Raw genomic sequence first — 142,495 nt, forward strand, 5'->3', positions numbered from 1 at the left:
ATGCGGCCGTGTGTTCCCAGTTCAGGAAAGAACTTAGAACAAGGGCAGACTAGAAGCCAGTTGAATACTCCGAGTTAAGTGCACGTCCAGTCCCTTAGGCTTCCAATACGTATCAATGCTCATAAGGTGAAGAGGCCTATGCGGTCGTGTGTTCCCAGCTCTGGAAAGAGCTTAGACCAAGGGCAGACTGCAAGCCAGTTGAATACTCTGTGTTAAGTGCACGTCCAGTCCCTTAGACGTCCAAAATTTGTAAACCCTCTTAAGGCGAAGAGGCCTATACGGCCATCTGTTCCCAGTTCAAGAAAGAACTTAGAACAAGGGTAGACTAGAAGCCAATTGGAGACTCTGAGTTAAGTGCACATCCAGTCCATTGTGCTTCCAATACGTATAAATGTTCTTTAGGCGAACAGGCCTATGCGGCCGTGTGTTCCCAGTTCAGGAAAGACCTTAGAACCAGGGCAGACGAGGAGCCCGTTGGATACTCTGAGTTACGTGCACTTCTGATCCCTTAGGCTTCCAAATGTTATAAACGCTCTTCAGGCGAACAGGCCTATGCGGCCGTGTGTTCCCAGTTCCGAAAAGAACTTAGTACAAGGGCAGACAGGAATCTTGTTGGATACTCTGAGTTAGGGCACACAACGACGCTTATGCTTCCCAAACCTAAACGCGATCTTCAAGTGAAGATTCACAAATGGCAGTTTGTTCCCCGTTATGGAATGAAGTTAGAACCTGGGCGCCCTGAAGGCAAGTTGAATCCTCTAAGGTAAGTGCACGCTGTCCCTTCTGCTGCCAAAACGTATAATCGCTCTTAAGGTTAAGTCCCATAAGTGGCAGCCAGTTCCGAGGTGAGGAAAGATCTTAGAACAAGGACAGACTAGAAACCTATTGGACACTCTGAGTTCAATTCAAGTGAAGGCCCTGATGCTTCCCAAACCTACAAACGCACTGAAGATGAACACTCCTAAACGGCAGGGTTTCCCCAGTGGAGGAAAGGTGTTCGAACAAGGGCGTTCTCTAGGCAGGTAGGAGACCGTGAGTTAAGGGCCGGGCAATGCACTTCTGCTTCCAAAACGTAAAATCCCGCTGAATTCTAAAACCCATTCTGGCAGTGTTTTCCCAGTTGAGGAAAGAAGTGAGAAGAAGGACGGTCTGAACGCCGCTTGTATACTCTGAGTGAACAGCACACCCAGCCCCTTTGACTGGCAAAACGTATCATCGCTCTTTAGGTGAAGTCTCATTTGAGGCAGTGTGTTCGCAATTCAAGAAAGAACGCAGAGCAAAGGTGGACCACAAGCAGTTGTGAGCTCTAAGTAAAACCAGGCTAAGGCCGTAGGCTTCCAAAATGTATAAAGGCTCTTACTGCGAGGAGGCCTATTCTGCCGCGTGTTCCCAATTCAGGAAAGAACTTAGAACAAGGGCAGACTAGAAACTAGTTGCATACCCTGAGTTTAGTGCACGTCCAGTCCCTTACGCTTCCAATACGTATCAATGCTCTTACGGCAAACAGGCCTATGCGGCCGTGTGTTCCCAGTTCAGGAAAGAACTTAGAACAAGGGCAGACTAGAAGCCAGTTGAATACTCCGAGTTAAGTGCACGTCCAGTCCCTTAGGCTTCCAATACGTATCAATGCTCATAAGGTGAAGAGGCCTATGCGGTCGTGTGTTCCCAGCTCTGGAAAGAGCTTAGACCAAGGGCAGACTGCAAGCCAGTTGAATACTCTGTGTTAAGTGCACGTCCAGTCCCTTAGACGTCCAAAATGTGTAAACCCTCTTAAGGCGAAGAGGCCTATACGGCCATTTGTTCCCAGTTCAAGAAAGAACTTAGAACAAGGGTAGACTAGAAGCCAATTGGAGACTCTGAGTTAAGTGCACATCCAGTCCATTGTGCTTCCAATACGTATAAATGTTCTTTAGGCGAACAGGCCTATGCGGCCGTGTGTTCCCAGTTCAGGAAAGACCTTAGAACCAGGGCAGACGAGGAGCCCGTTGGATACTCTGAGTTACGTGCACTTCTGATCCCTTAGGCTTCCAAATGTTATAAACGCTCTTCAGGCGAACAGGCCTATGCGGCCGTGTGTTCTCAGTTCTGAAAAGAACTTAGTACAAGGGCAGACAGGAATCTTGTTGGATACTGTGAGTTAGGGCACACAACGACGCTTATGCTTCCCAAACCTAAACGCGATCTTCAAGTGAAGATTCACAAATGGCAGTTTGTTCCCCGTTATGGAATGAAGTTAGAACCTGGGCGCCCTGAAGGCAAGTTGAATCCTCTAAGGTAAGTGCACGCTGTCCCTTCTGCTGCCAAAACATATAATCGCTCTTAAGGTTAAGTCCCGTAAGTGGCAGCCAGTTCCTAGGTGAGGAAAGATCTTAGAACAAGGGCAGACTAGAAACCTATTGGACACTCTGAGTTCAATTCAAGTGAAGGCTCTGATGCTTCCCAAACCTACAAACGCACTGAAGATGAACAGTCCTAAACGGCAGGGTTTCCCCAGTAGAGGAAAGGTGTTCGAACAAGGGCGTTCCCTAGGCAGGTAGGAGACCGTGAGTGAAGTGCCGGGCAATGCACTTCTGCTTCCAAAACGTAAAATCCCGCTTAATTCTAAAACCCATTCTGGCAGTGTTTTCCCAGTTGAGGAAAGAAGTGAGAAGAAGGACGGTCTGAACGCCGCTTGTATACTCTGAGTGAACAGCACACCCAGCCCCTTTGACTGGCAAAACGTATCATCGCTCTTTAGGTGAAGTCTCAGTTGAGGCAGTGTGTTCGCAATTCAAGAAAGAACGCAGAGCAAAGGTGGACCACAAGCAGTTGTGAGCTCTAAGTAAAACCAGGCTAAGGCCGTAGGCTTCCAAAATGCATAAAGGCTCTTACTGCGAGGAGGCCTATTCTGCCGCGTGTTCCCAATTCAGGAAAGAACTTAGAACAAGGGCAGACTAGAAACTAGTTGCATGCCCTGAGTTTAGTGCACGTCCAGTCCCTTACGCTTCCAATATGTATCAATGCTCTTACGGCAAACAGGCCTATGCGGCCGTGTGTTCCCAGTTCAGGAAAGAACTTAGAACAAGGGCAGACTAGAAGCCAGTTGAATACTCCGAGTTAAGTGCACGTCCAGTCCCTTAGGCTTCCAATACGTATAGATGCTCATAAGGTGAAGAGGCCTATGCGTTCGTGTGTTCCCAGCTGTGGAAAGAGCTTAGAACAAGGGCAGACTGGAAGCCAGTTGAATACTCTGCGTTAAGTTCACGTCCAGTCCCTTAGACTTCCAAAATGTGTCAACCCTCTTAAGGCGAAGAGGCCTATACGGCCGTTTGTTCCCAGTTCAAGAAAGAACTTAGAACAAGGGTAGACTAGAAGCCAGTTGGATACTCTGAGTTAAGTGCACATCCAGTCCATTGTGCTTCCAATACGTATAAATGTTCTTTAGGCGAACAGGCCTATGCGGCCGTGTGTTCCCAGTTCAGGAAAGACCTTAGAACCAGGGCAGACGAGGAGCCCGTTGGATACTCTGAGTTACGTGCACTTCTGATCCCTTAGGCTTCCAAATGTTATAAACGCTCTTCAGGCGAACAGGCCTATGCGGCCGTGTGTTCCCAGTTCCGAAAAGAACTTAGGACAAGGGCAGACAGGAATCTTGTTGGATACTCTGAGTTAGGGCACACAACGACGCTTATGCTTCCCAAACCTAAACGCGATCTTCAAGTGAAGATTCACAAATGGCAGTTTGTTCCCCGTTATGGAATGAAGTTAGAACCTGGGCGCCCTGAAGGCAAGTTGAATTCTCTAAGGTAAGTGCACGCTGTCCCTTCTGCTGCCAAAACGTATAATCGCTCTTAAGGTTAAGTCCCATAAGTGGCAGCCAGTTCCGAGGTGAGGAAAGATCTTAGAACAAGGGCAGACTAGAAACCTATTGGACACTCTGAGTTCAATTCAAGTGAAGGCCCTGATGCTTCCCAAACCTACAAACGCACTGAAGATGAACACTCCTAAACGGCAGGGTTTCCCCAGTGGAGGAAAGGTGTTCGAACAAGGGCGTTCTCTAGGCAGGTAGGAGACCGTGAGTTAAGGGCCGGGCAATGCACTTCTGCTTCCAAAACGTAAAATCCCGCTGAATTCTAAAACCCATTCTGGCAGTGTTTTCCCAGTTGAGGAAAGAAGTGAGAAGAAGGTCGGTCTGAACGCCGCTTGTATACTCTGAGTGAACAGCACACCCAGCCCCTTTGACTGGCAAAACGTATCATCGCTCTTTAGGTGAAGTCTCATTTGAGGCAGTGTGTTCGCAATTCAAGAAAGAACGCAGAGCAAAGGTGGACCACAAGCAGTTGTGAGCTCTAAGTAAAACCAGGCTAAGGCCGTAGGCTTCCAAAATGTATAAAGGCTCTTACTGCGAGGAGGCCTATTCTGCCGCGTGTTCCCAATTCAGGAAAGAACTTAGAACAAGGGCAGACTAGAAACTAGTTGCATACCCTGAGTTTAGTGCACGTCCAGTCCCTTACGCTTCCAATACGTATCAATGCTCTTACGGCAAACAGGCCTATGCGGCCGTGTGTTCCCAGTTCAGGAAAGAACTTAGAACAAGGGCAGACTAGAAGCCAGTTGAATACTCCGAGTTAAGTGCACGTCCAGTCCCTTAGGCTTCCAATACGTATCAATGCTCATAAGGTGAAGAGGCCTATGCGGTCGTGTGTTCCCAGCTCTGGAAAGAGCTTCGACCAAGGGCAGACTGCAAGCCAGTTGAATACTCTGTGTTAAGTGCACGTCCAGTCCCTTAGACGTCCAAAATGTGTAAACCCTCTTAAGGCGAAGAGGCCTATACGGCCATTTGTTCCCAGTTCAAGAAAGAACTTAGAACAAGGGTAGACTAGAAGCCAATTGGAGACTCTGAGTTAAGTGCACATCCAGTCCATTGTGCTTCCAATACGTATAAATGTTCTTTAGGCGAACAGGCCTATGCGGCCGTGTGTTCCCAGTTCAGGAAAGACCTTAGAACCAGGGCAGACGAGGAGCCCGTTGGATACTCTGAGTTACGTGCACTTCTGATCCCTTAGGCTTCCAAATGTTATAAACGCTCTTCAGGCGAACAGGCCTATGCGGCCGTGTGTTCTCAGTTCTGAAAAGAACTTAGTACAAGGGCAGACAGGAATCTTGTTGGATACTGTGAGTTAGGGCACACAACGACGCTTATGCTTCCCAAACCTAAACGCGATGTTCAAGTGAAGATTCACAAATGGCAGTTTGTTCCCCGTTATGGAATGAAGTTAGAACCTGGGCGCCCTGAAGGCAAGTTGAATCCTCTAAGGTAAGTGCACGCTGTCCCTTCTGCTGCCAAAACATATAATCGCTCTTAAGGTTAAGTCCCGTAAGTGGCAGCCAGTTCCTAGGTGAGGAAAGATCTTAGAACAAGGGCAGACTAGAAACCTATTGGACACTCTGAGTTCAATTCAAGTGAAGGCTCTGATGCTTCCCAAACCTACAAACGCACTGAAGATGAACAGTCCTAAACGGCAGGGTTTCCCCAGTAGAGGAAAGGTGTTCGAACAAGGGCGTTCCCTAGGCAGGTAGGAGACCGTGAGTGAAGTGCCGGGCAATGCACTTCTGCTTCCAAAACGTAAAATCCCGCTTAATTCTAAAACCCATTCTGGCAGTGTTTTCCCAGTTGAGGAAAGAAGTGAGAAGAAGGACGGTCTGAACGCCGCTTGTATACTCTGAGTGAACAGCACACCCAGCCCCTTTGACTGGCAAAACGTATCATCGCTCTTTAGGTGAAGTCTCCTTTGAGTCAGTGTGTTCGCAATTCAAGAAAGAACACAGAGCAAAGGTGGACCACAAGCAGTTGTGAGCTCTAAGTAAAACCAGGCTAAGGCCGTAGGCTTCCAAAATGTATAAAGGCTCTTACTGCGAGGAGGCCTATTCTGCCGCGTGTTCCCAATTCAGGAAAGAACTTAGAACAAGGGTAGACTAGAAACTAGTTGCATACCCTGAGTTTAGTGCACGTCCAGTCCCTTACGCTTCCAATAGGTATCAATGCTCTTACGGCAAACAGGCCTATGCGGCCGTGTGTTCCCAGTTCAGGAAAGAAATTAGAACAAGGGCAGACTAGAAGCAAATTGAATACTCCGAGTTAAGTGCACGTCCAGTCCCTTAGGCTTCCAATACGTATCAATGCTCATAAGGTGAAGAGGCCTATGCGGTCGTGTGTTCCCAGCTCTGGAAAGAGCTTAGAACAAGGGCAGACTGGAAGCCAGTTGAATACTCTGCGTTAAGTGCACGTCCAGTCCCTTAGACTTCCAAAATGTGTAAACCCTCTTAAGGCGAAGGGGCCTATACGGCCGTTTGTTCCCAGTTCAAGAAAGAACTTAGAACAAGGGTAGACTAGAAGACAGTTGGAGACTCTGAGTTAAGTGCACATCCAGTCCATTGTGCTTCCAATACGTATAAATGTTCTTTAGGCGAACAGGCCTATGCGGCCGTGTGTTCCCAGTTCAGGAAAGACCTTAGAACCAGGGCAGACGAGGAGCCCGTTGGATACTCTGAGTTACGTGCACTTCTGATCCCTTAGGCTTCCAAATGTTATAAACGCTCTTCAGGCGAACAGGCCTATGCGGCCGTGTGTTCTCAGTTCTGAAAAGAACTTAGTACAAGGGCAGACAGGAATCTTGTTGGATACTGTGAGTTAGGGCACACAACGACGCTTATGCTTCCCAAACCTAAACGCGATCTTCAAGTGAAGATTCACAAATGGCAGTTTGTTCCCCGTTATGGAATGAAGTTAGAACCTGGGCGCCCTGAAGGCAAGTTGAATACTCTAAGGTAAGTGCACGCTGTCCCTTCTGCTGCCAAAACATATAATCGCTCTTAAGGTTAAGTCCCGTAAGTGGCAGCCAGTTCCTAGGTGAGGAAAGATCTTAGAACAAGGGCAGACTAGAAACCTATTGGACACTCTGAGTTCAATTCAAGTGAAGGCTCTGATGCTTCCCAAACCTACAAACGCACTGAAGATGAACAGTCCTAAACGGCAGGGTTTCCCCAGTAGAGGAAAGGTGTTCGAACAAGGGCGTTCCCTAGGCAGGTAGGAGACCGTGAGTGAAGTGCCGGGCAATGCACTTCTGCTTCCAAAACGTAAAATCCCGCTTAATTCTAAAACCCATTCTGGCAGTGTTTTCCCAGTTGAGGAAAGAAGTGAGAAGAAGGACGGTCTGAACGCCGCTTGTATACTCTGAGTGAACAGCACACCCAGCCCCTTTGACTGGCAAAACGTATCATCGCTCTTTAGGTGAAGTCTCAGTTGAGGCAGTGTGTTCGCAATTCAAGAAAGAACGCAGAGCAAAGGTGGACCACAAGCAGTTGTGAGCTCTAAGTAAAACCAGGCTAAGGCCGTAGGCTTCCAAAATGCATAAAGGCTCTTACTGCGAGGAGGCCTATTCTGCCGCGTGTTCCCAATTCAGGAAAGAACTTAGAACAAGGGCAGACTAGAAACTAGTTGCATGCCCTGAGTTTAGTGCACGTCCAGTCCCTTACGCTTCCAATATGTATCAATGCTCTTACGGCAAACAGGCCTATGCGGCCGTGTGTTCCCAGTTCAGGAAAGAACTTAGAACAAGGGCAGACTAGAAGCCAGTTGAATACTCCGAGTTAAGTGCACGTCCAGTCCCTTAGGCTTCCAATACGTATAGATGCTCATAAGGTGAAGAGGCCTATGCGTTCGTGTGTTCCCAGCTCTGGAAAGAGCTTAGAACAAGGGCAGACTGGAAGCCAGTTGAATACTCTGCGTTAAGTTCACGTCCAGTCCCTTAGACTTCCAAAATGTGTCAACCCTCTTAAGGCGAAGAGGCCTATACGGCCGTTTGTTCCCAGTTCAAGAAAGAACTTAGAACAAGGGTAGACTAGAAGCCAGTTGGATACTCTGAGTTAAGTGCACATCCAGTCCATTGTGCTTCCAATACGTATAAATGTTCTTTAGGCGAACAGGCCTATGCGGCCGTGTGTTCCCAGTTCAGGAAAGACCTTAGAACCAGGGCAGACGAGGAGCCCGTTGGATACTCTGAGTTACGTGCACTTCTGATCCCTTAGGCTTCCAAATGTTATAAACGCTCTTCAGGCGAACAGGCCTATGCGGCCGTGTGTTCCCAGTTCCGAAAAGAACTTAGGACAAGGGCAGACAGGAATCTTGTTGGATACTCTGAGTTAGGGCACACAACGACGCTTATGCTTCCCAAACCTAAACGCGATCTTCAAGTGAAGATTCACAAATGGCAGTTTGTTCCCCGTTATGGAATGGAGTTAGAACCTGGGCGCCCTGAAGGCAAGTTGAATTCTCTAAGGTAAGTGCACGCTGTCCCTTCTGCTGCCAAAACGTATAATCGCTCTTAAGGTTAAGTCCCATAAGTGGCAGCCAGTTCCGAGGTGAGGAAAGATCTTAGAACAAGGGCAGACTAGAAACCTATTGGACACTCTGAGTTCAATTCAAGTGAAGCCCCTGATGCTTCCCAAACCTACAAACGCACTGAAGATGAACACTCCTAAACGGCAGGGTTTCCCCAGTGGAGGAAAGGTGTTCGAACAAGGGCGTTCTCTAGGCAGGTAGGAGACCGTGAGTGAAGTGCCGGGCAATGCGCTTCTGCTTCCAAAACGTAAAATCCCGCTGAATTCTAAAACCCATTCTGGCAGTGTTTTCCCAGTTGAGGAAAGAAGTGAGAAGAAGGACGGTCTGAACGCCGCTTGTATACTCTGAGTGAACAGCACACCCAGCCCCTTTGACTGGCAAAACGTATCATCGCTCTTTAGGTGAAGTCTCCTTTGAGTCAGTGTGTTCGCAATTCAAGAAAGAACACAGAGCAAAGGTGGACCACAAGCAGTTGTGAGCTCTAAGTAAAACCAGGCTAAGGCCGTAGGCTTCCAAAATGTATAAAGGCTCTTACTGCGAGGAGGCCTATTCTGCCGCGTGTTCCCAATTCAGGAAAGAACTTAGAACAAGGGTAGACTAGAAACTAGTTGCATACCCTGAGTTTAGTGCACGTCCAGTCCCTTACGCTTCCAATAGGTATCAATGCTCTTACGGCAAACAGGCCTATGCGGCCGTGTGTTCCCAGTTCAGGAAAGAAATTAGAACAAGGGCAGACTAGAAGCAAATTGAATACTCCGAGTTAAGTGCACGTCCAGTCCCTTAGGCTTCCAATACGTATCAATGCTCATAAGGTGAAGAGGCCTATGCGGTCGTGTGTTCCCAGCTCTGGAAAGAGCTTAGAACAAGGGCAGACTGGAAGCCAGTTGAATACTCTGCGTTAAGTGCACGTCCAGTCCCTTAGACTTCCAAAATGTGTAAACCCTCTTAAGGCGAAGGGGCCTATACGGCCGTTTGTTCCCAGTTCAAGAAAGAACTTAGAACAAGGGTAGACTAGAAGACAGTTGGAGACTCTGAGTTAAGTGCACATCCAGTCCATTGTGCTTCCAATACGTATAAATGTTCTTTAGGCGAACAGGCCTATGCGGCCGTGTGTTCCCAGTTCAGGAAAGACCTTAGAACCAGGGCAGACGAGGAGCCCGTTGGATACTCTAAGTTATGTGCACTTCTGATCCCTTAGGCTTCCAAATGTTATAAACGCTCTTCAGGCGAACAGTCCTATGCGGCCGTGTGTTCCCAGTACTGAAAAGAACTTAGTACAAGGGCAGACAGGAATCTTGTTGGATACTCTGAGTTAGGGCACACAACGACGCTTATGCTTCCCAAACCTAAACGCGATCTTCAAGTGAAGATTCACAAATGGCAGTTTGTTCCCCGTTATGGAATGAAGTTAGAACCTGGGCGCCCTGAAGGCAAGTTGAATCCTCTAAGGTAAGTGCACGCTGTCCCTTCTGCTGCCAAAACGTATAATCGCTCTTAAGGTTAAGTCCCATAAGTGGCAGCCAGGTCCTAGGTGAGGAAAGATCTTAGAACAAGGGCAGACTAGAAACCTATTGGACACTCTGAGTTCAATTCAAGTGAAGGCCCTGATGCTTCCCAAACCTACAAACGCACTGAAGATGAACACTCCTAAACGGCAGGGTTTCCCCAGTGGAGGAAAGGTGTTCGAACAAGGGCGTTCTCTAGGCAGGTAGGAGACCGTGAGTGAAGTGCCGGGCAATGCACTTCTACTTCCAAAACGTAAAATCCCGCTTAATTCTAAAACCCATTCTGGCAGTGTTTTCCCAGTTGAGGAAAGAAGTGAGAAGAAGGACGGTCTGAACGCCGCTTGTATACTCTGAGTGAACAGCACACCCAGCCCCTTTGACTGGCAAAACGTATCATCGCTCTTTAGGTGAAGTCTCATTTGAGGCAGTGTGTTCGCAATTCAAGAAAGAACGCAGAGCAAAGGTGGACCACAAGCAGTTGTGAGCTCTAAGTAAAAGCAGGCTAAGGCCGTAGGCTTCCAAAATGTATAAAGGCTCTTACTGCGAGGAGGCCTATTCTGCCGCGTGTTCCCAATACAGGAAAGAACTTAGAACAAGGGCAGACTAGAAACTAGTTGCATACCCTGAGTTTAGTGCACGTCCAGTCCCTTACGCTTCCAATACGTATCAATGCTCCTACGGCAAAAAGGCCTATGCGGCCGTGTGTTCCCAGTTCAGGAAAGAACTTAGAACAAGGGCAGACTAGAAGCCAGTTGAATACTCCGGGTTAAGTGCACGTCCAGTCCCTTAGGCTTCCAATACGTATAAATGCTCATAAGGTGAAGAGGCCTATGCGGTCATGTGTTCCCAGCTCTGGAAAGAGCTTAGACCAAGGGCAGACAGGAAGCCAGTTGAATACTCTGTGTTAAGTGCACGTCCAGTCCCTTAGACGTCCAAAATGTGTAAACCCTCTTAAGGCGAAGAGGCCTATACGGCCGTTTGTACCCAGTTCAAGAAAGAACTTAGAACAAGGGTAGACTAGAAGCCAGTTGGAGACTCTGAGTTAAGTGCACATCCAGTCCCTTGTGCTTCCAATACGTATAATGTTCTTTAGGCGAACAGGCCTATGCGGCCGTGTGTTCCCAGTTCAGGAAAGACCTTAGAACCAGGGCAGACGAGGAGCCAGTTGGATACTCTGAGTTACGTGCACTTCTGATCCCTTAGGCTTCCAAATGTTATAAACGCTCTTCAGGCGAACAGGCCTATGCGGCCGTGTGTTCCCAGTTCCGAAAAGAACTTAGTACAAGGGCAGACAGGAATCTTGTTGGATACTCTGAGTTAGGGCACACAACGACGCTTATGCTTCCCAAACCTAAACGCGATCTTCAAGTGAAGATTCACAAATGGCAGTTTGTTCCCCGTTACGGAATGAAGTTAGAACCTGGGCGCCCTGAAGGCAAGTTGAATACTCTAAGGTAAGTGCACGCTGTCCCTTCTGCTGCCAAAACGTATAATCGCTCTTAAGGTTAAGTCCCGTAAGTGGCAGACAGTTCCTAGGTGAGGAAAGATCTTAGAACAAGGGCAGACTAGAAACCTATTGGACACTCTGAGTTCAATTCAAGTGAAGGCCCTGATGCTTCCCAAACCTACAAACGCACTGAAGATGAACACTCCTAAACGGCAGGGTTTCCCCAGTGGAGGAAAGGTGTTCGAATCAAGGGCGTTCTCTAGGCAGGTAGGAGACCGTGAGTTAAGTGCCGGGCAATGCACTTCTGCTTCCAAAACGTAAAATCCCGCTTAATTCTAAAACCCATTCTGGCAGTGTTTTCCCAGTTGAGGAAAGAAGTGAGAAGAAGGACGGTCTGAACGCCGCTTGTATACTCTGAGTGAACAGCACACCCAGCCCCTTTGACTGGCAAAACGTATCATCGCTCTTTAGGTGAAGTCTCATTTGAGGCAGTGTGTTCGCAATTCAAGAAAGAACGCAGAGCAAAGGTGGACCACAAGCAGTTGTGAGCTCTAAGTAAAACCAGGCTAAGGCCGTAGGCTTCCAAAATGTATAAAGGCTCTTACTGCGAGGAGGCCTATTCTGCCGCGTGTTCCCAATTCAGGAAAGAACTTAGGACAAGGGCAGACGAGAAACTAGTTGCATGCCCTGAGTTTAGTGCACGTCCAGTCCCTTACGCTTCCAATACGTATCAATGCTCTTACGGCAAACAGGCCTATGCGGCCGTGTGTTCCCAGTTCAGGAAAGAACTTAGAACAAGGGCAGACTAGAAGCCAGTTGAATACTCCGAGTTAAGTGCACGTCCAGTCCCTTAGGCTTCCAATACGTATCAATGCTCACAAGGTGAAGAGGCCTATGCGGTCGTGCGTTCCCAGCTCTGGAAAGAGCTTAGAACAAGGGCAGACTGGAAGCCAGTTGAATACTCTGCGTTAAGTGCACGTCCAGTCCCTTAGACTTCCAAAATGTGTAAACCCTCTTAAGGCGAAGAGGCCTATACGGCCGTTTGTTCCCAGTTCAAGAAAGAACTTAGAACGAGGGTAGACTAGAAGCCAGTTGGATACTCTGAGTTAAGTGCACATCCAGTCCATTGTGCTTCCAATACGTATAAATGTTCTTTAGGCGAACAGGCCTATGCGGCCGTGTGTTCCCAGTTCAGGAAAGACCTTAGAACCAGGGCAGACGAGGAGCCAGTTGGATACTCTGAGTTACGTGCACTTCTGATCCCTTAGGCTTCCAAATGTTATAAACGCTCTTCAGGCGAACAGGCCTATGCGGCCGTGTGTTCCCAGTTCCGAAAAGAACTTAGTACAAGGGCAGACAGGAATCTTGTTGGATACTCTGAGTTAGGGCACACAACGACGCTTATGCTTCCCAAACCTAAACGCGATCTTCAAGTGAAGATTCACAAATGGCAGTTTGTTCCCAGTTATGGAATGAAGTTAGAACCTGGGCGCCCTGAAGGCAAGTTGAGTTCTCTAAGGTAAGTGCACGCTGTCCCTTCTGCTGCCAAAACGTATAATCGCTCTTAAGGTTAAGTCCCATTAGTGGCAGCCAGTTCCGAGGTGAGGAAAGATCTTAGAACAAGGGCAGACTAGAAACCTATTGGACACTCTGAGTTCAATTCAAGTGAAGGCCCTGATGCTTCCCAAACCTACAAACGCACTGAAGATGAACACTCCTAAACGGCAGGGTTTCCCCAGTGGAGGAAAGGTGTTCGAACAAGGGCGTTCTCTAGGCAGGTAGGAGACCGTGAGTGAAGTGCCGGGCAATGCACTTCTGCTTCCAAAACGTAAAATCCCGCTTAATTCTAAAACCCATTCTGGCAGTGTTTTCCCAGTTGAGGAAAGAAGTGAGAAGAAGGACGGTCTGAACGCCGCTTGTATACTCTGAGTGAACAGCGCACCCAGACCCTTTGACTGGCAAAACGTATCATCGCTCTTTAGGTGAAGTCTCCTTTGAGTCAGTGTGTTCGCAATTCAAGAAAGAACGCAGAGCAAAGGTGGACCACAAGCAGTTGTGAGCTCTAAGTAAAACCAGGCTAAGGCCGTAGGCTTCCAAAATGTATAAAGGCTCTTACTGCGAGGAGGCCTATTCTGCCGCGTGTTCCCAATTCAGGAAAGAACTTAGAACAAGGGTAGACTAGAAACTAGTTGCATACCCTGAGTTTAGTGCACGTCCAGTCCCTTACGCTTCCAATACGTATCAATGCTCTTACGGCAAACAGGCCTATGCGTCCGTGTGTTCCCAGTTCAGGAAAGAAATTAGAACAAGGGCAGACTAGAAGCCAATTGAATACTCCGAGTTAAGTGCACGTCCAGTCCCTTAGGCTTCCAATACGTATCAATGCTCATAAGGTGAAGAGGCCTATGCGGTCGTGTGTTCCCAGCTCTGGAAAGAGCTTAGAACAAGGGCAGACTGGAAGCCAGTTGAATACTCTGCGTTAAGTGCACGTCCAGTCCCTTAGACTTCCAAAATGTGTAAACCCTCTTAAGGCGAAGAGGCCTATACGGCCGTTTGTTCCCAGTTCAAGAAAGAACTTAGAACAAGGGTAGACTAGAAGCCAGTTGGACACTCTGAGTTACGTGCACTTCTCATCCCTTAGGCTTCCAAATGTTATAAACGCTCTTCAGGCGAACAGGCCTATGCGGCCGTGTGTTCCCAGTTCCGAAAAGAACTTAGTACAAGGGCAGACAGGAATCTTGTTGGATACTCTGAGTTAGGGCACACAACGACGCTTATGCTTCCCAAACCTAAACGCGGTCTTCAAGTGAAGATTCACAAATGGCAGTTTGTTCCCAGTTATGGAATGAAGTTAGAACCTGGGCGCCCTGAAGGCAAGTTGAATCCTCTAAGGTAAGTGCACGCTGCCCCTTCTGCTGCCAAAACGTATAATCGCTCTTAAGGTTAAGTCCCATAAGTGGCAGCCAGTTCCTAGGTGAGGAAAGATCTTAGAACAAGGGCAGACTAGAAACCTATTGGACACTCTGAGTTCAATTCAAGTGAAGGCCCTGATGCTTCCCAAACCTACAAACGCACTGAAGTTGAACACTCCTAAACGGCAGGGTTTCCCCAGTGGAGGAAAGGTGTTCGAACAAGGGCGTTCTCTAGGCAGGTAGGAGACCGTGAGTGAAGTGCCGGGCAATGCACTTCTGCTTCCAAAACGTAAAATCCGGCTTAATTCTAAAACCCATTCTGGCAGTGTTTTCCCAGTTGAGGAAAGAAGTGAGAAGAAGGACGGTCTGAACGCCGCTTGTATACTCTGAGTGAACAGCACACCCAGCCCCTTTGACTGGCAAAACGTATCATCGCTCTTTAGGTGAAGTCTCATTTGAGGCAGTGTGTTCGCAATTCAAGAAAGAACGCAGAGCAAAGGTGGACCACAAGCAGTTGTGAGCTCTAAGTAAAACCAGGCTAAGGCCGTAGGCTTCCAAAATGTATAAAGGCTCTTACTGCGAGGAGGCCTATTCTGCCGCGTGTTCCCAATTCAGGAAAGAACTTAGAACAAGGGCAGACGAGAAACTAGTTGCATACCCTGAGTTTAGTGCACGTCCAGTCCCTTACGCTTCCAATACGTATCAATGCTCTTACGGCAAACAGGCCTATGCGGCCCTGTGTTCCCAGTTCAGGAAAGAACTTAGAACAAGGGCAGACTAGAAGCCAGTTGAATACTCCGAGTTAAGTGCACGTCCAGTCCCTTAGGCTTCCAATACGTATAAATGCTCATAAGGTGAAGAGGCCTATGCGGTCGTGCGTTCCCAGCTCTGGAAAGAGCTTAGAACAAGGGCAGACTGGAAGCCAGTTGAATACTCTGCGTTAAGTGCACGTCCAGTCCCTTAGACGTCCAAAATGTGTAAACCCTCTTAAGGCGAAGGGGCCTATACGGCCGTTTGTTCCCAGTTCAAGAAAGAACTTAGAACAAGGGTAGACTAGAAGCCAGTTGGAGACTCTGAGTTAAGTGCACATCCAGTCCCTTGTGCTTCCAATACGTATAAATGTTCTTTAGGCGAACAGGCCTATGCGGCCGTGTGTTCCCACTTCAGGAAAGACCTTAGAACCAGGGCAGACGAGGAGCCAGTTGGATACTCTGAATTACGTGCACTTCTGATCCCTTAGGCTTCCAAATGTTATAAACGCTCTTAAGGCGAACAGGCCTATGCGGCCGTGTGTTCCCAGTTCTGAAAGAACTTAGTACAAGGGCAGACAGGAATCTTGTTGGATACTCTGATTTAGGGCACACAACGACGCTTATGCTTCCCAAACCTAAACGCGATCTTCAAGTGAAGATTCACAAATGGCAGTTTGTTCCCCGTTATGGAATGAAGTTAGAACCTGGGCGCCCTGAAGGCAAGTTGAATCCTCTAAGGTAAGTGCACGCTGTCCCTTCTGCTGCCAAAACGTATAATCGCTCTTAAGGTTAAGTCCCATAAGTGGCAGCCAGTTCCTAGGTGAGGAAAGATCTTAGAACAAGGGCAGACTAGAAACCTATTGGACACTCTGAGTTCAATTCAAGTGAAGGCCCTGATGCTTCCCAAACCTACAAACGCACTGAAGATGAACACTCCTAGACGACAGGGTTTCCCCAGTGGAGGAAAGGTGTTCGAACAAGGGCGTTCTCTAGGCAGGTAGGAGACCGTGAGTGAAGTGCCGGGCAATGCACTTCTGCTTCCAAAACGTAAAATCCGGCTTAATTCTAAAACCCATTCTGGCAGTGTTTTCCCAGTTGAGGAAAGAAGTGAGAAGAAGGACGGTCTGAACGCCGCTTGTATACTCTGAGTGAACAGCACACCCAGCCCCTTTGACTGGCAAAACGTATCATCGCTCTTTAGGTGAAGTCTCATGAGGCAGTGTGTTCGCAATTCAAGAAAGAACGCAGAGCAAAGGTGGACCACAAGCAGTTGTGAGCTCTAAGTAAAACCAGACTAAGGCCGTAGGCTTCCAAAATGTATAAAGGCTCTTACTGCGAGGAGGCCTATTCTGCCGCGTGTTCCCAATTCAGGAAAGAACTTACAACAAGGGCAGACTAGAAACTAGTTGCATGCCCTGAGTTTAGTGCACGTCCAGTCCCTTACGCTTCCAATACGTATCAATGCTCTTACGGCAAACAGGCCTATGCGGCCGTGTGTTCCCAGTTCAGGAAAGAACTTAGAACAAGGGCAGACTAGAAGCCAGTTGAATACACCGAGTTAAGTGCACGTCCAGTCCCTTAGGCTTCCAATACATATAGATGCTCATAAGGTGAAGAGGCCTATGCGTTCCTGTGTTCCCAGCTCTGGAAAGAGCTTAGAACAAGGGCAGACTGGAAGCCAGTTGAATACTCTGCGTTAAGTGCACGTCCAGTCCCTTAGACTTCCAAAATGTGTAAACCCTCTTAAGGCGAAGAGGCCTATACGGCCGTTTGTTCCCAGTTCAAGAAAGAACTTAGAACAAGGGTAGACTAGAAGCCAGTTGGAGACTCTGAGTTAAGTGCACATCCAGTCCATTGTGCTTCCAATACGTATAAATGTTCTTTAGGCGAACAGGCCTATGCGGCCGTGTGTTCCCAGTTCAGGAAAGACCTTAGAACCAGGGGAGACGAGGAGCCAGTTGGATACTCTGAGTTAAGTGCACTTCTGATCCCTTAGGCTTCCAAATGTTATAAACGCTCTTCAGGCGAACAGGCCTATGCGGCCGTGTGTTCCCAGTTCCGTAAAGAACTTAGTACAAGGGCAGACAGGAATCTTGTTGGATACTCTGATTTAGGGCACACAACGACGCTTATGCTTCCCAAACCTAAACGCGATCTTCAAGTGAAGATTCACAAATGGCAGTTTGTTCCCCGTTATGGAATGAAGTTAGAACCTGGGCGCCCTGAAGGCAAGTTGAATCCTCTAAGGTAAGTGCACGCTGTCCCTTCTGCTGCCAAAACGTATAATCGCTCTTAAGGTTAAGTCCCATAAGTGGCAGCCAGTTCCTAGGTGAGGAAAGATCTTAGAACAAGGGCAGACTAGAAACCTATTGGACACTCTGAGTTCAATTCAAGTGAAGGCCCTGATGCTTCCCAAACCTACAAACGCACTGAAGATGAACACTCCTAGACGACAGGGTTTCCCCAGTGGAGGAAAGGTGTTCGAACAAGGGCGTTCTCTAGGCAGGTAGGAGACCGTGAGTGAAGTGCCGGGCAATGCACTTCTGCTTCCAAAACGTAAAATCCGGCTTAATTCTAAAACCCATTCTGGCAGTGTTTTCCCAGTTGAGGAAAGAAGTGAGAAGAAGGACGGTCTGAACGCCGCTTGTATACTCTGAGTGAACAGCACACCCAGCCCCTTTGACTGGCAAAACGTATCATCGCTCTTTAGGTGAAGTCTCATGAGGCAGTGTGTTCGCAATTCAAGAAAGAACGCAGAGCAAAGGTGGACCACAAGCAGTTGTGAGCTCTAAGTAAAACCAGACTAAGGCCGTAGGCTTCCAAAATGTATAAAGGCTCTTACTGCGAGGAGGCCTATTCTGCCGCGTGTTCCCAATTCAGGAAAGAACTTACAACAAGGGCAGACTAGAAACTAGTTGCATGCCCTGAGTTTAGTGCACGTCCAGTCCCTTACGCTTCCAATACGTATCAATGCTCTTACGGCAAACAGGCCTATGCGGCCGTGTGTTCCCAGTTCAGGAAAGAACTTAGAACAAGGGCAGACTAGAAGCCAGTTGAATACACCGAGTTAAGTGCACGTCCAGTCCCTTAGGCTTCCAATACATATAGATGCTCATAAGGCGAAGAGGCCTATGCGTTCGTGTGTTCCCAGCTCTGGAAAGAGCTTAGAACAAGGGCAGACTGGAAGCCAGTTGAATACTCTGCGTTAAGTGCACGTCCAGTCCCTTAGACTTCCAAAATGTGTAAACCCTCTTAAGGCGAAGAGGCCTATACGGCCGTTTGTTCCCAGTTCAAGAAAGAACTTAGAACAAGGGTAGACTAGAAGCCAGTTGGAGACTCTGAGTTAAGTGCACATCCAGTCCATTGTGCTTCCAATACGTATAAATGTTCTTTAGGCGAACAGGCCTATGCGGCCGTGTGTTCCCAGTTCAGGAAAGACCTTAGAACCAGGGGAGACGAGGAGCCAGTTGGATACTCTGAGTTAAGTGCACTTCTGATCCCTTAGGCTTCCAAATGTTATAAACGCTCTTCAGGCGAACAGGCCTATGCGGCCGTGTGTTCCCAGTTCCGAAAAGAACTTAGTACAAGGGCAGACAGGAATCTTGTTGGATACTCTGATTTAGGGCACACAACGACGCTTATGCTTCCCAAACCTAAACGCGATCTTCAAGTGAAGATTCACAAATGGCAGTTTGTTCCCCGTTATGGAATGAAGTTAGAACCTGGGCGCCCTGAAGGCAAGTTGAATACTCTAAGGTAAGTGCACGCTGTCCCTTCTGCTGCCAAAACGTATAATAGCTCTTAAGGTTAAGTCCCATAAGTGGCAGCCAGTTCCTAGGTGAGGAAAGATCTTAGAACAAGGGCAGACTAGAAACCTATTGGACACTCTGAGTTCAATTCAAGTGAAGGCCCTGATGCTTCCCAAACCTACAAACGCACTGAAGATGAACACTCCTAAACGGCAGGGTTTCCCCAGTGGAGGAAAGGTGTTCGAACAAGGGCGTTCTCTAGGCAGGTTGGAGACCGTGAGTTAAGTGCCGGGCAATGCACTTCTGCTTCCAAAACGTAAAATCCCGCTTAATTCTAAAACCCATTCTGGCAGTGTTTTCCCAGTTGAGGAAAGAAGTGAGAAGAAGGACGGTCTGAACGCCGCTTGTATACTCTGAGTGAACAGCACACCCAGCCCCTTTGACTGGCAAAACGTATCATCGCTCTTTAGGTGAAGTCTCATTTGAGGCAGTGTGTTCGCAATTCAAGAAAGAACGCAGAGCAAAGGTGGACCACAAGCAGTTGTGAGCTCTAAGTAAAACCAGGCTAAGGCCGTAGGCTTCCAAAATGTATAAAGGCTCTTACTGCGAGGAGGCCTATTCTGCCGCGTGTTCCCAATTCAGGAAAGAACTTAGAACAAGGGCAGACTAGAAACTAGTTGCATACCCTGAGTTTAGTGCACGTCCTGTCCCTTACGCTTCCAATACGTATCAATGCTCTTACGGCAAACAGGCCTATGCGGCCGTGTGTTCCCAGTTCAGGAAAGAACTTAGAACAAGGGCAGACTAGAAGCCAGTTGAATACTCCGAGTTAAGTGCACGTCCAGTCCCTTAGGCTTCCAATACGTATCAATGCTCATAAGGTGAAGAGGCCTATGCGATCGTGTGTTCCCAGCTCTGGAAAGAGCTTAGACCAAGGGCAGACAGGAAGCCAGTTGAATACTCTGTGTTAAGTGCACGTCCAGTCTCTTAGACGTCCAAAATGTGTCAACCCTCTTAAGGCGAAGAGGCCTATACGGCCGTTTGTTCCCAGTTCAAGAAAGAACTTAGAACAAGAGTAGACTAGAAGCCAGTTGGAGACTCTGAGTTAAGTGCACATCCAGTCCATTGTGCTTCCAATACGTGTAAATGTTCTTTAGGCGAACAGGCCTATGCGGCCGTGTGTTCCCAGTTCAGGAAAGACCTTAGAACCAGGGCAGACGAGGAGCCAGTTGGATACTCTGAGTTACGTGCACTTCTGATCCCTTAGGCTTCCAAATGTTATAAACGCTCTTCAGGCGAACAGGCCTATGCGGCCGTGTGTTCCCAGTTCCGAAAAGAACTTAGTACAAGGGCAGACAGGAATCTTGTTGGATACTCTGAGTTAGGGCACACAACGACGCTTATGCTTCCCAAACCTAAACGCGATCTTCAAGTGAAGATTCACAAATGGCAGTTTGTTCCCCGTTATGGAATGAAGTTAGAACCTGGGCGCCCTGAAGGCAAGTTGAATCCTCTAAGGTAAGTGCACGCTGTCCCTTCTGCTGCCAAAACGTATAATCGCTCTTAAGGTTAAGTCCCAAAAGTGGCAGCCAGTTCCGAGGTGAGGAAAGATCTTAGAACAAGGGCAGACTAGAAACCTATTGGACACTCTGAGTTCAATTCAAGTGAAGGCCCTGATGCTTCCCAAACCTACAAACGCACTGAAGATGAACATTCCTAAACGGCAGGGTTTCCCCAGTGGAGGAAATGTGTTCGAACAAGGGCGTTCTCTAGGCAGGTAGGAGACCGTGAGTGAAGTGCCGGGCAATGCACTTCTGCTTCCAAAACGTAAAATCCCGATTAATTCTAAAACCCATTCTGGCAGTGTTTTCCCAGTTGAGGAAAGAAGTGAGAAGAAGGACGGTCTGAACGCCGCTTGTATACTCTGAGTGAACAGCACACCCAGCCCCTTTGACTGGCAAAACGTATCATCGCTCTTTAGGTGAAGTCTCATTTGAGGCAGTGTGTTCGCAATTCAAGAAAGAACGCAGAGCAAAGGTGGACCACAAGCAGTTGTGAGCTATAAGTAAAACCAGGATAAGGCCGTAGGCTTCCAAAATGTATAAAGGCTCTTACTGCGAGGAGGCCTATTCTGCCGCGTGTTCCCAATTCAGGAAAGAACTTAGAACAAGGGCAGACGAGAAACTAGTTGCATACCCTGAGTTTAGTGCACGTCCAGTCCCTTACGCTTCCAATACGTATCAATGCTCTTACGGCAAACAGGCCTATGCGGCCCTGTGTTCCCAGTTCAGGAAAGAACTTAGAACAAGGGCAGACTAGAAGCCAGTTGAATACACCGAGTTAAGTGCACGTCCAGTCCCTTAGGCTTCCAATACATATAGATGCTCATAAGGCGAAGAGGCCTATGCGTTCGTGTGTTCCCAGCTCTGGAAAGAGCTTAGAACAAGGGCAGACTGGAAGCCAGTTGAATACTCTGCGTTAAGTGCACGTCCAGTCCCTTAGACTTCCAAAATGTGTAAACCCTCTTAAGGCGAAGAGGCCTATACGGCCGTTTGTTCCCAGTTCAAGAAAGAACTTAGAACAAGGGTAGACTAGAAGCCAGTTGGAGACTCTGAGTTAAGTGCACATCCAGTCCATTGTGCTTCCAATACGTATAAATGTTCTTTAGGCGAACAGGCCTATGCGGCCGTGTGTTCCCAGTTCAGGAAAGACCTTAGAACCAGGGGAGACGAGGAGCCAGTTGGATACTCTGAGTTAAGTGCACTTCTGATCCCTTAGGCTTCCAAATGTTATAAACGCTCTTCAGGCGAACAGGCCTATGCGGCCGTGTGTTCCCAGTTCCGAAAAGAACTTAGTACAAGGGCAGACAGGAATCTTGTTGGATACTCTGATTTAGGGCACACAACGACGCTTATGCTTCCCAAACCTAAACGCGATCTTCAAGTGAAGATTCACAAATGGCAGTTTGTTCCCCGTTATGGAATGAAGTTAGAACCTGGGCGCCCTGAAGGCAAGTTGAATACTCTAAGGTAAGTGCACGCTGTCCCTTCTGCTGCCAAAACGTATAATAGCTCTTAAGGTTAAGTCCCATAAGTGGCAGCCAGTTCCTAGGTGAGGAAAGATCTTAGAACAAGGGCAGACTAGAAACCTATTGGACACTCTGAGTTCAATTCAAGTGAAGGCCCTGATGCTTCCCAAACCTACAAACGCACTGAAGATGAACACTCCTAAACGGCAGGGTTTCCCCAGTGGAGGAAAGGTGTTCGAACAAGGGCGTTCTCTAGGCAGGTTGGAGACCGTGAGTTAAGTGCCGGGCAATGCACTTCTGCTTCCAAAACGTAAAATCCCGCTTAATTCTAAAACCCATTCTGGCAGTGTTTTCCCAGTTGAGGAAAGAAGTGAGAAGAAGGACGGTCTGAACGCCGCTTGTATACTCTGAGTGAACAGCACACCCAGCCCCTTTGACTGGCAAAACGTATCATCGCTCTTTAGGTGAAGTCTCATTTGAGGCAGTGTGTTCGCAATTCAAGAAAGAACGCAGAGCAAAGGTGGACCACAAGCAGTTGTGAGCTCTAAGTAAAACCAGGCTAAGGCCGTAGGCTTCCAAAATGTATAAAGGCTCTTACTGCGAGGAGGCCTATTCTGCCGCGTGTTCCCAATTCAGGAAAGAACTTAGAACAAGGGCAGACTAGAAACTAGTTGCATACCCTGAGTTTAGTGCACGTCCTGTCCCTTACGCTTCCAATACGTATCAATGCTCTTACGGCAAACAGGCCTATGCGGCCGTGTGTTCCCAGTTCAGGAAAGAACTTAGAACAAGGGCAGACTAGAAGCCAGTTGAATACTCCGAGTTAAGTGCACGTCCAGTCCCTTAGGCTTCCAATACGTATCAATGCTCATAAGGTGAAGAGGCCTATGCGATCGTGTGTTCCCAGCTCTGGAAAGAGCTTAGACCAAGGGCAGACAGGAAGCCAGTTGAATACTCTGTGTTAAGTGCACGTCCAGTCCCTTAGACGTCCAAAATGTGTCAACCCTCTTAAGGCGAAGAGGCCTATACGGCCGTTTGTTCCCAGTTCAAGAAAGAACTTAGAACAAGAGTAGACTAGAAGCCAGTTGGAGACTCTGAGTTAAGTGCACATCCAGTCCATTGTGCTTCCAATACGTGTAAATGTTCTTTAGGCGAACAGGCCTATGCGGCCGTGTGTTCCCAGTTCAGGAAAGACCTTAGAACCAGGGCAGACGAGGAGCCAGTTGGATACTCTGAGTTACGTGCACTTCTGATCCCTTAGGCTTCCAAATGTTATAAACGCTCTTCAGGCGAACAGGCCTATGCGGCCGTGTGTTCCCAGTTCCGAAAAGAACTTAGTACAAGGGCAGACAGGAATCTTGTTGGATACTCTGAGTTAGGGCACACAACGACGCTTATGCTTCCCAAACCTAAACGCGATCTTCAAGTGAAGATTCACAAATGGCAGTTTGTTCCCCGTTATGGAATGAAGTTAGAACCTGGGCGCCCTGAAGGCAAGTTGAATCCTCTAAGGTAAGTGCACGCTGTCCCTTCTGCTGCCAAAACGTATAATCGCTCTTAAGGTTAAGTCCCAAAAGTGGCAGCCAGTTCCGAGGTGAGGAAAGATCTTAGAACAAGGGCAGACTAGAAACCTATTGGACACTCTGAGTTCAATTCAAGTGAAGGCCCTGATGCTTCCCAAACCTACAAACGCACTGAAGATGAACATTCCTAAACGGCAGGGTTTCCCCAGTGGAGGAAATGTGTTCGAACAAGGGCGTTCTCTAGGCAGGTAGGAGACCGTGAGTGAAGTGCCGGGCAATGCACTTCTGCTTCCAAAACGTAAAATCCCGATTAATTCTAAAACCCATTCTGGCAGTGTTTTCCCAGTTGAGGAAAGAAGTGAGAAGAAGGACGGTCTGAACGCCGCTTGTATACTCTGAGTGAACAGCACACCCAGCCCCTTTGACTGGCAAAACGTATCATCGCTCTTTAGGTGAAGTCTCATTTGAGGCAGTGTGTTCGCAATTCAAGAAAGAACGCAGAGCAAAGGTGGACCACAAGCAGTTGTGAGCTATAAGTAAAACCAGGATAAGGCCGTAGGCTTCCAAAATGTATAAAGGCTCTTACTGCGAGGAGGCCTATTCTGCCGCGTGTTCCCAATTCAGGAAAGAACTTAGAACAAGGGCAGACGAGAAACTAGTTGCATACCCTGAGTTTAGTGCACGTCCAGTCCCTTACGCTTCCAATACGTATCAATGCTCTTACGGCAAACAGGCCTATGCGGCCCTGTGTTCCCAGTTCAGGAAAGAACTTAGAACAAGGGCAGACTAGAAGCCAGTTGAATACTCCGAGTTAAGTGCACGTCCAGTCCCTTAGGCTTCCAATACGTATAAATGCTCATAAGGTGAAGAGGCCTATGCGGTCGTGCGTTCCCAGCTCTGGAAAGAGCTTAGAACAAGGGCAGACTGGAAGCCAGTTGAATACTCTGCGTTAAGTGCACGTCCAGTCCCTTAGACGTCCAAAATGTGTAAACCCTCTTAAGGCGAAGGGGCCTATACGGCCGTTTGTTCCCAGTTCAAGAAAGAACTTAGAACAAGGGTAGACTAGAAGCCAGTTGGAGACTCTGAGTTAAGTGCACATCCAGTCCCTTGTGCTTCCAATACGTATAAATGTTCTTTAGGCGAACAGGCCTATGCGGCCGTGTGTTCCCACTTCAGGAAAGACCTTAGAACCAGGGCAGACGAGGAGCCCGTTGGACACTCTGAGTTACGTGCACTTCTGATCCCTTAGGCTTCCAAATGTTATAAACGCTCTTCAGGCGAACAGGCCTATGCGGCCGTGTGTTCCCAGTACCGAAAAGAACTTAGTACAAGGGCAGACAGGAATCTTGTTGGATACTCTGATTTAGGGCACACAACGACGCTTATGCTTCCCAAACCTAAACGCGATCTTCAAGTGAAGATTCACAAATGGCAGTTTGTTCCCCGTTATGGAATGAAGTTAGAACCTGGGCGCCCTGAAGGCAAGTTGAATCCTCTAAGGTAAGTGCACGCTGTCCCTTCTGCTGCCAAAACGTATAATCGCTCTTAAGGTTAAGTCCCGTAAGTGGCAGCCAGTTCCTAGGTGAGGAAAGATCTTAGAACAAGGGCAGACTAGAAACCTATTGGACACTCTGAGTTCAATTCAAGTGAAGGCCCTGATGCTTCCCAAACCTACAAACGCACTGAAGATGAACACTCCTAAACGGCAGGGTTTCCCCAGTGGAGGAAAGGTGTTCGAACAAGGGCGTTCTCTAGGCAGGTTGGAGACCGTGAGTTAAGTGCCGGGCAATGCACTTCTGCTTCCAAAACGTAAAATCCGGCTTAATTCTAAAACCCATTCTGGCAGTGTTTTCCCAGTTGAGGAAAGAAGTGAGAAGAAGGACGGTCTGAACGCCGCTTGTATACTCTGAGTGAACAGCACACCCAGCCCCTTTGACTGGCAAAACGTATCATCGCTCTTTAGGTGAAGTCTCATTTGAGGCAGTGTGTTCGCAATTCAAGAAAGAACGCAGAGCAAAGGTGGACCACAAGCAGTTGTGAGCTCTAAGTAAAACCAGGCTAAGGCCGTAGGCTTCCAAAATGTATAAAGGCTCTTACTGCGAGGAGGCCTATTCTGCCGCGTGTTCCCAATTCAGGAAAGAACTTAGAACAAGGGCAGACTAGAAACTAGTTGCATACCCTGAGTTTAGTGCACGTCCTGTCCCTTACGCTTCCAATACGTATCAATGCTCTTACGGCAAACAGGCCTATGCGGCCGTGTGTTCCCAGTTCAGGAAAGAACTTAGAACAAGGGCAGACTAGAAGCCAGTTGAATACTCCGAGTTAAGTGCACGTCCAGTCCCTTAGGCTTCCAATACGTATCAATGCTCATAAGGTGAAGAGGCCTATGCGATCGTGTGTTCCCAGCTCTGGAAAGAGCTTAGACCAAGGGCAGACAGGAAGCCAGTTGAATACTCTGTGTTAAGTGCACATCCAGTCCCTTAGACGTCCAAAATGTGTCAACCCTCTTAAGGCGAAGAGGCCTATACGGCCGTTTGTTCCCAGTTCAAGAAAGAACTTAGAACAAGAGTAGACTAGAAGCCAGTTGGAGACTCTGAGTTAAGTGCACATCCAGTCCATTGTGCTTCCAATACGTGTAAATGTTCTTTAGGCGAACAGGCCTATGCGGCCGTGTGTTCCCAGTTCAGGAAAGACCTTAGAACCAGGGCAGACGAGGAGCCAGTTGGATACTCTGAGTTACGTGCACTTCTGATCCCTTAGGCTTCCAAATGTTATAAACGCTCTTCAGGCGAACAGGCCTATGCGGCCGTGTGTTCCCAGTTCCGAAAAGAACTTAGTACAAGGGCAGACAGGAATCTTGTTGGATACTCTGAGTTAGGGCACACAACGACGCTTATGCTTCCCAAACCTAAACGCGATCTTCAAGTGAAGATTCACAAATGGCAGTTTGTTCCCCGTTATGGAATGAAGTTAGAACCTGGGCGCCCTGAAGGCAAGTTGAATCCTCTAAGGTAAGTGCACGCTGTCCCTTCTGCTGCCAAAACGTATAATCGCTCTTAAGGTTAAGTCCCAAAAGTGGCAGCCAGTTCCGAGGTGAGGAAAGATCTTAGAACAAGGGCAGACTAGAAACCTATTGGACACTCTGAGTTCAATTCAAGTGAAGGCCCTGATGCTTCCCAAACCTACAAACGCACTGAAGATGAACATTCCTAAACGGCAGGGTTTCCCCAGTGGAGGAAATGTGTTCGAACAAGGGCGTTCTCTAGGCAGGTAGGAGACCGTGAGTGAAGTGCCGGGCAATGCACTTCTGCTTCCAAAACGTAAAATCCCGCTTAATTCTAAAACCCATTCTGGCAGTGTTTTCCCAGTTGAGGAAAGAAGTGAGAAGAAGGACGGTCTGAACGCCGCTTGTATACTCTGAGTGAACAGCACACCCAGCCCCTTTGACTGGCAAAACGTATCATCGCTCTTTAGGTGAAGTCTCATTTGAGGCAGTGTGTTCGCAATTCAAGAAAGAACGCAGAGCAAAGGTGGACCACAAGCAGTTGTGAGCTCTAAGTAAAACCAGGCTAAGGCCGTAGGCTTCCAAAATGTATAAAGGCTCTTACTGCGAGGAGGCCTATTCTGCCGCGTGTTCCCAATTCAGGAAAGAACTTAGAACAAGGGCAGACGAGAAACTAGTTGCATACCCTGAGTTTAGTGCACGTCCAGTCCCTTACGCTTCCAATACGTATCAATGCTCTTACGGCAAACAGGCCTATGCGGCCCTGTGTTCCCAGTTCAGGAAAGAACTTAGAACAAGGGCAGACTAGAAGCCAGTTGAATACTCCGAGTTAAGTGCACGTCCAGTCCCTTAGGCTTCCAATACGTATAAATGCTCATAAGGTGAAGAGGCCTATGTGGTCGTGCGTTCCCAGCTCTGGAAAGAGCTTAGAACAAGGGCAGACTGGAAGCCAGTTGAATACTCTGCGTTAAGTGCACGTCCAGTCCCGTAGACGTCCAAAATGTGTAAACCCTCTTGAGGCGAAGGGGCCTATACGGCCGTTTGTTCCCAGTTCAAGAAAGAACTTAGAACAAGGGTAGACTAGAAGCCAGTTGGATACTCTGAGTTAAGTGCACATCCAGTCCCTTGTGCTTCCAATACGTATAAATGTTCTTTAGGCGAACAGGCCTATGCGGCCGTGTGTTCCCACTTCAGGAAAGACCTTAGAACCAGGGCAGACGAGGAGCCCGTTGGATACTCTGAATTACATGCACTTCTGATCCCTTAGGCCTCCAAATGTTATAAACGCTCTTAAGGCGAACAGGCCTATGCGGCCGTGTGTTCCCAGTTCCGAAAAGAACTTAGTACAAGGGCAGACAGGAATCTTGTTGGATACTCTGATTTAGGGCACTCAACGACGCTTATGCTTCCCAAACCTAAACGCGATCTTCAAGTGAAGATTCACAATGGCAGTTTGTTCCCCGTTATGGAATGAAGTTAGAACCTGGGCGCCCTGAAGGCAAGTTGAATCCTCTAAGGTAAGTGCACGCTGTCCCTTCTGCTGCCAAAACGTATAATCGCTCTTAAGGTTAAGTCCCATAAGTGGCAGCCAGTTCCTAGGTGAGGAAAGATCTTAGAACAAGGGCAGACTAGAAACCTATTGGACACTCTGAGTTCAATTCAAGTGAAGGCCCTGATGCTTCCCAAACCTACAAACGCACTGAAGATGAACACTCCTAAACGGCAGGGTTTCCCCAGTGGAGGAAAGGTGTTCGAACAAGGGCGTTCTCTAGGCAGGTAGGAGACCGTGAGTGAAGTGCCGGGCAATGCACTTCTGCTTCCAAAACGTAAAATCCCGCTTAATTCTAAAACCCATTCTGGCAGTGTTTTCCCAGTTGAGGAAAGAAGTGAGAAGAAGGACGGTCTGAACGCCGCTTGTATACTCTGAGCGAACAGCACACCCAGCCCCTTTGACTGGCAAAACGTATCATCGCTCTTTAGGTGAAGTCTCATTTGAGGCAGTGTGTTCGCAATTCAAGAAAGAACGCAGAGCAAAGGTGGACCACAAGCAGTTGTGAGCTCTAAGTAAAACCAGGCTAAGGCCGTAGGCTTCCAAAATGTATAAAGGCTCTTACTGCGAGGAGGCCTATTCTGCCGCGTGTTCCCAATTCAGGAAAGAACTTAGAACAAGGGCAGACGAGAAACTAGTTGCATACCCTGAGTTTAGTGCACGTCCAGTCCCTTACGCTTCCAATACGTATCAATGCTCTTACGGCAAACAGGCCTATGCGGCCCTGTGTTCCCAGTTCAGGAAAGAACTTAGAACAAGGGCAGACTAGAAGCCAGTTGAATACTCCGAGTTAAGTGCACGTCCAGTCCCTTAGGCTTCCAATACGTATAAATGCTCATAAGGTGAAGAGGCCTATGCGGTCGTGCGTTCCCAGCTCTGGAAAGAGCTTAGAACAAGGGCAGACTGGAAGCCAGTTGAATACTCTGCGTTAAGTGCACGTCCAGTCCCTTAGACGTCCAAAATGTGTAAACCGTCTTAAGGCGAAGGGGCCTATACGGCCGTTTGTTCCCAGTTCAAGAAAGAACTTAGAACAAGGGTAGACTAGAAGCCAGTTGGAGACTCTGAGTTAAGTGCACATCCAGTCCATTGTGCTTCCAATACGTAGAAATGTTCTTTAGGCGAACAGGCCTAAGCGGCCGTGTGTTCCCAGTTCAGGAAAGACCTTCGAACCAGGGCAGACGAGGAGCCAGTTGGATACTCTGAGTTAAGTGCACTTCTGATCCCTTAGGCTTCCAAATGTTATAAACGCTCTTCAGGCGAACAGGCCTATGCGGCCGTGTGTTCCCAGTTCCGAAAAGAACTTAGTACAAGGGCAGACAGGAATCTTGTTGGATACTCTGAGTTAGGGCACACAACGACGCTTATGCTTCCCAAACCTAAACGCGATCTTCAAGTGAAGATTCACAAATGGCAGTTTGTTCCCCGTTATGGAATGAAGTTAGAACCTGGGCGCCCTGAAGGCAAGTTGAATACTCTAAGGTAAGTGCACGCTGTCCCTTCTGCTGCCAAAACGTATAATCGCTCTTAAGGTTAAGTCCCGTAAGTGGCAGACAGTTCCTAGGTGAGGAAAGATCTTAGAACAAGGGCAGACTAGAAACCTATTGGACACTCTGAGTTCAATTCAAGTGAAGGCCCTGATGCTTCCCAAACCTACAAACGCACTGAAGATGAACACTCCTAAACGGCAGGGTTTCCCCAGTGGAGGAAAGGTGTTCGAACAAGGGCGTTCTCTAGGCAGGTAGGAGACCGTGAGTGAAGTGCCGGGCAATGCACTTCTGCTTCCAAAACGTAAAATCCCGCTTAATTCTAAAACCCATTCTGGCAGTGTTTTCCCAGTTGAGGAAAGAAGTGAGAAGAAGGACGGTCTGAACGCCGCTTGTATACTCTGAGTGAACAGCACACCCAGCCCCTTTGACTGGCAAAACGTATCATCGCTCTTTAGGTGAAGTCTCATTTGAGGCAGTGTGTTCGCAATTCAAGAAAGAACGCAGAGCAAAGGTGGACCACAAGCAGTTGTGAGCTCTAAGTAAAACCAGGCTAAGGCCGTAGGCTTCCAAAATGTATAAAGGCTCTTACTGCGAGGAGGCCTATTCTGCCGCGTGTTACCAATTCAGGAAAGAACTTAGAACAAGGGCAGACTAGAAACTAGTTGCATACCCTGTGTTTAGTGCACGTCCAGTCCCTTACGCTTCCAATACGTATCAATGCTCTTACGGCAAACAGGCCTATGCGGCCCTGTGTTCCCAGTTCAGGAAAGAACTTAGAACAAGGGCAGACTAGAAGCCAGTTGAATACTCCGAGTTAAGTGCACGTCCAGTCCCTTAGGCTTCCAATACGTATAAATGCTCATAAGGTGAAGAGGCCTATGCGGTCGTGCGTTCCCAGCTCTGGAAAGAGCTTAGAACAAGGGCAGACTGGAAGCCAGTTGAATACTCTGCGTTAAGTGCACGTCCAGTCCCTTAGACGTCCAAAATGTGTAAACCCTCTTAAGGCGAAGGGGCCTATACGGCCGTTTGTTCATAGTTCAAGAAAGAACTTAGAACAAGGGTAGACTAGAAGCCAGTTGGATACTCTGAGTTAAGTGCACATCCAGTCCATTGTGCTTCCAATACGTAGAAATGTTCTTTAGGCGAACAGGCCTGTGCGGCCGTGTGTTCCCAGTTCAGGAAAGACCTTAGAACCAGGGCAGACGAGGAGCCAGTTGGATACTCTGAGTTAAGTGCACTTCTGATCCCTTAGGCTTCCAAATGTTATAAACGCTCTTCAGGCGAACAGGCCTATGCGGCCGTGTGTTCCCAGTTCCGAAAAGAACTTAGTACAAGGGCAGACAGGAATCTTGTTGGATACTCTGAGTTAGGGCACACAACGACGCTTATGCTTCCCAAACCTAAACGCGATCTTCAAGTGAAGATTCACAAATGGCAGTTTGTTCCCCGTTATGGAATGAAGTTAGAACCTGGGCGCCCTTAAGGCAAGTTGAATACTCTAAGGTAAGTGCACGCTGTCTCTTCTGCTGCCAAAACGTATAATCGCTCTTAAGGTTAAGTCCCGTAAGTGGCAGACAGTTCCTAGGTGAGGAAAGATCTTAGAACAAGGGCAGACTAGAAACCTATTGGACACTCTGAGTTCAATTCAAGTGAAGGCCCTGATGCTTCCCAAACCTACAAACGCACTGAAGATGAACACTCCTAAACGGCAGGGTTTCCCCAGTGGAGGAAAGGTGTTCGAACAAGGGCGTTCTCTAGGCAGGTAGGAGACCGTGAGTGAAGTGCCGGGCAATGCACTTCTGCTTCCAAAACGTAAAATCCGGCTTAATTCTAAAACCCATTCTGGCAGTGTTTTCCCAGTTGAGGAAAGAAGTGAGAAGAAGGACGGTCTGAACGCCGCTTGTATACTCTGAGTGAACAGCACACCCAGCCCCTTTGACTGGCAAAACGTATCATCGCTCTTTAGGTGAAGTCTCATGAGGCAGTGTGTTCGCAATTCAAGAAAGAACGCAGAGCAAAGGTGGACCACAAGCAGTTGTGAGCTCTAAGTAAAACCAGACTAAGGCCGTAGGCTTCCAAAATGTATAAAGGCTCTTACTGCGAGGAGGCCTATTCTGCCGCGTGTTCCCAATTCAGGAAAGAACTTACAACAAGGGCAGACTAGAAACTAGTTGCATGCCCTGAGTTTAGTGCACGTCCAGTCCCTTACGCTTCCAATACGTATCAATGCTCTTACGGCAAACAGGCCTATGCGGCCGTGTGTTCCCAGTTCAGGAAAGAACTTAGAACAAGGGCAGACTAGAAGCCAGTTGAATACACCGAGTTAAGTGCACGTCCAGTCCCTTAGGCTTCCAATACATATAGATGCTCATAAGGCGAAGAGGCCTATGCGTTCGTGTGTTCCCAGCTCTGGAAAGAGCTTAGAACAAGGGCAGACTGGAAGCCAGTTGAATACTCTGCGTTAAGTGCACGTCCAGTCCCTTAGACTTCCAAAATGTGTAAACCCTCTTAAGGCGAAGAGGCCTATACGGCCGTTTGTTCCCAGTTCAAGAAAGAACTTAGAACAAGGGTAGACTAGAAGCCAGTTGGAGACTCTGAGTTAAGTGCACATCCAGTCCATTGTGCTTCCAATACGTATAAATGTTCTTTAGGCGAACAGGCCTATGCGGCCGTGTGTTCCCAGTTCAGGAAAGACCTTAGAACCAGGGGAGACGAGGAGCCAGTTGGATACTCTGAGTTAAGTGCACTTCTGATCCCTTAGGCTTCCAAATGTTATAAACGCTCTTCAGGCGAACAGGCCTATGCGGCCGTGTGTTCCCAGTTCCGAAAAGAACTTAGTACAAGGGCAGACAGGAATCTTGTTGGATACTCTGATTTAGGGCACACAACGACGCTTATGCTTCCCAAACCTAAACGCGATCTTCAAGTGAAGATTCACAAATGGCAGTTTGTTCCCCGTTATGGAATGAAGTTAGAACCTGGGCGCCCTGAAGGCAAGTTGAATACTCTAAGGTAAGTGCACGCTGTCCCTTCTGCTGCCAAAACGTATAATAGCTCTTAAGGTTAAGTCCCATAAGTGGCAGCCAGTTCCTAGGTGAGGAAAGATCTTAGAACAAGGGCAGACTAGAAACCTATTGGACACTCTGAGTTCAATTCAAGTGAAGGCCCTGATGCTTCCCAAACCTACAAACGCACTGAAGATGAACACTCCTAAACGGCAGGGTTTCCCCAGTGGAGGAAAGGTGTTCGAACAAGGGCGTTCTCTAGGCAGGTTGGAGACCGTGAGTTAAGTGCCGGGCAATGCACTTCTGCTTCCAAAACGTAAAATCCCGCTTAATTCTAAAACCCATTCTGGCAGTGTTTTCCCAGTTGAGGAAAGAAGTGAGAAGAAGGACGGTCTGAACGCCGCTTGTATACTCTGAGTGAACAGCACACCCAGCCCCTTTGACTGGCAAAACGTATCATCGCTCTTTAGGTGAAGTCTCATTTGAGGCAGTGTGTTCGCAATTCAAGAAAGAACGCAGAGCAAAGGTGGACCACAAGCAGTTGTGAGCTCTAAGTAAAACCAGGCTAAGGCCGTAGGCTTCCAAAATGTATAAAGGCTCTTACTGCGAGGAGGCCTATTCTGCCGCGTGTTCCCAATTCAGGAAAGAACTTAGAACAAGGGCAGACTAGAAACTAGTTGCATACCCTGAGTTTAGTGCACGTCCTGTCCCTTACGCTTCCAATACGTATCAATGCTCTTACGGCAAACAGGCCTATGCGGCCGTGTGTTCCCAGTTCAGGAAAGAACTTAGAACAAGGGCAGACTAGAAGCCAGTTGAATACTCCGAGTTAAGTGCACGTCCAGTCCCTTAGGCTTCCAATACGTATCAATGCTCATAAGGTGAAGAGGCCTATGCGATCGTGTGTTCCCAGCTCTGGAAAGAGCTTAGACCAAGGGCAGACAGGAAGCCAGTTGAATACTCTGTGTTAAGTGCACGTCCAGTCCCTTAGACGTCCAAAATGTGTCAACCCTCTTAAGGCGAAGAGGCCTATACGGCCGTTTGTTCCCAGTTCAAGAAAGAACTTAGAACAAGAGTAGACTAGAAGCCAGTTGGAGACTCTGAGTTAAGTGCACATCCAGTCCATTGTGCTTCCAATACGTGTAAATGTTCTTTAGGCGAACAGGCCTATGCGGCCGTGTGTTCCCAGTTCAGGAAAGACCTTAGAACCAGGGCAGACGAGGAGCCAGTTGGATACTCTGAGTTACGTGCACTTCTGATCCCTTAGGCTTCCAAATGTTATAAACGCTCTTCAGGCGAACAGGCCTATGCGGCCGTGTGTTCCCAGTTCCGAAAAGAACTTAGTACAAGGGCAGACAGGAATCTTGTTGGATACTCTGAGTTAGGGCACACAACGACGCTTATGCTTCCCAAACCTAAACGCGATCTTCAAGTGAAGATTCACAAATGGCAGTTTGTTCCCCGTTATGGAATGAAGTTAGAACCTGGGCGCCCTGAAGGCAAGTTGAATCCTCTAAGGTAAGTGCACGCTGTCCCTTCTGCTGCCAAAACGTATAATCGCTCTTAAGGTTAAGTCCCAAAAGTGGCAGCCAGTTCCGAGGTGAGGAAAGATCTTAGAACAAGGGCAGACTAGAAACCTATTGGACACTCTGAGTTCAATTCAAGTGAAGGCCCTGATGCTTCCCAAACCTACAAACGCACTGAAGATGAACATTCCTAAACGGCAGGGTTTCCCCAGTGGAGGAAATGTGTTCGAACAAGGGCGTTCTCTAGGCAGGTAGGAGACCGTGAGTGAAGTGCCGGGCAATGCACTTCTGCTTCCAAAACGTAAAATCCCGATTAATTCTAAAACCCATTCTGGCAGTGTTTTCCCAGTTGAGGAAAGAAGTGAGAAGAAGGACGGTCTGAACGCCGCTTGTATACTCTGAGTGAACAGCACACCCAGCCCCTTTGACTGGCAAAACGTATCATCGCTCTTTAGGTGAAGTCTCATTTGAGGCAGTGTGTTCGCAATTCAAGAAAGAACGCAGAGCAAAGGTGGACCACAAGCAGTTGTGAGCTCTAAGTAAAACCAGGATAAGGCCGTAGGCTTCCAAAATGTATAAAGGCTCTTACTGCGAGGAGGCCTATTCTGCCGCGTGTTCCCAATTCAGGAAAGAACTTAGAACAAGGGCAGACGAGAAACTAGTTGCATACCCTGAGTTTAGTGCACGTCCAGTCCCTTACGCTTCCAATACGTATCAATGCTCTTACGGCAAACAGGCCTATGCGGCCCTGTGTTCCCAGTTCAGGAAAGAACTTAGAACAAGGGCAGACTAGAAGCCAGTTGAATACTCCGAGTTAAGTGCACGTCCAGTCCCTTAGGCTTCCAATACGTATAAATGCTCATAAGGTGAAGAGGCCTATGCGGTCGTGCGTTCCCAGCTCTGGAAAGAGCTTAGAACAAGGGCAGACTGGAAGCCAGTTGAATACTCTGCGTTAAGTGCACGTCCAGTCCCTTAGACGTCCAAAATGTGTAAACCCTCTTAAGGCGAAGGGGCCTATACGGCCGTTTGTTCCCAGTTCAAGAAAGAACTTAGAACAAGGGTAGACTAGAAGCCAGTTGGAGACTCTGAGTTAAGTGCACATCCAGTCCCTTGTGCTTCCAATACGTATAAATGTTCTTTAGGCGAACAGGCCTATGCGGCCGTGTGTTCCCACTTCAGGAAAGACCTTAGAACCAGGGCAGACGAGGAGCCCGTTGGACACTCTGAGTTACGTGCACTTCTGATCCCTTAGGCTTCCAAATGTTATAAACGCTCTTCAGGCGAACAGGCCTATGCGGCCGTGTGTTCCCAGTACCGAAAAGAACTTAGTACAAGGGCAGACAGGAATCTTGTTGGATACTCTGATTTAGGGCACACAACGACGCTTATGCTTCCCAAACCTAAACGCGATCTTCAAGTGAAGATTCACAAATGGCAGTTTGTTCCCCGTTATGGAATGAAGTTAGAACCTGGGCGCCCTGAAGGCAAGTTGAATCCTCTAAGGTAAGTGCACGCTGTCCCTTCTGCTGCCAAAACGTATAATCGCTCTTAAGGTTAAGTCCCATAAGTGGCAGCCAGTTCCTAGGTGAGGAAAGATCTTAGAACAAGGGCAGACTAGAAACCTATTGGACACTCTGAGTTCAATTCAAGTGAAGGCCCTGATGCTTCCCAAACCTACAAACGCACTGAAGATGAACACTCCTAAACGGCAGGGTTTCCCCAGTGGAGGAAAGGTGTTCGAACAAGGGCGTTCTCTAGGCAGGTAGGAGACCGTGAGTGAAGTGCCGGGCAATGCACTTCTGCTTCCAAAACGTAAAATCCCGCTTAATTCTAAAACCCATTCTGGCAGTGTTTTCCCAGTTGAGGAAAGAAGTGAGAAGAAGGACGGTCTGAACGCCGCTTGTATACTCTGAGTGAACAGCACACCCAGCCCCTTTGACTGGCAAAACGTATCATCGCTCTTTAGGTGAAGTCTCATTTGAGGCAGTGTGTTCGCAATTCAAGAAAGAACGCAGAGCAAAGGTGGACCACAAGCAGTTGTGAGCTCTAAGTAAAACCAGACTAAGGCCGTAGGCTTCCAAAATGTATAAAGTCTCTTACTGCGAGGAGGCCTATTCTGCCGCGTGTTCCCAATTCAGGAAAGAACTTACAACAAGGGCAGACGAGAAACTAGTTGCATGCCCTGAGTTTAGTGCACGTCCAGTCCCTTACGCTTCCAATACGTATCAATGCTCTTACGGCAAACAGGCCTATGCGGCCGTGTGTTCCCAGTTCAGGAAAGAACTTAGAACAAGGGCAGACTAGAAGCCAGTGGAATACACCGAGTTAAGTGCACGTCCAGTCCCTTAGGCTTCCAATACATATAGATGCTCATAAGGTGAAGAGGCCTATGCGTTCGTGTGTTCCCAGCTCTGGAAAGAGCTTAGAACAAGGGCAGACTGGAAGCCAGTTGAATACTCTGCGATAAGTGCACGTCCAGTCCCTTAGACTTCCAAAATGTGTAAACCCTCTTAAGGCGAAGAGGCCTATACGGCCGTTTGTTCCCAGTTCAAGAAAGAACTTAGAACAAGGGTAGACTAGAAGCCAGTTGGAGACTCTGAGTTAAGTGCACATCCAGTCCATTGTGCTTCCAATACGTATAAATGTTCTTTAGGCGAACAGGCCTATGCGGCCGTGTGTTCCCAGTTCAGGAAAGACCTTAGAACCAGGGGAGACGAGGAGCCAGTTGGATACTCTGAGTTAAGTGCACTTCTGATCCCTTAGGCTTCCAAATGTTATAAACGCTCTTCAGGCGAACAGGCCTATGCGGCCGTGTGTTCCCAGTTCCGAAAAGAACTTAGTACAAGGGCAGACAGGAATCTTGTTGGATACTCTGATTTAGGGCACACAACGACGCTTATGCTTCCCAAACCTAAACGCGATCTTCAAGTGAAGATTCACAAATGGCAGTTTGTTCCCCGTTATGGAATGAAGTTAGAACCTGGGCGCCCTGAAGGCAAGTTGAATACTCTAAGGTAAGTGCACGCTGTCCCTTCTGCTGCCAAAACGTATAATAGCTCTTAAGGTTAAGTCCCATAAGTGGCAGCCAGTTCCTAGGTGAGGAAAGATCTTAGAACAAGGGCAGACTAGAAACCTATTGGACACTCTGAGTTCAATTCAAGTGAAGGCCCTGATGCTTCCCAAACCTACAAACGCACTGAAGATGAACACTCCTAAACGGCAGGGTTTCCCCAGTGGAGGAAAGGTGTTCGAACAAGGGCGTTCTCTAGGCAGGTTGGAGACCGTGAGTTAAGTGCCGGGCAATGCACTTCTGCTTCCAAAACGTAAAATCCGGCTTAATTCTAAAACCCATTCTGGCAGTGTTTTCCCAGTTGAGGAAAGAAGTGAGAAGAAGGACGGTCTGAACGCCGCTTGTATACTCTGAGTGAACAGCACACCCAGCCCCTTTGACTGGCAAAACGTATCATCGCTCTTTAGGTGAAGTCTCATTTGAGGCAGTGTGTTCGCAATTCAAGAAAGAACGCAGAGCAAAGGTGGACCACAAGCAGTTGTGAGCTCTAAGTAAAACCAGGCTAAGGCCGTAGGCTTCCAAAATGTATAAAGGCTCTTACTGCGAGGAGGCCTATTCTGCCGCGTGTTCCCAATTCAGGAAAGAACTTAGAACAAGGGCAGACTAGAAACTAGTTGCATACCCTGAGTTTAGTGCACGTCCTGTCCCTTACGCTTCCAATACGTATCAATGCTCTTACGGCAAACAGGCCTATGCGGCCGTGTGTTCCCAGTTCAGGAAAGAACTTAGAACAAGGGCAGACTAGAAGCCAGTTGAATACTCCGAGTTAAGTGCACGTCCAGTCCCTTAGGCTTCCAATACGTATCAATGCTCATAAGGTGAAGAGGCCTATGCGATCGTGTGTTCCCAGCTCTGGAAAGAGCTTAGACCAAGGGCAGACAGGAAGCCAGTTGAATACTCTGTGTTAAGTGCACGTCCAGTCCCTTAGACGTCCAAAATGTGTCAACCCTCTTAAGGCGAAGAGGCCTATACGGCCGTTTGTTCCCAGTTCAAGAAAGAACTTAGAACAAGAGTAGACTAGAAGCCAGTTGGAGACTCTGAGTTAAGTGCACATCCAGTCCATTGTGCTTCCAATACGTGTAAATGTTCTTTAGGCGAACAGGCCTATGCGGCCGTGTGTTCCCAGTTCAGGAAAGACCTTAGAACCAGGGCAGACGAGGAGCCAGTTGGATACTCTGAGTTACGTGCACTTCTGATCCCTTAGGCTTCCAAATGTTATAAACGCTCTTCAGGCGAACAGGCCTATGCGGCCGTGTGTTCCCAGTTCCGAAAAGAACTTAGTACAAGGGCAGACAGGAATCTTGTTGGATACTCTGAGTTAGGGCACACAACGACGCTTATGCTTCCCAAACCTAAACGCGATCTTCAAGTGAAGATTCACAAATGGCAGTTTGTTCCCCGTTATGGAATGAAGTTAGAACCTGGGCGCCCTGAAGGCAAGTTGAATCCTCTAAGGTAAGTGCACGCTGTCCCTTCTGCTGCCAAAACGTATAATCGCTCTTAAGGTTAAGTCCCAAAAGTGGCAGCCAGTTCCGAGGTGAGGAAAGATCTTAGAACAAGGGCAGACTAGAAACCTATTGGACACTCTGAGTTCAATTCAAGTGAAGGCCCTGATGCTTCCCAAACCTACAAACGCACTGAAGATGAACATTCCTAAACGGCAGGGTTTCCCCAGTGGAGGAAATGTGTTCGAACAAGGGCGTTCTCTAGGCAGGTAGGAGACCGTGAGTGAAGTGCCGGGCAATGCACTTCTGCTTCCAAAACGTAAAATCCCGCTTAATTCTAAAACCCATTCTGGCAGTGTTTTCCCAGTTGAGGAAAGAAGTGAGAAGAAGGACGGTCTGAACGCCGCTTGTATACTCTGAGTGAACAGCACACCCAGCCCCTTTGACTGGCAAAACGTATCATCGCTCTTTAGGTGAAGTCTCATTTGAGGCAGTGTGTTCGCAATTCAAGAAAGAACGCAGAGCAAAGGTGGACCACAAGCAGTTGTGAGCTCTAAGTAAAACCAGGCTAAGGCCGTAGGCTTCCAAAATGTATAAAGGCTCTTACTGCGAGGAGGCCTATTCTGCCGCGTGTTCCCAATTCAGGAAAGAACTTAGAACAAGGGCAGACGAGAAACTAGTTGCATACCCTGAGTTTAGTGCACGTCCAGTCCCTTACGCTTCCAATACGTATCAATGCTCTTACGGCAAACAGGCCTATGCGGCCCTGTGTTCCCAGTTCAGGAAAGAACTTAGAACAAGGGCAGACTAGAAGCCAGTTGAATACTCCGAGTTAAGTGCACGTCCAGTCCCTTAGGCTTCCAATACGTATAAATGCTCATAAGGTGAAGAGGCCTATGTGGTCGTGCGTTCCCAGCTCTGGAAAGAGCTTAGAACAAGGGCAGACTGGAAGCCAGTTGAATACTCTGCGTTAAGTGCACGTCCAGTCCCGTAGACGTCCAAAATGTGTAAACCCTCTTGAGGCGAAGGGGCCTATACGGCCGTTTGTTCCCAGTTCAAGAAAGAACTTAGAACAAGGGTAGACTAGAAGCCAGTTGGATACTCTGAGTTAAGTGCACATCCAGTCCCTTGTGCTTCCAATACGTATAAATGTTCTTTAGGCGAACAGGCCTATGCGGCCGTGTGTTCCCACTTCAGGAAAGACCTTAGAACCAGGGCAGACGAGGAGCCCGTTGGATACTCTGAATTACATGCACTTCTGATCCCTTAGGCCTCCAAATGTTATAAACGCTCTTAAGGCGAACAGGCCTATGCGGCCGTGTGTTCCCAGTTCCGAAAAGAACTTAGTACAAGGGCAGACAGGAATCTTGTTGGATACTCTGATTTAGGGCACTCAACGACGCTTATGCTTCCCAAACCTAAACGCGATCTTCAAGTGAAGATTCACAATGGCAGTTTGTTCCCCGTTATGGAATGAAGTTAGAACCTGGGCGCCCTGAAGGCAAGTTGAATCCTCTAAGGTAAGTGCACGCTGTCCCTTCTGCTGCCAAAACGTATAATCGCTCTTAAGGTTAAGTCCCATAAGTGGCAGCCAGTTCCTAGGTGAGGAAAGATCTTAGAACAAGGGCAGACTAGAAACCTATTGGACACTCTGAGTTCAATTCAAGTGAAGGCCCTGATGCTTCCCAAACCTACAAACGCACTGAAGATGAACACTCCTAAACGGCAGGGTTTCCCCAGTGGAGGAAAGGTGTTCGAACAAGGGCGTTCTCTAGGCAGGTAGGAGACCGTGAGTGAAGTGCCGGGCAATGCACTTCTGCTTCCAAAACGTAAAATCCCGCTTAATTCTAAAACCCATTCTGGCAGTGTTTTCCCAGTTGAGGAAAGAAGTGAGAAGAAGGACGGTCTGAACGCCGCTTGTATACTCTGAGCGAACAGCACACCCAGCCCCTTTGACTGGCAAAACGTATCATCGCTCTTTAGGTGAAGTCTCATTTGAGGCAGTGTGTTCGCAATTCAAGAAAGAACGCAGAGCAAAGGTGGACCACAAGCAGTTGTGAGCTCTAAGTAAAACCAGGCTAAGGCCGTAGGCTTCCAAAATGTATAAAGGCTCTTACTGCGAGGAGGCCTATTCTGCCGCGTGTTCCCAATTCAGGAAAGAACTTAGAACAAGGGCAGACGAGAAACTAGTTGCATACCCTGAGTTTAGTGCACGTCCAGTCCCTTACGCTTCCAATACGTATCAATGCTCTTACGGCAAACAGGCCTATGCGGCCCTGTGTTCCCAGTTCAGGAAAGAACTTAGAACAAGGGCAGACTAGAAGCCAGTTGAATACTCCGAGTTAAGTGCACGTCCAGTCCCTTAGGCTTCCAATACGTATAAATGCTCATAAGGTGAAGAGGCCTATGCGGTCGTGCGTTCCCAGCTCTGGAAAGAGCTTAGAACAAGGGCAGACTGGAAGCCAGTTGAATACTCTGCGTTAAGTGCACGTCCAGTCCCTTAGACGTCCAAAATGTGTAAACCCTCTTAAGGCGAAGGGGCCTATACGGCCGTTTGTTCCCAGTTCAAGAAAGAACTTAGAACAAGGGTAGACTAGAAGCCAGTTGGAGACTCTGAGTTAAGTGCACATCCAGTCCATTGTGCTTCCAATACGTAGAAATGTTCTTTAGGCGAACAGGCCTAAGCGGCCGTGTGTTCCCAGTTCAGGAAAGACCTTCGAACCAGGGCAGACGAGGAGCCAGTTGGATACTCTGAGTTAAGTGCACTTCTGATCCCTTAGGCTTCCAAATGTTATAAACGCTCTTCAGGCGAACAGGCCTATGCGGCCGTGTGTTCCCAGTTCCGAAAAGAACTTAGTACAAGGGCAGACAGGAATCTTGTTGGATACTCTGAGTTAGGGCACACAACGACGCTTATGCTTCCCAAACCTAAACGCGATCTTCAAGTGAAGATTCACAAATGGCAGTTTGTTCCCCGTTATGGAATGAAGTTAGAACCTGGGCGCCCTGAAGGCAAGTTGAATACTCTAAGGTAAGTGCACGCTGTCCCTTCTGCTGCCAAAACGTATAATCGCTCTTAAGGTTAAGTCCCGTAAGTGGCAGACAGTTCCTAGGTGAGGAAAGATCTTAGAACAAGGGCAGACTAGAAACCTATTGGACACTCTGAGTTCAATTCAAGTGAAGGCCCTGATGCTTCCCAAACCTACAAACGCACTGAAGATGAACACTCCTAAACGGCAGGGTTTCCCCAGTGGAGGAAAGGTGTTCGAACAAGGGCGTTCTCTAGGCAGGTAGGAGACCGTGAGTGAAGTGCCGGGCAATGCACTTCTGCTTCCAAAACGTAAAATCCCGCTTAATTCTAAAACCCATTCTGGCAGTGTTTTCCCAGTTGAGGAAAGAAGTGAGAAGAAGGACGGTCTGAACGCCGCTTGTATACTCTGAGTGAACAGCACACCCAGCCCCTTTGACTGGCAAAACGTATCATCGCTCTTTAGGTGAAGTCTCATTTGAGGCAGTGTGTTCGCAATTCAAGAAAGAACGCAGAGCAAAGGTGGACCACAAGCAGTTGTGAGCTCTAAGTAAAACCAGGCTAAGGCCGTAGGCTTCCAAAATGTATAAAGGCTCTTACTGCGAGGAGGCCTATTCTGCCGCGTGTTACCAATTCAGGAAAGAACTTAGAACAAGGGCAGACTAGAAACTAGTTGCATACCCTGTGTTTAGTGCACGTCCAGTCCCTTACGCTTCCAATACGTATCAATGCTCTTACGGCAAACAGGCCTATGCGGCCCTGTGTTCCCAGTTCAGGAAAGAACTTAGAACAAGGGCAGACTAGAAGCCAGTTGAATACTCCGAGTTAAGTGCACGTCCAGTCCCTTAGGCTTCCAATACGTATAAATGCTCATAAGGTGAAGAGGCCTATGCGGTCGTGCGTTCCCAGCTCTGGAAAGAGCTTAGAACAAGGGCAGACTGGAAGCCAGTTGAATACTCTGCGTTAAGTGCACGTCCAGTCCCTTAGACGTCCAAAATGTGTAAACCCTCTTAAGGCGAAGGGGCCTATACGGCCGTTTGTTCATAGTTCAAGAAAGAACTTAGAACAAGGGTAGACTAGAAGCCAGTTGGATACTCTGAGTTAAGTGCACATCCAGTCCATTGTGCTTCCAATACGTAGAAATGTTCTTTAGGCGAACAGGCCTGTGCGGCCGTGTGTTCCCAGTTCAGGAAAGACCTTAGAACCAGGGCAGACGAGGAGCCAGTTGGATACTCTGAGTTAAGTGCACTTCTGATCCCTTAGGCTTCCAAATGTTATAAACGCTCTTCAGGCGAACAGGCCTATGCGGCCGTGTGTTCCCAGTTCCGAAAAGAACTTAGTACAAGGGCAGACAGGAATCTTGTTGGATACTCTGAGTTAGGGCACACAACGACGCTTATGCTTCCCAAACCTAAACGCGATCTTCAAGTGAAGATTCACAAATGGCAGTTTGTTCCCCGTTATGGAATGAAGTTAGAACCTGGGCGCCCTTAAGGCAAGTTGAATACTCTAAGGTAAGTGCACGCTGTCTCTTCTGCTGCCAAAACGTATAATCGCTCTTAAGGTTAAGTCCCGTAAGTGGCAGACAGTTCCTAGGTGAGGAAAGATCTTAGAACAAGGGCAGACTAGAAACCTATTGGACACTCTGAGTTCAATTCAAGTGAAGGCCCTGATGCTTCCCAAACCTACAAACGCACTGAAGATGAACACTCCTAAACGGCAGGGTTTCCCCAGTGGAGGAAAGGTGTTCGAACAAGGGCGTTCTCTAGGCAGGTAGGAGACCGTGAGTGAAGTGCCGGGCAATGCACTTCTGCTTCCAAAACGTAAAATCCCGCTTAATTCTAAAACCCATTCTGGCAGTGTTTTCCCAGTTGAGGAAAGAAGTGAGAAGAAGGACGGTCTGAACGCCGCTTGTATACTCTGAGCGAACAGCACACCCAGCCCCTTTGACTGGCAAAACGTATCATCGCTCTTTAGGTGAAGTCTCATTTGAGGCAGTGTGTTCGCAATTCAAGAAAGAACGCAGAGCAAAGGTGGACCACAAGCAGTTGTGAGCTCTAAGTAAAACCAGGCTAAGGCCGTAGGCTTCCAAAATGTATAAAGGCTCTTACTGCGAGTAGGCCTATTCTGCCGCGTGTTCCCAATTCAGGAAAGAACTTAGAACAAGGGCAGACTAGAAACTAGTTGCATACCCTGAGTTTAGTGCACGTCCAGTCCCTTACGCTTCCAATACGTATCAATGCTCTTACGGCAAACAGGCCTATGCGGCCGTGTGTTCCCAGTTCAGGAAAGAACTTAGAACAAGGGCAGACTAGAAGCCAGTTCAATACTCCGAGTTAAGTGCACGTCCAGTCCCTTAGGCTTCCAATACGTATCAATGCTCATAAGGTGAAGAGGCCTATGCGGTCGTGTGTTCCCAGCTCTGGAAAGAGCTTAGACCAAGGGCAGACAGGAAGCCAGTTGAATACTCTGCGTTAAGTGCACGTCCAGTCCCTTAGACGTCCAAAATGTGTCAACCCTCTTAAGGTGAAGAGGCCTATACGGCCGTTTGTTCCCAGTTCAAGAAAGAACTTAGAACAAGAGTAGACTAGAAGCCAGTTGGAGACTCTGAGTTAAGTGCACATCCAGTCCATTGTGCTTCCAATACTTGTAAATGTTCTTTAGGCGAACAGGCCTATGCGGCCGTGTGTTCCCACTTCAGGAAAGACCTTAGAACCAGGGCAGACGAGGAGCCCGTTGGATACTCTGAATTACGTGCACTTCTGATCCCTTAGGCTTCCAAATGTTATAAACGCTCTTAAGGCGAACAGGCCTATGCGGCCGTGTGTTCCCAGTTCCGAAAAGAACTTAGTACAAGGGCAGACCGGAATCTTGTTGGATACTCTGATTTAGGGCACACAACGACGCTTATGCTTCCCAAACCTAAACGCGATCTTCAAGTGAAGATTCACAAATGGCAGTTTGTTCCCCGTTATGGAATGAAGTTAGAACCTGGGCGCCCTGAAGGCAAGTTGAATCCTCTAAGGTAAGTGCACGCTGTCCCTTCTGCTGCCAAAACGTATAATCGCTCTTAAGGTTAAGTCCCATAAGTGGCAGCCAGTTCCTAGGTGAGGAAAGATCTTAGAACAAGGGCAGACTAGAAACCTATTGGACACTCTGAGTTCAATTCAAGTGAAGGCCCTGATGCTTCCCAAACCTACAAACGCACTGAAGATGAACACTCCTAAACGGCAGGGTTTCCCCAGTGGAGGAAAGGTGTTCGAACAAGGGCGTTCTCTAGGCAGGTAGGAGACCGTGAGTGAAGTGCCGGGCAATGCACTTCTGCTTCCAAAACGTAAAATCCGGCTTAATTCTAAAACCCATTCTGGCAGTGTTTTCCCAGTTGAGGAAAGAAGTGAGAAGAAGGACGGTCTGAACGCCGCTTGTATACTCTGAGTGAACAGCACACCCAGCCCCTTTGACTGGCAAAACGTATCATCGCTCTTTAGGTGAAGTCTCATTTGAGGCAGTGTGTTCGCAATTCAAGAAAGAACGCAGAGCAAAGGTGGACCACAAGCAGTTGTGAGCTCTAAGTAAAACCAGACTAAGGCCGTAGGCTTCCAAAATGTATAAAGGCTCTTACTGCGAGGAGGCCTATTCTGCCGCGTGTTCCCAATTCAGGAAAGAACTTAGAACAAGGGCAGACGAGAAACTAGTTGCATACCCTGAGTTTAGTGCACGTCCAGTCCCTTACGCTTCCAATACGTATCAATGCTCTTACGGCAAACAGGCCTATGCGGCCGTGTGTTCCCAGTTCAGGAAAGAACTTAGAACAAGGGCAGACTAGAAGCCAGTTGAATACTCCGAGTTAAGTGCACGTCCAGTCCCTTAGGCTTCCAATACGTATCAATGCTCATAAGGTGAAGAGGACTATGCGATCGTGTGTTCCCAGCTCTGGAAAGAGCTTAGACCAAGGGCAGACAGGAAGCCAGTTGAATACTCTGTGTTAAGTGCACGTCCAGTCCCTTAGACGTCCAAAATGTGTCAACCCTCTTAAGGCGAAGAGGCCTATACGGCCGTTTGTTCCCAGTTCAAGAAAGAACTTAGAACAGGAGTAGACTAGAAGCCAGTTGGAGACTCTGAGTTAAGTGCACATCCAGTCCATTGTGCTTCCAATACGTGTAAATGTTCTTTAGGCGAACAGGCCTATGCGGCCGTGTGTTCCCAGTTCAGGAAAGACCTTAGAACCAGGGCAGACGAGGAGCCAGTTGGATACTCTGAGTAACGTGCACTTCTGATCCCTTAGGCTTCCAAATGTTATAAACGCTCTTCAGGCGAACAGGCCTATGCGGCCGTGTGTTCCCAGTTCCGAAAAGAACTTAGTACAAGGGCAGACAGGAATCTTGTTGGATACTCTGAGTTAGGGCACAAAACGACGCTTATGCTTCCCAAACCTAAACGCGATCTTCAAGTGAAGATTCACAAATGGCAGTTTGTTCCCCGTTATGGAATGAAGTTAGAACCTGGGCGCCCTGAAGGCAAGTTGAATCCTCTAAGGTAAGTGCACGCTGTCCCTTCTGCTGCCAAAACGTATAATCGCTCTTAAGGTTAAGTCCCATAAGTGGCAGCCAGTTCCTAGGTGAGGAAAGATCTTAGAACAAGGGCAGACTAGAAACCTATTGGACACTCTGAGTTCAATTCAAGTGAAGGCCCTGATGCTTCCCAAACCTACAAACGCACTGAAGATGAACACTCCTAAACGGCAGGGTTTCCCCAGTGGAGGAAAGGTGTTCGAACAAGGGCGTTCTCTAGGCAGGTAGGAGACCGTGAGTGAAGTGCCGGGCAATGCACTTCTGCTTCCAAAACGTAAAATCCGGCTTAATTCTAAAACCCATTCTGGCAGTGTTTTCCCAGTTGAGGAAAGAAGTGAGAAGAAGGACGGTCTGAACGCCGCTTGTATACTCTGAGTGAACAGCACACCCAGCCCCTTTGACTGGCAAAACGTATCATCGCTCTTTAGGTGAAGTCTCATTTGAGGCAGTGTGTTCGCAATTCAAGAAAGAACGCAGAGGAAAGGTGGACCACAAGCAGTTGTGAGCTCTAAGTAAAACCAGGCTAAGGCCGTAGGCTTCCAAAATGTATAAAGGCTCTTACTGCGAGGAGGCCTATTCTGCCGCGTGTTCCCAAATCAGGAAAGAACTTAGAACAAGGGCAGACGAGAAACTAGTTGCATACCCTGAGTTTAGTGCACGTCCAGTCCCTTACGCTTCCAATACGTATCAATGCTCTTACGGCAAACAGGCCTATGCGGCCGTGTGTTCCCAGTTCAGGAAAGAACTTAGAACATGGGCAGACTAGAAGCCAGTTGAATACTCCGAGTTAAGTGCACGTCCAGTCCCTTAGGCTTCCAATACGTATCAATGCTCATAAGGTGAAGAGGCCTATGAGGTCGTGTGTTCCCAGCTCTGGAAAGAGCTTAGACCAAGCTCAGACTGGAAGCCAGTTGAATACTCTGCGTTAAGTGCACGTCCAGTCCCTTAGACTTCCAATATGTGTAAACCCTCTTAAGGCGGAGAGGCCTATACGTCCGTTTGTTCACAGTTCAAGAAAGACCTTAGAACAAGGGTAGACTAGAAGCCAGTTGGATACTCTGAGTTAAGTGCACATCCAGTCCCTTGTGCTTCCAATACGTATAAATGTTCTTTAGGCGAACAAGCCTATGCGGCCGTGTGTTCCCAGTTCAGGAAAGACCTTAGAACCAGGGCAGACGAGGAGCCAGTTGGATACTCTGAGTTACGTGCACTTCTGATCCCTTAGGCTTCCAAATGTTATAAACGCTCTTCAGGCGAACAGGCCTATGCGGCCGTGTGTTCCCAGTTCCGAAAAGAACTTAGTACAAGGGCAGACAGGAATCTTGTTGGATACTCTGATTTAGGGCACACAACGACGCTTATGCTTCCCAAACCTAAACGCGATCTTCAAGTGAAGATTCACAAATGGCAGTTTGTTCCCCGTTATGGAATGAAGTTAGAACCTGGGCGCCCTGAAGGCAAGTTGAATACTCTAAGGTAAGTGCACGCTGTCCCTTCTGCTGCCAAAACGTATAATAGCTCTTAAGGTTAAGTCCCATAAGTGGCAGCCAGTTCCTAGGTGAGGAAAGATCTTAGAACAAGGGCAGACTAGAAACCTATTGGACACTCTGAGTTCAATTCAAGTGAAGGCCCTGATGCTTCCCAAACCTACAAACGCACTGAAGATGAACACTCCTAAACGGCAGGGTTTCCCCAGTGGAGGAAAGGTGTTCGAACAAGGGCGTTCTCTAGGCAGGTTGGAGACCGTGAGTTAAGTGCCGGGCAATGCACTTCTGCTTCCAAAACGTAAAATCCCGCTTAATTCTAAAACCCATTCTGGCAGTGTTTTCCCAGTTGAGGAAAGAAGTGAGAAGAAGGACGGTCTGAACGCCGCTTGTATACTCTGAGTGAACAGCACACCCAGCCCCTTTGACTGGCAAAACGTATCATCGCTCTTTAGGTGAAGTCTCATTTGAGGCAGTGTGTTCGCAATTCAAGAAAGAACGCAGAGCAAAGGTGGACCACAAGCAGTTGTGAGCTCTAAGTAAAACCAGGCTAAGGCCGTAGGCTTCCAAAATGTATAAAGGCTCTTACTGCGAGGAGGCCTATTCTGCCGCGTGTTCCCAATTCAGGAAAGAACTTAGAACAAGGGCAGACTAGAAACTAGTTGCATACCCTGAGTTTAGTGCACGTCCTGTCCCTTACGCTTCCAATACGTATCAATGCTCTTACGGCAAACAGGCCTATGCGGCCGTGTGTTCCCAGTTCAGGAAAGAACTTAGAACAAGGGCAGACTAGAAGCCAGTTGAATACTCCGAGTTAAGTGCACGTCCAGTCCCTTAGGCTTCCAATACGTATCAATGCTCATAAGGTGAAGAGGCCTATGCGATCGTGTGTTCCCAGCTCTGGAAAGAGCTTAGACCAAGGGCAGACAGGAAGCCAGTTGAATACTCTGTGTTAAGTGCACGTCCAGTCCCTTAGACGTCCAAAATGTGTCAACCCTCTTAAGGCGAAGAGGCCTATACGGCCGTTTGTTCCCAGTTCAAGAAAGAACTTAGAACAAGAGTAGACTAGAAGCCAGTTGGAGACTCTGAGTTAAGTGCACATCCAGTCCATTGTGCTTCCAATACGTGTAAATGTTCTTTAGGCGAACAGGCCTATGCGGCCGTGTGTTCCCAGTTCAGGAAAGACCTTAGAACCAGGGCAGACGAGGAGCCAGTTGGATACTCTGAGTTACGTGCACTTCTGATCCCTTAGGCTTCCAAATGTTATAAACGCTCTTCAGGCGAACAGGCCTATGCGGCCGTGTGTTCCCAGTTCCGAAAAGAACTTAGTACAAGGGCAGACAGGAATCTTGTTGGATACTCTGAGTTAGGGCACACAACGACGCTTATGCTTCCCAAACCTAAACGCGATCTTCAAGTGAAGATTCACAAATGGCAGTTTGTTCCCCGTTATGGAATGAAGTTAGAACCTGGGCGCCCTGAAGGCAAGTTGAATCCTCTAAGGTAAGTGCACGCTGTCCCTTCTGCTGCCAAAACGTATAATCGCTCTTAAGGTTAAGTCCCAAAAGTGGCAGCCAGTTCCGAGGTGAGGAAAGATCTTAGAACAAGGGCAGACTAGAAACCTATTGGACACTCTGAGTTCAATTCAAGTGAAGGCCCTGATGCTTCCCAAACCTACAAACGCACTGAAGATGAACATTCCTAAACGGCAGGGTTTCCCCAGTGGAGGAAATGTGTTCGAACAAGGGCGTTCTCTAGGCAGGTAGGAGACCGTGAGTGAAGTGCCGGGCAATGCACTTCTGCTTCCAAAACGTAAAATCCCGCTTAATTCTAAAACCCATTCTGGCAGTGTTTTCCCAGTTGAGGAAAGAAGTGAGAAGAAGGACGGTCTGAACGCCGCTTGTATACTCTGAGTGAACAGCACACCCAGCCCCTTTGACTGGCAAAACGTATCATCGCTCTTTAGGTGAAGTCTCATTTGAGGCAGTGTGTTCGCAATTCAAGAAAGAACGCAGAGCAAAGGTGGACCACAAGCAGTTGTGAGCTCTAAGTAAAACCAGGCTAAGGCCGTAGGCTTCCAAAATGTATAAAGGCTCTTACTGCGAGGAGGCCTATTCTGCCGCGTGTTCCCAATTCAGGAAAGAACTTAGAACAAGGGCAGACGAGAAACTAGTTGCATACCCTGAGTTTAGTGCACGTCCAGTCCCTTACGCTTCCAATACGTATCAATGCTCTTACGGCAAACAGGCCTATGCGGCCCTGTGTTCCCAGTTCAGGAAAGAACTTAGAACAAGGGCAGACTAGAAGCCAGTTGAATACTCCGAGTTAAGTGCACGTCCAGTCCCTTAGGCTTCCAATACGTATAAATGCTCATAAGGTGAAGAGGCCTATGCGGTCGTGCGTTCCCAGCTCTGGAAAGAGCTTAGAACAAGGGCAGACTGGAAGCCAGTTGAATACTCTGCGTTAAGTGCACGTCCAGTCCCTTAGACGTCCAAAATGTGTAAACCCTCTTAAGGCGAAGGGGCCTATACGGCCGTTTGTTCCCAGTTCAAGAAAGAACTTAGAACAAGGGTAGACTAGAAGCCAGTTGGAGACTCTGAGTTAAGTGCACATCCAGTCCATTGTGCTTCCAATACGTATAAATGTTCTTTAGGCGAACAGGCCTATGCGGCCGTGTGTTCCCACTTCAGGAAAGACCTTAGAACCAGGGCAGACGAGGAGCCCGTTGGACACTCTGAGTTACGTGCACTTCTGATCACTTAGGCTTCCAAATGTTATAAACGCTCTTCAGGCGAACAGGCCTATGCGGCCGTGTGTTCCCAGTACCGAAAAGAACTTAGTACAAGGGCAGACAGGAATCTTGTTGGATACTCTGATTTAGGGCACACAACGACGCTTATGCTTCCCAAACCTAAACGCGATCTTCAAGTGAAGATTCACAAATGGCAGTTTGTTCCCCGTTATGGAATGAAGTTAGAACCTGGGCGCCCTGAAGGCAAGTTGAATCCTCTAAGGTAAGTGCACGCTGTCCCTTCTGCTGCCAAAACGTATAATCGCTCTTAAGGTTAAGTCCCATAAGTGGCAGCCAGTTCCTAGGTGAGGAAAGATCTTAGAACAAGGGCAGACTAGAAACCTATTGGACACTCTGAGTTCAATTCAAGTGAAGGCCCTGATGCTTCCCAAACCTACAAACGCACTGAAGATGAACACTCCTAAACGGCAGGGTTTCCCCAGTGGAGGAAAGGTGTTCGAACAAGGGCGTTCTCTAGGCAGGTAGGAGACCGTGAGTGAAGTGCCGGGCAATGCACTTCTGCTTCCAAAACGTAAAATCCCGCTTAATTCTAAAACCCATTCTGGCAGTGTTTTCCCAGTTGAGGAAAGAAGTGAGAAGAAGGACGGTCTGAACGCCGCTTGTATACTCTGAGTGAACAGCACACCCAGCCCCTTTGACTGGCAAAACGTATCATCGCTCTTTAGGTGAAGTCTCATTTGAGGCAGTGTGTTCGCAATTCAAGAAAGAACGCAGAGCAAAGGTGGACCACAAGCAGTTGTGAGCTCTAAGTAAAACCAGGCTAAGGCCGTAGGCTTCCAAAATGTATAAAGGCTCTTACTGCGAGGAGGCCTATTCTGCCGCGTGTTCCCAATTCAGGAAAGAACTTAGAACAAGGGCAGACGAGAAACTAGTTGCATACCCTGAGTTTAGTGCACGTCCAGTCCCTTACGCTTCCAATACGTATCAATGCTCTTACGGCAAACAGGCCTATGCGGCCCTGTGTTCCCAGTTCAGGAAAGAACTTAGAACAAGGGCAGACTAGAAGCCAGTTGAATACTCCGAGTTAAGTGCACGTCCAGTCCCTTAGGCTTCCAATACGTATAAATGCTCATAAGGTGAAGAGGCCTATGCGGTCGTGCGTTCCCAGCTCTGGAAAGAGCTTAGAACAAGGGCAGACTGGAAGCCAGTTGAATACTCTGCGTTAAGTGCACGTCCAGTCCCTTAGACGTCCAAAATGTGTAAACCCTCTTAAGGCGAAGGGGCCTATACGGCCGTTTGTTCCCAGTTCAAGAAAGAACTTAGAACAAGGGTAGACTAGAAGCCAGTTGGAGACTCTGAGTTAAGTGCACATCCAGTCCATTGTGCTTCCAATACGTATAAATGTTCTTTAGGCGAACAGGCCTATGCGGCCGTGTGTTCCCACTTCAGGAAAGACCTTAGAACCAGGGCAGACGAGGAGCCCGTTGGACACTCTGAGTTACGTGCACTTCTGATCCCTTAGGCTTCCAAATGTTATAAACGCTCTTCAGGCGAACAGGCCTATGCGGCCGTGTGTTCCCAGTACCGAAAAGAACTTAGTACAAGGGCAGACAGGAATCTTGTTGGATACTCTGATTTAGGGCACACAACGACGCTTATGCTTCCCAAACCTAAACGCGATCTTCAAGTGAAGATTCACAAATGGCAGTTTGTTCCCCGTTATGGAATGAAGTTAGAACCTGGGCGCCCTGAAGGCAAGTTGAATCCTCTAAGGTAAGTGCACGCTGTCCCTTCTGCTGCCAAAACGTATAATCGCTCTTAAGGTTAAGTCCCATAAGTGGCAGCCAGTTCCTAGGTGAGGAAAGATCTTAGAACAAGGGCAGACTAGAAACCTATTGGACACTCTGAGTTCAATTCAAGTGAAGGCCCTGATGCTTCCCAAACCTACAAACGCACTGAAGATGAACACTCCTAAACGGCAGGGTTTCCCCAGTGGAGGAAAGGTGTTCGAACAAGGGCGTTCTCTAGGCAGGTAGGAGACCGTGAGTGAAGTGCCGGGCAATGCACTTCTGCTTCCAAAACGTAAAATCCCGCTTAATTCTAAAACCCATTCTGGCAGTGTTTTCCCAGTTGAGGAAAGAAGTGAGAAGAAGGACGGTCTGAACGCCGCTTGTATACTCTGAGTGAACAGCACACCCAGCCCCTTTGACTGGCAAAACGTATCATCGCTCTTTAGGTGAAGTCTCATTTGAGGCAGTGTGTTCGCAATTCAAGAAAGAACGCAGAGCAAAGGTGGACCACAAGCAGTTGTGAGCTCTAAGTAAAACCAGACTAAGGCCGTAGGCTTCCAAAATGTATAAAGTCTCTTACTGCGAGGAGGCCTATTCTGCCGCGTGTTCCCAATTCAGGAAAGAACTTAGAACAAGGGCAGACTAGAAACTAGTTGCATACCCTGAGTTTAGTGCACGTCCAGTCCCTTACGCTTCCAATACGTATCAATGCTCTTACGGCAAACAGGCCTATGCGGCCGTGTGTTCCCAGTTCAGGAAAGAACTTAGAACAAGGGCAGACTAGAAGCCAGTTGAATACACCGAGTTAAGTGCACGTCCAGTCCCTTAGGCTTCCAATACATATAGATGCTCATAAGGTGAAGAGGCCTATGCGTTCGTGTGTTCCCAGCTCTGGAAAGAGCTTAGAACAAGGGCAGACTGGAAGCCAGTTGAATACTCTGCGTTAAGTGCACGTCCAGTCCCTTAGACTTCCAAAATGTGTAAACCCTCTTAAGGCGAAGAGGCCTATACGGCCGTTTGTTCCCAGTTCAAGAAAGAACTTAGAACAAGGGTAGACTAGAAGCCAGTTGGAGACTCTGAGTTAAGTGCACATCCAGTCCATTGTGCTTCCAATACGTATAAATGTTCTTTAGGCGAACAGGCCTATGCGGCCGTGTGTTCCCAGTTCAGGAAAGACCTTAGAACCAGGGGAGACGAGGAGCCAGTTGGATACTCTGAGTTAAGTGCACTTCTGATCCCTTAGGCTTCCAAATGTTATAAACGCTCTTCAGGCGAACAGGCCTATGCGGCCGTGTGTTCCCAGTTCCGAAAAGAACTTAGTACAAGGGCAGACAGGAATCTTGTTGGATACTCTGATTTAGGGCACACAACGACGCTTATGCTTCCCAAACCTAAACGCGATCTTCAAGTGAAGATTCACAAATGGCAGTTTGTTCCCCGTTATGGAATGAAGTTAGAACCTGGGCGCCCTGAAGGCAAGTTGAATACTCTAAGGTAAGTGCACGCTGTCCCTTCTGCTGCCAAAACGTATAATAGCTCTTAAGGTTAAGTCCCATAAGTGGCAGCCAGTTCCTAGGTGAGGAAAGATCTTAGAACAAGGGCAGACTAGAAACCTATTGGACACTCTGAGTTCAATTCAAGTGAAGGCCCTGATGCTTCCCAAACCTACAAACGCACTGAAGATGAACACTCCTAAACGGCAGGGTTTCCCCAGTGGAGGAAAGGTGTTCGAACAAGGGCGTTCTCTAGGCAGGTTGGAGACCGTGAGTTAAGTGCCGGGCAATGCACTTCTGCTTCCAAAACGTAAAATCCGGCTTAATTCTAAAACCCATTCTGGCAGTGTTTTCCCAGTTGAGGAAAGAAGTGAGAAGAAGGACGGTCTGAACGCCGCTTGTATACTCTGAGTGAACAGCACACCCAGCCCCTTTGACTGGCAAAACGTATCATCGCTCTTTAGGTGAAGTCTCATTTGAGGCAGTGTGTTCGCAATTCAAGAAAGAACGCAGAGCAAAGGTGGACCACAAGCAGTTGTGAGCTCTAAGTAAAACCAGGCTAAGGCCGTAGGCTTCCAAAATGTATAAAGGCTCTTACTGCGAGGAGGCCTATTCTGCCGCGTGTTCCCAATTCAGGAAAGAACTTAGAACAAGGGCAGACTAGAAACTAGTTGCATACCCTGAGTTTAGTGCACGTCCTGTCCCTTACGCTTCCAATACGTATCAATGCTCTTACGGCAAACAGGCCTATGCGGCCGTGTGTTCCCAGTTCAGGAAAGAACTTAGAACAAGGGCAGACTAGAAGCCAGTTGAATACTCCGAGTTAAGTGCACGTCCAGTCCCTTAGGCTTCCAATACGTATCAATGCTCATAAGGTGAAGAGGCCTATGCGATCGTGTGTTCCCAGCTCTGGAAAGAGCTTAGACCAAGGGCAGACAGGAAGCCAGTTGAATACTCTGTGTTAAGTGCACGTCCAGTCCCTTAGACGTCCAAAATGTGTCAACCCTCTTAAGGCGAAGAGGCCTATACGGCCGTTTGTTCCCAGTTCAAGAAAGAACTTAGAACAGGAGTAGACTAGAAGCCAGTTGGAGACTCTGAGTTAAGTGCACATCCAGTCCATTGTGCTTCCAATACGTGTAAATGTTCTTTAGGCGAACAGGCCTATGCGGCCGTGTGTTCCCAGTTCAGGAAAGACCTTAGAACCAGGGCAGACGAGGAGCCAGTTGGATACTCTGAGTTACGTGCACTTCTGATCCCTTAGGCTTCCAAATGTTATAAACGCTCTTCAGGCGAACAGGCCTATGCGGCCGTGTGTTCCCAGTTCCGAAAAGAACTTAGTACAAGGGCAGACAGGAATCTTGTTGGATACTCTGAGTTAGGGCACACAACGACGCTTACGCTTCCCAAACCTAAACGCGATCTTCAAGTGAAGATTCACAAATGGCAGTTTGTTCCCCGTTATGGAATGAAGTTAGAACCTGGGCGCCCTGAAGGCAAGTTGAATCCTCTAAGGTAAGTGCACGCTGTCCCTTCTGCTGCCAAAACGTATAATCGCTCTTAAGGTTAAGTCCCATAAGTGGCAGCCAGTTCCGAGGTGAGGAAAGATCTTAGAACAAGGGCAGACTAGAAACCTATTGGACACTCTGAGTTCAATTCAAGTGAAGGCCCTGATGCTTCCCAAACCTACAAACGCACTGAAGATGAACATTCCTAAACGGCAGGGTTTCCCCAGTGAAGGAAATGTGTTCGAACAAGGGCGTTCTCTAGGCAGGTAGGAGACCGTGAGTGAAGTGCCGGGCAATGCACTTCTGCTTCCAAAACGTAAAATCCCGCTAAATTCTAAAACCCATTCTGGCAGTGTTTTCCCAGTTGAGGAAAGAAGTGAGAAGAAGGACGGTCTGAACGCCGCTTGTATACTCTGAGTGAACAGCACACCCAGCCCCTTTGACTGGCAAAACGTATCATCGCTCTTTAGGTGAAGTCTCATTTGAGGCAGTGTGTTCGCAATTCAAGAAAGAACGCAGAGCAAAGGTGGACCACAAGCAGTTGTGAGCTCTAAGTAAAAGCAGGCTAAGGCCGTAGGCTTCCAAAATGTATAAAGGCTCTTACTGCGAGGAGGCCTATTCTGCCGCGTGTTCCCAATTCAGGAAAGAATTTAGAACAAGGGCAGACGAGAAACTAGTTGCATACCCTGAGTTTAGTGCACGTCCAGTCCCTTACGCTTCCAATACGTATCAATGCTCTTACGGCAAACAGGCCTATGCGGCCCTGTGTTCCCAGTTCAGGAAAGAACTTAGAACAAGGGCAGACTAGAAGCCAGTTGAATACTCCGAGTTAAGTGCACGTCCAGTCCCTTAGGCTTCCAATACGTATAAATGCTCATAAGGTGAAGAGGCCTATGTGGTCGTGCGTTCCCAGCTCTGGAAAGAGCTTAGAACAAGGGCAGACTGGAAGCCAGTTGAATACTCTGCGTTAAGTGCACGTCCAGTCCCGTAGACGTCCAAAATGTGTAAACCCTCTTGAGGCGAAGGGGCCTATACGGCCGTTTGTTCCCAGTTCAAGAAAGAACTTAGAACAAGGGTAGACTAGAAGCCAGTTGGATACTCTGAGTTAAGTGCACATCCAGTCCCTTGTGCTTCCAATACGTATAAATGTTCTTTAGGCGAACAGGCCTATGCGGCCGTGTGTTCCCACTTCAGGAAAGACCTTAGAACCAGGGCAGACGAGGAGCCCGTTGGATACTCTGAATTACATGCACTTCTGATCCCTTAGGCCTCCAAATGTTATAAACGCTCTTAAGGCGAACAGGCCTATGCGGCCGTGTGTTCCCAGTTCCGAAAAGAACTTAGTACAAGGGCAGACAGGAATCTTGTTGGATACTCTGATTTAGGGCACTCAACGACGCTTATGCTTCCCAAACCTAAACGCGATCTTCAAGTGAAGATTCACAATGGCAGTTTGTTCCCCGTTATGGAATGAAGTTAGAACCTGGGCGCCCTGAAGGCAAGTTGAATCCTCTAAGGTAAGTGCACGCTGTCCCTTCTGCTGCCAAAACGTATAATCGCTCTTAAGGTTAAGTCCCATAAGTGGCAGCCAGTTCCTAGGTGAGGAAAGATCTTAGAACAAGGGCAGACTAGAAACCTATTGGACACTCTGAGTTCAATTCAAGTGAAGGCCCTGATGCTTCCCAAACCTACAAACGCACTGAAGATGAACACTCCTAAACGGCAGGGTTTCCCCAGTGGAGGAAAGGTGTTCGAACAAGGGCGTTCTCTAGGCAGGTAGGAGACCGTGAGTGAAGTGCCGGGCAATGCACTTCTGCTTCCAAAACGTAAAATCCCGCTTAATTCTAAAACCCATTCTGGCAGTGTTTTCCCAGTTGAGGAAAGAAGTGAGAAGAAGGACGGTCTGAACGCCGCTTGTATACTCTGAGTGAACAGCACACCCAGCCCCTTTGACTGGCAAAACGTATCATCGCTCTTTAGGTGAAGTCTCATTTGAGGCAGTGTGTTCGCAATTCAAGAAAGAACGCAGAGCAAAGGTGGACCACAAGCAGTTGTGAGCTCTAAGTAAAACCAGGCTAAGGCCGTAGGTTTCCAAAATGTATAAAGGCTCTTACTGCGAGGAGGCCTATTCTGCCGCGTGTTCCCAATTCAGGAAAGAACTTAGAACAAGGGCAGACGAGAAACTAGTTGCATGCCCTGAGTTTAGTGCACGTCCAGTCCCTTACGCTTCCAATACGTATCAATGCTCTTACGGCAAACAGGCCTATGCGGCCGTGTGTTCCCAGTTCAGGAAAGAACTTAGAACAAGGGCAGACTAGAAGCCAGTTCAATACTCCGAGTTAAGTGCACGTCCAGTCCCTTAGGCTTCCAATACGTATCAATGCTCACAAGGTGAAGAGGCCTATGCGGTCGTGTGTTCCCAGCTCTGGAGAGAGCTTAGAACAAGGGCAGACTGGAAGCCAGTTGAATACTCTGCGTTAAGTGCACGTCCAGTCCCTTAGACTTCCAAAATGTGTAAACCCTCTTAAGGCGAAGAGGCCTATACGGCCGTTTGTTCCCAGTTCAAGAAAGAACTTAGAACGAGGGTAGACTAGAAGCCAGTTGGATACTCTGAGTTAAGTGCACATCCAGGCCATTGTGCTTCCAATACGTATAAATGTTCTTTAGGCGAACAGGCCTAAGCGGCCGTGTGTTCCCAGTTCAGGAAAGACCTTAGAACCAGGGCAGACGAGGAGCCAGTTGGATACTCTGAGTTACGTGCACTTCTGATCCCTTAGGCTTCCAAATGTTATAAACGCTCTTCAGGCGAACAGGCCTATGCGGCCGTGTGTTCCCAGTTCCGAAAAGAACTTAGTACAAGGGCAGACAGGAATCTTGTTGGATACTCTGAGTTAGGGCACACAACGACGCTTATGCTTCCCAAACCTAAACGCGATCTTCAAGTGAAGATTCACAAATGGCAGTTTGTTCCCCGTTATGGAATGAAGTTAGAACCTGGGCGCCCTGAAGGCAAGTTGAATCCTCTAAGGTAAGTGCACGCTGTCCCTTCTGCTGCCAAAACGTATAATCGCTCTTAAGGTTAAGTCCCGTAAGTGGCAGACAGTTCCTAGGTGAGGAAAGATCTTAGAACAAGGGCAGACTAGAAACCTATTGGACACTCTGAGTTCAATTCAAGTGAAGGCCCTGATGCTTCCCAAACCTACAAACGCACTGAAGATGAACACTCCTAAACGGCAGGGTTTCCCCAGTGGAGGAAAGGTGTTCGAACAAGGGCGTTCTCTAGGCAGGTAGGAGACCGTGAGTGAAGTGCCGGGCAATGCACTTCTGCTTCCAAAACGTAAAATCCCGCTTAATTCTAAAACCCATTCTGGCAGTGTTTTCCCAGTTGAGGAAAGAAGTGAGAAGAAGGACGGTCTGAACGCCGCTTGTATACTCTGAGCGAACAGCACACCCAGCCCCTTTGACTGGCAAAACGTATCATCGCTCTTTAGGTGAAGTCTCATTTGAGGCAGTGTGTTCGCAATTCAAGAAAGAACGCAGAGCAAAGGTGGACCACAAGCAGTTGTGAGCTCTAAGTAAAACCAGGCTAAGGCCGTAGGCTTCCAAAATGTATAAAGGCTCTTACTGCGAGGAGGCCTATTCTGCCGCGTGTTCCCAATTCAGGAAAGAACTTAGAACAAGGGCAGACGAGAAACTAGTTGCATACCCTGAGTTTAGTGCACGTCCAGTCCCTTACGCTTCCAATACGTATCAATGCTCTTACGGCAAACAGGCCTATGCGGCCCTGTGTTCCCAGTTCAGGAAAGAACTTAGAACAAGGGCAGACTAGAAGCCAGTTGAATACTCCGAGTTAAGTGCACGTCCAGTCCCTTAGGCTTCCAATACGTATAAATGCTCATAAGGTGAAGAGGCCTATGCGGTCGTGCGTTCCCAGCTCTGGAAAGAGCTTAGAACAAGGGCAGACTGGAAGCCAGTTGAATACTCTGCGTTAAGTGCACGTCCAGTCCCTTAGACGTCCAAAATGTGTAAACCCTCTTAAGGCGAAGGGGCCTATACGGCCGTTTGTTCCCAGTTCAAGAAAGAACTTAGAACAAGGGTAGACTAGAAGCCAGTTGGAGACTCTGAGTTAAGTGCACATCCAGTCCATTGTGCTTCCAATACGTAGAAATGTTCTTTAGGCGAACAGGCCTAAGCGGCCGTGTGTTCCCAGTTCAGGAAAGACCTTCGAACCAGGGCAGACGAGGAGCCAGTTGGATACTCTGAGTTAAGTGCACTTCTGATCCCTTAGGCTTCCAAATGTTATAAACGCTCTTCAGGCGAACAGGCCTATGCGGCCGTGTGTTCCCAGTTCCGAAAAGAACTTAGTACAAGGGCAGACAGGAATCTTGTTGGATACTCTGAGTTAGGGCACACAACGACGCTTATGCTTCCCAAACCTAAACGCGATCTTCAAGTGAAGATTCACAAATGGCAGTTTGTTCCCCGTTATGGAATGAAGTTAGAACCTGGGCGCCCTGAAGGCAAGTTGAATACTCTAAGGTAAGTGCACGCTGTCCCTTCTGCTGCCAAAACGTATAATCGCTCTTAAGGTTAAGTCCCGTAAGTGGCAGACAGTTCCTAGGTGAGGAAAGATCTTAGAACAAGGGCAGACTAGAAACCTATTGGACACTCTGAGTTCAATTCAAGTGAAGGCCCTGATGCTTCCCAAACCTACAAACGCACTGAAGATGAACACTCCTAAACGGCAGGGTTTCCCCAGTGGAGGAAAGGTGTTCGAACAAGGGCGTTCTCTAGGCAGGTAGGAGACCGTGAGTGAAGTGCCGGGCAATGCACTTCTGCTTCCAAAACGTAAAATCCCGCTTAATTCTAAAACCCATTCTGGCAGTGTTTTCCCAGTTGAGGAAAGAAGTGAGAAGAAGGACGGTCTGAACGCCGCTTGTATACTCTGAGTGAACAGCACACCCAGCCCCTTTGACTGGCAAAACGTATCATCGCTCTTTAGGTGAAGTCTCATTTGAGGCAGTGTGTTCGCAATTCAAGAAAGAACGCAGAGCAAAGGTGGACCACAAGCAGTTGTGAGCTCTAAGTAAAACCAGGCTAAGGCCGTAGGCTTCCAAAATGTATAAAGGCTCTTACTGCGAGGAGGCCTATTCTGCCGCGTGTTACCAATTCAGGAAAGAACTTAGAACAAGGGCAGACTAGAAACTAGTTGCATACCCTGTGTTTAGTGCACGTCCAGTCCCTTACGCTTCCAATACGTATCAATGCTCTTACGGCAAACAGGCCTATGCGGCCCTGTGTTCCCAGTTCAGGAAAGAACTTAGAACAAGGGCAGACTAGAAGCCAGTTGAATACTCCGAGTTAAGTGCACGTCCAGTCCCTTAGGCTTCCAATACGTATAAATGCTCATAAGGTGAAGAGGCCTATGCGGTCGTGCGTTCCCAGCTCTGGAAAGAGCTTAGAACAAGGGCAGACTGGAAGCCAGTTGAATACTCTGCGTTAAGTGCACGTCCAGTCCCTTAGACGTCCAAAATGTGTAAACCCTCTTAAGGCGAAGGGGCCTATACGGCCGTTTGTTCATAGTTCAAGAAAGAACTTAGAACAAGGGTAGACTAGAAGCCAGTTGGATACTCTGAGTTAAGTGCACATCCAGTCCATTGTGCTTCCAATACGTAGAAATGTTCTTTAGGCGAACAGGCCTGTGCGGCCGTGTGTTCCCAGTTCAGGAAAGACCTTAGAACCAGGGCAGACGAGGAGCCAGTTGGATACTCTGAGTTAAGTGCACTTCTGATCCCTTAGGCTTCCAAATGTTATAAACGCTCTTCAGGCGAACAGGCCTATGCGGCCGTGTGTTCCCAGTTCCGAAAAGAACTTAGTACAAGGGCAGACAGGAATCTTGTTGGATACTCTGAGTTAGGGCACACAACGACGCTTATGCTTCCCAAACCTAAACGCGATCTTCAAGTGAAGATTCACAAATGGCAGTTTGTTCCCCGTTATGGAATGAAGTTAGAACCTGGGCGCCCTTAAGGCAAGTTGAATACTCTAAGGTAAGTGCACGCTGTCTCTTCTGCTGCCAAAACGTATAATCGCTCTTAAGGTTAAGTCCCGTAAGTGGCAGACAGTTCCTAGGTGAGGAAAGATCTTAGAACAAGGGCAGACTAGAAACCTATTGGACACTCTGAGTTCAATTCAAGTGAAGGCCCTGATGCTTCCCAAACCTACAAACGCACTGAAGATGAACACTCCTAAACGGCAGGGTTTCCCCAGTGGAGGAAAGGTGTTCGAACAAGGGCGTTCTCTAGGCAGGTAGGAGACCGTGAGTGAAGTGCCGGGCAATGCACTTCTGCTTCCAAAACGTAAAATCCCGCTTAATTCTAAAACCCATTCTGGCAGTGTTTTCCCAGTTGAGGAAAGAAGTGAGAAGAAGGACGGTCTGAACGCCGCTTGTATACTCTGAGCGAACAGCACACCCAGCCCCTTTGACTGGCAAAACGTATCATCGCTCTTTAGGTGAAGTCTCATTTGAGGCAGTGTGTTCGCAATTCAAGAAAGAACGCAGAGCAAAGGTGGACCACAAGCAGTTGTGAGCTCTAAGTAAAACCAGGCTAAGGCCGTAGGCTTCCAAAATGTATAAAGGCTCTTACTGCGAGTAGGCCTATTCTGCCGCGTGTTCCCAATTCAGGAAAGAACTTAGAACAAGGGCAGACTAGAAACTAGTTGCATACCCTGAGTTTAGTGCACGTCCAGTCCCTTACGCTTCCAATACGTATCAATGCTCTTACGGCAAACAGGCCTATGCGGCCGTGTGTTCCCAGTTCAGGAAAGAACTTAGAACAAGGGCAGACTAGAAGCCAGTTCAATACTCCGAGTTAAGTGCACGTCCAGTCCCTTAGGCTTCCAATACGTATCAATGCTCATAAGGTGAAGAGGCCTCTGCGGTCGTGTGTTCCCAGCTCTGGAAAGAGCTTAGACCAAGGGCAGACAGGAAGCCAGTTGAATACTCTGCGTTAAGTGCACGTCCAGTCCCTTAGACGTCCAAAATGTGTCAACCCTCTTAAGGTGAAGAGGCCTATACGGCCGTTTGTTCCCAGTTCAAGAAAGAACTTAGAACAAGAGTAGACTAGAAGCCAGTTGGAGACTCTGAGTTAAGTGCACATCCAGTCCATTGTGCTTCCAATACTTGTAAATGTTCTTTAGGCGAACAGGCCTATGCGGCCGTGTGTTCCCACTTCAGGAAAGACCTTAGAACCAGGGCAGACGAGGAGCCCGTTGGATACTCTGAATTACGTGCACTTCTGATCCCTTAGGCTTCCAAATGTTATAAACGCTCTTAAGGCGAACAGGCCTATGCGGCCGTGTGTTCCCAGTTCCGAAAAGAACTTAGTACAAGGGCAGACCGGAATCTTGTTGGATACTCTGATTTAGGGCACACAACGACGCTTATGCTTCCCAAACCTAAACGCGATCTTCAAGTGAAGATTCACAAATGGCAGTTTGTTCCCCGTTATGGAATGAAGTTAGAACCTGGGCGCCCTGAAGGCAAGTTGAATCCTCTAAGGTAAGTGCACGCTGTCCCTTCTGCTGCCAAAACGTATAATCGCTCTTAAGGTTAAGTCCCATAAGTGGCAGCCAGTTCCTAGGTGAGGAAAGATCTTAGAACAAGGGCAGACTAGAAACCTATTGGACACTCTGAGTTCAATTCAAGTGAAGGCCCTGATGCTTCCCAAACCTACAAACGCACTGAAGATGAACACTCCTAAACGGCAGGGTTTCCCCAGTGGAGGAAAGGTGTTCGAACAAGGGCGTTCTCTAGGCAGGTAGGAGACCGTGAGTGAAGTGCCGGGCAATGCACTTCTGCTTCCAAAACGTAAAATCCGGCTTAATTCTAAAACCCATTCTGGCAGTGTTTTCCCAGTTGAGGAAAGAAGTGAGAAGAAGGACGGTCTGAACGCCGCTTGTATACTCTGAGTGAACAGCACACCCAGCCCCTTTGACTGGCAAAACGTATCATCGCTCTTTAGGTGAAGTCTCATTTGAGGCAGTGTGTTCGCAATTCAAGAAAGAACGCAGAGCAAAGGTGGACCACAAGCAGTTGTGAGCTCTAAGTAAAACCAGACTAAGGCCGTAGGCTTCCAAAATGTATAAAGGCTCTTACTGCGAGGAGGCCTATTCTGCCGCGTGTTCCCAATTCAGGAAAGAACTTAGAACAAGGGCAGACGAGAAACTAGTTGCATACCCTGAGTTTAGTGCACGTCCAGTCCCTTACGCTTCCAATACGTATCAATGCTCTTACGGCAAACAGGCCTATGCGGCCGTGTGTTCCCAGTTCAGGAAAGAACTTAGAACAAGGGCAGACTAGAAGCCAGTTGAATACTCCGAGTTAAGTGCACGTCCAGTCCCTTAGGCTTCCAATACGTATCAATGCTCATAAGGTGAAGAGGACTATGCGATCGTGTGTTCCCAGCTCTGGAAAGAGCTTAGACCAAGGGCAGACAGGAAGCCAGTTGAATACTCTGTGTTAAGTGCACGTCCAGTCCCTTAGACGTCCAAAATGTGTCAACCCTCTTAAGGCGAAGAGGCCTATACGGCCGTTTGTTCCCAGTTCAAGAAAGAACTTAGAACAGGAGTAGACTAGAAGCCAGTTGGAGACTCTGAGTTAAGTGCACATCCAGTCCATTGTGCTTCCAATACGTGTAAATGTTCTTTAGGCGAACAGGCCTATGCGGCCGTGTGTTCCCAGTTCAGGAAAGACCTTAGAACCAGGGCAGACGAGGAGCCAGTTGGATACTCTGAGTAACGTGCACTTCTGATCCCTTAGGCTTCCAAATGTTATAAACGCTCTTCAGGCGAACAGGCCTATGCGGCCGTGTGTTCCCAGTTCCGAAAAGAACTTAGTACAAGGGCAGACAGGAATCTTGTTGGATACTCTGAGTTAGGGCACACAACGACGCTTATGCTTCCCAAACCTAAACGCGATCTTCAAGTGAAGATTCACAAATGGCAGTTTGTTCCCCGTTATGGAATGAAGTTAGAACCTGGGCGCCCTGAAGGCAAGTTGAATCCTCTAAGGTAAGTGCACGCTGTCCCTTCTGCTGCCAAAACGTATAATCGCTCTTAAGGTTAAGTCCCATAAGTGGCAGCCAGTTCCTAGGTGAGGAAAGATCTTAGAACAAGGGCAGACTAGAAACGTATTGGACACTCTGAGTTCAATTCAAGTGAAGGCCCTGATGCTTCCCAAACCTACAAACGCACTGAAGATGAACACTCCTAAACGGCAGGGTTTCCCCAGTGGAGGAAAGGTGTTCGAACAAGGGCGTTCTCTAGGCAGGTAGGAGACCGTGAGTGAAGTGCCGGGCAATGCACTTCTGCTTCCAAAACGTAAAATCCCGCTTAATTCTAAAACCCATTCTGGCAGTGTTTTCCCAGTTGAGGAAAGAAGTGAGAAGAAGGACGGTCTGAACGCCGCTTGTATACTCTGAGTGAACAGCACACCCAGCCCCTTTGACTGGCAAAACGTATCATCGCTCTTTAGGTGAAGTCTCATTTGAGGCAGTGTGTTCGCAATTCAAGAAAGAACGCAGAGGAAAGGTGGACCACAAGCAGTTGTGAGCTCTAAGTAAAACCAGGCTAAGGCCGTAGGCTTCCAAAATGTATAAAGGCTCTTACTGCGAGGAGGCCTATTCTGCCGCGTGTTCCCAAATCAGGAAAGAACTTAGAACAAGGGCAGACGAGAAACTAGTTGCATACCCTGAGTTTAGTGCACGTCCAGTCCCTTACGCTTCCAATACGTATCAATGCTCTTACGGCAAACAGGCCTATGCGGCCGTGTGTTCCCAGTTCAGGAAAGAACTTAGAACATGGGCAGACTAGAAGCCAGTTGAATACTCCGAGTTAAGTGCACGTCCAGTCCCTTAGGCTTCCAATACGTATCAATGCTCATAAGGTGAAGAGGCCTATGAGGTCGTGTGTTCCCAGCTCTGGAAAGAGCTTAGACCAAGCTCAGACTGGAAGCCAGTTGAATACTCTGCGTTAAGTGCACGTCCAGTCCCTTAGACTTCCAATATGTGTAAACCCTCTTAAGGCGGAGAGGCCTATACGTCCGTTTGTTCACAGTTCAAGAAAGACCTTAGAACAAGGGTAGACTAGAAGCCAGTTGGATACTCTGAGTTAAGTGCACATCCAGTCCCTTGTGCTTCCAATACGTATAAATGTTCTTTAGGCGAACAAGCCTATGCGGCCGTGTGTTCCCAGTTCAGGAAAGACCTTAGAACCAGGGCAGACGAGGAGCCAGTTGGATATTCTGAGTTACGTGCACTTCTGATCCCTTAGGCTTCCAAATGTTATAAACGCTCTTCAGGCGAACAGGCCTATGCGGCCGTGTGTTCCCAGTTCCGAAAAGAACTTAGTACAAGGGCAGACAGGAATCTTGTTGGATACTCTGAGTTAGGGCACACAACGACGCTTATGCTTCCCAAACCTAAACGCGATCTTCAAGTGAAGATTCACAAATGGCAGTTTGTTCCCCGTTATGGAATGAAGTTAGAACCTGGGCGCCCTGAAGGCAAGTTGAATCCTCTAAGGTAAGTGCACGCTGTCCCTTCTGCTGCCAAAACGTATAATCGCTCTTAAGGTTAAGTCCCGTAAGTGGCAGACAGTTCCTAGGTGAGGAAAGATCTTAGAAAAAGGGCAGACTAGAAACCTATTGGACACTCTGAGTTCAATTCAAGTGAAGGCCCTGATGCTTCCCAAACCTACAAACGCACTGAAGATGAACACTCCTAAACGGCAGGGTTTCCCCAGTGGAGGAAAGGTGTTCGAACAAGGGCGTTCTCTAGGCAGGTAGGAGACCGTGAGTGAAGTGCCGGGCAATGCACTTCTGCTTCCAAAACGTAAAATCCCGCTTAATTCTAAAACCCATTCTGGCAGTGTTTTCCCAGTTGAGGAAAGAAGTGAGAAGAAGGACGGTCTGAACGCCGCTTGTATACTCTGAGTGAACAGCACACCCAGCCCCTTTGACTGGCAAAACGTATCATCGCTCTTTAGGTGAAGTCTCATTTGAGGCAGTGTGTTCGCAATTCAAGAAAGAACGCAGAGGAAAGGTGGACCACAAGCAGTTGTGAGCTCTAAGTAAAACCAGGCTAAGGCCGTAGGCTTCCAAAATGTATAAAGGCTCTTACTGCGAGGAGGCCTATTCTGCCGCGTGTTCCCAAATCAGGAAAGAACTTAGAACAAGGGCAGACGAGAAACTAGTTGCATACCCTGAGTTTAGTGCACGTCCAGTCCCTTACGCTTCCAATACGTATCAATGCTCTTACGGCAAACAGGCCTATGCGGCCGTGTGTTCCCAGTTCAGGAAAGAACTTAGAACATGGGCAGACTAGAAGCCAGTTGAATACTCCGAGTTAAGTGCACGTCCAGTCCCTTAGGCTTCCAATACGTATCAATGCTCATAAGGTGAAGAGGCCTATGAGGTCGTGTGTTCCCAGCTCTGGAAAGAGCTTAGACCAAGCTCAGACTGGAAGCCAGTTGAATACTCTGCGTTAAGTGCACGTCCAGTCCCTTAGACTTCCAATATGTGTAAACCCTCTTAAGGCGGAGAGGCCTAAACGTCCGTTTGTTCACAGTTCAAGAAAGACCTTAGAACAAGGGTAGACTAGAAGCCAGTTGGATACTCTGAGTTAAGTGCACATCCAGTCCCTTGTGCTTCCAATACGTATAAATGTTCTTTAGGCGAACAAGCCTATGCGGCCGTGTGTTCCCAGTTCAGGAAAGACCTTAGAACCAGGGCAGACGAGGAGCCAGTTGGATACTCTGAGTTACGTGCACTTCTGATCCCTTAGGCTTCCAAATGTTATAAACGCTCTTCAGGCGAACAGGCCTATGCGGCCGTGTGTTCCCAGTTCCGAAAAGAACTTAGTACAAGGGCAGACAGGAATCTTGTTGGATACTCTGAGTTAGGGCACACAACGACGCTTATGCTTCCCAAACCTAAACGCGATCTTCAAGTGAAGATTCACAAATGGCAGTTTGTTCCCCGTTATGGAATGAAGTTAGAACCTGGGCGCCCTGAAGGCAAGTTGAATCCTCTAAGGTAAGTGCACGCTGTCCCTTCTGCTGCCAAAACGTATAATCGCTCTTAAGGTTAAGTCCCATAAGTGGCAGCCAGTTCCTAGGTGAGGAAAGATCTTAGAACAAGGGCAGACTAGAAACCTATTGGACACTCTGAGTTCAATTCAAGTGAAGGCCCTGATGCTTCCCAAACCTACAAACGCACTGAAGATGAACACTCCTAAACGGCAGGGTTTCCCCAGTGGAGGAAAGGTGTTCGAACAAGGGCGTTCTCTAGGCAGGTAGGAGACCAGAGTGAAGTGCCGGGAAATGCACTTCTGCTTCCAAAACGTAAAATCCCGCTTAATTCTAAAACCCATTCTGGCAGTGTTTTCCCAGTTGAGGAAAGAAGTGAGAAGAAGGACGGTCTGAACGCCGCTTGTATACTCTGAGTGAACAGCACACCCAGCCCCTTTGACTGGCAAAACGTATCATCGCTCTTTAGGTGAAGTCTCCTTTGAGTCAGTGTGTTCGCAATTCAAGAAAGAACACAGAGCAAAGGAGGACCACAAGCAGTTGTGAGCTCTAAGTAAAACCAGGCTAAGGCCGTAGGCTTCCAAAATGTATAAAGGCTCTTACTGCGAGGAGGCCTATTCTGCCGCGTGTTCCCAATTCAGGAAAGAACTTAGAACAAGGGTAGACTAGAAACTAGTTGCATACCCTGAGTTTAGTGCACGTCCAGTCCCTTACGCTTCCAATACGTATCAATGCTCTTACGGCAAACAGGCCTATGCGGCCCTGTGTTCCCAGTTCAGGAAAGATCTTAGAACAAGGGCAGACTAGAAGCCAGTTGAATACTCCGAGTTAAGTGCACGTCCAGTCCCTTAGGCTTCCAATACGTATCAATGCTCATAAGGTGAAGAGGCCTATGCGGTCGTGCGTTCCCAGCTCTGTAAAGAGCTTAGAACAAGTGCAGACTGGAAGCCAGTTGAATACTCTGCGTTAAGTGCACGTCCAGTCCCTTAGACTTCCAAAATGTGTAAACCCTCTTAAGGCGAAGAGGCCTACATGGCCGTTTGTTCCCAGTTCAAGAAAGAACTTAGAACAAGGGTAGACTAGAAGCCAGTTGGATACTCTGAGTTAAGTGCACATCCAATCCCTTGTGCTTCCAATACGTATAAATGTTCTTTAGGCGAACAGGCCTATGCGGCCGTGTGTTCCCATTTCAGGAAAGACCTTAGAACCAGGGCAGACGAGGAGCCAGTTGGATACTCTGAGTTACGTACACTTCTGATCCCTTAGGCTTCCAAATGTTATAAACGCTCTTCATGCGAACAGGCCTATGCGGCCGTGTGTTCCCAGTTCCGAAAAGAACTTAGTACAAGGGCAGACAGGAATCTTGTTGGATACTCTGAGTTAGGGCACACAACGACGCTTATGCTTCCCAAACCTAAACGCGATCTTCAAGTGAAGATTCACAAATGGCAGTTTGTTCCCCGTTATGGAATGAAGTTAGAACCTGGGCGCCCTGAAGGCAAGTTGAATCCTCTAAGGTAAGTGCACGCTGTCCCTTCTGCTGCCAAAACGTATAATCGCTCTTAAGGTTAAGTCCCATAAGTGGCAGCCAGTTCCGAGGTGAGGAAAGATCTTAGAACAAGGGCAGACTAGAAACCTATTGGACACTCTGAGTTCAATTCAAGTGAAGGCCCTGATGCTTCCCAAACCTACAAACGCACTGAAGATGAACACTCCTAAACGGCAGGGTTACCCCAGGGGAGGAAAGGTGTTCGAACAAGGGCGTTCTCTAGGCAGGTAGGAGACCGTGAGTGAAGTGCCGGGAAATGCACTTCTGCTTCCAAAACGTAAAATCCCGCTTAATTCTAAAACCCATTCTGGCAGTGTTTTCCCAGTTGAGGAAAGAAGTGAGAAGAAGGACGGTCTGAACGCCGCTTGTATACTCTGAGCGAACAGCACACCCAGCCCCTTTGACTGGCAAAACGTATCATCGCTCTTTAGGTGAAGTCTCATTTGAGGCAGTGTGTTCGCAATTCAAGAAAGAACGCAGAGCAAAGGTGGACCACAAGCAGTTGTGAGCTCTAAGTAAAACCAGGCTAAGGCCGTAGGCTTCCAAAATGTATAAAGGCTCTTACTGCGAGGAGGCCTATTCTGCCGCGTGTTCCCAATTCAGGAAAGAACTTAGAACAAGGGCAGACGAGAAACTAGTTGCATACCCTGAGTTTAGTGCACGTCCAGTCCCTTACGCTTCCAATACGTATCAATGCTCTTACGGCAAACAGGCCTATGCGGCCGTGTGTTCCCAGTTCAGGAAAGAACTTAGAACATGGGCAGACTAGAAGCCAGTTGAATACTCCGAGTTAAGTGCACGTCCAGTCCCTTAGGCTTCCAATACGTATCAATGCTCATAAGGTGAAGAGGCCTATGAGGTCGTGTGTTCCCAGCTCTGGAAAGAGCTTAGACCAAGCTCAGACTGGAAGCCGGTTGAATACTCTGCGTTAAGTGCACGTCCAGTCCCTTAGACTTCCAATATGTGTAAACCCTCTTAAGGCGAAGAGGCCTATACGTCCGTTTGTTCACAGTTCAAGAAAGACCTTAGAACAAGGGTAGACTAGAAGCCAGTTGGATACTCTGAGTTAAGTGCACATCCAGTCCCTTGTGCTTCCAATACGTATAAATGTTCTTTAGGCGAACAGGCCTATGCGGCCGTGTGTTCCCAGTTCAGGAAAGACCTTAGAACCAGGGCAGACGAGGAGCCCGTTGGATACTCTGAGTTACGTGCACTTCTGATCCCTTAGGCTTCCAAATGTTATAAACGCTCTTCAGGCGAACAGGCCTATGCGGCCGTGTGTTCCCAGTTCCGAAAAGAACTTAGTACAAGGGCAGACAGGAATCTTGTTGGATACTCTGAGTTAGGGCACACAACGACGCTTATGCTTCCCAAACCTAAACGCGATCTTCAAGTGAAGATTCACAAATGGCAGTTTGTTCCCCGTTATGGAATGAAGTTAGAACCTGGGCGCCCTGAAGGCAAGTTGAATCCTCTAAGGTAAGTGCACGCTGTCCCTTCTGCTGCCAAAACGTATAATCGCTCTTAAGGTTAAGTCCCATAAGTGGCAGCCAGTTCCTAGGTGAGGAAAGATCTTAGAACAAGGGCAGACTAGAAACCTATTGGACACTCTGAGTTCAATTCAAGTGAAGGCCCTGATGCTTCCCAAACCTACAAACGCACTGAAGATGAACACTCCTAAACGGCAGGGTTTCCCCAGTGGAGGAAAGGTGTTCGAACAAGGGCGTTCTCTAGGCAGGTAGGAGACCGTGAGTGAAGTGCCGGGCAATGCACTTCTGCTTCCAAAACGTAAAATCCCGCTTAATTCTAAAACCCATTCTGGCAGTGTTTTCCCAGTTGAGGAAAGAAGTGAGAAGAAGGACGGTCTGAACGCCGCTTGTATACTCTGAGTGAAGAGCACACCCAGCCCCTTTGACTGGCAAAACGTATCATCGCTCTTTAGGTGAAGTCTCCTTTGAGTCAGTGTGTTCGCAATTCAAGAAAGAACACAGAGCAAAGGAGGACCACAAGCAGTTGTGAGCTCTAAGTAAAACCAGGCTAAGGCCGTAGGCTTCCAAAATGTATAAAGGCTCTTACTGCGAGGAGGCCTATTCTGCCGCGTGTTCCCAATTCAGGAAAGAACTTAGAACAAGGGTAGACTAGAAACTAGTTGCATACCCTGAGTTTAGTGCACGTCCAGTCCCTTACGCTTCCAATACGTATCAATGCTCTTACGGCAAACAGGCCTATGCGGCCCTGTGTTCCCAGTTCAGGAAAGATCTTAGAACAAGGGCAGACTAGAAGCCAGTTGAATACTCCGAGTTAAGTGCACGTCCAGTCCCTTAGGCTTCCAATACGTATAAATGCTCATAAGGTGAAGAGGCCTATGCGGTCGTGCGTTCCCAGCTCTGTAAAGAGCTTAGAACAAGGGCAGACTGGAAGCCAGTTGAATACTCTGCATTAAGTGCACGTCCAGTCCCTTAGACTTCCAAAATGTGTAAACCCTCTTAAGGCGAAGAGGCCTACATGGCCGTTTGTTCCCAGTTCAAGAAAGAACTTAGAACAAGGGTAGACTAGAAGCCAGTTGGATACTCTGAGTTAAGTGCACATCCAGTCCCTTGTGCTTCCAATACGTATAAATGTTCTTTAGGCGAACAGGCCTATGCGGCCGTGTGTTCCCAGTTCAGGAAAGACCTTAGAACCAGGGCAGACGAGGAGCCAGTTGGATACTCTGAGTTACCTGCACTTCTGATCCCTTAGGCCTCCAAATGTTATAAACGCTCTTAAGGCGAACAGGCCTATGCGGCCGTGTGTTCCCAGTTCCGAAAAGAACTTAGTACAAGGGCAGACAGGAATCTTGTTGGATACTCTGAGTTAGGGCACACAACGACGCTTATGCTTCCCAAACCTAAACGCGATCTTCAAGTGAAGATTCACAAATTGCAGTTTGTTCCCCGTTATGGAATGAAGTTAGAACCTGGGCGCCCTGAAGGCAAGTTGAATACTCTAAGGTAAGTGCACGCTGTCCCTTCTGCTGCCAAAACGTATAATCGCTCTTAAGGTTAAGTCCCATAAGTGGCAGCCAGTTCCTAGGTGAGGAAAGATCTTAGAACAAGGACAGACTAGAAACCTATTGGACACTCTGAGTTCAATTCAAGTGAAGGCCCTGATGCTTCCCAAACCTACAAACGCACTGAAGATGAACACTCCTAAACGGCAGGGTTTCCCCAGTGGAGGAAAGGTGTTCGAACAAGGGCGTTCTCTAGGCAGGTAGGAGACCGTGAGTGAAGTGCCGGGCAATGCACTTCTGCTTCCAAAACGTAAAATCCCGCTTAATTCTAAAACCCATTCTGGCAGTGTTTTCCCAGTTGAGGAAAGAAGTGAGAAGAAGGACGGTCTGAACGCCGCTTGTATACTCTGAGTGAACAGCACACCCAGCCCCTTTGACTGGCAAAACGTATCATCGCTCTTTAGGTGAAGTCTCATTTGAGGCAGTGTGTTCGCAATTCAAGAAAGAACGCAGAGCAAAGGTGGACCACAAGCAGTTGTGAGCTCTAAGTAAAACCAGGCTAAGGCCGTAGGCTTCCAAAATGTATAAAGGCTCTTACTGCGAGGAGACCTATTCTGCCGCGTGTTCCCAATTCAGGAAAGAACTTAGAACAAGGGCAGACGAGAAACTAGTTGCATACCCTGAGTTTAGTGCACGTCCAGTCCCTTACGCTTCCAATACGTGTCAATGCTCTTACGGCAAACAGGCCTATGCGGCCGTGTGTTCCCAGTTCAGGAAAGAACTTAGAACAAGGGCAGACTAGAAGCCAGTTGGAGACTCTGAGTTAAGTGCACATCCAGTCCATTGTGCTTCCAATACGTATAAATGTTCTTTAGGCGAACAGGCCTATGCGGCCGTGTGTTCCCAGTTCAGGAAAGACCTTAGAACCAGGGCAGACGAGGAGCCCGTTGGATACTCTGAGTTACGTGCACTTCTGATCCCTTAGGCTTCCAAATGTTATAAACGCTCTTCAAGCGAACAGGCCTATGCGGCCGTGTGTTCCCAGTTCCGAAAAGAACTTAGTACAAGGGCAGACAGGAATCTTGTTGGATACTCTGAGTTAGGGCACACAACGACGCTTATGCTTCCCAAACCAAAACGCGATCTTCAAGTGAAGATTCACAAATGGCAGTTTGTTCCCCGTTATGGAATGAAGTTAGAACCTGGGCGCCCTGAAGGCAAGTTGAATCCTCTAAGGTAAGTGCACGCTGTCCCTTCTGCTGCCAAAACGTATAATCGCTCTAAAGGTTAAGTCCCATAAGTGGCAGCCAGTTCCGAGGTGAGGAAAGATCTTAGAACAAGGGCAGACTAGAAACCTATTGGACACTCTGAGTTCAATTCAAGTGAAGGCCCTGATGCTTCCCAAACCTACAAACGCACTGAAGATGAACACTCCTAAACGGCAGGGTTTCCCCAGTGGAGGAAAGGTGTTCGAACAAGGGCGTTCTCTAGGCAGGTAGGAGACCGTGAGTGAAGTGCCGGGCAATGCACTTCTGCTTCCAAAACGTAAAATCCCGCTTAATTCTAAAACCCATTCTGGCAGTGTTTTCCCAGTTGAGGAAAGAAGTGAGAAGAAGGACGGTCTGAACGCCGCTTGTATACTCTGAGCGAACAGCACACCCAGCCCCTTTGACTGGCAAAACGTATCATCGCTCTTTAGGTGAAGTCTCATTTGAGGCAGTGTGTTCGCAATTCAAGAAAGAACGCAGAGCAAAGGTGGACCACAAGCAGTTGTGAGCTCTAAGTAAAACCAGGCTAAGGCCGTAGGCTTCCAAAATGTATAAAGGCTCTTACTGCGAGGAGGCCTATTCTGCCGCGTGTTCCCAAATCAGGAAAGAACTTAGAACAAGGGCAGACGAGAAACTAGTTGCATACCCTGAGTTTAGTGCACGTCCAGTCCCTTACGCTTCCAATACGTATCAATGCTCTTACGGCAAACAGGCCTATGCGGCCGTGTGTTCCCAGTTCAGGAAAGAACTTAGAACATGGGCAGACTAGAAGCCAGTTGAATACTCCGAGTTAAGTGCACGTCCAGTCCCTTAGGCTTCCAATACGTATCAATGCTCATAAGGTGAAGAGGCCTATGAGGTCGTGTGTTCCCAGCTCTGGAAAGAGCTTAGACCAAGCTCAGACTGGAAGCCAGTTGAATACTCTGCGTTAAGTGCACGTCCAGTCCCTTAGACTTCCAATATGTGTAAACCCTCTTAAGGCGAAGAGGCCTATACGTCCGTTTGTTCACAGTTCAAGAAAGACCTTAGAACAAGGGTAGACTAGAAGCCAGTTGGATACTCTGAGTTAAGTGCACATCCAGTCCCTTGTGCTTCCAATACGTATAAATGTTCTTTAGGCGAACAAGCCTATGAGGCCGTGTGTTCCCAGTTCAGGAAAGACCTTAGAACCAGGGCAGACGAGGAGCCAGTTGTATACTCTGAGTTACGTGCACTTCTGATCCCTTAGGCTTCCAAATGTTATAACCGCTCTTCAGGCGAACAGGCCTATGCGGCCGTGTGTTCCCAGTTCTGAAAAGAACTTAGTACAAGGGCAGACAGGAATCTTGTTGGATACTCTGAGTTAGGGCACACAACGACGCTTATGCTTCCCAAACCTAAACGCGATCTTCAAGTGAAGATTCACAAATGGCAGTTTATTCCCCGTTATGGAATGAAGTTAGAACCTGGGCGCCCTGAAGGCAAGTTGAATCCTCTAAGGTAAGTGCACGCTGTCCCTTCTGCTGCCAAAACGTATAATCGCTCTTAAGGTTAAGTCCCATAAGTGGCAGCCAGTTCCTAGGTGAGGAAAGATCTTAGAACAAGGGCAGACTAGAAACCTATTGGACACTCTGAGTTCAATTCAAGTGAAGGCCCTGATGCTTCCCAAACCTACAAACGCACTGAAGATGAACACTCCTAAACGGCAGGGTTTCCCCAGTGGAGGAAAGGTGTTCGAACAAGGGCGTTCTCTAGGCAGGTAGGAGACCGTGAGTGAAGTGCCGGGCAATGCACTTCTGCTTCCAAAACGTAAAATCCCGCTTAATTCTAAAACCCATTCTGGCAGTGTTTTCCCAGTTGAGGAAAGAAGTGAGAAGAAGGACGGTCTGAACGCCGCTTGTATACTCTGAGTGAACAGCACACCCAGCCCCTTTGACTGGCAAAACGTATCATCGCTCTTTAGGTGAAGTCTCATTTGAGGCAGTGTGTTCGCAATTCAAGAAAGAACGCAGAGCAAAGGTGGACCACAAGCAGTTGTGAGCTCTAAGTAAAACCAGGCTAAGGCCGTAGGCTTCCAAAATGTATAAAGGCTCTTACTGCGAGGAGACCTATTCTGCCGCGTGTTCCCAATTCAGGAAAGAACTTAGAACAAGGGCAGACTAGAAACTAGTTGCATACCCTGAGTTTAGTGCACGTCCAGTCCCTTACGCTTCCAATACGTGTCAATGCTCTTACGGCAAACAGGCCTATGCGGCCGTGTGTTCCCAGTTCAGGAAAGAACTTAGAACAAGGGCAGACTAGAAGCCAGTTGGAGACTCTGAGTTAAGTGCACATCCAGTCCATTGTGCTTCCAATACGTATAAATGTTCTTTAGGCGAACAGGCCTATGCGGCCGTGTGTTCCCAGTTCAGGAAAGACCTTAGAACCAGGGCAGATGAGGAGCCCATTGGATACTCTGAGTTACGTGCACTTCTGATCCCTTAGGCTTCCAAATGTTATAAACGCTCTTCAAGCGAACAGGCCTATGCGGCCGTGTGTTCCCAGTTCCGAAAAGAACTTAGTACAAGGGCAGACAGGAATCTTGTTGGATACTCTGAGTTAGGGCACACAACGACGCTTATGCTTCCCAAACCTAAACGCGATCTTCAAGTGAAGATTCACAAATGGCAGTTTGTTCCCCGTTATGGAATGAAGTTAGAACCTGGGCGCCCTGAAGGCAAGTTGAATCCTCTAAGGTAAGTGCACGCTGTCCCTTCTGCTGCCAAAACGTATAATCGCTCTTAAGGTTAAGTCCCATAAGTGGCAGCCAGTTCCTAGGTGAGGAAAGATCTTAGAACAAGGGCAGACTAGAAACCTATTGGACACTCTGAGTTCAATTCAAGTGAAGGCCCTGATGCTTCCCAAACCTACAAACGCACTGAAGATGAACACTCCTAAACGGCAGGGTTTCCCCAGTGGAGGAAAGGTGTTCGAACAAGGGCGTTCTCTAGGCAGGTAGGAGACCGTGAGTGAAGTGCCGGGCAATGCACTTCTGCTTCCAAAACGTAAAATCCCGCTTAATTCTAAAACCCATTCTGGCAGTGTTTTCCCAGTTGAGGAAAGAAGTGAGAAGAAGGACGGTCTGAACGCCGCTTGTATACTCTGAGTGAACAGCACACCCAGCCCCTTTGACTGGCAAAACGTATCATCGCTCTTTAGGTGAAGTCTCATTTGAGGCAGTGTGTTCGCAATTCAAGAAAGAACGCAGAGCAAAGGTGGACCACAAGCAGTTCTGAGTTCTAAGTAAAAGCAGGCTAAGGCCGAAGGCTTCCAAAATGTATAAAGGCTCTTACTGCGAGGAGGCCTATTCTGCCGCGTGTTCCCAATTCAGGAAAGAACTTAGAACAAGGGCAGACTAGAAACTAGTTGCATACCCTGAGTTTAGTGCACGTCCAGTCCCTTACGCTTCCAATACGTGTCAATGCTCTTACGGCAAACAGGCCTATGCGGCCGTGTGTTCCCAGTTCAGGAAAGAACTTAGAACAAGGGCAGACTAGAAGCCAGTTGAATACTCCGAGTTAAGTGCACGTCCAGTCCCTTACGCTTCCAATACGTATCAATGCTCTTACGGCAAACAGGCCTATGCGGCCGTGTGTTCCCAGCTCTGGAAAGAGCTTAGACCAAGGGCAGACAGGAAGCCAGTTGAATACTCTGTGTTAAGTGCACGTCCAGTCCCTTAGACGTCCAAAATGTGTAAACCCTCTTAAGGCGAAGAGGCCTATACGGCCGTTTGTTCCCAGTTCAAGAAAGAACTTAGAACAAGGGTAGACTAGAAGCCAGTTGGAGACTCTGAGTTAAGTGCACATCCAGTCCATTGTGCTTCCAATACGTATAAATGTTCTTTAGGCGAACAGGCCTATGCGGCCGTGTGTTCCCAGTTCAGGAAAGACCTTAGAACCAGGGCAGACGAGGAGCCCGGTGGATACTCTGAGTTACGTGCACTTCTGATCCCTTAGGCTTCCAAATGTTATAAACGCTCTTCAGGCGAACAGGCCTATGCGGCCATGTGTTCCCAGTTCCGAAAAGAACTTAGTACAAGGGCAGACAGGAATCTTGTTGGATACTCTGAGTTAGGGCACACAACGACGCTTATGCTTCCCAAACCTAAACGCGATCTCCAAGTGAAGATTCACAAATGGCTGTTTGTTCCCCGTTATGGAATGAAGTTAGAACCTGGGCGCCCTGAAGGCAAGTTGAATCCTCTAAGGTAAGTGCACGCTGTCCCTTCTGCTGCCAAAACGTATAATCGCTCTTAAGGTTAAGTCCCATAAGTGGCAGCCAGTTCCTAGGTGAGGAAAGATCTTAGAACAAGGGCAGACTAGAAACCTATTGGACACTCTGAGTTCAATTCAAGTGAAGGCCCTGATGCTTCCCAAACCTACAAACGCACTGAAGATGAACACTCCTAAACGGCAGGGTTTCCCCAGTGGAGGAAAGGTGTTCGAACAAGGGCGTTCTCTAGGCAGGTAGGAGACCGTGAGTGAAGTGCCGGGCAATGCACTTCTGCTTCCAAAACGTAAAATCCGGCTTAATTCTAAAACCCATTCTGGCAGTGTTTTCCCAGTTGAGGAAAGAAGTGAGAAGAAGGACGGTCTGAACGCCGCTTGTATACTCTGAGTGAACAGCACACCCAGCCCCTTTGACTGGCAAAACGTATCATCGCTCTTTAGGTGAAGTCTCATTTGAGGCAGTGTGTTCGCAATTCAAGAAAGAACGCAGAGCAAAGGTGGACCACAAGCAGTTGTGAGCTCTAAGTAAATCCAGGCTAAGGCCGTAGGCTTCCAAAATGTATAAAGGCTCTTACTGCGAGGAGGCCTATTCTGCCGCGTGTTCCCAATTCAGGAAAGAACTTAGAACAAGGGCAGACGAGAAACTAGTTGCATACCCTTAGTTTAGTGCACGTCCAGTCCCTTACGCTTCCAATACGTATCAATGCTCTTACGGCAAACAGGCCTATGCGGCCCTGTGTTCCCAGTTCAGGAAAGAACTTAGAACAAGGGCAGACTAGAAGCCAGTTGAATACTCCGAGTTAAGTGCACGTCCAGTCCCTTAGGCTTCCAATACGTATAAATGCTCATAAGGTGAAGAGGCCTATGCGGTCGTGCGTTCCCAGCTCTGGAAAGAGCTTAGAACAAGGGCAGACTGGAAGCCAGTTGAATACTCTGCGTTAAGTGCACGTCCAGTCCCTTAGACGTCCAAAATGTGTAAACCCTCTTAAGGCGAAGGTGCCTATACGGCCGTTTGTTCCCAGTTCAAGAAAGAACTTAGAACAAGGGTAGACTAGAAGCCAGTTGGAGACTCTGAGTTAAGTGCACATCCAGTCCCTTGTGCTTCCAATACGTATAAATGTTCTTTAGGCGAACAGGCCTATGCGGCCGTGTGTTCCCAGTTCAGGAAAGACCTTAGAACCAGGGCAGACGAGGAGCCAGTTGGATACTCTGAGTTAAGTGCACTTCTGATCCCTTAGGCTTCCAAATGTTATAAACGCTCTTCAGGCGAACAGGCCTATGCGGCCGTGTGTTCCCAGTTCCGAAAAGAACTTAGTACAAGGGCAGACAGGAATCTTGTTGGATACTCTGAGTTAGGGCACACAACGACGCTTATGCTTCCCAAACCTAAACGCGATCTTCAAGTGAAGATTCACAAATGGCAGTTTGTTCCCCGTTATGGAATGAAGTTAGAACCTGGGCGCCCTGAAGGCAAGTTGAATCCTCTAAGGTAAGTGCACGCTGTCCCTTCTGCTGCCAAAACGTATAATCGCTCTTAAGGTTAAGTCCCGTAAGTGGCAGACAGTTCCTAGGTGAGGAAAGATCTTAGAACAAGGGCAGACTAGAAACCTATTGGACACTCTGAGTTCAATTCAAGTGAAGGCCCTGATGCTTCCCAAACCTACAAACGCACTGAAGATGAACACTCCTAAACGGCAGGGTTTCCCCAGTGGAGGAAAGGTGTTCGAACAAGGGCGTTCTCTAGGCAGGTAGGAGACCGTGAGTGAAGTGCCGGGCAATGCACTTCTGCTTCCAAAACGTAAAATCCCGCTTAATTCTAAAACCCATTCTGGCAGTGTTTTCCCAGTTGAGGAAAGAAGTGAGAAGAAGGACGGTCTGAACGCCGCTTGTATACTCTGAGTGAACAGCACACCCAGCCCCTTTGACTGGCAAAACGTATCATCGCTCTTTAGGTGAAGTCTCATTTGAGGCAGTGTGTTCGCAATTCAAGAAAGAACGCAGAGCAAAGGTGGACCACAAGCAGTTGTGAGCTCTAAGTAAAACCAGGCTAAGGCCGTAGGCCTCCAAAATGTATAAAGGCTCTTACTGCGAGGAGGCCTATTCTGCCGCGTGTTCCCAATTCAGGAAAGAACTTAGAACAAGGGCAGACTAGAAACTAGTTGCATACCCTGAGTTTAGTGCACGTCCAGTCCCTTACGCTTCCAATACGTATCAATGCTCTTACGGCAAACAGGCCTATGCGGCCCTGTGTTCCCAGTTCAGGAAAGAACTTAGAACAAGGGCAGACTAGAAGCCAGTTGAATACTCCGAGTTAAGTGCACGTCCAGTCCCTTAGGCTTCCAATACATATCAATGCTCATAAGGTGAAGAGGCCTATGCGGTCGTGTGTTCCCAGCTCTGGAAAGAGCTTAGACCAAGGGCAGACAGGAAGCCAGTTGAATACTCTGTGTTAAGTGCACGTCCAGTCCCTTAGACGTCCAAAATGTGTCAACCCTCTTAAGGCGAAGAGGCCTATACGGCCGTTTGTTCCCAGTTCAAGAAAGAACTTAGAACAAGAGTAGACTAGAAGCCAGTTGGAGACTCTGAGTTAAGTGCACATCCAGTCCCTTGTGCTTCCAATACGTGTAAATGTTCTTTAGGCGAACAGGCCTATGCGGCCGTGTGTTCCCAGTTCAGGAAAGACCTTAGAACCAGGGCAGACGAGGAGCCAGTTGGATACTCTGAGTTACGTGCACTTCTGATCCCTTAGGCTTCCAAATGTTATAAACGCTCTTCAGGCGAACAGGCCTATGCGGCCGTGTGTTCCCAGTTCCGAAAAGAACTTAGTACAAGGGCAGACAGGAATCTTGTTGGATACTCTGAGTTAGGGCACACAACGACGCTTATGCTTCCCAAACCTAAACGCGATCTCCAAGTGAAGATTCACAAATGGCAGTTTGTTCCCCGTTATGGAATGAAGTTAGAACCTGGGCGCCCTGAAGGCAAGTTGAATCCTCTAAGGTAAGTGCACGCTGTCCCTTCTGCTGCCAAAACGTATAATCGCTCTTAAGGTTAAGTCCCATAAGTGGCAGCCAGTTCCTAGGTGAGGAAAGATCTTAGAACAAGGGCAGACTAGAAACCTATTGGACACTCTGAGTTCAATTCAAGTGAAGGCCCTGATGCTTCCCAAACCTACAAACGCACTGAAGATGAACACTCCTAAACGGCAGGGTTTCCCCAGTGGAGGAAAGGTGTTCGAACAAGGGCGTTCTCTAGGCAGGTAGGAGACCGTGAGTGAAGTGCCGGGCAATGCACTTCTGCTTCCAAAACGTAAAATCCCGCTTAATTCTAAAACCCATTCTGGCAGTGTTTTCCCAGTTGAGGAAAGAAGTGAGAAGAAGGACGGTCTGAACGCCGCTTGTATACTCTGAGTGAACAGCACACCCAGCCCCTTTGACTGGCAAAACGTATCATCGCTCTTTAGGTGAAGTCTCATTTGAGGCAGTGTGTTCGCAATTCAAGAAAGAACGCAGAGCAAAGGTGGACCACAAGCAGTTGTGAGCTCTAAGTAAAACCAGGCTAAGGCCGTAGGCTTCCAAAATGTATAAAGGCTCTTACTGCGAGGAGGCCTATTCTGCCGCGTGTTCCCAATTCAGGAAAGAACTTAGAACAAGGGCAGACTAGAAACTAGTTGCATACCCTGAGTTTAGTGCACGTCCAGTCCCTTACGCTTCCAATACGTATCAATGCTCTTACGGCAAACAGGCCTATGCGGCCGTGTGTTCCCAGTTCAGGAAAGAACTTAGAACAAGGGCAGACTAGAAGCCAGTTGAATACTCCGAGTTAAGTGCACGTCCAGTCCCTTAGGCTTCCAATACATATCAATGCTCATAAGGTGAAGAGGCCTATGAGGTCGTGTGTTCCCAGCTCTGGAAAGAGCTTAGACCAAGGGCAGACAGGAAGCCAGTTGAATACTCTGTGTTAAGTGCACGTCCAGTCCCTTAGACGTCCAAAATGTGTCAACCCTCTTAAGGCGAAGAGGCCTATACGGCCGTTTGTTCCCAGTTCAAGAAAGAACTTAGAACAAGAGTAGACTAGAAGCCAGTTGGAGACTCTGAGTTAAGTGCACATCCAGTCCATTGTGCTTCCAATACGTGTAAATGTTCTTTAGGCGAACAGGCCTATGCGGCCGTGTGTTCCCAGTTCAGGAAAGACCTTAGAACCAGGGCAGACGAGGAGCCAGTTGGATACTCTGAGTTACGTGCACTTCTGATCCCTTAGGCTTCCAAATGTTATAAACGCTCTTCAGGCGAACAGGCCTATGCGGCCGTGTGTTCCCAGTTCCGAAAAGAACTTAGTACAAGGGCAGACAGGAATCTTGTTGGATACTCTGAGTTAGGGCACACAACGACGCTTATGCTTCCCAAACCTAAACGCGATCTTCAAGTGAAGATTCACAAATGGCAGTTTGTTCCCCGTTATGGAATGAAGTTAGAACCTGGGCGCCCTGAAGGCAAGTTGAATCCTCTAAGGTAAGTGCACGCTGTCCCTTCTGCTGCCAAAACGTATAATCGCTCTTAAGGTTAAGTCCCATAAGTGGCAGCCAGTTCCTAGGTGAGGAAAGATCTTAGAACAAGGGCAGACTAGAAACCTATTGGACACTCTGAGTTCAATTCAAGTGAAGGCCCTGATGCTTCCCAAACCTACAAACGCACTGAAGATGAACACTCCTAAACGGCAGGGTTTCCCCAGTGGAGGAAAGGTGTTCGAACAAGGGCGTTCTCTAGGCAGGTAGGAGACCGTGAGTGAAGTGCCGGGAAATGCACTTCTGCTTCCAAAACGTAAAATCCCGCTTAATTCTAAAACCCATTCTGGCAGTGTTTTCCCAGTTGAGGAAAGAAGTGAGAAGGACGGTCTGAACGCCGCTTGTATACTCTGAGTGAACAGCACACCCAGCCCCTTTGACTGGCAAAACGTATCATCGCTCTTTAGGTGAAGTCTCATTTGAGGCAGTGTGTTCGCAATTCAAGAAAGAACGCAGAGCAAAGGTGGACCACAAGCAGTTGTGAGCTCTAAGTAAAACCAGGCTAAGGCCGTAGGCTTCCAAAATGTATAAAGGCTCTTACTGCGAGGAGGCCTATTCTGCCGCGTGTTCCCAATTCAGGAAAGAACTTAGAACAAGGGCAGACGAGAAACTAGTTGCATACCCTTAGTTTAGTGCACGTCCAGTCCCTTACGCTTCCAATACGTATCAATGCTCTTACGGCAAACAGGCCTATGCGGCCCTGTGTTCCCAGTTCAGGAAAGAACTTAGAACAAGGGCAGACTAGAAGCCAGTTGAATACTCCGAGTTAAGTGCACGTCCAGTCCCTTAGGCTTCCAATACGTATAAATGCTCATAAGGTGAAGAGGCCTATGCGGTCGTGCGTTCCCAGCTCTGGAAAGAGCTTAGAACAAGGGCAGACTGGAAGCCAGTTGAATACTCTGCGTTAAGTGCACGTCCAGTCCCTTAGACTTCCAAAATGTGTAAACCCTCTTAAGGCGAAGGGGCCTATACGGCCGTTTGTTCCCAGTTCAAGAAAGAACTTAGAACAAGGGTAGACTAGAAGCCAGTTGGAGACTCTGAGTTAAGTGCACATCCAGTCCATTGTGCTTCCAATACGTATAAATGTTCTTTAGGCGAACAGGCCTATGCGGCCGTGTGTTCCCAGTTCAGGAAAGACCTTAGAACCAGGGCAGACGAGGAGCCAGTTGGATACTCTGAGTTACGTGCACTTCTGATCCCTTAGGCTTCCAAATGTTATAAACGCTCTTCAGGCGAACAGGCCTATGCGGCCGTGTGTTCCCAGTTCCGAAAAGAACTTAGTACAAGGGCAGACAGGAATCTTGTTGGATACTCTGAGTTAGGGCACACAACGACGCTTATGCTTCCCAAACCTAAACGCGATCTTCAAGTGAAGATTCACAAATGGCAGTTTGTTCCCCGTTATGGAATGAAGTTAGAACCTGGGCGCCCTGAAGGCAAGTTGAATCCTCTAAGGTAAGTGCACGCTGTCCCTTCTGCTGCCAAAACGTATAATCGCTCTTAAGGTTAAGTCCCATAAGTGGCAGCCAGTTCCTAGGTGAGGAAAGATCTTAGAACAAGGGCAGACTAGAAACCTATTGGACACTCTGAGTTCAATTCAAGTGAAGGCCCTGATGCTTCCCAAACCTACAAACGCACTGAAGATGAACACTCCTAAACGGCAGGGTTTCCCCAGTGGAGGAAAGGTGTTCGAACAAGGGCGTTCTCTAGGCAGGTAGGAGACCGTGAGTGAAGTGCCGGGCAATGCACTTCTGCTTCCAAAACGTAAAATCCCGCTTAATTCTAAAACCCATTCTGGCAGTGTTTTCCCAGTTGAGGAAAGAAGTGAGAAGAAGGACGGTCTGAACGCCGCTTGTATACTCTGAGTGAACAGCACACCCAGCCCCTTTGACTGGCAAAACGTATCATCGCTCTTTAGGTGAAGTCTCATTTGAGGCAGTGTGTTCGCAATTCAAGAAAGAACGCAGAGCAAAGGTGGACCACAAGCAGTTGTGAGCTCTAAGTAAAACCAGGCTAAGGCCGTAGGCTTCCAAAATGTATAAAGGCTCTTACTGCGAGGAGGCCTATTCTGCCGCGTGTTCCCAATTCAGGAAAGAACTTAGAACAAGGGCAGACTAGAAACTAGTTGCATACCCTGAGTTTAGTGCACGTCCAGTCCCTTACGCTTCCAATACGTATCAATGCTCTTACGGCAAACAGGCCTATGCGGCCCTGTGTTCCCAGTTCAGGAAAGAACTTAGAACAAGGGCAGACTAGAAGCCAGTTGAATACTCCGAGTTAAGTGCACGTCCAGTCCCTTAGGCTTCCAATACATATCAATGCTCATAAGGTGAAGAGGCCTATGCGGTCGTGTGTTCCCAGCTCTGGAAAGAGCTTAGACCAAGGGCAGACAGGAAGCCAGTTGAATACTCTGTGTTAAGTGCACGTCCAGTCCCTTAGACGTCCAAAATGTGTCAACCCTCTTAAGGCGAAGAGGCCTATACGGCCGTTTGTTCCCAGTTCAAGAAAGAACTTAGAACAAGAGTAGACTAGAAGCCAGTTGGAGACTCTGAGTTAAGTGCACATCCAGTCCCTTGTGCTTCCAATACGTGTAAATGTTCTTTAGGCGAACAGGCCTATGCGGCCGTGTGTTCCCAGTTCAGGAAAGACCTTAGAACCAGGGCAGACGAGGAGCCAGTTGGATACTCTGAGTTACGTGCACTTCTGATCCCTTAGGCTTCCAAATGTTATCAACGCTCTTCAGGCGAACAGGCCTATGCGGCCGTGTGTTCCCAGTTCCGAAAAGAACTTAGTACAAGGGCAGACAGGAATCTTGTTGGATACTCTGAGTTAGGGCACACAACGACGCTTATGCTTCCCAAACCTAAACGCGATCTCCAAGTGAAGATTCACAAATGGCAGTTTGTTCCCCGTTATGGAATGAAGTTAGAACCTGGGCGCCCTGAAGGCAAGTTGAATCCTCTAAGGTAAGTGCACGCTGTCCCTTCTGCTGCCAAAACGTATAATCGCTCTTAAGATTAAGTCCCATAAGTGGCAGCCAGTTCCTAGGTGAGGAAAGATCTTAGAACAAGGGCAGACTAGAAACCTATTGGACACTCTGAGTTCAATTCAAGTGAAGGCCCTGATGCTTCCCAAACCTACAAACGCACTGAAGATGAACACTCCTAAACGGCAGGGTTTCCCCAGTGGAGGAAAGGTGTTCGAACAAGGGCGTTCTCTAGGCAGGTAGGAGACCGTGAGTGAAGTGCCGGGCAATGCACTTCTGCTTCCAAAACGTAAAATCCCGCTTAATTCTAAAACCCATTCTGGCAGTGTTTTCCCAGTTGAGGAAAGAAGTGAGAAGAAGGACGGTCTGAACGCCGCTTGTATACTCTGAGTGAACAGCACACCCAGCCCCTTTGACTGGCAAAACGTATCATCGCTCTTTAGGTGAAGTCTCATTTGAGGCAGTGTGTTCGCAATTCAAGAAAGAACGCAGAGCAAAGGTGGACCACAAGCAGTTGTGAGCTCTAAGTAAAACCAGGCTAAGGCCGTAGGCTTCCAAAATGTATAAAGGCTCTTACTGCGAGGAGGCCTATTCTGCCGCGTGTTCCCAATTCAGGAAAGAACTTAGAACAAGGGCAGACTAGAAACTAGTTGCATACCCTGAGTTTAGTGCACGTCCAGTCCCTTACGCTTCCAATACGTATCAATGCTCTTACGGCAAACAGGCCTATGCGGCCCTGTGTTCCCAGTTCAGGAAAGAACTTAGAACAAGGGCAGACTAGAAGCCAGTTGAATACTCCGAGTTAAGTGCACGTCCAGTCCCTTAGGCTTCCAATACATATCAATGCTCATAAGGTGAAGAGGCCTATGCGGTCGTGTGTTCCCAGCTCTGGAAAGAGCTTAGACCAAGGGCAGACAGGAAGCCAGTTGAATACTCTGTGTTAAGTGCACGTCCAGTCCCTTAGACGTCCAAAATGTGTCAACCCTCTTAAGGCGAAGAGGCCTATACGGCCGTTTGTTCCCAGTTCAAGAAAGAACTTAGAACAAGAGTAGACTAGAAGCCAGTTGGAGACTCTGAGTTAAGTGCACATCCAGTCCATTGTGCTTCCAATACGTGTAAATGTTCTTTAGGCGAACAGGCCTATGCGGCCATGTGTTCCCAGTTCAGGAAAGACCTTAGAACCAGGGCAGACGAGGAGCCAGTTGGATACTCTGAGTTACGTGCACTTCTGATCCCTTAGGCTTCCAAATGTTATAAACGCTCTTCAGGCGAACAGGCCTATGCGGCCGTGTGTTCCCAGTTCCGAAAAGAACTTAGTACAAGGGCAGACAGGAATCTTGTTGGATACTCTGAGTTAGGGCACACAACGACGCTTATGCTTCCCAAACCTAAACGCGATCTTCAAGTGAAGATTCACAAATGGCAGTTTGTTCCCCGTTATGGAATGAAGTTAGAACCTGGGCGCCCTGAAGGCAAGTTGAATCCTCTAAGGTAAGTGCACGCTGTCCCTTCTGCTGCCAAAACGTATAATCGCTCTTAAGGTTAAGTCCCATAAGTGGCAGCCAGTTCCTAGGTGAGGAAAGATCTTAGAACAAGGGCAGACTAGAAACCTATTGGACACTCTGAGTTCAATTCAAGTGAAGGCCCTGATGCTTCCCAAACCTACAAACGCACTGAAGATGAACACTCCTAAACGGCAGGGTTTCCCCAGTGGAGGAAAGGTGTTCGAACAAGGGCGTTCTCTAGGCAGGTAGGAGACCGTGAGTGAAGTGCCGGGAAATGCACTTCTGCTTCCAAAACGTAAAATCCCGCTTAATTCTAAAACCCATTCTGGCAGTGTTTTCCCAGTTGAGGAAAGAAGTGAGAAGGACGGTCTGAACGCCGCTTGTATACTCTGAGTGAACAGCACACCCAGCCCCTTTGACTGGCAAAACGTATCATCGCTCTTTAGGTGAAGTCTCATTTGAGGCAGTGTGTTCGCAATTCAAGAAAGAACGCAGAGCAAAGGTGGACCACAAGCAGTTGTGAGCTCTAAGTAAAACCAGGCTAAGGCCGTAGGCTTCCAAAATGTATAAAGGCTCTTACTGCGAGGAGGCCTATTCTGCCGCGTGTTCCCAATTCAGGAAAGAACTTAGAACAAGGGCAGACGAGAAACTAGTTGCATACCCTTAGTTTAGTGCACGTCCAGTCCCTTACGCTTCCAATACGTATCAATGCTCTTACGGCAAACAGGCCTATGCGGCCCTGTGTTCCCAGTTCAGGAAAGAACTTAGAACAAGGGCAGACTAGAAGCCAGTTGAATACTCCGAGTTAAGTGCACGTCCAGTCCCTTAGGCTTCCAATACGTATAAATGCTCATAAGGTGAAGAGGCCTATGCGGTCGTGCGTTCCCAGCTCTGGAAAGAGCTTAGAACAAGGGCAGACTGGAAGCCAGTTGAATACTCTGCGTTAAGTGCACGTCCAGTCCCTTAGACTTCCAAAATGTGTAAACCCTCTTAAGGCGAAGGGGCCTATACGGCCGTTTGTTCCCAGTTCAAGAAAGAACTTAGAACAAGGGTAGACTAGAAGCCAGTTGGAGACTCTGAGTTAAGTGCACATCCAGTCCATTGTGCTTCCAATACGTATAAATGTTCTTTAGGCGAACAGGCCTATGCGGCCGTGTGTTCCCAGTTCAGGAAAGACCTTAGAACCAGGGCAGACGAGGAGCCAGTTGGATACTCTGAGTTACGTGCACTTCTGATCCCTTAGGCTTCCAAATGTTATAAACGCTCTTCAGGCGAACAGGCCTATGCGGCCGTGTGTTCCCAGTTCCGAAAAGAACTTAGTACAAGGGCAGACAGGAATCTTGTTGGATACTCTGAGTTAGGGCACACAACGACGCTTATGCTTCCCAAACCTAAACGCGATCTTCAAGTGAAGATTCACAAATGGCAGTTTGTTCCCCGTTATGGAATGAAGTTAGAACCTGGGCGCCCTGAAGGCAAGTTGAATCCTCTAAGGTAAGTGCACGCTGTCCCTTCTGCTGCCAAAACGTATAATCGCTCTTAAGGTTAAGTCCCATAAGTGGCAGCCAGTTCCTAGGTGAGGAAAGATCTTAGAACAAGGGCAGACTAGAAACCTATTGGACACTCTGAGTTCAATTCAAGTGAAGGCCCTGATGCTTCCCAAACCTACAAACGCACTGAAGATGAACACTCCTAAACGGCAGGGTTTCCCCAGTGGAGGAAAGGTGTTCGAACAAGGGCGTTCTCTAGGCAGGTAGGAGACCGTGAGTGAAGTGCCGGGAAATGCACTTCTGCTTCCAAAACGTAAAATCCCGCTTAATTCTAAAACCCATTCTGGCAGTGTTTTCCCAGTTGAGGAAAGAAGTGAGAAGAAGGACGGTCTGAACGCCGCTTGTATACTCTGAGTGAACAGCACACCCAGCCCCTTTGACTGGCAAAACGTATCATCGCTCTTTAGGTGAAGTCTCATTTGAGGCAGTGTGTTCGCAATTCAAGAAAGAACGCAGAGCAAAGGTGGACCACAAGCAGTTGTGAGCTCTAAGTAAAACCAGGCTAAGGCCGTAGGCTTCCAAAATGTATAAAGGCTCTTACTGCGAGGAGGCCTATTCTGCCGCGTGTTCCCAATTCAGGAAAGAACTTAGAACAAGGGCAGACTAGAAACTAGTTGCATACCCTGAGTTTAGTGCACGTCCAGTCCCTTACGCTTCCAATACGTATCAATGCTCTTACGGCAAACAGGCCTATGCGGCCCTGTGTTCCCAGTTCAGGAAAGAACTTAGAACAAGGGCAGACTAGAAGCCAGTTGAATACTCCGAGTTAAGTGCACGTCCAGTCCCTTAGGCTTCCAATACATATCAATGCTCATAAGGTGAAGAGGCCTATGCGGTCGTGTGTTCCCAGCTCTGGAAAGAGCTTAGACCAAGGGCAGACAGGAAGCCAGTTGAATACTCTGTGTTAAGTGCACGTCCAGTCCCTTAGACGTCCAAAATGTGTCAACCCTCTTAAGGCGAAGAGGCCTATACGGCCGTTTGTTCCCAGTTCAAGAAAGAACTTAGAACAAGAGTAGACTAGAAGCCAGTTGGAGACTCTGAGTTAAGTGCACATCCAGTCCATTGTGCTTCCAATACGTGTAAATGTTCTTTAGGCGAACAGGCCTATGCGGCCGTGTGTTCCCAGTTCAGGAAAGACCTTAGAACCAGGGCAGACGAGGAGCCAGTTGGATACTCTGAGTTACGTGCACTTCTGATCCCTTAGGCTTCCAAATGTTATCAACGCTCTTCAGGCGAACAGGCCTATGCGGCCGTGTGTTCCCAGTTCCGAAAAGAACTTAGTACAAGGGCAGACAGGAATCTTGTTGGATACTCTGAGTTAGGGCACACAACGACGCTTATGCTTCCCAAACCTAAACGCGATCTTCAAGTGAAGATTCACAAATGGCAGTTTGTTCCCCGTTATGGAATGAAGTTAGAACCTGGGCGCCCTGAAGGCAAGTTGAATCCTCTAAGGTAAGTGCACGCTGTCCCTTCTGCTGCCAAAACGTATAATCGCTCTTAAGGTTAAGTCCCATAAGTGGCAGCCAGTTCCTAGGTGAGGAAAGATCTTAGAACAAGGGCAGACTAGAAACGTATTGGACACTCTGAGTTCAATTCAAGTGAAGGCCCTGATGCTTCCCAAACCTACAAACGCACTGAAGATGAACACTCCTAAACGGCAGGGTTTCCCCAGTGGAGGAAAGGTGTTCGAACAAGGGCGTTCTCTAGGCAGGTAGGAGACCGTGAGTGAAGTGCCGGGCAATGCACTTCTGCTTCCAAAACGTAAAATCCCGCTTAATTCTAAAACCCATTCTGGCAGTGTTTTCCCAGTTGAGGAAAGAAGTGAGAAGAAGGACGGTCTGAACGCCGCTTGTATACTCTGAGTGAACAGCACACCCAGCCCCTTTGACTGGCAAAACGTATCATCGCTCTTTAGGTGAAGTCTCATTTGAGGCAGTGTGTTCGCAATTCAAGAAAGAACGCAGAGCAAAGGTGGACCACAAGCAGTTGTGAGCTCTAAGTAAAACCAGGCTAAGGCCGTAGGCTTCCAAAATGTATAAAGGCTCTTACTGCGAGGAGGCCTATTCTGCCGCGTGTTCCCAATTCAGGAAAGAACTTAGAACAAGGGCAGACTAGAAACTAGTTGCATACCCTGAGTTTAGTGCACGTCCAGTCCCTTACGCTTCCAATACGTATCAATGCTCTTACGGCAAACAGGCCTATGCGGCCCTGTGTTCCCAGTTCAGGAAAGAACTTAGAACAAGGGCAGACTAGAAGCCAGTTGAATACTCCGAGTTAAGTGCACGTCCAGTCCCTTAGGCTTCCAATACATATCAATGCTCATAAGGTGAAGAGGCCTATGCGGTCGTGTGTTCCCAGCTCTGGAAAGAGCTTAGACCAAGGGCAGACAGGAAGCCAGTTGAATACTCTGTGTTAAGTGCACGTCCAGTCCCTTAGACGTCCAAAATGTGTCAACCCTCTTAAGGCGAAGAGGCCTATACGGCCGTTTGTTCCCAGTTCAAGAAAGAACTTAGAACAAGAGTAGACTAGAAGCCAGTTGGAGACTCTGAGTTAAGTGCACATCCAGTCCATTGTGCTTCCAATACGTGTAAATGTTCTTTAGGCGAACAGGCCTATGCGGCCGTGTGTTCCCAGTTCAGGAAAGACCTTAGAACCAGGGCAGACGAGGAGCCAGTTGGATACTCTGAGTTACGTGCACTTCTGATCCCTTAGGCTTCCAAATGTTATCAACGCTCTTCAGGCGAACAGGCCTATGCGGCCGTGTGTTCCCAGTTCCGAAAAGAACTTAGTACAAGGGCAGACAGGAATCTTGTTGGATACTCTGAGTTAGGGCACACAACGACGCTTATGCTTCCCAAACCTAAACGCGATCTTCAAGTGAAGATTCACAAATGGCAGTTTGTTCCCCGTTATGGAATGAAGTTAGAACCTGGGCGCCCTGAAGGCAAGTTGAATCCTCTAAGGTAAGTGCACGCTGTCCCTTCTGCTGCCAAAACGTATAATCGCTCTTAAGGTTAAGTCCCATAAGTGGCAGCCAGTTCCTAGGTGAGGAAAGATCTTAGAACAAGGGCAGACTAGAAACGTATTGGACACTCTGAGTTCAATTCAAGTGAAGGCCCTGATGCTTCCCAAACCTACAAACGCACTGAAGATGAACACTCCTAAACGGCAGGGTTTCCCCAGTGGAGGAAAGGTGTTCGAACAAGGGCGTTCTCTAGGCAGGTAGGAGACCGTGAGTGAAGTGCCGGGCAATGCACTTCTGCTTCCAAAACGTAAAATCCCGCTTAATTCTAAAACCCATTCTGGCAGTGTTTTCCCAGTTGAGGAAAGAAGTGAGAAGAAGGACGGTCTGAACGCCGCTTGTATACTCTGAGTGAACAGCACACCCAGCCCCTTTGACTGGCAAAACGTATCATCGCTCTTTAGGTGAAGTCTCATTTGAGGCAGTGTGTTCGCAATTCAAGAAAGAACGCAGAGCAAAGGTGGACCACAAGCAGTTGTGAGCTCTAAGTAAAACCAGGCTAAGGCCGTAGGCTTCCAAAATGTATAAAGGCTCTTACTGCGAGGAGGCCTATTCTGCCGCGTGTTCCCAATTCAGGAAAGAACTTAGAACAAGGGCAGACTAGAAACTAGTTGCATACCCTGAGTTTAGTGCACGTCCAGTCCCTTACGCTTCCAATACGTATCAATGCTCTTACGGCAAACAGGCCTATGCGGCCCTGTGTTCCCAGTTCAGGAAAGAACTTAGAACAAGGGCAGACTAGAAGCCAGTTGAATACTCCGAGTTAAGTGCACGTCCAGTCCCTTAGGCTTCCAATACATATCAATGCTCATAAGGTGAAGAGGCCTATGCGGTCGTGTGTTCCCAGCTCTGGAAAGAGCTTAGACCAAGGGCAGACAGGAAGCCAGTTGAATACTCTGTGTTAAGTGCACGTCCAGTCCCTTAGACGTCCAAAATGTGTCAACCCTCTTAAGGCGAAGAGGCCTATACGGCCGTTTGTTCCCAGTTCAAGAAAGAACTTAGAACAAGAGTAGACTAGAAGCCAGTTGGAGACTCTGAGTTAAGTGCACATCCAGTCCATTGTGCTTCCAATACGTGTAAATGTTCTTTAGGCGAACAGGCCTATGCGGCCGTGTGTTCCCAGTTCAGGAAAGACCTTAGAACCAGGGCAGACGAGGAGCCAGTTGGATACTCTGAGTTACGTGCACTTCTGATCCCTTAGGCTTCCAAATGTTATCAACGCTCTTCAGGCGAACAGGCCTATGCGGCCGTGTGTTCCCAGTTCCGAAAAGAACTTAGTACAAGGGCAGACAGGAATCTTGTTGGATACTCTGAGTTAGGGCACACAACGACGCTTATGCTTCCCAAACCTAAACGCGATCTTCAAGTGAAGATTCACAAATGGCAGTTTGTTCCCCGTTATGGAATGAAGTTAGAACCTGGGCGCCCTGAAGGCAAGTTGAATCCTCTAAGGTAAGTGCACGCTGTCCCTTCTGCTGCCAAAACGTATAATCGCTCTTAAGGTTAAGTCCCATAAGTGGCAGCCAGTTCCTAGGTGAGGAAAGATCTTAGAACAAGGGCAGACTAGAAACCTATTGGACACTCTGAGTTCAATTCAAGTGAAGGCCCTGATGCTTCCCAAACCTACAAACGCACTGAAGATGAACACTCCTAAACGGCAGGGTTTCCCCAGTGGAGGAAAGGTGTTCGAACAAGGGCGTTCTCTAGGCAGGTAGGAGACCGTGAGTGAAGTGCCGGGCAATGCACTTCTGCTTCCAAAACGTAAAATCCCGCTTAATTCTAAAACCCATTCTGGCAGTGTTTTCCCAGTTGAGGAAAGAAGTGAGAAGAAGGACGGTCTGAACGCCGCTTGTATACTCTGAGTGAACAGCACACCCAGCCCCTTTGACTGGCAAAACGTATCATCGCTCTTTAGGTGAAGTCTCATTTGAGGCAGTGTGTTCGCAATTCAAGAAAGAACGCAGAGCAAAGGTGGACCACAAGCAGTTGTGAGCTCTAAGTAAAACCAGGCTAAGGCCGTAGGCTTCCAAAATGTATAAAGGCTCTTACTGCGAGGAGGCCTATTCTGCCGCGTGTTCCCAATTCAGGAAAGAACTTAGAACAAGGGCAGACTAGAAACTAGTTGCATACCCTGAGTTTAGTGCACGTCCAGTCCCTTACGCTTCCAAAACGTATCAATGCTCTTACGGCAAACAGGCCTATGCGGCCGTGTGTTCCCAGTTCAGGAAAGAACTTAGAACAAGGGCAGACTAGAAGCCAGTTGAATACTCCGAGTTAAGTGCACGTCCAGTCCCTTAGGCTTCCAATACATATCAATGCTCATAAGGTGAAGAGGCCTATGCGGTCGTGTGTTCCCAGCTCTGGAAAGAGCTTAGACCAAGGGCAGACAGGAAGCCAGTTGAATACTCTGTGTTAAGTGCACGTCCAGTCCCTTAGACGTCCAAAATGTGTCAACCCTCTTAAGGCGAAGAGGCCTATACGGCCGTTTGTTCCCAGTTCAAGAAAGAACTTAGAACAAGAGTAGACTAGAAGCCAGTTGGAGACTCTGAGTTAAGTGCACATCCAGTCCATTGTGCTTCCAATACGTGTAAATGTTCTTTAGGCGAACAGGCCTATGCGGCCGTGTGTTCCCAGTTCAGGAAAGACCTTAGAACCAGGGCAGATGAGGAGCCAGTTGGATACTCTGAGTTACGTGCACTTCTGATCCCTTAGGCTTCCAAATGTTATAAACGCTCTTCAGGCGAACAGGCCTATGCGGCCGTGTGTTCCCAGTTCCGAAAAGAACTTAGTACAAGGGCAGACAGGAATCTTGTTGGATACTCTGAGTTAGGGCACACAACGACGCTTATGCTTCCCAAACCTAAACGCGATCTTCAAGTGAAGATTCACAAATGGCAGTTTGTTCCCCGTTATGGAATGAAGTTAGAACCTGGGCGCCCTGAAGGCAAGTTGAATCCTCTAAGGTAAGTGCACGCTGTCCCTTCTGCTGCCAAAACGTATAATCGCTCTTAAGGTTAAGTCCCATAAGTGGCAGCCAGTTCCTAGGTGAGGAAAGATCTTAGAACAAGGGCAGACTAGAAACGTATTGGACACTCTGAGTTCAATTCAAGTGAAGGCCCTGATGCTTCCCAAACCTACAAACGCACTGAAGATGAACACTCCTAAACGGCAGGGTTTCCCCAGTGGAGGAAAGGTGTTCGAACAAGGGCATTCTCTAGGCAGGTAGGAGACCGTGAGTGAAGTGCCGGGCAATGCACTTCTGCTTCCAAAACGTAAAATCCGGCTTAATTCTAAAACCCATTCTGGCAGTGTTTTCCCAGTTGAGGAAAGAAGTGAGAAGAAGGATGGTCTGAACGCCGCTTGTATACTCTGAGTGAACAGCACACCCAGCCCCTTTGACTGGCAAAACATATCATCGCTCTTTAGGTGAAGTCTCATTTGAGGCAGTGTGTTCGCAATTCAAGAAAGAACGCACAGCAAAGGTGGACCACAAGCAGTTGTGAGCTCTAAGTAAAAGCAGGCTAAGGCCGAAGGCTTCCAAAATGTATAAAGGCTCTTACTGCGAGGAGGCCTATTCTGCCGCGTGTTCCCAATTCAGGAAAGAACTTAGAACAAGGGCAGACTAGAAACTAGTTGCATACCCTGAGTTTAGTGCACGTCCAGTCCCTTACGCTTCCAATACGTGTCAATGCTCTTACGGCAAACAGGCCTATGCGGCCGTGTGTTCCCAGTTCAGGAAAGAACTTAGAACAAGGGCAGACTAGAAGCCAGTTGAATACTCCGAGTTAAGTGCACGTCCAGTCCCTTAGGCTTCCAATACGTATCAATGCTCACAAGGTGAAGAGGCCTATGCGGTCGTGTGTTCCCAGCTCTGGAAAGAGCTTAGAACAAGGGCAGACTGGAAGCCAGTTGAATACTCTGCGTTAAGTGCACGTCCAGTCCCTTAGACTTCCAAAATGTGTAAACCCTCTTAAGGCGAAGAGGCCTATACGGCCGTTTGTTCCCAGTTCAAGAAAGAACTTAGAACAAGGGTAGACTAGAAGCCAGTTGGAGACTCTGAGTTAAGTGCACATCCAGTCCATTGTGCTTCCAATACGTAGAAATGTTCTTTAGGCGAACAGGCCTAAGCGGCCGTGTGTTCCCAGTTCAGGAAAGACCTTAGAACCAGGGCAGACGAGGAGCCAGTTGGATACTCTGAGTTAAGTGCACTTCTGATCCCTTAGGCTTCCAAATGTTATAAACGCTCTTCAGGCGAACAGGCCTATGAGGCCGTGTGTTCCCAGTTCCGAAAAGAACTTAGTACAAGGGCAGACAGGAATCTTGTTGGATACTCTGAGTTAGGGCACACAACGACGCTTATGCTTCCCAAACCTAAACGCGATCTTCAAGTGAAGATTCACAAATGGCAGTTTGTTCCCCGTTATGGAATGAAGTTAGAACCTGGGCGCCCTTAAGGCAAGTTGAATACTCTAAGGTAAGAGCACGCTGTCCCTTCTGCTGCCAAAACGTATAATCGCTCTTAAGGTTAAGTCCCGTAAGTGGCAGACAGTTCCTAGGTGAGGAAAGATCTTAAAACAAGGGCAGACTAGAAACCTATTGGACACTCTGAGTTCAATTCAAGTGAAGGCCCTGATGCTTCCCAAACCTACAAACGCACTGAAGATGAACACTCCTAAACGGCAGGGTTTCCCCAGTGGAGGAAAGGTGTTCGAACAAGGGCGTTCTCTAGGCAGGTAGGAGACCGTGAGTGAAGTGCCGGGCAATGCACTTCTGCTTCCAAAACGTAAAATCCCGCTTAATTCTAAAACCCATTCTGGCAGTGTTTTCCCAGTTGAGGAAAGAAGTGAGAAGAAGGACGGTCTGAACGCCGCTTGTATACTCTGAGTGAACAGCACACCCAGCCCCTTTGACTGGCAAAACGTATCATCGCTCTTTAGGTGAAATCTCATTTGAGGCAGTGTGTTCGCAATTCAAGAAAGAACGCAGAGCAAAGGTGGACCACAAGAAGTTGTGAGCTCTAAGTAAAACCAGGCTAAGGCCGTGGGCTTCCAAAATGTATAAAGGCTCTTACTGGGAGGAGGCCTATTCTGCCGCGTGTTCCCAATTCAGGAAAGAACTTAGAACAAGGGCAGACTAGAAACTAGTTGCATACCCTGAGTTTAGTGCACGTCCAGTCCCTTACGCTTCCAATACGTATCAATGCTCTTACGGCAAACAGGCCTATGCGGCCGTGTGTTCCCAGTTCAGGAAAGAACTTAGAACAAGGGCAGACTAGAAGCCAGTTGAATACTCCGAGTTAAGTGCACGTCCAGTCCCTTAGGCTTCCAATACGTATCAATGCTCATAAGGTGAAGAGGCCTATGCGGTCGTGTGTTCCCAGCTCTGGAAAGAGCTTAGACCAAGGGCAGACAGGAAGCCAGTTGAATACTCTGTGTTAAGTGCACGTCCAGTCCCTTAGACGTCCAAAATGTGTAAACCCTCTTAAGGCGAAGAGGCCTATACGGCCGTTTGTTCCCAGTTCAAGAAAGAACTTAGAACAAGAGTAGACTAGAAGCCAGTTGGAGACTCTGAGTTAAGTGCACATCCAGTCCATTGTGCTTCCAATACGTATAAATGTTCTTTAGGCGAACAGGCCTATGCGGCCGTGTGTTCCCAGTTCAGGAAAGACCTTAGAACCAGGGCAGACGAGGAGCCAGTTGGATACTCTGAGTTACGTGCACTTCTGATCCCTTAGGCTTCCAAATGTTATAAACGCTCTTCAGGCGAACAGGCCTATGCGGCCGTGTGTTCCCAGTTCCGAAAAGAACTTAGTACAAGGGCAGACAGGAATCTTGTTGGATACTCTGAGTTAGGGCACACAACGACGCTTATGCTTCCCAAACCTAAACGCGATCTTCAAGTGAAGATTCACAAATGGCTGTTTGTTCCCCGTTATGGAATGAAGTTAGAACCTGGGCGCCCTGAAGGCAAGTTGAATCCTCTAAGGTAAGTGCACGCTGTCCCTTCTGCTGCCAAAACGTATAATCGCTCTTAAGGTTAAGTCCCATAAGTGGCAGCCAGTTCCTAGGTGAGGAAACATCTTAGAACAAGGGCAGACTAGAAACCTATTGGACACTCTGAGTTCAATTCAAGTGAAGGCCCTGATGCTTCCCAAACCTACAAACGCACTGAAGATGAACACTCCTAAACGGCAGGGTTTCCCCAGTGGAGGAAAGGTGTTCGAACAAGGGCGTTCTCTAGGCAGGTAGGAGACCGTGAGTTAAGTGCCGGGCAATGCACTTCTGCTTCCAAAACGTAAAATCCCGCTTAATTCTAAAACCCATTCTGGCAGTGTTTTCCCAGTTGAGGAAAGAAGTGAGAAGAAGGACGGTCTGAACGCCGCTTGTATACTCTGAGTGAACAGCACACCCAGCCCCTTTGACTGGCAAAACGTATCATCGCTCTTTAGGTGAAGTCTCATTTGAGGCAGTGTGTTCGCAATTCAAGAAAGAACGCAGAGCAAAGGTGGACCACAAGCAGTTGTGAGATCTAAGTAAAAGCAGGCTAAGGCCGTAGGCTTCCAAAATGTATAAAGGCTCTTACTGCGAGGAGGCCTATTCTGCCGCGTGTTCCCAATTCAGGAAAGAACTTAGAACAAGGGCAGACTAGAAACTAGTTGCATGCCCTGAGTTTAGTGCACGTCCAGTCCCTTACGCTTCCCATACGTATCAATGCTCTTACGGCAAACAGGCCTAGGCGGCCCTGTGTTCCCAGTTCAGGAAAGAACTTAGAACAAGGGCAGACTAGAAGCCAGTTGAATACTCCGAGGTAAGTGCACGTCCAGTCCCTTAGGCTTCCAATACGTATCAATGCTCATAAGGTGAAGAGGCCTATGCGGTCGTGCGTTCCAGCTCTGGAAAGAGCTTAGAACAAGGGCAGAATGGAAGCCAGTTGAATACTCTGCGTTAAGTGCACGTCCAGTCCCTTAGACTTCCAAAATGTGTCAACCCTCTTAAGGCGAAGAGGCCTATACGGCCGTTTGTTCCCAGTTCAAGAAAGAACTTAGAACAAGGGTAGACTAGAAGCCAGTTGGATACTCTGAGTTAAGTGCACATCCAGTCCATTGTGCTTCCAATACGTATAAATGTTCTTTAGGCGAACAGGCCTTTGCGGCCGTGTGTTCCCAGTTCAGGAAAGACCTTAGAACCAGGGCAGACGAGGAGCCCATTGGATACTCTGAGTTACGTGCACTTCTGATCCCTTAGGCTTCCAAATGTTATCAACGCTCTTCAGGCGAACAGGCCTATGCGGCCGTGTGTTCCCAGTTCCGAAAAGAACTTAGTACAAGGGCAGACAGGAATCTTGTTGGATACTCTGAGTTAGGGCACACAACGACGCTTATGCTTCCCAAACCTAAACGCGATCTTCAAGTGAAGATTCACAAATGGCAGTTTGTTCCCCGTTATGGAATGAAGTTAGAACCTGGGCGCCCTGAAGGCAAGTTGAATTCTCTAAGGTAAGTGCACGCTGTCCCTTCTGCTGCCAAAACGTATAATCGCTCTTAAGGTTAAGTCCCATAAGTGGCATCCAGTTCCGTGGTGAGGAAAGATCTTAGAACAAGGGCAGACTAGAAACCTATTGGACACTCTGAGTTCAATTCAAGTGAAGGCCCTGATGCTTCCCAAACCTACAAACGCACTGAAGATGAACACTCCTAAACGGCAGGGTCTCCCCAGTGGAGGAAAGGTGTTCGAACAAGGGCGTTCTCTAGGCAGGTAGGAGACCGTGAGTGAAGTTCCGGGCAATGCACTTCTGCTTCCAAAACGTAAAATCCCGATTAATTCTAAAACCCATTCTGGCAGTGTTTTCCCAGTTGAGGAAAGAAGTGAGGAGAAGGACGGTCTGAACGCCGCTTGTATACTCTGAGTGAACAGCACACCCAGCCCCTTTGACTGGCAAAACGTATCATCGCTCTTTAGGTGAAGTCTCCTTTGAGTCAGTGTGTTCGCAATTCAAGAAAGAACACAGAGCAAAGGTGGACCACAAGCAGTTGTGAGCTCTAAGTAAAACCAGGCTAAGGCCGTAGGCTTCCAAAATGTATAAAGGCTCTTACTGCGAGGAGGCGTATTCTGCCGCGTGTTCCCAATTCAGGAAAGAACTTAGAACAAGGGTAGACTAGAAACTAGTTGCATACCCTGAGTTTAGTGCACGTCCAGTCCCTTACGCTTCCCATACGTATCAATGCTCTTACGGCAAACAGGCCTATGCGGCCGTGTGTTCCCAGTTCAGGAAAGAACTTAGAACAAGGGCAGACTAGAAGCCAGTTGAATACTCCGAGTTAAGTGCACGTCCAGTCCCTTAGGCTTCCAATACGTATCAATGCTCATAAGGTGAAGAGGCCTATGCGGTCGTGTGTTCCCAGCTCTGGAAAGAGCTTAGACCAAGGGCAGACAGTAAGCCAGTTGAATACTCTGTGTTAAGTACACGTCAAGTCCCTTAGACGTCCAAAATGTGTAAACCCTCTTAAGGCGAAGAGGCCTATACGGCCGTTTGTTCCCAGTTCAAGAAAGAACTTAGAACAAGGGTAGACTAGAAGCCAGTTGGATACTCTGAGTTAAGTGCACATCCAGTCCATTGTGCTTCCAATACGTATAAATGTTCTTTAGGCGAACAGGCCTATGCGGCCGTGTGTTCCCAGTTCAGGAAAGACCTTAGAACCAGGGCAGACGAGGAGCCAGTTGGATACTCTGAGTTACGTGCACTTCTGATCCCTTAGGCTTCCAAATGTTATAAACGCTCTTCAGGCGAACAGGCCTATGCGGCCGTGTGTTCCCAGTTCCGAAAAGAACTTAGTACAAGGGCAGACAGGAATCTTGTTGGATACTCTGAGTTAGGGCACACAACGACGCTTATGCTTCCCAAACCTAAACGCGATCTTCAAGTGAAGATTCACAAATGGCAGTTTGTTCCCCGTTATGGAATGAAGTTAGAACCTGGGCGCCCTGAAGGCAAGTTGAATCCTCTAAGGTAAGTGCACGCTGTCCCTTCTGCTGCCAAAACGTATAATCGCTCTTAAGGTTAAGTCCCATAAGTGGCAGCCAGTTCCTAGGTGAGGAAAGATCTTAGAACAAGGGCAGACTAGAAACCTATTGGACACTCTGAGTTCAATTCAAGTGAAGGCCCTGATGCTTCCCAAACCTACAAACGCACTGAAGATGAACACTCCTAAACGGCAGGGTTTCCCCAGTGGAGGAAAGGTGTTCGAACAAGGGCGTTCTCTAGGCAGGTAGGAGACCGTGAGTGAAGTGCCGGGAAATGCACTTCTGCTTCCAAAACGTAAAATCCCGCTTAATTCTAAAACCCATTCTGGCAGTGTTTTCCCAGTTGAGGAAAGAAGTGAGAAGGACGGTCTGAACGCCGCTTGTATACTCTGAGTGAACAGCACACCCAGCCCCTTTGACTGGCAAAACGTATCATCGCTCTTTAGGTGAAGTCTCATTTGAGGCAGTGTGTTCGCAATTCAAGAAAGAACGCAGAGCAAAGGTGGACCACAAGCAGTTGTGAGCTCTAAGTAAAACCAGGCTAAGGCCGTAGGCTTCCAAAATGTATAAAGGCTCTTACTGCGAGGAGGCCTATTCTGCCGCGTGTTCCCAATTCAGGAAAGAACTTAGAACAAGGGCAGACGAGAAACTAGTTGCATACCCTTAGTTTAGTGCACGTCCAGTCCCTTACGCTTCCAATACGTATCAATGCTCTTACGGCAAACAGGCCTATGCGGCCCTGTGTTCCCAGTTCAGGAAAGAACTTAGAACAAGGGCAGACTAGAAGCCAGTTGAATACTCCGAGTTAAGTGCACGTCCAGTCCCTTAGGCTTCCAATACGTATAAATGCTCATAAGGTGAAGAGGCCTATGCGGTCGTGCGTTCCCAGCTCTGGAAAGAGCTTAGAACAAGGGCAGACTGGAAGCCAGTTGAATACTCTGCGTTAAGTGCACGTCCAGTCCCTTAGACTTCCAAAATGTGTAAACCCTCTTAAGGCGAAGGGGCCTATACGGCCGTTTGTTCCCAGTTCAAGAAAGAACTTAGAACAAGGGTAGACTAGAAGCCAGTTGGAGACTCTGAGTTAAGTGCACATCCAGTCCATTGTGCTTCCAATACGTATAAATGTTCTTTAGGCGAACAGGCCTATGCGGCCGTGTGTTCCCAGTTCAGGAAAGACCTTAGAACCAGGGCAGACGAGGAGCCAGTTGGATACTCTGAGTTACGTGCACTTCTGATCCCTTAGGCTTCCAAATGTTATAAACGCTCTTCAGGCGAACAGGCCTATGCGGCCGTGTGTTCCCAGTTCCGAAAAGAACTTAGTACAAGGGCAGACAGGAATCTTGTTGGATACTCTGAGTTAGGGCACACAACGACGCTTATGCTTCCCAAACCTAAACGCGATCTTCAAGTGAAGATTCACAAATGGCAGTTTGTTCCCCGTTATGGAATGAAGTTAGAACCTGGGCGCCCTGAAGGCAAGTTGAATCCTCTAAGGTAAGTGCACGCTGTCCCTTCTGCTGCCAAAACGTATAATCGCTCTTAAGGTTAAGTCCCATAAGTGGCAGCCAGTTCCTAGGTGAGGAAAGATCTTAGAACAAGGGCAGACTAGAAACCTATTGGACACTCTGAGTTCAATTCAAGTGAAGGCCCTGATGCTTCCCAAACCTACAAACGCACTGAAGATGAACACTCCTAAACGGCAGGGTTTCCCCAGTGGAGGAAAGGTGTTCGAACAAGGGCGTTCTCTAGGCAGGTAGGAGACCGTGAGTGAAGTGCCGGGCAATGCACTTCTGCTTCCAAAACGTAAAATCCCGCTTAATTCTAAAACCCATTCTGGCAGTGTTTTCCCAGTTGAGGAAAGAAGTGAGAAGAAGGACGGTCTGAACGCCGCTTGTATACTCTGAGTGAACAGCACACCCAGCCCCTTTGACTGGCAAAACGTATCATCGCTCTTTAGGTGAAGTCTCATTTGAGGCAGTGTGTTCGCAATTCAAGAAAGAACGCAGAGCAAAGGTGGACCACAAGCAGTTGTGAGCTCTAAGTAAAACCAGGCTAAGGCCGTAGGCTTCCAAAATGTATAAAGGCTCTTACTGCGAGGAGGCCTATTCTGCCGCGTGTTCCCAATTCAGGAAAGAACTTAGAACAAGGGCAGACTAGAAACTAGTTGCATACCCTGAGTTTAGTGCACGTCCAGTCCCTTACGCTTCCAATACGTATCAATGCTCTTACGGCAAACAGGCCTATGCGGCCCTGTGTTCCCAGTTCAGGAAAGAACTTAGAACAAGGGCAGACTAGAAGCCAGTTGAATACTCCGAGTTAAGTGCACGTCCAGTCCCTTAGGCTTCCAATACATATCAATGCTCATAAGGTGAAGAGGCCTATGCGGTCGTGTGTTCCCAGCTCTGGAAAGAGCTTAGACCAAGGGCAGACAGGAAGCCAGTTGAATACTCTGTGTTAAGTGCACGTCCAGTCCCTTAGACGTCCAAAATGTGTCAACCCTCTTAAGGCGAAGAGGCCTATACGGCCGTTTGTTCCCAGTTCAAGAAAGAACTTAGAACAAGAGTAGACTAGAAGCCAGTTGGAGACTCTGAGTTAAGTGCACATCCAGTCCCTTGTGCTTCCAATACGTGTAAATGTTCTTTAGGCGAACAGGCCTATGCGGCCGTGTGTTCCCAGTTCAGGAAAGACCTTAGAACCAGGGCAGACGAGGAGCCAGTTGGATACTCTGAGTTACGTGCACTTCTGATCCCTTAGGCTTCCAAATGTTATAAACGCTCTTCAGGCGAACAGGCCTATGCGGCCGTGTGTTCCCAGTTCCGAAAAGAACTTAGTACAAGGGCAGACAGGAATCTTGTTGGATACTCTGAGTTAGGGCACACAACGACGCTTATGCTTCCCAAACCTAAACGCGATCTCCAAGTGAAGATTCACAAATGGCAGTTTGTTCCCCGTTATGGAATGAAGTTAGAACCTGGGCGCCCTGAAGGCAAGTTGAATCCTCTAAGGTAAGTGCACGCTGTCCCTTCTGCTGCCAAAACGTATAATCGCTCTTAAGATTAAGTCCCATAAGTGGCAGCCAGTTCCTAGGTGAGGAAAGATCTTAGAACAAGGGCAGACTAGAAACCTATTGGACACTCTGAGTTCAATTCAAGTGAAGGCCCTGATGCTTCCCAAACCTACAAACGCACTGAAGATGAACACTCCTAAACGGCAGGGTTTCCCCAGTGGAGGAAAGGTGTTCGAACAAGGGCGTTCTCTAGGCAGGTAGGAGACCGTGAGTGAAGTGCCGGGCAATGCACTTCTGCTTCCAAAACGTAAAATCCCGCTTAATTCTAAAACCCATTCTGGCAGTGTTTTCCCAGTTGAGGAAAGAAGTGAGAAGAAGGACGGTCTGAACGCCGCTTGTATACTCTGAGTGAACAGCACACCCAGCCCCTTTGACTGGCAAAACGTATCATCGCTCTTTAGGTGAAGTCTCATTTGAGGCAGTGTGTTCGCAATTCAAGAAAGAACGCAGAGCAAAGGTGGACCACAAGCAGTTGTGAGCTCTAAGTAAAACCAGGCTAAGGCCGTAGGCTTCCAAAATGTATAAAGGCTCTTACTGCGAGGAGGCCTATTCTGCCGCGTGTTCCCAATTCAGGAAAGAACTTAGAACAAGGGCAGACTAGAAACTAGTTGCATACCCTGAGTTTAGTGCACGTCCAGTCCCTTACGCTTCCAAAACGTATCAATGCTCTTACGGCAAACAGGCCTATGCGGCCGTGTGTTCCCAGTTCAGGAAAGAACTTAGAACAAGGGCAGACTAGAAGCCAGTTGAATACTCCGAGTTAAGTGCACGTCCAGTCCCTTAGGCTTCCAATACATATCAATGCTCATAAGGAGAAGAGGCCTATGCGGTCGTGTGTTCCCAGCTCTGGAAAGAGCTTAGACCAAGGGCAGACAGGAAGCCAGTTGAATACTCTGTGTTAAGTGCACGTCCAGTCCCTTAGACGTCCAAAATGTGTCAACCCTCTTAAGGCGAAGAGGCCTATACGGCCGTTTGTTCCCAGTTCAAGAAAGAACTTAGAACAAGAGTAGACTAGAAGCCAGTTGGAGACTCTGAGTTAAGTGCACATCCAGTCCATTGTGCTTCCAATACGTGTAAATGTTCTTTAGGCGAACAGGCCTATGCGGCCATGTGTTCCCAGTTCAGGAAAGACCTTAGAACCAGGGCAGACGAGGAGCCAGTTGGATACTCTGAGTTACGTGCACTTCTGATCCCTTAGGCTTCCAAATGTTATAAACGCTCTTCAGGCGAACAGGCCTATGCGGCCGTGTGTTCCCAGTTCCGAAAAGAACTTAGTACAAGGGCAGACAGGAATCTTGTTGGATACTCTGAGTTAGGGCACACAACGACGCTTATGCTTCCCAAACCTAAACGCGATCTTCAAGTGAAGATTCACAAATGGCAGTTTGTTCCCCGTTATGGAATGAAGTTAGAACCTGGGCGCCCTGAAGGCAAGTTGAATCCTCTAAGGTAAGTGCACGCTGTCCCTTCTGCTGCCAAAACGTATAATCGCTCTTAAGGTTAAGTCCCATAAGTGGCAGCCAGTTCCTAGGTGAGGAAAGATCTTAGAACAAGGGCAGACTAGAAACCTATTGGACACTCTGAGTTCAATTCAAGTGAAGGCCCTGATGCTTCCCAAACCTACAAACGCACTGAAGATGAACACTCCTAAACGGCAGGGTTTCCCCAGTGGAGGAAAGGTGTTCGAACAAGGGCGTTCTCTAGGCAGGTAGGAGACCGTGAGTGAAGTGCCGGGAAATGCACTTCTGCTTCCAAAACGTAAAATCCCGCTTAATTCTAAAACCCATTCTGGCAGTGTTTTCCCAGTTGAGGAAAGAAGTGAGAAGGACGGTCTGAACGCCGCTTGTATACTCTGAGTGAACAGCACACCCAGCCCCTTTGACTGGCAAAACGTATCATCGCTCTTTAGGTGAAGTCTCATTTGAGGCAGTGTGTTCGCAATTCAAGAAAGAACGCAGAGCAAAGGTGGACCACAAGCAGTTGTGAGCTCTAAGTAAAACCAGGCTAAGGCCGTAGGCTTCCAAAATGTATAAAGGCTCTTACTGCGAGGAGGCCTATTCTGCCGCGTGTTCCCAATTCAGGAAAGAACTTAGAACAAGGGCAGACGAGAAACTAGTTGCATACCCTTAGTTTAGTGCACGTCCAGTCCCTTACGCTTCCAAAACGTATCAATGCTCTTACGGCGAACAGGCCTAGGCGGCCGTGTGTTCCCAGTTCAGGAAAGAACTTAGAACAAGGGCAGACTAGAAGCCAGTTGAATACTCCGAGTTAAGTGCACGTCCAGTCCCTTAGGCTTCCAATACGTATAAATGCTCATAAGGTGAAGAGGCCTATGCGGTCGTGCGTTCCCAGCTCTGGAAAGAGCTTAGAACAAGGGCAGACTGGAAGCCAGTTGAATACTCTGCGTTAAGTGCACGTCCAGTCCCTTAGACTTCCAAAATGTGTAAACCCTCTTAAGGCGAAGGGGCCTATACGGCCGTTTGTTCCCAGTTCAAGAAAGAACTTAGAACAAGGGTAGACTAGAAGCCAGTTGGAGACTCTGAGTTAAGTGCACATCCAGTCCATTGTGCTTCCAATACGTATAAATGTTCTTTAGGCGAACAGGCCTATGCGGCCGTGTGTTCCCAGTTCAGGAAAGACCTTAGAACCAGGGCAGACGAGGAGCCAGTTGGATACTCTGAGTTACGTGCACTTCTGATCCCTTAGGCTTCCAAATGTTATAAACGCTCTTCAGGCGAACAGGCCTATGCGGCCGTGTGTTCCCAGTTCCGAAAAGAACTTAGTACAAGGGCAGACAGGAATCTTGTTGGATACTCTGAGTTAGGGCACACAACGACGCTTATGCTTCCCAAACCTAAACGCGATCTTCAAGTGAAGATTCACAAATGGCAGTTTGTTCCCCGTTATGGAATGAAGTTAGAACCTGGGCGCCCTGAAGGCAAGTTGAATCCTCTAAGGTAAGTGCACGCTGTCCCTTCTGCTGCCAAAACGTATAATCGCTCTTAAGGTTAAGTCCCATAAGTGGCAGCCAGTTCCTAGGTGAGGAAAGATCTTAGAACAAGGGCAGACTAGAAACCTATTGGACACTCTGAGTTCAATTCAAGTGAAGGCCCTGATGCTTCCCAAACCTACAAACGCACTGAAGATGAACACTCCTAAACGGCAGGGTTTCCCCAGTGGAGGAAAGGTGTTCGAACAAGGGCGTTCTCTAGGCAGGTAGGAGACCGTGAGTGAAGTGCCGGGAAATGCACTTCTGCTTCCAAAACGTAAAATCCCGCTTAATTCTAAAACCCATTCTGGCAGTGTTTTCCCAGTTGAGGAAAGAAGTGAGAAGAAGGACGGTCTGAACGCCGCTTGTATACTCTGAGTGAACAGCACACCCAGCCCCTTTGACTGGCAAAACGTATCATCGCTCTTTAGGTGAAGTCTCATTTGAGGCAGTGTGTTCGCAATTCAAGAAAGAACGCAGAGCAAAGGTGGACCACAAGCAGTTGTGAGCTCTAAGTAAAACCAGGCTAAGGCCGTAGGCTTCCAAAATGTATAAAGGCTCTTACTGCGAGGAGGCCTATTCTGCCGCGTGTTCCCAATTCAGGAAAGAACTTAGAACAAGGGCAGACTAGAAACTAGTTGCATACCCTGAGTTTAGTGCACGTCCAGTCCCTTACGCTTCCAATACGTATCAATGCTCTTACGGCAAACAGGCCTATGCGGCCCTGTGTTCCCAGTTCAGGAAAGAACTTAGAACAAGGGCAGACTAGAAGCCAGTTGAATACTCCGAGTTAAGTGCACGTCCAGTCCCTTAGGCTTCCAATACATATCAATGCTCATAAGGTGAAGAGGCCTATGCGGTCGTGTGTTCCCAGCTCTGGAAAGAGCTTAGACCAAGGGCAGACAGGAAGCCAGTTGAATACTCTGTGTTAAGTGCACGTCCAGTCCCTTAGACGTCCAAAATGTGTCAACCCTCTTAAGGCGAAGAGGCCTATACGGCCGTTTGTTCCCAGTTCAAGAAAGAACTTAGAACAAGAGTAGACTAGAAGCCAGTTGGAGACTCTGAGTTAAGTGCACATCCAGTCCCTTGTGCTTCCAATACGTGTAAATGTTCTTTAGGCGAACAGGCCTATGCGGCCGTGTGTTCCCAGTTCAGGAAAGACCTTAGAACCAGGGCAGACGAGGAGCCAGTTGGATACTCTGAGTTACGTGCACTTCTGATCCCTTAGGCTTCCAAATGTTATAAACGCTCTTCAGGCGAACAGGCCTATGCGGCCGTGTGTTCCCAGTTCCGAAAAGAACTTAGTACAAGGGCAGACAGGAATCTTGTTGGATACTCTGAGTTAGGGCACACAACGACGCTTATGCTTCCCAAACCTAAACGCGATCTTCAAGTGAAGATTCACAAATGGCAGTTTGTTCCCCGTTATGGAATGAAGTTAGAACCTGGGCGCCCTGAAGGCAAGTTGAATCCTCTAAGGTAAGTGCACGCTGTCCCTTCTGCTGCCAAAACGTATAATCGCTCTTAAGGTTAAGTTCCATAAGTGGCAGCCAGTTCCTAGGTGAGGAAAGATCTTAGAACAAGGGCAGACTAGAAACCTATTGGACACTCTGAGTTCAATTCAAGTGAAGGCCCTGATGCTTCCCAAACCTACAAACGCACTGAAGATGAACACTCCTAAACGGCAGGGTTTCCCCAGTGGAGGAAAGGTGTTCGAACAAGGGCGTTCTCTAGGCAGGTAGGAGACCGTGAGTGAAGTGCCGGGCAATGCACTTCTGCTTCCAAAACGTAAAATCCCGCTTAATTCTAAAACCCATTCTGGCAGTGTTTTCCCAGTTGAGGAAAGAAGTGAGAAGAAGGACGGTCTGAACGCCGCTTGTATACTCTGAGTGAACAGCACACCCAGCCCCTTTGACTGGCAAAACGTATCATCGCTCTTTAGGTGAAGTCTCATTTGAGGCAGTGTGTTCGCAATTCAAGAAAGAACGCAGAGCAAAGGTGGACCACAAGCAGTTGTGAGCTCTAAGTAAAACCAGGCTAAGGCCGTAGGCTTCCAAAATGTATAAAGGCTCTTACTGCGAGGAGGCCTATTCTGCCGCGTGTTCCCAATTCAGGAAAGAACTTAGAACAAGGGCAGACTAGAAACTAGTTGCATACCCTGAGTTTAGTGCACGTCCAGTCCCTTACGCTTCCAATACGTATCAATGCTCTTACGGCAAACAGGCCTATGCGGCCCTGTGTTCCCAGTTCAGGAAAGAACTTAGAACAAGGGCAGACTAGAAGCCAGTTGAATACTCCGAGTTAAGTGCACGTCCAGTCCCTTAGGCTTCCAATACATATCAATGCTCATAAGGTGAAGAGGCCTATGCGGTCGTGTGTTCCCAGCTCTGGAAAGAGCTTAGACCAAGGGCAGACAGGAAGCCAGTTGAATACTCTGTGTTAAGTGCACGTCCAGTCCCTTAGACGTCCAAAATGTGTCAACCCTCTTAAGGCGAAGAGGCCTATACGGCCGTTTGTTCCCAGTTCAAGAAAGAACTTAGAACAAGAGTAGACTAGAAGCCAGTTGGAGACTCTGAGTTAAGTGCACATCCAGTCCCTTGTGCTTCCAATACGTATAAATGTTCTTTAGGCGAACAAGCCTATGCGGCCGTGTGTTCCCAGTTCAGGAAAGACCTTAGAACCAGGGCAGACGAGGAGCCAGTTGGATACTCTGAGTTACGTGCACTTCTGATCCCTTAGGCTTCCAAATGTTATAAACGCTCTTCAGGCGAACAGGCCTATGCGGCCGTGTGTTCCCAGTTCCGAAAAGAACTTAGTACAAGGGCAGACAGGAATCTTGTTGGATACTCTGAGTTAGGGCACACAACGACGCTTATGCTTCCCAAACCTAAACGCGATCTTCAAGTGAAGATTCACAAATGGCAGTTTGTTCCCCGTTATGGAATGAAGTTAGAACCTGGGCGCCCTGAAGGCAAGTTGAATCCTCTAAGGTAAGTGCACGCTGTCCCTTCTGCTGCCAAAACGTATAATCGCTCTTAAGGTTAAGTCCCATAAGTGGCAGCCAGTTCCTAGGTGAGGAAAGATCTTAGAACAAGGGCAGACTAGAAACCTATTGGACACTCTGAGTTCAATTCAAGTGAAGGCCCTGATGCTTCCCAAACCTACAAACGCACTGAAGATGAACACTCCTAAACGGCAGGGTTTCCCCAGTGGAGGAAAGGTGTTCGAACAAGGGCGTTCTCTAGGCAGGTAGGAGACCGTGAGTGAAGTGCCGGGCAATGCACTTCTGCTTCCAAAACGTAAAATCCCGCTTAATTCTAAAACCCATTCTGGCAGTGTTTTCCCAGTTGAGGAAAGAAGTGAGAAGAAGGACGGTCTGAACGCCGCTTGTATACTCTGAGTGAACAGCACACCCAGCCCCTTTGACTGGCAAAACGTATCATCGCTCTTTAGGTGAAGTCTCATTTGAGGCAGTGTGTTCGCAATTCAAGAAAGAACGCAGAGCAAAGGTGGACCACAAGCAGTTGTGAGATCTAAGTAAAAGCAGGCTAAGGCCGTAGGCTTCCAAAATGTATAAAGGCTCTTACTGCGAGGAGGCCTATTCTGCCGCGTGTTCCCAATTCAGGAAAGAACTTAGAACAAGGGCAGACTAGAAACTAGTTGCATGCCCTGAGTTTAGTGCACGTCCAGTCCCTTACGCTTCCCATACGTATCAATGCTCTTACGGCAAACAGGCCTAGGCGGCCCTGTGTTCCCAGTTCAGGAAAGAACTTAGAACAAGGGCAGACTAGAAGCCAGTTGAATACTCCGAGTTAAGTGCACGTCCAGTCCCTTAGGCTTCCAATACGTATCAATGCTCATAAGGTGAAGAGGCCTATGCGGTCGTGCGTTCCAGCTCTGGAAAGAGCTTAGAACAAGGGCAGAATGGAAGCCAGTTGAATACTCTGCGTTAAGTGCACGTCCAGTCCCTTAGACTTCCAAAATGTGTCAACCCTCTTAAGGCGAAGAGGCCTATACGGCCGTTTGTTCCCAGTTCAAGAAAGAACTTAGAACAAGGGTAGACTAGAAGCCAGTTGGATACTTTGAGTTAAGTGCACATCCAGTCCATTGTGCTTCCAATACGTATAAATGTTCTTTAGGCGAACAGGCCTTTGCGGCCGTGTGTTCCCAGTTCAGGAAAGACCTTAGAACCAGGGCAGACGAGGAGCCCATTGGATACTCTGAGTTACGTGCACTTCTGATCCCTTAGGCTTCCAAATGTTATCAACGCTCTTCAGGCGAACAGGCCTATGCGGCCGTGTGTTCCCAGTTCCGAAAAGAACTTAGTACAAGGGCAGACAGGAATCTTGTTGGATACTCTGAGTTAGGGCACACAACGACGCTTATGCTTCCCAAACCTAAACGCGATCTTCAAGTGAAGATTCACAAATGGCAGTTTGTTCCCCGTTATGGAATGAAGTTAGAACCTGGGCGCCCTGAAGGCAAGTTGAATTCTCTAAGGTAAGTGCACGCTGTCCCTTCTGCTGCCAAAACGTATAATCGCTCTTAAGGTTAAGTCCCATAAGTGGCATCCAGTTCCGTGGTGAGGAAAGATCTTAGAACAAGGGCAGACTAGAAACCTATTGGACACTCTGAGTTCAATTCAAGTGAAGGCCCTGATGCTTCCCAAACCTACAAACGCACTGAAGATGAACACTCCTAAACGGCAGGGTCTCCCCAGTGGAGGAAAGGTGTTCGAACAAGGGCGTTCTCTAGGCAGGTAGGAGACCGTGAGTGAAGTTCCGGGCAATGCACTTCTGCTTCCAAAACGTAAAATCCCGATTAATTCTAAAACCCATTCTGGCAGTGTTTTCCCAGTTGAGGAAAGAAGTGAGGAGAAGGACGGTCTGAACGCCGCTTGTATACTCTGAGTGAACAGCACACCCAGCCCCTTTGACTGGCAAAACGTATCATCGCTCTTTAGGTGAAGTCTCCTTTGAGTCAGTGTGTTCGCAATTCAAGAAAGAACACAGAGCAAAGGTGGACCACAAGCAGTTGTGAGCTCTAAGTAAAACCAGGCTAAGGCCGTAGGCTTCCAAAATGTATAAAGGCTCTTACTGCGAGGAGGCGTATTCTGCCGCGTGTTCCCAATTCAGGAAAGAACTTAGAACAAGGGTAGACTAGAAACTAGTTGCATACCCTGAGTTTAGTGCACGTCCAGTCCCTTACGCTTCCCATACGTATCAATGCTCTTACGGCAAACAGGCCTATGCGGCCGTGTGTTCCCAGTTCAGGAAAGAACTTAGAACAAGGGCAGACTAGAAGCCAGTTGAATACTCCGAGTTAAGTGCACGTCCAGTCCCTTAGGCTTCCAATACGTATCAATGCTCATAAGGTGAAGAGGCCTATGCGGTCGTGTGTTCCCAGCTCTGGAAAGAGCTTAGACCAAGGGCAGACAGTAAGCCAGTTGAATACTCTGTGTTAAGTACACGTCAAGTCCCTTAGACGTCCAAAATGTGTAAACCCTCTTAAGGCGAAGAGGCCTATACGGCCGTTTGTTCCCAGTTCAAGAAAGAACTTAGAACAAGGGTAGACTAGAAGCCAGTTGGATACTCTGAGTTAAGTGCACATCCAGTCCATTGTGCTTCCAATACGTATAAATGTTCTTTAGGCGAACAGGCCTATGCGGCCGTGTGTTCCCAGTTCAGGAAAGACCTTAGAACCAGGGCAGACGAGGAGCCAGTTGGATACTCTGAGTTACGTGCACTTCTGATCCCTTAGGCTTCCAAATGTTATAAACGCTCTTCAGGCGAACAGGCCTATGCGGCCGTGTGTTCCCAGTTCCGAAAAGAACTTAGTACAAGGGCAGACAGGAATCTTGTTGGATACTCTGAGTTAGGGCACACAACGACGCTTATGCTTCCCAAACCTAAACGCGATCTTCAAGTGAAGATTCACAAATGGCAGTTTGTTCCCCGTTATGGAATGAAGTTAGAACCTGGGCGCCCTGAAGGCAAGTTGAATCCTCTAAGGTAAGTGCACGCTGTCCCTTCTGCTGCCAAAACGTATAATCGCTCTTAAGGTTAAGTCCCATAAGTGGCATCCAGTTCCGAGGTGAGGAAAGATCTTAGAACAAGGGCAGACTAGAAACCTATTGGACACTCTGAGTTCAATTCAAGTGAAGGCCCTGATGCTTCCCAAACCTACAAACGCACTGAAGATGAACACTCCTAAACGGCAGGGTTTCCCCAGTGGAGGAAAGGTGTTCGAACAAGGGCGTTCTCTAGGCAGGTAGGAGACCGTGAGTGAAGTGCCGGGCAATGCACTTCTGCTTCCAAAACGTAAAATCCCGCTTAATTCTAAAACCCATTCTGGCAGTGTTTTCCCAGTTGAGGAAAGAAGTGAGAAGAAGGACGGTCTGAACGCCGCTTGTATACTCTGAGTGAACAGCACACCCAGCCCCTTTGACTGGCAAAACGTATCATCGCTCTTTAGGTGAAGTCTCATTTGAGGCAGTGTGTTCGCAATTCAAGAAAGAACGCAGAGCAAAGGTGGACAACAAGCAGTTGTGAGCTCTAAGTAAAACCAGGCTAAGGCCGTAGGCTTCCAAAATGTATAAAGGCTCTTACTGCGAGGAGGCCTATTCTGCCGCGTGTTCCCAAATCAGGAAAGAACTTAGAACAAGGGCAGACGAGAAACTAGTTGCATACCCTGAGTTTAGTGCACGTCCAGTCCCTTACACTTCCAATACGTATCAATGCTCTTACGGCAAACAGGCCTATGCGGCCGTGTGTTCCCAGTTCAGGAAAGAACTTAGAACATGGGCAGACTAGAAGCCAGTTGAATACTCCGAGTTAAGTGCACGTCCAGTCCCTTAGGCTTCCAATACGTATCAATGCTCATAAGGTGAAGAGTCCTATGAGGTCGTGTGTTCCCAGCTCTGGAAAGAGCTTAGACCAAGCTCAGACTGGAAGCCAGTTGAATACTCTGCGTTAAGTGCACGTCCAGTCCCTTAGACTTCCAATATGTGTAAACCCTCTTAAGGCGAAGAGGCCTATACGTCCGTTTGTTCACAGTTCAAGAAAGACCTTAGAACAAGGGTAGACTAGAAGCCAGTTGGATACTCTGAGTTAAGTGCACATCCAGTCCCTTGTGCTTCCAATACGTATAAATGTTCTTTAGGCGAACAAGCCTATGCGGCCGTGTGTTCCCAGTTCAGGAAAGACCTTAGAACCAGGGCAGACGAGGAGCCAGTTGGATACTCTGAGTTACGTGCACTTCTGATCCCTTAGGCTTCCAAATGTTATAAACGCTCTTCAGGCGAACAGGCCTATGCGGCCGTGTGTTCCCAGTTCCGAAAAGAACTTAGTACAAGGGCAGACAGGAATCTTGTTGGATACTCTGAGTTAGGGCACACAACGACGCTTATGCTTCCCAAACCTAAACGCGATCTTCAAGTGAAGATTCACAAATGGCAGTTTGTTCCCCGTTATGGAATGAAGTTAGAACCTGGGCGCCCTGAAGGCAAGTTGAATCCTCTAAGGTAAGTGCACGCTGTCCCTTCTGCTGCCAAAACGTATAATCGCTCTTAAGGTTAAGTCCCATAAGTGGCAGCCAGTTCCTAGGTGAGGAAAGATCTTAGAACAAGGGCAGACTAGAAACGTATTGGACACTCTGAGTTCAATTCAAGTGAAGGCCCTGATGCTTCCCAAACCTACAAACGCACTGAAGATGAACACTCCTAAAAGGCAGGGTTTCCCCAGTGGAGGAAAGGTGTTCGAACAAGGGCGTTCTCTAGGCAGGTAGGAGACCGTGAGTGAAGTGCCGGGAAATGCACTTCTGCTTCCAAAACGTAAAATCCCGCTTAATTCTAAAACCCATTCTGGCAGTGTTTTCCCAGTTGAGGAAAGAAGTGAGAAGGACGGTCTGAACGCCGCTTGTATACTCTGAGTGAACAGCACACCCAGCCCCTTTGACTGCCAAAACGTATCATCGCTCTTTAGGTGAAGTCTCATTTGAGGCAGTTTGTTCGCAATTCAAGAAAGAACGCAGAGCAAAGGTGGACCACAAGCAGTTGTGAGATCTAAGTAAAAGCAGGCTAAGGCCGTAGGCTTCCAAAATGTATAAAGGCTCTTACTGCGAGGAGGCCTATTCTGCCGCGTGTTCCCAATTCAGGAAAGAACTTAGAACAAGGGCAGACTAGAAACTAGTTGCATGCCCTGAGTTTAGTGCACGTCCAGTCCCTTACGCTTCCCATACGTATCAATGCTCTTACGGCAAACAGGCCTAGGCGGCCCTGTGTTCCCAGTTCAGGAAAGAACTTAGAACAAGGGCAGACTAGAAGCCAGTTGAATACTCCGAGTTAAGTGCACGTCCAGTCCCTTAGGCTTCCAATACGTATCAATGCTCATAAGGTGAAGAGGCCTATGCGGTCGTGCGTTCCCAGCTCTGGAAAGAGCTTAGAACAAGGGCAGACTGGAAGCCAGTTGAATACTCTGCGTTAAGTGCACGTCCAGTCCCTTAGACTTCCAAAATGTGTAAACCCTCTTAAGGCGAAGAGGCCTATACGGCCGTTTGTTCCCAGTTCAAGAAAGAACTTAGAACAAGGGTAGACTAGAAGCCAGTTGGATACTCTGAGTTAAGTGCACATCCAGTCCATTGTGCTTCCAATACGTATAAATGTTCTTTAGGCGAACAGGCCTTTGCGGCCGTGTGTTCCCAGTTCAGGAAAGACCTTAGAACCAGGGCAGACGAGGAGCCCATTGGATACTCTGAGTTACGTGCACTTCTGATCCCTTAGGCTTCCAAATGTTATCAACGCTCTTCAGGCGAACAGGCCTATGCGGCCGTGTGTTCCCAGTTCCGAAAAGAACTTAGTACAAGGGCAGACAGGAATCTTGTTGGATACTCTGAGTTAGGGCACACAACGATGCTTATGCTTCCCAAACCTAAACGCGATCTTCAAGTGAAGATTCACAAATGGCAGTTTGTTCCCCGTTATGGAATGAAGTTAGAACCTGGGCGCCCTGAAGGCAAGTTGAATCCTCTAAGGTAAGTGCACGCTGTCCCTTCTGCTGCCAAAACGTATAATCGCTCTTAAGGTTAAGTCCCATAAGTGGCATCCAGTTCCGTGGTGAGGAAAGATCTTAGAACAAGGGCAGACTAGAAACCTATTGGACACTCTGAGTTCAATTCAAGTGAAGGCCCTGATGCCTCCCAAACCTACAAACGCACTGAAGATGAACACTCCTAAACGGCAGGGTTTCCCCAGTGGAGGAAAGGTGTTCGAACAAGGGCGTTCTCTAGGCAGGTAGGAGACCGTGAGTGAAGTGCCGGGCAATGCACTTCTGCTTCCAAAACGTAAAATCCCGATTAATTCTAAAACCCATTCTGGCAGTGTTTTCCCAGTTGAGGAAAGAAGTGAGGAGAAGGACGGTCTGAACGCCGCTTGTATACTCTGAGTGAACAGCACACCCAGCCCCTTTGACTGGCAAAACGTATCATCGCTCTTTAGGTGAAGTCTCCTTTGAGTCAGTGTGTTCGCAATTCAAGAAAGAACACAGAGCAAAGGTGGACCACAAGCAGTTGTGAGCTCTAAGTAAAACCAGGCTAAGGCCGTAGGCTTCCAAAATGTATAAAGGCTCTTACTGCGAGGAGGCCTATTCTGCCGCGTGTTCCCAATTCAGGAAAGAACTTAGAACAAGGGTAGACTAGAAACTAGTTGCATACCCTGAGTTTAGTGCACGTCCAGTCCCTTACGCTTCCCATACGTATCAATGCTCTTACGGCAAACAGGCCTATGCGGCCGTGTGTTCCCATTTCAGGAAAGAACTTAGAACAAGGGCAGACTAGAAGCCAGTTGAATACACCGAGTTAAGTGCACGTCCAGTCCCTTAGGCTTCCAATACGTATCAATGCTCATAAGGTGAAGAGGCCTCTGCGGTCGTGTGTTCCCAGCTCTGGAAAGAGCTTAGACCAAGGGCAGACAGGAAGCCAGTTGAATACTCTGTGTTAAGTACACGTCAAGTCCCTTAGACGTCCAAAATGTGTAAACCCTCTTAAGGCGAAGAGGCCTATACGGCCGTTTGTTCCCAGTTCAAGAAAGAACTTAGAACAAGGGTAGACTAGAAGCCAGTTGGAGACTCTGAGTTAAGTGCACATCCAGTCCATTGTGCTTCCAATACGTATAAATGTTCTTTAGGCGAACAGGCCTATGCGGCCGTGTGTTCCCAGTTCAGGAAAGACCTTAGAACCAGGGCAGACGAGGAGCCAGTTGGATACTCTGAGTTACGTGCACTTCTGATCCCTTAGGCTTCCAAATGTTATAAACGCTCTTCAGGCGAACAGGCCTATGCGGCCGTGTGTTCCCAGTTCCGAAAAGAACTTAGTACAAGGGCAGACAGGAATCTTGTTGGATACTCTGAGTTAGGGCACACAACGACGCTTATGCTTCCCAAACCTAAACGCGATCTTCAAGTGAAGATTCACAAATGGCAGTTTGTTCCGCGTTATGGAATGAAGTTAGAACCTGGGCGCCCTGAAGGCAAGTTGAATCCTCTAAGGTAAGTGCACGCTGTCCCTTCTGCTGCCAAAACGTATAATCGCTCTTAAGGTTAAGTCCCATAAGTGGCAGCCAGTTCCTAGGTGAGGAAAGATCTTAGAACAAGGGCAGACTAGAAACCTATTGGACACTCTGAGTTCAATTCAAGTGAAGGCCCTGCTGCTTCCCAAACCTACAAACGCACTGAAGATGAACACTCCTAAACGGCAGGGTTTCCCCAGTGGAGGAAAGGTGTTCGAACAAGGGCGTTCTCTAGGCAGGTTGGAGACCGTGAGTGAAGTGCCGGGCAATGCACTTCTGCTTCCAAAACGTAAAATCCCGCTTAATTCTAAAACCCATTCTGGCAGTGTTTTCCCAGTTGAGGAAAGAAGTGAGAAGAAGGACGGTCTGAACGCCGCTTGTATACTCTGAGTGAACAGCACACCCAGCCCCTTTGACTGGCAAAACGTATCATCGCTCTTTAGGTGAAGTCTCATTTGAGGCAGTGTGTTCGCAATTCAAGAAAGAACGCAGAGCAAAGGTGGACCACAAGCAGTTGTGAGCTCTAAGTAAAACCAGGCTAAGTCCGTAGGCTTCCAAAATGTATAAAGGCTCTTATTGCGAGGAGGCCTATTCTGCCGCGTGTTCCCAATTCAGGAAAGAACTTAGAACAAGGGCAGGCTAGAAACTAGTTGCATACCCTGAGTTTAGTGCACGTCCAGTCCTTACTCTTCCAATACGTATCAATGCTCTTACGGCAAACAGGCCTATGCGGCCCTGTGTTCCCAGTTCAGGAAAGAACTTAGAACAAGGGCAGACTAGAAGCCAGTTGAATACTCCGAGTTAAGTGCACGTCCAGTCCCTTAGGCTTCCAATACGTATAAATGCTCATAAGGTGAAGAGGCCTATGCGGTCGTGCGTTCCCAGCTCTGGAAAGAGCTTAGATCAAGGGCAGACTGGAACCCAGTTGAATACTCTGCGATAAGTGCACGTCCAGTCCCTTAGACTTCCAAAATGTGTAAACCCTCTTAAGGCGAAGAGGCCTACATGGCCGTTTGTTCCCAGTTCAAGAAAGAACTTAGAACAAGGGTAGACTAGAAGCCAGTTGGATACTCTGAGTTAAGTGCACATCCAGTCCCTTGTGCTTCCAATACGTATAAATGTTCTTTAGGCGAACAGGCCTATGCGGCCGTGTGTTCCCAGTTCAGGAAAGACCTTAGAACCAGGGCAGACGAGGAGCCAGTTGGATACTCTGAGTTACGTGCACTTCTGATCCCTTAGGCTTCCAAATGTTATAAACGCTCTTCAGGCGAACAGGCCTATGCGGCCGTGTGTTCCCAGTTCCGAAAAGAACTTAGTACAAGGGCAGACAGGAATCTTGTTGGATACTCTGAGTTAGGGCACACAACGACGCTTATGCTTCCCAAACCTAAACGCGATCTTCAAGTGAAGATTCACAAATGGCAGTTTGTTCCCCGTTATGGAATGAAGTTAGAACCTGGGCGCCCTGAAGGCAAGTTGAATCCTCTAAGGTAAGTGCACGCTGTCCCTTCTGCTGCCAAAACGTATAATCGCTCTTAAGGTTAAGTCCCATAAGTGGCATCCAGTTCCGAGGTGAGGAAAGATCTTAGAACAAGGGCAGACTAGAAACCTATTGGACACTCTGAGTTCAATTCAAGTGAAGGCCCTGATGCTTCCCAAACCTACAAACGCACTGAAGATGAACACTCCTAAACGGCAGGGTTTCCCCAGTGGAGGAAAGGTGTTCGAACAAGGGCGTTCTCTAGGCAGGTAGGAGACCGTGAGTGAAGTGCCGGGCAATGCACTTCTGCTTCCAAAACGTAAAATCCCGCTTAATTCTAAAACCCATTCTGGCAGTGTTTTCCCAGTTGAGGAAAGAAGTGAGAAGAAGGACGGTCTGAACGCCGCTTGTATACTCTGAGTGAACAGCACACCCAGCCCCTTTGACTGGCAAAACGTATCATCGCTCTTTAGGTGAAGTCTCCTTTGAGTCAGTGTGTTCGCAATTCAAGAAAGAACGCAGAGCAAAGGAGGACCACAAGCAGTTGTGAGCTCTAAGTAAAAGCAGTCTAAGGCCGTAGGCTTCCAAAATGTATAAAGGCTCTTACTGCGAGGAGGCCTATTCTGCCGCGTGTTCCCAATTCAGGAAAGAACTTAGAACAAGGGTAGACTAGAAACTAGTTGCATACCCTGAGTTTAGTGCACGTCCAGTCTCTTACGCTTCCAATACGTATCAATGCTCTTACGGCAAACAGGCCTATGCGGCCCTGTGTTCCCAGTTCAGGAAAGATCTTAGAACAAGGGCAGACTAGAAGCCAGTTGAATACTCCGAGTTAAGTGCACGTCCAGTCCCTTAGGCTTCCAATACGTATCAATGCTCATAAGGTGAAGAGGCCTATGAGGTCGTGTGTTCCCAGCTCTGGAAAGAGCTTAGACCAAGCTCAGACTGGAAGCCAGTTGAATACTCTGCGTTAAGTGCACGTCCAGTCCCTTAGACTTCCAATATGTGTAAACCCTCTTAAGGCGAAGGGGCCTATACGGCCGTTTGTTCCCAGTTCAAGAAAGAACTTAGAACAAGGGTAGACTAGAAGCCAGTTGGATACTCTGAGTTAAGTGCACATCCAGTCCCTTGTGCTTCCAATACGTATAAATGTTCTTTAGGCGAACAAGCCTATGCGGCCGTGTGTTCCCAGTTCAGGAAAGACCTTAGAACCAGGGCAGACGAGGAGCCAGTTGGATACTCTGAGTTACGTGCACTTCTGATCCCTTAGGCTTCCAAATGTTATAAACGCTCTTCAGGCGAACAGGCCTATGCGGCCGTGTGTTCCCAGTTCCGAAAAGAACTTAGTACAAGGGCAGACAGGAATCTTGTTGGATACTCTGAGTTAGGGCACACAACGACGCTTATGCTTCCCAAACCTAAACGCGATCTTCAAGTGAAGATTCACAAATGGCAGTTTGTTCCCCGTTATGGAATGAAGTTAGAACCTGGGCGCCCTGAAGGCAAGTTGAATCCTCTAAGGTAAGTGCACGCTGTCCCTTCTGCTGCCAAAACGTATAATCGCTCTTAAGGTTAAGTCCCATAAGTGGCAGCCAGTTCCTAGGTGAGGAAAGATCTTAGAACAAGGGCAGACTAGAAACCTATTGGACACACTGAGTTCAATTCAAGTGAAGGCCCTGATGCTTCCCAAACCTACAAACGCACTGAAGATGAACACTCCTAAACGGCAGGGTTTCCCCAGTGGAGGAAAGGTGTTCGAACAAGGGCGTTCTCTAGGCAGGTAGGAGACCGTGAGTGAAGTGCCGGGAAATGCACTTCTGCTTCCAAAACGTAAAATCCCGCTTAATTCTAAAACCCATTCTGGCAGTGTTTTCCCAGTTGAGGAAAGAAGTGAGAAGAAGGACGGTCTGAACGCCGCTTGTATACTCTGAGTGAACAGCACACCCAGCCCCTTTGACTGGCAAAACGTATCATCGCTCTTTAGGTGAAGTCTCATTTGAGGCAGTGTGTTCGCAATTCAAGAAAGAACGCAGAGCAAAGGTGGACAACAAGCAGTTGTGAGCTCTAAGTAAAACCAGGCTAAGGCCGTAGGCTTCCAAAATGTATAAAGGCTCTTACTGCGAGGAGGCCTATTCTGCCGCGTGTTCCCAAATCAGGAAAGAACTTAGAACAAGGGCAGACGAGAAACTAGTTGCATACCCTGAGTTTAGTGCACGTCCAGTCCCTTACGCTTCCAATACGTATCAATGCTCTTACGGCAAACAGGCCTATGCGGCCGTGTGTTCCCAGTTCAGGAAAGAACTTAGAACATGGGCAGACTAGAAGCCAGTTGAATACTCCGAGTTAAGTGCACGTCCAGTCCCTTAGGCTTCCAATACGTATCAATGCTCATAAGGTGAAGAGGCCTATGAGGTCGTGTGTTCCCAGCTCTGGAAAGAGCTTAGACCAAACTCAGACTGGAAGCCAGTTGAATACTCTGCGTTAAGTGCACGTCCAGTCCCTTAGACTTCCAATATGTGTAAACCCTCTTAAGTCGAAGAGGCCTATACGTCCGTTTGTTCCCAGTTCAAGAAAGACCTTAGAACAAGGGTAGACTAGAAGCCAGTTGGATACTCTGAGTTAAGTGCACATCCAGTCCCTTGTGCTTCCAATACGTATAAATGTTCTTTAGGCGAACAAGCCTATGCGGCCGTGTGTTCCCAGTTCAGGAAAGACCTTAGAACCAGGGCAGACGAGGAGCCAGTTGGATACTCTGAGTTACGTGCACTTCTGATCCCTTAGGCTTCCAAATGTTATAAACGCTCTTCAAGCGAACAGGCCTATGCGGCCGTGTGTTCCCAGTTCCGAAAAGAACTTAGTACAAGGGCAGACAGGAATCTTGTTGGATACTCTGAGTTAGGGCACACAACGACGCTTATGCTTCCCAAACCTAAACGCGATCTTCAAGTGAAGATTCACAAATGGCAGTTTGTTCCCCGTTATGGAATGAAGTTAGAACCTGGGCGCCCTGAAGGCAAGTTGAATCCTCTAAGGTAAGTGCACGCTGTCCCTTCTGCTGCCAAAACGTATAATCGCTCTTAAGGTTAAGTCCCATAAGTGGCAGCCAGTTCCTAGGTGAGGAAAGATCTTAGAACAAGGGCAGACTAGAAACCTATTGGACACTCTGAGTTCAATTCAAGTGAAGGCCCTGATGCTTCCCAAACCTACAAACGCACTGAAGATGAACACTCCTAAACGGCAGGGTTTCCCCAGTGGAGGAAAGGTGTTCAAACAAGGGCGTTCTCTAGGCAGGTAGGAGACCGTGAGTGAAGTGCCGGGAAATGCACTTCTGCTTCCAAAACGTAAAATCCCGCTTAATTCTAAAACCCATTCTGGCAGTGTTTTCCCAGTTGAGGAAAGAAGTGAGAAGAAGGACGGTCTGAACGCCGCTTGTATACTCTGAGTGAACAGCACACCCAGCCCCTTTGACTGGCAAAACGTATCATCGCTCTTTAGGTGAAGTCTCCTTTGAGTCAGTGTGTTCGCAATTCAAGAAAGAACGCAGAGCAAAGGAGGACCACAAGCAGTTGTGAGCTCTAAGTAAAAGCAGTCTAAGGCCGTAGGCTTCCAAAATGTATAAAGGCTCTTACTGCGAGGAGGCCTATTCTGCCGCGTGTTCCCAATTCAGGAAAGAACTTAGAACAAGGGTAGACTAGAAACTAGTTGCATACCCTGAGTTTAGTGCACGTCCAGTCTCTTACGCTTCCAATACGTATCAATGCTCTTACGGCAAACAGGCCTATGCGGCCCTGTGTTCCCAGTTCAGGAAAGATCTTAGAACAAGGGCAGACTAGAAGCCAGTTGAATACTCCGAGTTAAGTGCACGTCCAGTCCCTTAGGCTTCCAATACGTATCAATGCTCATAAGGTGAAGAGGCCTATGAGGTCGTGTGTTCCCAGCTCTGGAAAGAGCTTAGACCAAGCTCAGACTGGAAGCCAGTTGAATACTCTGCGTTAAGTGCACGTCCAGTCCCTTAGACTTCCAATATGTGTAAACCCTCTTAAGGCGAAGAGGCCTATACGTCCGTTTGTTCACAGTTCAAGAAAGACCTTAGAACAAGGGTAGACTAGAAGCCAGTTGGATACTCTGAGTTAAGTGCACATCCAGTCCCTTGTGCTTCCAATACGTATAAATGTTCTTTAGGCGAACAAGCCTATGCGGCCGTGTGTTCCCAGTTCAGGAAAGACCTTAGAACCAGGGCAGACGAGGAGCCAGTTGGATACTCTGAGTTACGTGCACTTCTGATCCCTTAGGCTTCCAAATGTTATAAACGCTCTTCAGGCGAACAGGCCTATGCGGCCGTGTGTTCCCAGTTCCGAAAAGAACTTAGTACAAGGGCAGACAGGAATCTTGTTGGATACTCTGAGTTAGGGCACACAACGACGCTTATGCTTCCCAAACCTAAACGCGATCTTCAAGTGAAGATTCACAAATGGCAGTTTGTTCCCCGTTATGGAATGAAGTTAGAACCTGGGCGCCCTGAAGGCAAGTTGAATCCTCTAAGGTAAGTGCACGCTGTCCCTTCTGCTGCCAAAACGTATAATCGCTCTTAAGGTTAAGTCCCATAAGTGGCAGCCAGTTCCTAGGTGAGGAAAGATCTTAGAACAAGGGCAGACTAGAAACCTATTGGACACACTGAGTTCAATTCAAGTGAAGGCCCTGATGCTTCCCAAACCTACAAACGCACTGAAGATGAACACTCCTAAACGGCAGGGTTTCCCCAGTGGAGGAAAGGTGTTCGAACAAGGGCGTTCTCTAGGCAGGTAGGAGACCGTGAGTGAAGTGCCGGGAAATGCACTTCTCCTTCCAAAACGTAAAATCCCGCTTAATTCTAAAACCCATTCTGGCAGTGTTTTCCCAGTTGAGGAAAGAAGTGAGAAGAAGGACGGTCTGAATGCCGCTTGTATACTCTGAGTGAACAGCACACCCAGCCCCTTTGACTGGCAAAACGTATCATCGCTCTTTAGGTGAAGTCTCATTTGAGGCAGTGTGTTCGCAATTCAAGAAAGAACGCAGAGCAAAGGTGGACCACAAGCAGTTGTGAGCTCTAAGTAAAACCAGGCTAAGGCCGTAGGCTTCCAAAATGTATAAAGGCTCTTACTGCGAGGAGGCCTATTCTGCCGCGTGTTCCCAATTCAGGAAAGAACTTAGAACAAGGGCAGACGAGAAACTAGTTGCATACCCTTAGTTTAGTGCACGTCCAGTCCCTTACGCTTCCAATACGTATCAATGCTCTTACGGCAAACAGGCCTATGCGGCCCTGTGTTCCCAGTTCAGGAAAGAACTTAGAACAAGGGCAGACTAGAAGCCAGTTGAATACTCCGAGTTAAGTGCACGTCCAGTCCCTTAGGCTTCCAATACGTATAAATGCTCATAAGGTGAAGAGGCCTATGCGGTCGTGCGTTCCCAGCTCTGGAAAGAGCTTAGAACAAGGGCAGACTGGAAGCCAGTTGAATACTCTGCGTTAAGTGCACGTCCAGTCCCTTAGACTTCCAAAATGTGTAAACCCTCTTAAGGTGAAGGGGCCTATACGGCCGTTTGTTCCCAGTTCAAGAAAGAACTTAGAACAAGGGTAGACTAGAAGCCAGTTGGAGACTCTGAGTTAAGTGCACATCCAGTCCATTGTGCTTCCAATACGTATAAATGTTCTTTAGGCGAACAGGCCTATGCGGCCGTGTGTTCCCAGTTCAGGAAAGACCTTAGAACCAGGGCAGACGAGGAGCCCGTTGGATACTCTGAGTTACGTGCACTTCTGATCCCTTAGGCTTCCAAATGTTATAAACGCTCTTTAGGCGAACAGGCCTATGCGGCCGTGTGTTCCCAGTTCTGAAAAAAACTTAGTACAAGGGCAGACAGGAATCTTGTTGGATACTCTGAGTTAGGGCACACAACGACGCTTATGCTTCCCAAACCTAAACGCGATCTTCAAGTGAAGATTCACAAATGGCAGTTTGTTCCCCTTTATGGAATGAAGTTAGAACCTGGGCGCCCTGAAGGCAAGTTGAATACTCTAAGGTAAGTGCACGCTGTCCCTTCTGCTGCCAAAACGTATAATCGCTCTTAAGGTTAAGTCCCATAAGTGGCAGCCAGTTCCTACGTGAGGAAAGATCTTAGAACAAGGGCAGACTAGAAACCTATTGGACACTCTGAGTTCAATTCAAGTGAAGGCCCTGATGCTTCCCAAACCTACAAACGCACTGAAGATGAACACTCCTAAACGGCAGGGTTTCCCCAGTGGAGGAAAGGTGTTCGAACAAGGGCGTTCTCTAGGCAGGTAGGAGACCGTGAGTTAAGTGCCGGGCAATGCACTTCTGCTTCCAAAACGTAAAATAACGCTTAATTCTAAAACCCATTCTGGCAGTGTTTTCCCAGTTGAGGAAAGAAGTGAGAAGAAGGACGGTCTGAACGCCGCTTGTATACTCTGAGTGAACAGCACACCCAGCCCCTTTGACTGGCAAAACGTATCATCGCTCTTTAGGTGAAGTCTCATTTGAGGCAGTGTGTTCGCAATTCAAGAAAGAATGCAGAGCAAAGGTGGACCACAAGCAGTTGTGAGCACTAAGTAAAAGCAGGCTAAGGCCGTAGGCTTCCAAAATGTATAAAGGCTCTTACTGCGAGGAGGCCTATTCTGCCGCCTGTTCCCAATTCAGGAAAGAACTTAGAACAAGGGCAGACGAGAAACTAGTTGCATACCCTGAGTTTAGTGCACGTCCAGTCCCTTACGCTTCCAATACGTATCAATGCTCCTACGGCAAACAGGCCTATGCGGCCGTGTGTTCCCAGTTCAGGAAAGAACTTAGAACAAGGGCAGACTAGAAGCCAGTTGAATACTCCGAGTTAAGTGCACGTCCAGTCCCTTAGGCTTCCAATACATATAAATGCTCATAAGGTGAAGAGGCCTATGCGGTCGTGTGTTCCCAGCTCTGGAAGGAGCTTAGACCAAGGGCAGACTGGAAGCCAGTTGAATACTCTGCGTTAAGTGCACGTCCAGTCCCTTAGACTTCCAAAATGTGTAAACCCTCTTAAGGCGAAGAGGCCTATACGGCCGTTTGTTCCAAGTTCAAGAAAGAACTTAGAACGAGGGTAGACTAGAAGCCAGTTGGATACTCTGAGTTAAGTGCACATCCAGTCCATTGTGCTTCCAATACGTATAAATGTTCTTTAGGCGAACAGGCCTATGCGGCCATGTGTTCCCAGTTCAGGAAAGAACGTAGAACAAGGGCAGGCTAGAAGCCAGTTGAATACTCTGGGTTAAGTGTACGTCCAGTCCCTAAGGCTTCCAATACGTATAATGCTCTTAAGGCAAACAGGCCTATGCGGTCGTGTGTTCCCAGTTCAGGAAAGAATTTAGAACAAGGGCAGACTAGAATCCAGTTGAATACTCTGAGTTAAGTGCACGTCCAGTCCCTTAGGCTTCCAATATGTATAAATGCTCATAAGGTGAAGAGGCCTATGCGGTCATGTGTTCCCAGTTCTGGAAAGAGCTTAGAACAAGGGCAGACTGGAAGCCAGTTGAATACTCTGCGTTAAGTGCACGTCCAGTCCCTTAGACTTCCAAAATGTGTAAACCCTCTTAAGGCGAAGAGGCCTATACGGCCGTTTGTTCCCAGTTCAAGAAAGAACTTAGAACAAGGGTAGACTAGAAGCCAGTTGGATACTCTGAGTTAAGTGCACATCCAGTCCATTGTGCTTCCAATACGTATAAATGTTCTTTAGGCGAACAGGCCTATGCGGCCGTGTGTTCCCAGTTCAGGAAAGACCTTAGAACCAGGGCAGACGAGGACCCAGTTGGATACTCTGAGTTAAGTGCACTTCTAATCCCTTAGGCTTCCAAATGTTATAAACACTCTTAAGGCGAACAGGCCTATGCGGCCGTGTGTTCCCAGTTCCGAAAAGAACTTAGTACAAGGGCAGACAGGAATCTTGTTGGATACTCTGTTAGGGCACACAACGACGCTTATGCTTCCAAAACCTAAACGCGATCTTCAAGTGAAGATTCACAAATGGCAGTTTTTTCCCAGTTATGGATTGAAGTTAGAACCTGGGCGCCCTGAAGGCAAGTTGAATACTCTAAGGTAAGTGCACGCTGTCCCTTCTGCTGCCAAAACGTATAATCGCTCTTAAGGTTAAGTCCCATAAGTGGCACCCAGTTCCGAGGTGAGGTAAGATCTTAGAACAAGGGCAGATTAGAAACCTATTGGACACTCTGAGTTCAATTCAAGTGAACGCCCTGATGCTTCGCAAACCTACAAACGCACTGAAGATGAACACTCCTAAACGGCAGGGTTTCCCCAGTGGAGGAAAGGTGTTCGAACAAGGGCGTTCTCTAGGCAGGTAGGAGACCGTGAGTTAAGTGCCGGGCAATGCACTTCTGCTTCCAAAACGTAAAATCCCGCTTAATTCTAAAACCCATTCTGGCAGTGTTTTCCCAGTTGAGGAAAGAAGTGAGAAGAAGGACGGTCTGAACGCTGCTTGTATACTCTGAGTGAACAGCACACCCAGTCCCTTTGACTGGCAAAACGTATCATCGCTCTTTAGGTGAAATCTCATTTGAGGCAGTGTGTTCGCAGTTCAGGAAAGAACTCCGAGCAAAGGCGGACCAGAAGCAGTTGGAAGCTCTAAGTAAAAAGCAGGCTAAGGCCGTAGGCTTCCAAAAGGTATAAAGGCTCTTACTGCGAGGAGGCCTATTCTGCCGCGTGTTCGCAGTTCAGGAAAGAACTTAGAACAAGGGCAGACTAGAAGCCAGTTGAATACTCTGAGTTAAGTGCACGTCCTGTCCCTTAGGCTTCCAATACGTATAAAGGCTCATAAGGTGAAGAGGCCTATGCGGTCGTGTGTTCCCAGTTCTCGAAAGAGCTTAGAACAAGGGAAGACTGGAAGCCATTTGAATACTGTGTGTTAAGTGCACGTCCAGTCCCTTAGACTTCCAAAATGTTTAAACCCTCTTAATGGGAAGAGGCCTATGCGCCCGTGTGTTCCCAGTTCAGGAAAGACCTTAGAACCAGGGTAGCCTAGAAGCCCGTTGGATATCTGAGTTAAGTTCACTTCCATTCCCTTATGCTTCCAATACGTATAAATGTTCTTAAGGAGAACAGGCCTATGCAGTCGTGTGTTCACAGTTCAGGAAAGACCTGAGAGCAAGGGCACACTAGAAGCCAGTTGGATACTCTGAGTTAAGTGCACGTCTAGTCCCTTAGGCTTGCAAATCTTATAAACGCTCTTAAGTCGAACAGGCCTATGCGGCCGTGTGTTCCCAGTTCAGAAAGAGCTTAGTACAAGGACTGACAAGAATCTTGTTGTATACTCTGAGTTAGGGCACACAACGACGCTTATGCTTCTTTAAGGTGTAGAGACAGCTGGTGTATTCTGGATTTTTCAATGCTTTTGAGAGAGGCTTGGATGGCTATGTATTTCCCCCTTAGAACCGCCTTTGCTCTATCCCATAGGTTTTGGACCGAAGTGTCTTCATTCTCATTGGTTTCCATGAATTGTTTAAGTTCATCTTTGATCTCCTGGTTGATCCAAGCATTCTTAAGCAAGGTGGTCTTTAGCTTCCAGGTGTTTGAGTTCCTTTTGAACTTTTCCTTGTGATTGAGTTCCAGTTTCAAAGCATTGTGATCGGATAATATGCAGGGAATAATGTCAGTCTTTTGGTATCGGTTGAGTCCTGCTTTGTGACCCAGTATGTGGTCTATTCTGGAGAAGGTTCCATGTGCACTTGAGAAGAATGAGTATTCTGTTGTTTTAGGGTGGAATGTTCTGTATATGTCTATGAGGTCCATCTGGTCCAATGTTTCATTCAATGCTCTTATTTCTTTATTAATTTTCTGCTTCGATGATCTGTCTATTTCTGAGAGAGGCGTATTAAGATCTCCTACTATTATTGTATTCATATCAATATGGCTCTTTATCTTGATTAATAGTTTTCTTATGTAATTGGGTGCTCCCATATTGGGGGCATAGATATTCACAATTGTTAGATCGTCTTGGCGGATAGTCCCTTTAAGAATTATGTAGTGTCCTTCTGTATCTCTGACTACAGTCTTTAGTTTAAAATCTAATTTATCTGATATGAGAATCGCTACTCCGGCCTTCTTTTGAGGCCCATTGGCATGAAAGATGCTTCTCCATCCCTTCACTTTCAGTCTGTGTGTATCCTTAGGTTCAAAATGGGTCTCTTGTACACAACATATGGATGGGTCCTGTCGTTTTATCCAATCTGCAACCCTGTGTCGTTTTATGGGCACATTTAGGCCATTCACATTGAGAGTGATTATTGAGAGATAGGTTTTTATTGACATTGTGTTGCCTTTGAAGTCTTTCTGTCTATAGATTGTTTCTATATTTCTGTTCAATGATATTCTTAGGATTTTTTCTCTTTTATAGGACCCCCCTTAATATTTCCTGCAGTGTCGGCTTGGTGGTTGCATAGTCTTTTAAGCCTTGCCGGTCTTGGAAACTCTTTATCTCTCCATCCATTTTAAATGTCAGTCTTGCTGGATAGAGTATTCTTGGTTGCATGTTCTTCTCATTTAGTACTCTGAATATATTTTGCCAGCCCTTCCTGGCTTTCCAGGTCTCTGTGGAAAGGTCTGACGTTATTCTAATGGGCTTTCCTCTGTATGTAAGAAGCTTCTTTGTCCTAGCTGCTTTTAAGAGGGTCTCTCTTGAAACATAATTCCCCATTTTAACTATAAGGTGCCGTGAGGACTTTCGAGAATCTAAAATCTTGGGAGGAGATCTTTCTGCCTCTAGTACATGAACATTGTTTCCATTCGTGAGTATGGGAAAATTTTCATAGACAACTTCTTCCACTATATCTTCTAGACTTCTTTCTTTTTCCTCCCCTTCAGGGATTCCAATAATTCTGACGTTGGAACTTTTCATGGCATCGTTTATTTCCCTGATTCTGTTTTCGTGGCTTATGAGCTGTTTGTTCCAGGCTTCCTCTTGATCTTTTTTCGCTGTTTGTCCTCCAGATCACTAATTCTATCTTCTGTCTCAGTTACCCTAGCTTTTAGAGAATTTAGATTAGATTGGAACTCATTGAGAGCATTTTGAACATCATCCCTGGTGGATTTCAGTTCTGCCCTAACATTGTGAACATAATCCCTGGTGGCTTTCAGTTCTGCCCTAATCAATTCTGTTTGGTCATCCATGGCTTTCTCCAACCTAGCTATTGCCTGGATAATTGTTAGTCTGAATTCCTTTTCTGACATATTGTCTATGTCGATAGCCATTAGCTCTGTTGCAGAAGGCCCATCCTCTGTATTTTTCTTCTGTTCGGTATTCCTCCTCCTAGTCATTTTGGAAAGAGATGACTGAACAGATGCAGCTGGACTTATCGATTGTGGTTCAGTCAATGTGCACCCTGGAACGCTTCTGTGCAATCAGGATTCCCCACCCAAATGAGAGAAAAAAGAAGAGAAAAAGAAATAGAGAAGAAGAAAGAAAAAAAAGGGGGAAAGAAAAAAGGAAGAAAAAAAAAGAGAGAGAGAGAGATAGGATAAAAAGGGAAGATATAAGAGAAGGCTCAGACCAAATGGGCCACAAGGTAAGATTTGTGGAGTATACAAACAAAAACAGACAGACAAAAAGAGTGATAAAAGTATATGACAAGAGAAAAAAATATGTATATATAAGCAAAAAAAAGGGAAAAACCTTCTCAGAAAGAACCCCAAGTATAAGATTTATATATTGTCAGGACAGACACAAATTCACAGAAACACTGACAGAAGGAAAAATTGGGCGAATGGTTATAGATTCTCAGTGTGGGTGAGGAAGGTTATTTTGATTCTTCCTGAAGGTATCTTGATGTTTTTGTTAAGGGACTCAACTTTCCTAAGTTACAGGGGGATTAGAAACTGGTTTGCCTTTAGGGGTAGCATTGATTGGGGAAAGGGGGTTACCTTGAAGTTTAACTCTATATGTATAGTAGAAAATAAAAATTAAAAAAAAGAATAAACTAGACTAAACTAAGTTAAAATTAAAAAAATAGAAAAACAAAAGAAAAACACGGGTGTATGTATCAAAAAGTTCAGGTTAGAAGGTTATTAAAGAATTTGATGTACTGGACATCTCAGTGTGCTGGTAAATAGGTTAAACAATTATCTGTATGTATAAAAAAAAAGAACCAGAATATTGGTAAAGAGTTAAAAATAAAAGTTGTATTTATGAAGTAGTGGTGGTTGTTCTCTTGTAGTCTTTTTTTTTTTTTTCCTTCCTTCCTGGTTGGTTTTCTGGGGGAGGGGCCTGCCACGTGGGTTTTCAGACAATGATGTTCCCTGAGTTAGGTCCTCCCACTCCCCTCAAGGGGGTGAGCTCTTTTTTTTTCAGGAAACTGTTTTTTTTTTTCAGCCTTTTGTTCTCTGTGGGTTTTTATGTTCTTTCATCTGCTTTTTCTCGCCTTGACGGCTTTTGATGGTTTTTGGAGGTTTAGAGGAGAGCAAACAGCACCCCAACCTCCCTCTCAGAGAGAAGCCTCAGACTGTTTTGCAAAAGCTGCTGGCAGAGTTGGTTCTGGGTCACTGTCCCTGGGGATGCAGGAGCTCCTCGTTGTGCCCAAAACCAGGGCAGCTGTGGCTGTCTAGGCAGCTCCAGACCGCCAGAGAGGTTCCGAGCAGAGATTGCGCACTGAAATTTTCCCGTTGTCCTGGGCTGGGAATGTCTGGTTTTTCCTGCTGCCAGAGCTCCAGGCTAGCGCCTATGAGCACCTATCCCAAGGGAGGGTGTGGGACGCGCGCGTTTCAGGATTGCCATCAGGCCAGGCTCCCAGCCCCTCACGGGAGACAGACCCCACTCGTTCTCAGGCGCGCTGGCGTTCAGGTGCACTGGCTGCTCAGGGACGGAGACCTGATTTCTCCGCCGCACTCTCTCTGGCTCAGCGCCAGGGGAGGCTGTCCTGGGTCCGGGGACTTAGGTCCCTGACCCTAACCGCCCAGGTTCCCACTATTACCCCCCCCCACCACGATCCTTTGCTGTTTGTTTTTTGAGTGCTTTCAACCAGACTCCAAGTTAATGCTGGTCCCCAGACGCAGAGCACTCTCGTGTTGGGGTGTTACTTTCCAATCGGTCACCTCTGGTGGCTCCCTCCCCCTTTTGTTTATCTTCAGATATCAGTCCGATGCTCCCAGTCTGCTTTACCTGCCACTGGCGCCTTCTGCTCCAGTAGAGATCCAGACGTGTATAATTCTGATCTCAGGCTGATTTCATGGGTGGTCGGAGTTCTTTGGTAGGTAATCAGCTCACTTTAGGGTACAGGTTGAAATGGTGCCTCCTCCTACTTCCCCGCCATCTTGCTCCCCCCCTTTTGGGAGGTTTTGATCACTGCTTCAATCTCGTTACTAGATATCGGTCTATTCAGGTTGTCAATTTCTTCCTGGTTCAATTTTGGGAGTTTGTATCTTTCCAGGAATGCATCCATTTCATCTAGGTTGCTTAGCTTATTGGCATATAACTGTTGGTAATAATTTCTGATGATTGTTTCTATTTCCTTGGTGTTAGTTGTGATCTCTCCCTTTTCATTCATAATTTTATTAATTTGGGCTTTCTCTCTTTTCTTTTGGATTAGTGTGCCCAATGGTTTATCGATCTTATTGATTCTTTCAAAAAACCAGCTTCTAGTTTCATTGATATGTTCTACTGTATCTCTCGTTTCTACCTCATTGATCTCTGCTCTAATCTTGATTATTTCCCTTCTTGCATGTGGAGTTGCTTTGATTTGTTGTTGATTCTCCAGTTCTTTAAGGTGTAGAGACAGCTGGTGTATTCTGGATTTTTCAATGTTTTTGAGGGAGGCTTGGATGGCTATGTATTTCCCCCTTAGAACCGCCTTTGCTCTATCCCATAGGTTTTGGACCGAAGTGTCTTCATTCTCATTGGTTTCCATGAATTGTTTAAGTTCATCTTTGATCTCCTGGTTGATCCAAGCATTCTTAAGCAAGGTGGTCTTTAGCTTCCAGGTGTTTGAGTTCCTTCTGAACTTTTCCTTGTGATTGAGTTCCAGTTTCAAAGCATTGTGATCGGAGACTATGCAGGGAATAATGTCAGTCTTTTGGTATCGGTTGAGTCCTGCTTTGTGACCCAGTATGTGGTCTATTCTGGAGAAGGTTCCATGTGCACTTGAGAAGAATGAGTATTCTGTTGTTTTAGGGCGGAATGTTCTGTATACGTCGATGAGGTCCATCTGGTCCAATGTTTCATTCAATGCTCTTATTTCATTATTAATTTTCTGCTTCGATGATCTGTCTATTTCTGAGAGAGGCGTATTAAGATCTCCTACTATTATTGTATTCATATCAATATGGCTCTTTATCTTGATTAATAGTTTTCTTATGTAATTGGGTGCTCCCATATTGGGGGCATAGATATTCACATTGTTAGATCATCTTGGTGGATAGTCCCTTTAAGAATTATGTAGTGTCCTTCTGTATCTCTAACTACAGTCTTTAGTTTAAAATCTAATTTATCTGATATGAGAATCGCTACCCCGGCCTTCTTTTGAGGCCCATTGGCATGAAAGATGTGTCTCCATCCCTTCACTTTCAGTCTGGGTGTATCCTTCGGTTGAAATGGGTCTCTTGTAGACAACATATGGATGGGTCCTGTCGTTTTATCCAATCTGCAACCCTGTGTCGTTTTATGGCGCATTTAGGCCATTCACATTGAGAGTGATTATTGAGAGATAGGTTTTTATTGACATCGTGTTGCCTTTGAAGTCTTTCTGTCTGTAGATTGTTTCTATATTTTTGTTCAATGATATTCTTAGGATTTTTTCTCTTTTATAGGACCCCCCCTTAATATTTCCTGCAGTGTCGGCTTGGTGGTTGCAGTCTTTTAAGCCTTGCCGGTCTTGGAAACTTTATCTCTCCATCCATTTTAAATGTCAGTCTTGCTGGATAGAGTATTCTTGGTTGCATGTTCTTCTCATTTAGTACTCTGAATATATTTTGCCAGCCCTTCCTGGCTTTCCAGGTCTCTGTGGAAAGGTCTGACGTTATTCTAATGGGTTTTCCTCTGTATGTAAGGAGCTGCTTTTAAGAGGGTCTCTTTTGAAACATAATTCCTTATTCTAACTATAAGGTGTCGTGAGGACTTTCGAGAATCTAAAGTCTTGGGAGGAAATCTCTCTGCCACTAGTACCTGAATGTTGTTTCCATTCGTGAGTATGGGAAAATTTTCATAGACAACTTCTTCCACTATATCTTCTAGACTTCTTTCTTTTTCCTCCCCTTCAGGGATTCCAATAATTCTGACGTTGGAACGTTTCATGGCATCGTTTATTTCCCTGATTCTGTTTTCGTGGCTTATGAGCTGTTTGTTCCAGGCTTCCTCCTGATCTTTTTTCGCTGTTTGTCCTCCAGATCACTAATTCTATCTTCTGTCTCAGTTACCCTAGCTTTTAGAGAATTTAGATTAGATTGGAACTCATTGAGAGCATTTTGAACATCATCCCTGGTGGCTTTCAGTTCTGCCCTAACATTGTGAACATCATCCCTGGTGGCTTTCAGTTCTGCCCTAATCAATTCTGTTTGGTCATCCATGGCTTTCTCCAACCTAGCTATTGCCTGGATAATTGTTAGTCTGAATTCCTTTTCTGACATATTGTCTATGTCGATAGCCATTAGCTCTGTTGCAGAAGGCCCATCCTCTGTATTTTTCTTCTGTTCGGTATTCCTCCTCCTAGTCATTTTGGAAAGAGATGACTGAACAGATGCAGCTGGACTTATCGATTGTGGTTCAGTCAATGTGCACCCTGGAACGCTTCTGTGCAATCAGGATTCCCCACCCAAATGAGAGAAAAAAGAAGAGAAAAAGAAATAGAGAAGAAGAAAGAAAAAAAAAGGGGAAAGAAAAAAGGAAGAAAAAAAAAGAGAGAGAGAGAGATAGGAAAAAAAGGGAAGATAAAAGAGAGGGCTCAGCCCAAATGGGCCACAAGGTAAGATTTGTGAAGTATACAAACAAAAACAGACAAACAAAAAGACTGATAAAAGTATATGACAAGAGAAAAAAATATATATAAGCAAAAAAAAGGGAAGAACCTCATCAGAAAGAACCCCAAGTATAAGATTTATATATTATCAGGACAAACACAAATTCACAGAAACACTGACAGAAGGAAAAATTGGGAGAGTGGTTATAAATTCTCAGTGTGGGTGAGGAAGGTTATTTTGATTCTTCCTGAAGGTATCTTGATGTTTTTGTTAAGGGACTCACCTTTCCTAAGTTACAGGGGGATTAGAAACTGGTTTGCCTATAGGGGTAGCATTGATTGGGGAAAGGGAATTACCTTGAAGTTTAACTCTATATGTGTAGTAGAAAATAAAAATTAAAAAAGAATAAACTAGACTAAACTAAGTTAAAATTAAAAAAGAATTAAAAAAATAGAAAAGCAAAAGAAAAACACGGTTGTGTGTATCAAAAAGTTCAGGTTAGAAGGTTATTAAAGAATTTGATGTACTGGACATCTCAGTGTGGTGGTAAATAGGTTAAAAAATTATCTGTATGTATAAAAAAAAAGAACCAGAATATTGGTAAAGAGTTAAAAATAAAAGTTGTGTTTATGAAGTAGTGGTGGTTGTTCTCTTGTAGTGTTTTTTTTTTTTTTTTCCTTCCTGGTTGGTTTTCTGGGGGGAGGGGCCTGCCACGTGGGTTTTCAGACAATGATGTTCCCTGAGTTAGGTCCTCCCGCTCTCCTCAAGGGGGTGAGCTCTGAGGAAACTGTTTTTTTCAGGCTTTTGTTCTCTGGGGGTTTTTATGTTCTTTCATCTGCTTTCTTTCGCCTTGACAGCTTTTGATGGTTTTTGGGGGTTTAGAGGAGAGCAAACTGCACCCCGACCTCCCTCTCAGAGAGAAGCCTCAGAATGTTTTGCAAAAATTTGCTGGCAGAGTCGGTTCTGAGTCACTGTCCCTGGGGATGCAGGAGCTCCTCGTTGTACCCAAAACCAGGGCAGCGGTGGCTGTCTAGGCAGCTCCAGACCGCCAGAGAGGTTCCGAGCAGAGATCACACACTGAGATTTTCCCGCTGTCCCGGGCTGGGAATGTCTGGTTTTTCCGGATGCCGGAGCTCCAGGCTAGCGCCTATGACCACCTATCTCAAGGGAGGGTGTGGGACGCGCGCGTTTCAGGATTGCCGTCTGGCCAGGCTCCCAGCCCCTCACGGGAGCGAGCCAGACCCCACTCGTTCTCGGGCGCGCTGGCGTTCAGGCGCACTGGCGGCTCAGGGACGGAGACCTGATTTCTCCGCCGCACTCTCTCTGGCTCCGCGCCAGGGGAGGCTGTCCTGGGTCCGGGGACTTAGGTCCCTGACCCTAACCGCCCAGGTTCCCACTATTACCCCCCGCGATCCTTTGCTGTTTGTTTTTTGAGTGCTTTCAACCAGACTCCAAGTTAATGCTGGTCTCCAGATGCAGAGCACTCTGGCGTTGGGGTATTACTTTCCAATCGGTCACCTCTGGTGGCTCCCTCCCACTTTTGTTTATCTTCAGATATCAGTCCGCCGCTCCCAGTCTGCTTTACCTGCCACTGGCGTCTTCTGCTCCAGTAGAGATCCAGACGTGTATAATTCTGTTCTCAGGCTGATTTCATGGGTGGTCGGAGTTCTTTGGTAGGTAATCAGCTCACTTTAGGGTACAGGTTGAAATGGTGCCTCCTCCTACTTCCCCGCCATCTTGACTCCCCTCATCTCAAGATCCTTAAGCACATCTGCAGAGAACCTTTTCCCAAATGGGTTCACATTCATCGGTTCCAGAGATCTGATGTGGATACATTTTTGGGGTGACCACCATTAAACATACTACAGGTGGTTGGCACCTTTTCTTTTTTTTTCCAGATCTTTATGTTATCACTACTGCTAACTCTGCTGTGTAAACCATTGATCCCTTTCATTCCAGGTGGTGGCCTGTATAGAGATGGCTTATATCATGCTCCACCACAGGTGCTGCTCAGTCCCACAGCTGCTTCCTTATTTGTGTTGAGTGTGGGTTGTATTATTTTCAGTAGCCATTTTGGTTTTTTTAATGGGGAAAATTAATGGCAGCAAACATTTTGAGCAGGGTTAAAGTTTGTAAAGAAAATAAAAAAGGAAACAGGATAGCTTCAACACTATATTGCACATAACTAGAAGTGCAAGTCATTAGCAGAAACATTTCATTTTGTAAAAATGTAGAGTATAAGATTGTAATAAAATTCGATATACTTGTTTTAAGGCTATCTTTAATTGTTGCTCTTCTTTTCTCTGCAGGTCTTTTAGATAACCCTGAGCTTCGTGTGGTCCTGGTATTTGGCTATAATTGCTGTAAGGTGGGAGCCAGTAATTACCTGCAGCGAGTCGTCAGCACTTTCAGTGATATGAACGTCATCTTGGCTGGAGGCCAGGTAGACAACCTGGCATCGCTGACCTCTGACAGGTATATCTCATGTGCTTCTGATTTCTCCTATGCATGACCAGAAATGTTCTTGGGTTTTTCTTACCTTGGGTTTTTCAAATACATGTTTACAGAATTGCTGAGCTAACAGTTCATTCTATTTTATAATACTCCACATAATTCTGCTTACAGTTAAAGAATGAAATTTTCATGTTGTCTTCTAATAACTTACTCTGAATTGGATTCGTATTCTTCTCAAAACTGATTTTCAGCAATGTCTACTGGTATTTCCTGACAGCTCTGTACTCTATACAACCACACTATATTGTGCTTTATGACTTTGACACTTTATATTTTCTTTAGTGATCACTTCCTCTGTAGTTCTGTTTTCTCCTCTAAAGGAAACACATGCTTAAACAGTGAATCTTCATGGTAAAACTTCTTAGAGCCTCTGATATGCCCAGTGTTATGGAAATCTTCTAGAGAGGGAATGACAGTTCTCAAATCTGTTCTGTGGAGCATCTTGGACACCTATTGGTATGACTTGGCACACATTTTGGGAAATACTAGATCTTTTTGAAAGCCTTCTTGATTTTGTTACTAAGGCTTTTGCTTTTGAAGATGAAAAATATTTGCTTCAGCTATCTTGAGAGCTATTACTCCCTTTGCATTTTGAATAAGAGTTTGTAATATTTTTTGAGTTTGAGCTCATTAAGTTGACATGAATATCCAAAAGCAAGAAAATGAAAACCTCTTATCCCCAGATGCTTCCTACAAATACTACTATTCATTTCTCACTATATTTGTGTTTAGTACTTGGATACTAGAGTAGTGAAATGGCAACAGATGTTAGAGATCAGTCTTTAAAAGCAGTGTAAATCATCCTGGTTATAATTTCCCTTCTGGAAGTCTCTACCAATGGATCAGCTACAGCTGGTCAGGGATCAGGGAAAGCAAATACAGATGACCCTTGAACAATGTGGGGGATAGGAGTGCCGATCCCTGCACAATTGAAAATCCATGTATAACTTGTGACTCCCCAAAAACTTAACTACTGATAGCCTACTGTTGACCAGAAGCCTTACTGATAACATGGTCATTTAACACATATATATATTCTTACAAGGAAAGCTAAGAAAAGACAATGTTATTAAGAAAATTATTTACAGTACTGTACTTGTCAAGAAAAATCCACATGAAAATGGGCGCATACTCTTTAAGGGTCACCTGTAGCTAAGTTGAGGTCACTGGACTGCTAGTGAGGAAGATGCAAGGAAAGCAAGTGCTCTGAATATCAGCTTAGACTATCAGACATTGGATTTCATGCATAAATACACCTAATTCTTAGTAATTACCTGTGGATTATCTCTCCTCTTACCTGATTTTCTCTGTCTTTGCTTGTACCTCTAATTGTATAAAATGGGGCAGTGATGATTTAATACTTTGTTTACCTTTGAAATGCCAGTCTCAGACCAGACATACAGAGTCTGAGATGTGAGCCTGTTAGCATGGTCAGGTGTCTGTTTATCATCTTTTTATACCTGTTGCGGGAAATAGCCCTCAAGAATTGTTAACCCTGTACGTGACACGTTAATTTTAGTGTGGTCTTCCCATTGTCAGTGGGTAAGAGAAGCCATTGTGTAAATCTTAGCTCCATTTCATAGTGTCCAGATACCACCTTGCCAGAAAAACGAAAGGTAAATCATTCTTTAAGGCAGGATATTGACAGTATATGTTGCAGTGGTATGCCAAAGAGGGGATGTAATAAAGGAGCAGTGGAGGCCTTCAGAAGGTGGATTCTCCTCAGAAACAGGTTTTGCTACTAAGCTAGTCTTATTATCTTAGTCACTTAAGCTTTTTGAGTTAAGTTTCTTGTTAGCCCAGTGAATCTTGCCCATTTCATCAGCTAACATGTTGGTAAACATGATAGAAATACAGGGTATTTGTTTTTCCCCTGTAGATGTTCACTATTTTGTGCTTTATAACTTTGACACTTTATATTTTCTTTAGTAAGGATAAAATATTTCCTTAAAAAAACAGGCAAACATAAACAAAACATGTTTTTACCTTTAGGTTAAGCTGAATTCTATGCTGAAAGTAATAAATAAGACACAGGAATGGAATCTCATTTCTTTATGGGCCAAACAATATAAAGCTGAAACTTCTGGAGTTACATGTTTGTTTGTTTGTTTGTTTAAGATTTTATTAATTATTTATTTATTTGACAGAGAGAGAGAGATCACAAGCAGGCAGAGCAGCAGGCAGAGAGAGAGGGGGAAGCAGGCTCCCTGCTGAGCAGAGAGTCTGACGTGGGGCTTGATCCCAGGACCCCGAGATCACGACCCGAGCCAAAGGCAGAGGCTTAACCCACTGAGTCAACCAGGCACCCCTGGAGTTACATGTTCTTAATAAAATTATCATCCATGACTAAATATCTAATATATCTTTTTTAGAATGTGACAGCTGCGGGGGTGGGGGGGAGATACCAAAACATGTAAATAATACCAGAAAGCTTTATTTAATTGATACCATCATGCATATAATAAAACTTTTAAGATTCATTTTAAGAAAGTGAGAAAGTTTTAAGGACACTTTATATCTGAGACTAGGATGGTTTTCAGAAATCTTTGTGGAGATGCGTTTGGCCCTTGAATTTGTGACTAAAAACATAGTTCCTTCTTCACAGATCTGCTTCCCTGCATTCTTTTAAATGTATTCATAGTTTAATTTTTAATCCCTATTACATTGCTTTTATCTGGGAAGGTGAGCCTCAAGACTAGGTATAGGTCTTAAACTCAGCAGCTCCTAACCAGTGAATCAGGAGTTTTCCTGTACACTTTAAATTATATATTTTGTTTTATGATGTATAATACACTATACTAATTTAATTCCAGACACCCTTTGGATATTGATGCCACTGGTGTGGTTGGACTGTCATTTAGTGGACACCGAATCCAGAGTGCCACTGTGCTACTCAACGAGGATGTCAACGATGAAAAGACCGTTGAGGCTGCAGTGCAGCGCCTTAAAGCTGCCAACATTCCAGAACGGAATACCATTGGCTTCATGTTTGCATGTGTTGGCAGGGGCTTTCAGTATTATAGAGCCAAGGGCAATGTTGAGGCTGATGCATTCAGGAAGTTTTTTCCTAGTGTTCCTTTATTTGGCTTCTTTGGAAATGGAGAAATTGGATGTGATCGCATAGTCACTGGGAACTTTATATTGAAGAAGTGTAATGAGGTGAAGGATGATGACTTGTTTCACAGCTATACAACAATAATGGCACTGATTCATCTTGGGTCATCTAAATAAAGTTTCCTGTAAAGTGGCTTTCACAATATATAATTTTCAGGCTCTGCCTTTCCTAGAAAATGGAAACTGGGATATGTGTATTTCAAAAAAAAATAAGAGAGTAATAACTTTATATGTATCAGTTTTGTAACTTTGACTCTAAAGATTATATTAGGGGTAGTTTTTAATAAGTTAGATGAAGGACAACTTTGTATGTAATATAACAGAAACAGAATTGAGAGCTTTTGCATCATGAGGCACAGCCCTGATTACGGCTGTATTGTACCTAATGCTGTGTAATTTGACTTTATAGTCTTCTGCATAGGAAGATTGAAAGAGAATTCATCAGTAGGATGGAGATTTAAGACATTCCATGACTACCTCTGCATTGTTAGATCTTTTAGCAAAATCATGAAAACATTTTTTCTCCCTTGATGAAGGAGGGAAAAAAAATACATGGATACCTTGAGAAATCTTTCTCTGCTTCACAATTCTACTGATTTTTTTCAGAAGCTATAAAAATTTTTTAATGAGTTTTTACTTATTTGATAAAAATTAAGTGACTATTTTTGTTCTACTACCCTAAAATTGCTTAGTCAAATAAGTTGCCAAGACTACTCAGTATTTTGTTACTTTATAAGGAAAAAATTTTCCTTTTCCCTCAATGAAGAGACTGTAAGAGAAAATAATTTTCTTCACCAAGTTCTATATAGCTAACTGGCAAACCAGACCATTACATCACCTTATTTTGGTTTTATACCAATAAAACATACCTTGGGAACTCACTCAGACAGTGTTTTGTATGTCATTGCTTTTTGTGAGTGAATGATGGAAGTAAACAATACTTTTGAAATGAAAACCCAGAATAGAAGTTGTCAGGTAGTAAATCCTGCCATGTTCCCAGCAGAATGATTTGTAAGCTTATATTTTTAACTACGTTAATATCTATATGTTCAGAGAACACCAATTTTTCCCAGTAACCTTTCTTCACATAGTGATAGCACCTTTGATTTTTAGCTAGGCACATGCCTGCCATAACAAAGACTACATTTCCCAGTGTCCCTTGCCATTAACTGGTTTTTGTTTGTTTGTTTGTTTGTTTGTTTGGGTTTTTTTGCCCCTTCTGGAGCTTGTTGCTTGGAAGTAGATCTGGTAGTGAGACATCTTGAACTCTCCAGAAGAGGCAACACTTGGGGAAGAGAATCACACAGAAAGAAGGGTTCTGGGTTGCTGTACAATTTAGTCTAAGTGCTACCATACGTGGCTTGGATTGCCTGTCTCCAGACAGTCTTACAAGATCGAAGTTAACATCAATCTTTCCTCAGCCACTGTTCTTCGTTATAACAGATGTTTATATTAACTTATGTAACCTAATACAGTAGATGTCTAATGTATGCCACTTTTGTAGTGGTCAGTGGTTCTAACAGAACAGTGGAAAACCTGCAAGGTTAAGTGAAATGAAAAGTATTAACCTTCCTACTTTTCTGTTTTAATCACTTTCCTCAGTTTTTACATTAAAAGGTTTTTGCTTGCTGTAAATGTATATGATAAAAATACTTAAATGTTTATTGTGTGGTTATACTAAATCTTAATTCCTAAAGAAAGTCAAAAGTTTTAGAGCGTTTTGTCTGTGAATATTAAGATCTAGCCTTTGTTTAGTTGTTAAACTTTTCTATTATTTGACATTGGTTACCCATTATCAAATAGAAAATACTCAAAATTCAAGTCTTTGGATATGCTTACATAGCACATAAGGAAAATGCTTTGTAAATTTTCCTTGTCTCTGATATTAACAAGAGTTGTTTGAATAAGAGGAAAAAGGATTTGAAAAACTAAAAATATGAACAAAATGAGCATGATGATTGAACAGATTATTTTATTTTTCAAATTAATACCTCAATATTATCAAAGCCATCTATGAAAAACCCACCGCAAATATCATTCTCAATGGAGAAAAACTGAAAGCTTTTCCATTAAGGTCAGGAACACGGCAGGGATGTCCATTATCACCACTGCTATTCAACATAGTACTAGAAGTCCTAGCCTCAGCAATCAGACAACAAAAAGAAATTAAAGGCATCCAAATTGGTAAAGAAGAAGTCAAACTATCACTCTTTGCAGATGATATGATACTACATGTGGAAAACCCAAAAGACTCCACTCCAAAACTGCTAGAACTTGTACAGGAATTCAGTAAAGTGTCAGGATATAAAATCAATACACAGAAATCAGTTGCATTTCTGTACACCAACAACAAGACTGAAGAAAGATAAATTAAGGAGTCAATCCCATTTACAATTGTACCCAAAACTATAAGATACCTAGGAATAAACCTAACCAAAGAGACTAAGAATCTATACACAGAAAATTATAAAGTACTCATGAAAGAAATTGAGGAAGACTCAAATTAATACTCATACAAAATGTTTTGTTACTTCTCAAAGGAGAGTCTGCTGCAGGATCATTTCAGTATGATATTTGAGGTTATGGGGGTCCCTTTGTATATCTGAGCTTTGGGGGCTTGTTAGAACAGTAAATTTATTTGACTAGAAGGTTGTAATTTTGGTGCAGAACAGAAAGGGGAGAGATTGACTCAGTAGAAACAAATTTAGCATTGATGAAAACAAAAGCCATCTACACTGCCTCTAGAGGTCTTGATGTTGCAGGAAGGGGAACAGGAATTTACCCAAAGTTAAAATGAAATAATTATAATTTTGAGGACCTGTGTTAAACAAAAACAAGCATTAAAGGATAATTTTTCAGCTAAAAACACATTAAATTCCAGAAATGGCAACTTTCTTACAGTCATTTCTGAAACTGGAGAACAGATCATACATGATACATGAGCATAAGAGAAGGAAAGATTATACTCTTACTGTCTTCATACACTGAACCGCCTTCTCTCAAG

The 142,495-nt window shown here is 47.2% G+C and overlaps 1 long non-coding RNA gene across 1 annotated transcript; it reads left to right on the top strand.

The window, feature by feature from the left end:
- The first annotated feature begins 136,176 nt into the window (after positions 1–136,176).
- On the top strand, positions 136,177–141,191 carry LOC123944918. The gene is made up of 2 exons (XR_006818863.1): positions 136,177–136,338; positions 139,191–141,191. It is a non-coding gene; the product is annotated as an uncharacterized LOC123944918 (long non-coding RNA).
- The last annotated feature ends 1,304 nt before the right edge of the window (positions 141,192–142,495 follow it).

This window comes from Meles meles, chromosome 6 (genome assembly GCF_922984935.1).
Source record: "Meles meles chromosome 6, mMelMel3.1 paternal haplotype, whole genome shotgun sequence".
Lineage (NCBI taxonomy): Eukaryota > Metazoa > Chordata > Mammalia > Carnivora > Mustelidae > Meles > Meles meles.